The 144,179-nt window shown below is 36.8% G+C and overlaps 12 protein-coding genes across 27 annotated transcripts; 4 read left to right on the top strand and 8 right to left on the bottom strand.

The window, feature by feature from the left end:
• Nucleotides 1–26,806: 26,806 nt before the first annotated feature.
• LOC141622125 (protein indeterminate-domain 4, chloroplastic-like) lies at nt 26,807–39,013 on the bottom strand. Of its 4 annotated transcripts, none has more exons than XM_074438180.1 (4): nt 38,409–39,013; nt 37,094–37,493; nt 30,734–32,119; nt 26,807–27,164 (listed from the first exon to the last, which is right to left on the bottom strand). In XM_074438180.1, exons 1-3 carry the CDS (start codon nt 38,599–38,601, stop codon nt 30,784–30,786), a joined length of 1,929 nt encoding a protein of 642 aa, XP_074294281.1. In that variant the 5' UTR covers nt 38,602–39,013; the 3' UTR covers nt 26,807–27,164; nt 30,734–30,783. The 4 variants fall into 4 exon arrangements, with proteins under 4 accessions (XP_074294281.1, XP_074294284.1, XP_074294285.1 ...); XM_074438183.1 differs by having other exon boundaries at nt 38,424–39,013; XM_074438184.1 differs by lacking the exon at nt 38,409–39,013 and adding an exon at nt 37,612–38,051.
• A 9,274-nt stretch (nt 39,014–48,287) lies between these two features.
• On the bottom strand, nt 48,288–57,828 carry LOC141622122 (plant UBX domain-containing protein 7-like). The gene is made up of 10 exons (XM_074438178.1): nt 57,620–57,828; nt 55,433–55,560; nt 55,015–55,119; nt 54,157–54,343; nt 53,140–53,217; nt 52,636–52,704; nt 50,896–51,039; nt 50,681–50,783; nt 49,452–49,714; nt 48,288–48,681 (listed from the first exon to the last, which is right to left on the bottom strand). The coding sequence occupies exons 1-10, from the start codon at nt 57,719–57,721 to the stop codon at nt 48,520–48,522; spliced, it is 1,341 nt and encodes a 446-aa protein (XP_074294279.1). The 5' UTR covers nt 57,722–57,828; the 3' UTR covers nt 48,288–48,519.
• A 1,748-nt stretch (nt 57,829–59,576) lies between these two features.
• Nucleotides 59,577–60,858, bottom strand: LOC141622124 (uncharacterized). Its single transcript, XM_074438179.1, has one exon. The coding sequence runs from the start codon at nt 60,770–60,772 to the stop codon at nt 59,810–59,812; it is 963 nt and encodes a 320-aa protein (XP_074294280.1). The 5' UTR covers nt 60,773–60,858; the 3' UTR covers nt 59,577–59,809.
• Nucleotides 60,859–62,360: 1,502 nt separating this feature from the next.
• Nucleotides 62,361–63,531, bottom strand: LOC141622121 (photosystem I reaction center subunit N, chloroplastic). Of its 2 annotated transcripts, XR_012532874.1 has the most exons (4): nt 63,021–63,531; nt 62,747–62,872; nt 62,465–62,630; nt 62,361–62,427 (listed from the first exon to the last, which is right to left on the bottom strand). XR_012532874.1 is itself a non-coding variant. In XM_074438177.1 (3 exons), exons 1-3 carry the CDS (start codon nt 63,321–63,323, stop codon nt 62,541–62,543), a joined length of 519 nt encoding a protein of 172 aa, XP_074294278.1. In that variant the 5' UTR covers nt 63,324–63,531; the 3' UTR covers nt 62,361–62,540. The 2 variants fall into 2 exon arrangements, 1 of the variants encoding a protein (XP_074294278.1); XM_074438177.1 differs by having other exon boundaries at nt 62,361–62,630.
• A 337-nt stretch (nt 63,532–63,868) lies between these two features.
• Nucleotides 63,869–70,382, bottom strand: LOC141622120 (GDP-mannose transporter GONST1-like). The gene is made up of 9 exons (XM_074438176.1): nt 69,960–70,382; nt 69,189–69,405; nt 68,907–69,046; nt 66,907–67,036; nt 66,240–66,338; nt 65,719–65,873; nt 65,123–65,239; nt 64,315–64,412; nt 63,869–64,212 (listed from the first exon to the last, which is right to left on the bottom strand). The coding sequence occupies exons 1-9, from the start codon at nt 69,968–69,970 to the stop codon at nt 64,151–64,153; spliced, it is 1,029 nt and encodes a 342-aa protein (XP_074294277.1). The 5' UTR covers nt 69,971–70,382; the 3' UTR covers nt 63,869–64,150.
• A 2,001-nt stretch (nt 70,383–72,383) lies between these two features.
• LOC141621976 (uncharacterized) lies at nt 72,384–74,098 on the top strand. The gene is made up of 2 exons (XM_074438076.1): nt 72,384–73,421; nt 73,458–74,098. The coding sequence occupies exons 1-2, from the start codon at nt 73,253–73,255 to the stop codon at nt 74,096–74,098; spliced, it is 810 nt and encodes a 269-aa protein (XP_074294177.1). The 5' UTR covers nt 72,384–73,252.
• LOC141621993 (ribosome-inactivating protein lychnin-like) lies at nt 72,577–73,173 on the bottom strand. The gene has a single exon (XM_074438087.1). The coding sequence runs from the start codon at nt 73,171–73,173 to the stop codon at nt 72,577–72,579; it is 597 nt and encodes a 198-aa protein (XP_074294188.1).
• Nucleotides 74,099–78,701: 4,603 nt separating the features above from the next.
• Nucleotides 78,702–82,559, top strand: LOC141621118 (two-component response regulator ORR23-like). Of its 2 annotated transcripts, none has more exons than XR_012532105.1 (7): nt 78,702–78,827; nt 80,858–81,001; nt 81,156–81,440; nt 81,551–81,627; nt 81,728–81,907; nt 82,021–82,097; nt 82,183–82,289. XR_012532105.1 is itself a non-coding variant. In XM_074437818.1 (7 exons), exons 1-7 carry the CDS (start codon nt 78,797–78,799, stop codon nt 82,309–82,311), a joined length of 957 nt encoding a protein of 318 aa, XP_074293919.1. In that variant the 5' UTR covers nt 78,702–78,796; the 3' UTR covers nt 82,312–82,559. The 2 variants fall into 2 exon arrangements, 1 of the variants encoding a protein (XP_074293919.1); XM_074437818.1 differs by having other exon boundaries at nt 81,728–81,941; nt 82,183–82,559.
• A 3,070-nt stretch (nt 82,560–85,629) lies between these two features.
• LOC141622117 (phytochrome A1-like) lies at nt 85,630–91,609 on the top strand. Of its 9 annotated transcripts, none has more exons than XM_074438164.1 (6): nt 85,630–86,400; nt 86,601–86,646; nt 87,599–89,674; nt 89,889–90,705; nt 90,833–91,123; nt 91,226–91,609. In XM_074438164.1, the coding sequence occupies exons 3-6, from the start codon at nt 87,619–87,621 to the stop codon at nt 91,431–91,433; spliced, it is 3,372 nt and encodes a 1,123-aa protein (XP_074294265.1). In that variant the 5' UTR covers nt 85,630–86,400; nt 86,601–86,646; nt 87,599–87,618; the 3' UTR covers nt 91,434–91,609. The 9 variants fall into 9 exon arrangements, with proteins under 9 accessions (XP_074294265.1, XP_074294272.1, XP_074294267.1 ...); XM_074438166.1 differs by having other exon boundaries at nt 85,670–86,400; nt 87,591–89,674; XM_074438165.1 differs by having other exon boundaries at nt 85,685–86,400; nt 87,586–89,674.
• Nucleotides 91,610–92,127: 518 nt separating this feature from the next.
• Nucleotides 92,128–101,051, bottom strand: LOC141622119 (flap endonuclease 1-like). 3 transcript variants are annotated; one of them, XM_074438173.1, is made up of 18 exons: nt 100,818–101,051; nt 100,588–100,704; nt 100,002–100,060; nt 99,385–99,444; nt 99,095–99,148; nt 98,967–99,015; nt 98,791–98,838; nt 98,399–98,464; nt 98,272–98,322; nt 97,908–98,027; nt 97,749–97,833; nt 96,770–96,851; nt 95,881–95,995; nt 95,740–95,796; nt 95,589–95,635; nt 95,443–95,497; nt 93,487–93,594; nt 92,128–92,418 (listed from the first exon to the last, which is right to left on the bottom strand). In XM_074438173.1, exons 1-17 carry the CDS (start codon nt 100,827–100,829, stop codon nt 93,526–93,528), a joined length of 1,146 nt encoding a protein of 381 aa, XP_074294274.1. In that variant the 5' UTR covers nt 100,830–101,051; the 3' UTR covers nt 92,128–92,418; nt 93,487–93,525. The 3 variants fall into 3 exon arrangements, with proteins under 3 accessions (XP_074294274.1, XP_074294275.1, XP_074294276.1); XM_074438174.1 differs by having other exon boundaries at nt 93,504–93,594; nt 100,818–100,985; XM_074438175.1 differs by lacking the exons at nt 92,128–92,418; nt 93,487–93,594 and adding an exon at nt 94,309–94,356 and having other exon boundaries at nt 100,818–100,953.
• A 20,155-nt stretch (nt 101,052–121,206) lies between these two features.
• LOC141621117 (uncharacterized) lies at nt 121,207–121,982 on the bottom strand. The gene has a single exon (XM_074437817.1). It carries the CDS (start codon nt 121,871–121,873, stop codon nt 121,454–121,456), a length of 420 nt encoding a protein of 139 aa, XP_074293918.1. The 5' UTR covers nt 121,874–121,982; the 3' UTR covers nt 121,207–121,453.
• Nucleotides 121,983–129,314: 7,332 nt separating this feature from the next.
• Nucleotides 129,315–135,723, top strand: LOC141622116 (DEAD-box ATP-dependent RNA helicase 3, chloroplastic-like). Its single transcript, XM_074438163.1, has 10 exons — nt 129,315–129,989; nt 131,056–131,192; nt 131,285–131,699; nt 131,956–132,054; nt 132,652–132,876; nt 133,117–133,494; nt 133,965–134,108; nt 134,194–134,289; nt 134,633–134,949; nt 135,181–135,723. Exons 1-10 carry the CDS (start codon nt 129,522–129,524, stop codon nt 135,257–135,259), a joined length of 2,358 nt encoding a protein of 785 aa, XP_074294264.1. The 5' UTR covers nt 129,315–129,521; the 3' UTR covers nt 135,260–135,723.
• Nucleotides 135,724–144,179: the final 8,456 nt, after the last annotated feature.

Genomic DNA, 144,179 nt, shown 5'->3' with positions numbered 1-144,179 from the left:
GTTTGAACACCAACGGAAGACATTTGGGGGTGCCGGTGTGCCACAAACCAGCATTCGCCGAAACTCGGATTATCGTGAAAAATGTGTTAAAACTCGTTATTTGAGGCTGAAATCGAACAGGCTGATTCCTGAAATCGAACAAGTTGATTCCTGAAATGCGCTCGGACGCGTGATTGAAAAACAGGGAGAAAAATAAACAGGTTTCGGTACGACCTTCCGAACGACTGAAATTGAAGTGTATATAATACACGGTTTTTCGGGATTCTGGGGTCCGGGAATAAAATTCTCCGGAAATCACATAGAATGTTTCTCGGGTCAGATAAAGCGGCCACGCATAGTTTGAGCACCAACGGAAGACATTTGGTGGTGTCGGTGTGCCACAAACCAGCATTCGCCGAAACTCGGATTATCGTGAAAAATGTGTTAAAGCTCGTTATTTGAGGCTGAAATCGAACAGGTTGATTCCTGAAATGAGCTCGAACGCGTGATTGAAATAGAGGGAGAAAAAGAAACAGGGTCCGGTACGACCTTCCGAACGGCTGAAATTGAAGTGTATAATACACGGTTTTTCGGGATTCCAGGGTCCCGGAACAAAATTCTCCGAAAATCACATTGAAAGTTCCTCGGTTCAGATAAACCGGCCACGCAAAGTTTGAGCACCAACGGAAGACATTTGGGGGTGCCGGTGTGCCTAAACCAAAGATTCGCAAAACTCGGATTATCGTGAAAATGTGTTAAAACTCGTTATTTGAGGTCAAAAATCGAACAGTGATTCCTGAAATCGAACAGGTTGATTCCTGAAATGAGCTCGGACGCGTGATTGAAAAACAGAGAGAAAAAGAAACAGGTTCCGGCACGACCTTCCGAACGGCTGAAATTGAAGTGTATATAATACACGGTTTTTCGGGATTCCGGGGTCCGGGAATAAAATTCTCCGGAAATCACATAGAAAGTTCCTCGGGTCAGATAAAGCGGCGACGCAAAGTTTGAGCACCAACGGAAGACATTTGGGGGTGCCGGTGTGCCACAAACCAGCATACGCCGAAACTCGGATTATCGTGAAAAATGTGTTAAAGCTCGTTATTTGAGGCTGAAATCGAACAAGTTGATTCCTGAAATGAGCTCGGACGCGTGATTGAAAAACAGGGAGAAAAAGAAACAGTTTCCGGTACGACCTTCTGAACGACTGAAATTGAAGTGTATAATACACGGTTTTTCGGGATTCCGGGGTCTCGGAACAAAATTCTCCGGAAATCACATAGATAGTTCCTCGGGTCAGATAAAGCGGCCACGCAAAGTTTGAGCACCAACGGAAGACATTTGGGGGTGCCGGTGTGCCACAAACCAGCATTCGTCGAAACTCGGATTATCATGAAAAATGTGTTAAAGCTCGTTATTTGAGGGTGAAATCGAACAGGTTGATTCCTGAAATCAAACAGTTTGATTCCTAAAATGATCTCGGACGCGTGATTGAAAAACAGGGAGAAAAAGAAACAGGTTCCAGTACGACCTTCCGAACGGCTGAAACTGAAGTGTATAATACACGGTTTTTCGGGATTCCAGGGTCCCGGAATAAAATTCTTCGGAAATCACATAGAAAGTTCCTCGGGTGAGATAAAGCGACCACGCAAAGTTTGAGGACCAACGGAAGACATTTGGGGGTGCAGGTGTGCTACAAACCAGCATGCGCCGAAACTCGGATTATCGTGAAAAATGTGTTAAAGTTCGTTATTTGGGGCTGAAATCGAACAGGTTGATTCCTGAAATCGAACAGGTTGATTCCTGAAATGAGCTCGGATGCGTGATTGAAAAACAGGGAGAAAAAGAAACAGGTTCCAGTACGACCTTCCGAACGGCTCAAATTGAAGTGTATAATAAACGGTTTTTCGGGATTCTGGGGTCCCGGAATAAAATTCTCAGGAAATCACATAGAAAGTTCCTCGGGTCAGATACAGCGGCCACGCAAAGTTTGAGCACCAACGGAAGACATTTGGGGGTGCCGGTGTGCCACAAACCAGCATTCGTCGAAACTCGGATTATCGTGAAAAATGTGTTAAAGCTCGTTATTTGAGGCTGAAATCGAACAGGTTGATTCCTGAAATCGAACAGGTTGATTCCTGAAATGAGCTCGAGCGCGTTATTGAAAAACAGGGAGAAAAAGAAACAGGGTCCGGTACGACCTTCCGAACGGCTGAAATTGAAGTGTGTATAATACACGGTTTTTCGGGATTCCGGGGTCCGGGAATAAAATTCTCCGGAAATCACATAGAAAGTTCCTCGGGTCAGATAAAGCGGCCACGCAAAGTTTGAGCACCAACGGAAGACATTTGGGGGTGCCGGTGTGCCACAAACCAACATTCGCCGAAACTCGGATTATCGTGAAAAATGTGTTAAAGCTCGTTATTTGAGGCTGAAATCGAACAAGTTGATTCCTGAAATCGAACAGGTTGATTCCTGAAATGAGCTCGGACGCGTGATTGAAAAACAGGTAGAAAAAGAAACAGGTTCCGGTACGACCTTCCGCACGGCTGAAATTGAAGTGTATAATACACGGTTTTTCGGGATTTCGGGGTCCCGGAATAAAATTCTCCGGAAATCACAAAGAAAGTTCCTGGGGTCAGATAAAGCGGCCACACATAGTTTGAGCACCAACGGAAGACATTTGGGGGTGCCGGTGTGCCACAAACAAGCATTCGCCGAAACTCGGATTATTGTGAAAAATGTGTTTAAGCTCGTTATTTGAGGCTGAAATCGAACAGGTTGATTCCTGACATCGAACAGGTTGATTCCTGAAATGAGCTCGGACGTGTGATTGAAAAACAGGGAGAAAAAGAAACAAGTCCGGTACGACCTTCAGAACGGCTCAAATTGAAGTGTATAATACACGGTTTTTCGGGATTCCGGGGTCCCGGAATAAAATTCTCCGGAAATTACATAGAAAGTTCCTCGAGTCAGATAAAGCGGCCACGCAAAGTTTGAGCTCCAACGGAAGACATTTGGGGGGTGCAGGTGTGCCACAAACCAGCATTCGCCGAAACTCGGATTATCGTGAATAATGTGTTAAAGCTCGTTATTTGAGGCTGAAATCGAACAGGTTGATTCCTGAAATCGAACAGGTTGATTCGTGAAATGAGCTCGGACGCGTGTTTGAAAAACAAGGAGAAAAAGAAACAGGTTCCGGGACAACCTTCCGCACGGCTGAAATTGAAGTGTATAAATACACGGTTTTTCGGGATTTCGGGGTCCCGAAATAAAATTCTCCGGAAATCACAAAGAAAGATCCTCGGGTCAGATAAAGCGGCCACGCAAAGTTTGAGCACCAACAAAAGACATTTGGGGGTGCCGGTGTGCCACAAACCAGCATTCGCCGAAACTCGGATTATTGTGAAAAATGTGTTAAAGCTCGTTATTTGAGGCTGAAATCGAACAGGTTGATTCCTGAAATCGAACAGGTTGATTCCTGAAATGAGCTCGGACGTGTGATTGAAAAACAGGGAGAAAAAGAAACAAGTTCCGGTACGACCTACAGAACGGCTGAAATTGAAGTGTATAATACACGGTTTTTCGGGATTCCGGGGTCCCGGAATAAAATTCTCCGGAAATCACATAGAAAGTTCCTCGGGTCAGATAAAGCGGCCACGCAAAGTTTGAGCACCAACGGAAGACATTTGGGGGTGCGGGTGTGCCTGAAACCAAAGATTCGCCGAAACTCGGATTATCGTGAATAATGTGTTAAAGCTCGTTATTTGAAGCTGAAATCGAACAGGTTGATTCCTGAAATCGAACAGGTTGATTCGTGAAATGAGCTCGGACGCGTGTTTGAAAAACAGGGAGAAAAAGAAACAGGTTCCGGTACAACCTTCCGCACGGCTTAAATTGAAGTGTATAATACACGATTTTTCGGGATTCCGGGGTCTCGGAACAAAATTCTCCGGAAATCACATAGATAGATCCTCGGGTCAGATAAAGCGGCCACGCAAAGTTTGAGCACCAACGGAAGACATTTGGGGGTGCCGGTGTGCCACAAACCAGCATTCGTCGAAACTCGGATTATCATGAAAAATGTGTTAAAGCTCGTTATTTGAGGGTGAAATCGAACAGGTTGATTCCTGAAATCAAACAGTTTGATTCCTAAAATGATCTCGGACGCGTGATTGAAAAACAGGGAAAAAAGAAACAGTTCCAAAAGACGACCTTCCGAACGGGCCAAATCAAGTGTATAATACACGGTTTTTCGGGATTCCAGGGTCCCGGAATAAAATTCTTCGGAAATCACATAGAAAGTTCCTCGGGTCAGATAAAGCGATCACGCAAAGTTTGAGGACCAACGGAAGACATTTGGGGGTGCAGGTGTGCTACAAACCAGCTGTTGGGGTTGGTGTCCTTAACAGTTAGTGCAAGGACTTATAAACCTCTAAAAGGATCAAAGGGCATACTTTTGGTATTATTATCAGTTGATCCACGTTTATCAATAACGGTTGGCTTGCTAGATAAGTTTGACGTTATTGTCATACAGATGGCGGTGATCAACTGGTCCCCAAACGTATCCTATAGGTGTGACTTTTAGGGACCAGTTGATCACCGCCATCTGTATGACAATAACGTCAAACTTATCTAGCAAGCCAACCGTTATTGATAAACGTGGATCAACTGATAATAATACCAAAAGTATGCCCTTTGATCCTTTTAGAGGTTTATAAGTCCTTGCACTAACTGTTAAGGACACCAACCCCAACAAGCTCCCACTTGTCCGTACAAGTGTATGTGCAATGACGTTATCCGCACTAACTGGAGGACACAAGCTCCAACAACTCCCACTTGTCCGTACAAGTGTATGTGCGATAACCGATTCTCATATTCATTTAAAATTTCTCCCACTCAATGTAAAACAATTTGCAGATCCGGATCCGCAAAGGTCGTATTTTACAATCGATCTGTATCTAGAGTGGTTTCCCTGACTAGAGAGTAACTTAACTGATAAAACGAATCCGTATCCGAGCATGGCCATGCATTTCGATTCTGACTCCTCGAGTGGCCCTGAGAAATATCGAGTACCCGATAAAGGCTGAATATTTCCTTCAACTCGAACTCCTTCCGATCTAAGCACAAAGCATGAAATGACCCGAAAAAATCTACTTGGCCCCCTGTTACGGATGACCGTGAGAAAGAAACCAAAGTCACCCAAAATCTGCCTTAGTCTCAAGAGACAGTCGATAGTCAAAAGAATCGACTCTTAGGATCACCATGGAAGTCCTATCCACGACCGGGCACCGAATGTTATAAAACATTTAGGACTCCACGTCGATGTCACAATTGTGTCCTACGAGATATCCGTATATATCGCCTCTGTGATTGGTCAGTCAACCGGTTGACTTATGGCTCGTTGAACCCACCATCAACCAACGTCACAAAATAATTGCCAGAGTTATCAGCTCTTGTGGGCAATTAAGGACTGAAAAATATAATGTTCGTTCAGTTCACTTTGTGGTGTTCAAAAATTGTCGTACAATTCCACATGAAAAACAAAATATATATATAATATCAAAACGATGATGTTGTATAGAGTACAAAAGGGAATGAATCTGATCCATAAAAGAGTACTACAACTTAGGAACACGTTTAATTCCCATGGAATTAACATGCCCTTCATGCTTATCTTGTCGTAATGCTTTAGTGAGAGGATCTGCTATGTTATCATCTGTAGCAATATTTTCTATCACTACTTCCTTTTGCTCCACGTAATCCCGGATTAGATGAGCTTTCCGTTGTACATGTCTAGACTTGTTGCTAGACTTTGGCTCCTTAGCTTGGAAGATGGCACCACTATTGTCGCAATAGATGGTGATCGGGTCATTCGAACTAGGCACTACAGAGAGCCCATGTAAGAATTGACGCATCCATATCGCTTCCTTTGTAGCTTCAGACGCGGCATAGTACTCGGACTCAGTCGTAGAATCTGCTGTAACAGTTTGTTTCGAACTCTTCCACTGATCGCAGCGCCATTAAGAGTAAAAACGAATCCAGACCGAGATTTCGAGTCATCACGATCCGTTTGGAAGCTAGCATCTCACAGAATCGTTCAAGATATAGCTTTTGATCGCCTCCATAAGTCAATGCCCAATCTTTAGTCCTCCGTAGGTACTTAAGAATGTTCTTGACAGCCAACCAATGTGATTCACCTGGATGCTGTTGGAATCGACTTGTCATACTCAATGCATATGCCACGTCTGGACGTGTGCATATCATGGCATACATGATTGATCCTATAGCCGAAGCATAAGGAATCCGTGTCATGCGCTCTTTTTCTTCCGGTGTCTCTGGTGACTGAGACTTGCTCAAATGCACCCCTGGAGCCATGGGAAGAAACCCCTTCTTGGAATTAGTCATGCTGAATCTCTCTAGGACTTTGTCTATGTAAGACTCCTGACTGAGAGATAGCATCCGTCGTGATCTATCTCGATAGATACGGATGCCTAGAATTCTTTGCGCCTCTCCCAGATCTTTCATCTGGAAATGGTTTTTCAACCATACTTTCACCGAAGTTAAGAGAGGTATGTTATTCCCAATCAGGAGTATGTCGTCAACATACAATATTAGGAAAACAATCTTGCTCCCACTCGACTTGATATATAAACATGGTTCCTCGACCGATCGAGTAAATCCATTTTCTTTAATCACTTGGTCGAAGCGATGATTCCAACTCCGAGATGCTTGCTTAAGTCCATAAATGGAGCGCTTAAGTTTGCATACTTTCTTAGGATGTTGTGGATTGATGAAACCTTCGGGTTGTACCATGTACAACTCTTCCTCCAAAAAGCCGTTTAAGAAGGCGGTTTTCACATCCATTTGCCAAATTTCATAGTCATGAAAAGCGGCGATCGCTAAGATAATCCGAATGGAACGCAAAGATGACTACGGGTGCGAAAATTTCATCGTAGTGCAAACCTGGCACTTGGGTGAAACCTTTAGCAACTAGTCGTGCTTTATAGATATCTTGTTGACCTTCCACGAAATGCTTTATCTTGTAAAGCCATTTGCATTGAAGGGGACGAACCTTATTAGGTAAGTCAACAAGATCCCATACGTTGTTCTCATACATAGAGTCCATCTCGGATTGCATGGCCTCAAGCCATAGCTTTGAGTCGGAACTAGTCATGGCACCTTTATAGGTTGCGGGTTCACTACTTGTTAAGAGTAGAACGTCATCTATGTCATGTTCCTCGACCATACCAATGTATCTGCCGGAGGAATAGAGACTCTTCCCGACCTCCTAGGTTCCTCAGGAATATTCACCGCAGCAGGGATTGAAGGAACAGGTTCCTCCAATGGTTGCTCGGTGTTTGGTCCTGGAATCTCCGACAGGTCGAAGGTTCTATCACTCTTTGCATTCTCGAGAAATTCCTTCTCTAAGAATGTCGACCGCCGCAACAAAAACACGTTGTTCGGTTGGCGAATAGAAGTAATGACCAAGTGTTCCTTTAGGATAACCTATAAAGTATGTCTTGACCGATCGCGGGTCGAGCTTATCCTCGTGTCTCCACTTGACATAAGCCTCGCAGCCCCAAACCCGTATAAAGGACAAGTTAGGGACCGTTCCTTCCATAGTTCATATGGAGTCTTGTCAACACTTTAGACGGACTTGATTAAGTATTAGAGCGGTGACAAAGAGCATAACCCCATAATGAATCGGGTAAAACCGTGTGACTCATCATGGATCGAACCATATCAAGTAGTGTTCGATTTCTCCGTTCGGACACACCATTCAATTGAGGTGTTCCGTGGAGTTAATCGTAAGGCAATCCCACAGTCTTTAAGGTGTTGATCAAACTCGTGAGAAAGATACTCGCCACCACGATCTGAACGCAGTGTTTTAATCTTCCTACCTAATAGGTTCTGTACCCTATTCTGGTATTCCTTGAATTTCTCAAAGGATTCACTTTTGTGCTTCATTAAGTAGACATAGCCATATCTACTTAAATCGTCCGTGAAAGTGATGAAATACCTATAGCCTTCTCGTGCGGTGATTGACATAGGACCACATACATCCGTGTGTATGAGTCCTAATAGGTCGCAGCAGCGCATTCCAACACCTTTGAAGGAAATCCGAGTCATCTTACCGTTGAGACATGATTCACACGTGCCAAATGATTGAAAATCAAAGGCCGAGATAGCTCCATTTTTGATGAGCTCATTTTTTCGCGTTTCTCATTAATGTGTCCCATACGGCAGTGCCATAGATACGTTTGATCTTTATCACCAACCTTTACCTTTTTATTCATTACGTGTAATATTTCGGTGGTCTGATCTAAAACATAAATTCCGTTCATGGAGACTGCCTTGCCATAAATCATATCGTGTAAAGAGAAAATGCAAGTATTATTCTCTATTACAAATGAAAAACCAAGTTTGTCAAGTGCGAAAACCGAAATAATGTTTTTCGAAAGACTGGGTACATAATAGCAATCATATAATGATAACTCAAATCCGCTAGGAAATCGGATCACATATGTTCCCCTCGAGACGGCAGCCACTCTTGCTCCATTCCCGACACGCAAGTCAACCTCACCCTTTACGAGAGGCTCGAGATTTCGGAGGCCCTGCACATGATTACACAGATGAGAACCACAACCAATATCAAGTACCCAAGTTCCGTAACTTGCGTGGTTAATCTCAATCATATGAATAAAAGTAGAAGAAGAAGACATACCAACGGGTTTAACGCGACCGCTTTTATGTCCTCATGATAAACAGGACATGTGCGTCTCCAATGCCCAGTCTTGTGGCAGTGATGGCATTCCATGTTTTCATTCTTGCTCTTTGTCGTGCCTGATGAGGTGCTCGACTCACCAGGCCCACTCTTACCTGAACCCGACTTCTTGAACTTCGCCTTACCTACTTTGCTAGGTTTGCCGAGCTTTGCCCTTACCCTTTCCCTTGTTTGTCACAACGAGAACATCCTGTTTCATGCTCCCACTGAACTTCATGTCCTTCTCGGTCTGTACGAGGAGGGAGTGCAGTTCATGGGGAGTTTTCTTCAAATCATTCATATAGTAATTCGCTCTAAATTGCGAATAACCATCGTGGAGTGAGTGAAGTATGCGGTCAATGACAATGTTCTCGCTGATCTTACAATCAAAGGTCTCCAGCTTCTCGACATTCTCAATCATGCTGAGAATGTGTGGACTAACCGGTTGGCCCTTCTGGAGTCTCGCATCAAAGAAGCGAGTGGTATGCTCATAGGTCACGATTCTCGGTGCTTTCGACAATTCCTTGGTGAGCGTGGTGAAAATCTTGTTTGCACCATGGGCTATGAAGCGTTTCTGCAAATTGGGTTCCATTGCAAAAATGAGTACGTTTTTAATCGCACCCGCTTCCATACGGAAATCATTAAACTTGGTGATTTCAGCAACTCTAGCCGTGGGACCTGGGTTTGCCGGGATGGGCTCCAAGAGATATTTGAGCTTCCGTCGCCGCGGCATTCCGTAATGCCGCCTCCCGATCCGCGAAGTTTGATCCATCATTCTTCAGTCGAGTAGACTGATTCATCTGATTCATGAAGATCCGAAGCCAGGACTCACGGTCCAATGTGGCACTTGGCATTGGGTTATCAGTAGAACCAGCCATTTGATATTAGCAGTTTAAAAGTTCGTGATCTACACTGAAAAGAAAGAAAAACAAAACGAAATAAGCAACTCATCGAGGTGATTTAAGTCTATTTTAAAATTCATTTTAAACATGTAGACTCTCGCACTTGCATAATTGATCTCCCTCAAGAATGATACAAGTGATCCCAAGATTCAATTTCAGTAAATTGATAAGCCAACTGTTTAGCTAATTCTTCCGCAAGAACTCTTGGTCGATAGATTTCCGTAAATACTATCTATAGTCCACCACAGTCACAGGATCGTACGAGTGACCATAGTGTTGAGATAAAATAGGTCAATCGGTTCCAACTTACCCGACGTAGAAGGGGTCATATTATGCCTACCGACGAAGAAGGGACTCATTGGAGTTTGACCTATAAAGACCGTTCTCAATTTTTTTGTTTATACGAGGAAGATCCCATCAACTAAATTATAATTCATATTAAGTGAACGAATAACTAGCGTCTGCGTGAATGAATTAATTTGGGTGATGGCTTATAATGAATCGTGTGACATACGAATGTCAAAGAAAACTAACTCGTGACCTCTATATGTGTCAGTTTTCATGCAATTATTAGGTGGTTTGGTTTTTAGGCGGAATATGATGCATACTATCGTTACGGAAAAATAAATAAAAGAATGCAATACGTAAATAAAAATTCCTAGTGTGGCCTATCCTAGTAAAATAAAACATAAAACAACTTTGGAATCCACCGTTGGACCCGAGAAGCTTGTCTTGATGTTCCATCTTGATCCAAGTAGCGGGAGTGAGCATCCGGTCTCCATCTTTGGTCTTCTCAAAAATTACAATTTAAAATTACAAATATAAACCTATTTACATTCTAATTAAAAACTGTAATTAAAAGAAATAAAATGGAGATACGAGATCTCAAAATACAACCAAGACCGTGTTCCATCATTACGGTAACACGTTCTACTAAGGCCACACTAAGTTACAACCGTTTGCAAAAATAAATAAATACGTAATTAAAGGCATTCAAGACATTCAACAAAACGATAATTAAATGCATCAACTAAAAACAAATTCATTCGTGACATAATTCCGTAATTATGTGAAATTTATCCAAACCACCTTTTAATGATTAAAATTCATGTGATAAAACCGCTTCTATCAATTTAATTTTAATCTAATACAGTCCGTTACTTTAAATACGCTTTAAAATAACTTAATGGTACGTGTGTGAACCGTTTCACAATCATAGCGAGTGTACAATATCCGTATAAAGTACAAATTAAGGCCAAAAGAAAATTTAAAACAAAAGAATAAATTTTCAAAGATGCCAAAACAAAATCCCTCGATCCTGGGACGTGTTTGAAAAACAGGGAGAAAAAGAAACAGGTTCCGGTACAACCTTCCGAACGGCTGAAATTGAAGTGTATAATACACGGTTTTTCGGGATTCCGGGGTCCCGGAATAAAATTCTCCGGAAATCACATAGAAAGTTCCTCGGGTCAGATAAAGCGGCCACGCAAAGTTTGAGCACCAACGGAAGACATTTGGGGGTGCCGGTGTGCTACAAACCAGCATTCGCCGAAACTCGGATTATCGTGAAAAATGTGTTAAAGCTCGTTATTTAAGGTTTGAAATCGATCGAGTTGATTCCTGAAATCGAACAGATTGATTTCTGAAATGAGCTCGGACGCGTGATTGAAAAAAATGGAGAAAAAGAAACAGGTTCCAGATCGACCTTCCGAACGGCAATAAAATCAAGTGTATAATACACGGTTTTTCGGGATTCCGGAATAAAATTCTCCGGAAATCACATAGAAAGTTCCTCGGGTCGGATAAAGCGGCCACGCAAAGTTTGAGCACCAACGGAAGACATTTGGGGGTCTTTGGTGTGCCTAAAACCAAAGATTCGCCGAAACTCGGATTTTCGTGACAAATGTGTTAAAGCTCGTTCTTTGAGGCTGAAATCGAACAGGTTGATTCTTGAAATCGAACAGGTTGATTCGTGAAATGAGCTCGGACGCGTGTTTGAAAAACAGGGAGAAAAAGAAACGAGTTCCGGTTTACCTTCCGAACGGCTGAAATTGAAGTGTATAATACACGGTTTTTCGGGATTCAGGGGTCCCGGAACAAAATTCTCCGGAAATAACATAGAAAGTTCCTCGGGTCAGATAAAGCGGCAGAACAAAGTTTGAGCACCAACGGAAGACATTTGGGGGTGTCGGTGTGCCACAAACCAGCATTCGCCGAAACTCGGATTATCGTGAAAAATGTGTTAAAGCTCGTTATTTGAGGCTGAAATCGAACAGGTTGATTCCTGAAATCGAACAGGTTGATTCGTGAAATGAGCTCGGACGCGTGTTTGAAAAACAGGGAGAAAAAGAAACAGGTTCCGGTACGAGCTTCCGAATGGCTGAAATTGAAGTGTGTATATAATACACGGTTTTTCGGGATTCCGGGGTCCCGAAATAAAATTCTCCGAAAATCACGAAGAATGATCCTCGGGTCAGATAAAGCGGCCACGCAAAGTTTGAGCACCAACAAAAGACATTTGGGGGTGCCGGTGTGCCACAAACCAGCATTCGCCGAAACTCGGATTATTGTGAAAAATGTGTTAAAGCTCGTTATTTGAGGCTGAAATCGAACAGGTTGATTCGTGAAATGAGCTCGGACGCGTGTTTGAAAAACAGGGAGAAAAAGAAACAGGTTCCGGTACGAGCTTCCGAATGGCTGAAATTGAAGTGTGTATATAATACACGGTTTTCGGGATTCCGGTCCCGAAATAAAATTCTCCTAAATCACGAAGAATGATCCTCGGGTCAGATAAAGCGGCCACGCAAAGTTTGAGCACCAACAAAACACATTTGGGGGTGCCGGTGTGCCACAAACCAGCATTCGCCGAAACTCGGATTATTGTGAAAAATGTGTTAAAGCTCGTTATTTGAGGCTGAAATCGAACAGGTTGATTCCTGAAATCGAATAGGTTGATTCGTGAAATGAGCTCGGACGCGTGTTTGAAAAACAGGGAGAAAAAGAAACAGGTTCCGGTACGAGCTTCCGAATGGCTGAAATTGAAGTGTGTATATAATACACGGTTTTTCGGGATTCCGGGGTCCCGAAATAAAATTCTCCGGAAATCACGAAGAATGATCCTCGGGTCAGATAAAGCGGCCACGCAAAGTTTGAGCACCAACAAAACACATTTGGGGGTGCCGGTGTGCCACAAACCAGCATTCGCCGAAACTCGGATTATTGTGAAAACTGTGTTAAAGCTCGTTATTTGAGGCTGAAATCGAACAGGTTGATTCCTGAAATCGAACAGGTTGATTCCTGAAATGAGCTCGGACGTGTGATTGAAAAACAGGGAGAAAAAGAAACAAGTTCCGATTTACGACCTTGAACAGGTAAAAATGAAGTGTATAATACACGGTTTTTCGGGATTCTGGGGTCCCGGAATAAAATTCTCCGGAAATCAAATAGAAAGTTCCTCGGGTCACATAAAGTGGCCACGCAAAGTTTGAGCACCAACGGAAGAAATTTGGGTGGGGGGGGGGGGTGCAGGTGTGCCACAAACCAGCATTCGCCGAAACTCGGATTAACGTGAATAATGAATGTGTTAAAGCTCGTAATTTGAGGCTGAAATCGAACAGGTTGATTCCTGAAATCGAACAGGTTGATTCGTGAAATGAGCTCGGACACGTGTTTGAAAAACAGGGAGAAAAAGAAACAGGTTCCGGTACGACCTTCCGAACGGCTGAAATTGAAGTGTATAATACACGGTTTTTCGGGATTCCGGGGTCCCGGAATAAAATTCTCCGGAAATCACATAGAAAGTTCCTCGGGTCAGATAAAGCGGCCACGCAAAGTTTGAGCACCAACGGAAGACATTTGGGGGTGCCGGTGTGCTACAAACCAGCATTCGCCGAAACTCGGATTATCGTGAAAAATGTGTTAAAGCTCGTTATTTAAGGCTGAAATCGATCAGGTTGATTCCTGAAATCGAACAGGTTGATTCCTGAAATGAGCTCGGTCGCGTGATTGAAAAACAGGGAGAAAAAGAAACAGGTTCCAGATTTACCTTCCGAACGGCCAAATCAACTGAATTGTATAATACACGGTTTTTCGGGATTCCGGGGTCCCGGAATAAAATTTTCCGGAAATCACATAGAAAGTTCCTCGGGTCAGATAAAGCGGCCACGCATAGTTTGAGCACCAACGGAAGACATTTGGGGGTGCCGGTGTGCCACAAACCAGCATTCGCCAAAACTCGGATTATCGTGAAAAATGTGTTAAAGCTCGTTATTTGAGGCTGAAATCGAACAGGTTGATTCCTGAAATCGAACAGGTTGATTCCTGAAATGAGCTCGGACGCGTGATTGAAAAACAGGAGAAAAAGAAACAGGGTCCGGTACGACCTTCCGAACGGCTGAAATTGAAGTGTATATATAATACACGGTTTTTCGGGATTCCGGGTCCCGGAACAAAATTCTCCGGAAATCACATAGAAAGTTCCTCGGGTCAGATAAAGCGGCCACGCAAAGTTTGAGCACCAACGGAAGACATTTGGGGTGCTGCGGTGTGCCACAAACCACGATTCGCCGAAACTCGGATTATCGTGAAAAATGTGTTAAAACTCGTTATTTGAGGTCAAATCAAACAGGTTGATTCCTGAAATGAGCTCGGACGCGTGATTGAAAAACAGGTAGAAAAAGAAACAGGTTCCGATTTACTTTCCGAACGGCCGAAGTGTATAAAACACGGTTTTCGGGATTCCGGTCCCGAAATAAAATTCTCCGGAAATCACATAGAAAGTTCCTCGGGTCAGATAAACCGCCACGCAAAGTTTGAGCACCAACGGAAGACATTTGGGGGTGCCGGTGTGCCACAAACCAAAGATTCGCCAAAACTCGGATTATTGTGAAAAATGTGTTAAAGCTCGTTATTTGAGGTTGAAATAGAACAGGTTGATTCCCGAAATCGAACAGGTTGATTCCTGAAATGAGCTCGGACGCGTGTTTGAAAAACAGGAGAAAAAGAAACAGTTCCGACAACCTTCCGAACGGCTAAAATTGAAGTGTATAATACACGGTTTTCGGGATTCCGGGGTCCCGAAATAAAATTCTCCGGAAATCACATAGAAAGTTCCTCGGGTCAGATAAAGCGGCCACGCAAAGTTTGAGCACCAACGGAAGACATTTGGGGGTGCCGGTGTGCCACAAACCAGCATTCGCCGAAACTCGGATTATCGTGAAAAATGTGTTAAAGCTCGTTATTTGAGGCTGAAATCGAACAGGTTGATTCCTGAAATGAGCTCGGACGCGTGATTGAAAAACAGGGAGAAAAAGAAACTGGTTTCGGTACGACCTTCCGAACGGCTGAAATTGAAGTGTATAATAAACGGTTTTTGGGGATTCCGGGGTCCCAGAATAAAATTCTCCGGAAATCACATAGAAAGTTCCTCGGGTCAGTTAAAGCGGCCACGCAAAGTTAGAGCACCAACGGAAGACATTTGGGGGTGTCGCCGATGTGCCACAAACCAGCATTCGCCGAAACTCGGATTATCGTGAAAAATGTGTTAAAGCTCGTTCTTTGAGGCTGAAATCGAACAAGTTGATTCCTGAAATCGAACGGGTTGATTCGTGAAATGAGCTCGGACGCGTGTTTGAATAACAGGGAGAAAAAGAAACAGCATCCGGTACAACCTTCCGAACGGCTGAAATTGAAGTGTGTATTTAATACACGGTTTTTCAGGATTCCGGGGTCCCGGAATAAAATTCTCCGGAAATCACATAGAAAGTTCCTCGGGTCAGATAAAGCGGCCACGCAAAGTTTGAGCACCAACGGAAGACATTTGGGGGGTGCAGGTGTGCCACAAACCAACATTCGCCGAAACTCGGATTATCGTGACAAATGTGTTAAAGCTCATTGTTTGAGGCTGAAATCGAACAGGTTGATTCCTGAAATCGAACAGGTTGATTCCTGAAATGAGCTCGGACGCGTGTGAAAAACAGGGAGAAAAAGAAACAGGTTCCGGTACGACCTTCCGAACGGCTGAAATTGAAGTGTATAATACACGGTTTTTCGGGATTTCGGGGTCCCGGAATAAAATTCTCCGGAAATCACATAGAAAGTTCCTCGGGTCAGATAAAGCGGCCACGCAAAGTTTGAGCACCAACGGAAGACATTTGGGGGTGCCAGTGTGCCACAAACAAGCATTCGCCGAAACTCGGATTATCGTGAAAAATGTGTTAAAGCTCGTTATTTGAGGCTGAAATCGAACAGGTTGATTCCTGAAATCGAACAGGTTGATTCCTGAAATGAGCTCGGACGCGTGATTGAAAAACAGGGAGAAAAAGAAACAGGTTCCGGTACGACCTTCCGAACGGCTGAAATTGAAGTGTATATATAATACACGGTCTTTCGGGATTCCGGGGTCCGGAAATAAAATTCTCCGGAAATCACATAGAAAGTTCCTCGGGTTAGATAAAGCGGTCACGCAAAGTTTGAGCACCAACGGAAGATATTTGGGGGTGCCGGTGTGCCACAAACCAGCATTCGCTGAAAATCGGATTATCTTGAAAAATGTGTTAAAACTCGTTATTTGAGGCTGCAATCGAACAGGTTGATTCCTGAAATCGAACAGGATAATTTCTGAAATGAGCTCGGACGCGTGATTGAAAAACAGGTAGAAAAAGAAACAGGTTCCGGTACGACCTTCCGAACGGCTGAAACTGAAGTGTATTATTCACGGTTTTTCGGGATTCCGGGGTCCCAGAATAAAATTCTCCGGAAAACACATAGAAAGTTCCTCGGGTCAGATAAAGCGGCCACGCAAAGTTTGAGCACCAACGGAAGACATTTGGGGGGTGCAGGTGTGCCACAAACCAGCATTCGCCGAAACTCGGATTATCGTGAAAAATGTGTTAAAGCTCGTTCTTTGAGGCTGAAATCGAACAGGTTGATTCCTGAAATCGAACAGGTTGATTCGTGAAATGATCTCGAACGCGTGTTTGAAAAACAGGGAGAAAAAGAAACAGGTTCCGGTACGACCTTCCGAACGGCTAAAATTGAAGTGTATAATAAACGGTTTTTCGGGATTCCATGGTCCCAGAATAAAATTCTCCGGAAATCACATAGAAAGTTCCTCGGGTCAGATAAAGCAGCCACGCAAAGTTTGAGCACCAACGGAAGACATTTGGGGGTGCCGGTGTGCCACAAACCATTATTCGCCGAAACTCGGTTTATCTTGAAAAATGTGTTAAAGCTCGTTATTTGAGGCTGAAATCGAACATGTTTATTCCTGAAATCGAACAGGTTGATTTCTGAAATGAGCTCGAACGCGTGATTGAAAAACAGGGAGAAAAAGAAACAGGGTACGGTACGATCTTCCGAACGGCTGAAATTGAAGTGTATAATACACGGTTTTTCGGGATTCTGGGGTCCCGGAACAAAATTCTCCGAAAATCACATAGAAAGTTCTCGGTTCAGATAAACCGGCCACGCAAAGTTTGAGCACCAACGGAAGACATTTGGGGGTGCCGGTGTGCCTTAAACCAGCATTCGCCGAAACTCGGATTATCGTGAAAAATGTGTTAAAGCTCGTTTTTTGAGGCTGAAATCGAACAGGTTGATTCCTGAAATCGAACAGGTTGATTCGTGAAATGAGCTCGAACGCGTGTTTGAAAAACAAGGAGAAAAAGAAACAGGTTCCGGTACGACCTTCCGAACGGCTGAAATTGAAGTGTATAATACACGGTTTTTCGGGATTCCGGGGTCCCGAAATAAAATTCTCCGCAAATCACATAGAAAGTTCTTCGGGTCAGATAAAGCGGCCACGCAAAGTTTGAGCACCAACGGAAGACATTTGGGGGTGCCGGTGTGCCACAAACCAGCATCCGCCGAAACTCGGATTATTGTGAAAAATGTGTAAAAGCTCGTTATTTGAGGCTGAAATCGAACAAGTTGATTTTTGTAATCGAACAGGTTGATTCCTGAAATGAGCTTGAACGCGTGATTGAAAAACAGGGAGAAAAAGAAACAGGGTCCGGTACGACCTTCCGAACGGCTAAAATTGAAGTGTATAATACACGGTTTTTCGGGATTCCGGGGTCCCGGAACAAAATTCTCCGAAAATCACAAGAAAGTTCCTCGGTTCAGATAAACCGGCCACGCAAAGTTTGAGCACCAACGGAAGATATTTGGGGGTGCCGGTGTGCCTAAAACCAAAGATTCGCCAAACTCGGATTATCGTGAAAAATGTGTTAAAGCTCGTTATTTGAGGCTGAAATCGAACAGGTTGATTCCTGAAATGAGCTCGGACGCGTGATTGAAAAACAGGGAGAAAAAGAAACAGGGTCCGGTACGACCTTCCGAACGGCTGAAATTGAAGTGTATATATAATACACGGTTTTTCGGGATTCCGGGGTCCCTGAACAAAATTCTCCGGAAATCACATAGAAAGTTCCTCGGGTCAGATAAAGCGGCCACGCAAAGTTTGAGCACCAACGGAAGACATTTGGGGGTGCCGGTGTGCCACAAACCAGCATTCGCCGAAACTCGGATTATCGTGAAAAATGTGTTAAAGCTCGTTATTTGAGGCTGAAATCGAACAGGCTGATTCCTGAAATCGAACAGGTTGATTCCTGAAAGGAGCTCGGACGGCGTGATTGAAAAACAGGGAGAAAAAGAAACAGGTTCCGGTACGACTTTCGAACGGCTGAAATTGAAGTGTATAATAAACGGTTTTTCGGGATTCCGGGGTCCCGGAATAAAATTCTCCGGAAATCACATAGAAAGTTCCTCGGGTCAGATAAAGCGGCCACGCAAAGTTTGAACACCAACGGAAGACATTTTAGGTTGCCGGTGTGCCACAAACCAGCATCCGCCGAAATTCGGATTATTGTGAAAAATGTGTTAAAGTTCGTTATTTGAGGCTCAAATCGAACAGGTTGATTCCTGAAATGAGCTCGAACGCGTGATTGAAAAACAGGGAGAAAAAGAAACAGGGTCCGGTACGACCTTCCGAACGGCTAAAATTGAAGGGTATAATACACGGTTTTTCGGGATTCCGGGGTCCAGGAACAAAATTCTCCGAAAATCACATAGAATGTTCCTCGGTTCAGATAAACCGGCCACGCAAAGTTTGAGCACCAACGGAAGATATTTGGGGGTGCCGGTGTGCCACAAACCAGCATTCGCCGAAACTCGGATTATCGTGAAAAATGTGTTAAAGCTCGTTATTTGAAACTGAAATCGAACAGGTTGATTCCTGAAATGAACTCGGACGCGTGATTGAAAAACAGGGAGAAAAAGAAAAAAGGTCCGGTACGACCTTCCGAACGGCTAAAATTGAAGTGTATATATAATACACGGTTTTTCGGGATTCCGGGGTCCCGGAACAAAATTCTCCGGAAATCACATAGAAAGTTCCTCGGTTCAGATAAAGCGGCCACGCAAAGTTTGAGCACCAACGGAAGACATTTGGGGGTGCCGGTGCGCCACAAACCAACATTCGCCGAAACTCGGATTATCGTGAAAAATGTGTTAAAGCTCGTTATTTGAGGCTGAAATCGAACAGGTTGATTCCTGAAATCGAACAGGTTGATTCCTAAAATGAGCTCGGACGCGTGATTGAAAAATAAGGAGAAAAAGAAACAAGTTCCGTACGACCTTCCGAACGGCTGAAATTGAAGTGTATAATACACGGTTTTTCGGGATTCCGGGATCTCGGAATAAAATTTTCCGGAAATCACATAGAAAGTTTCTCGGGTCAGATAAAGCGGCCACGCAAAGTTTGAGCACCAACGGAAGACATTTGGGGGTGCTTGGTGTGCCCTGAAACCAAAGATTCGCCGAAACTCGGATTATCATGAGAAATGTGTTAAAGCTCGTTATTTGAGGTTGAAATCGAACAGGTTGATTCCTGAAATGAGCTCGGACGCGTGATTGAAAAACAGGAGAAAAATAAACAGGTCCCATTTACGACCTTCCGAACGGTGAAATTGAAGTGTATAATACACGGTTTTTCGGGATTCCGGAGTCCAGGAACAAAATTCTACGGAAATAACATAGAAAGTTCCTCGAATCAGATAAAGCGGCCACGCAAAGTTTGAGCACCAACGGAAGACATTTGGGGGTGCCGGTGTGCCTAAAACCAAAGATTCGCCAAACTCGGATTATCGTGAAAAATGTGTTAAAGCTCGTTATTTGAGGCTGAAATCGAACAGGTTGATTCCGAAATCGAACAGGTTGATTCCTAAAATGAGCTCGGACGCGTGATTGAAAAATAAGGAGAAAAAGAAACAGGTTCCGTCGACCTTCCGAACAATGAAATTGAAGTGTATAATACACGGTTTTCGGGATTAGGTCTCGGAATAAAATTTTCCGGAAATCACATAGAAAGTTCCTCGGGTCGGATAAAGCGGCCACGCAAAGTTTGAGCACCAACGGAAGACATTTGGGGTGCTTAGGTGTGCCTGAAACCGAAAGATTCAAAACGCCGTTATCGTGAAAAATGTGTTAAAGCTCGTTATTTGAGGTTGAAATCGAACGAGTTGATTTCTGAAATGAGCTCGGACGCGTGATTAAAAAATAGGGAGAAAAATAAACGGGTCCGGTCGACCTTCCGAGCAGTGAAAATTGAAGTGTATAATACACGGTTTTTCGGGATTCCGGAGTCCCGGAACATAATTCTCCGGAAATAACATTGAAAGTTCCTCGGGTCAGATAAAGCGGCCACGCAAAGTTTGAGCACCAACGGAAGACATTTGGGGGTTCCGGTGTGCCACAAACCAGCATTCGCCGAAACTCGGATTATCGTGAAAAATGTGTTAAAGCTCGTTATTTGAGGCTGAAATCGAACAGGTTGATTCTGAAATGAGCTCGGACGCGTGATTGAATGACAAGGAGAAAAAGAAACAGGGGTCCGACGACCTTCGAGCGGCTGAAATTGAAGTGTATAATACACGGTTTTTCGGGATTAGGGGTCCGGAACAAAATTCTCCGGAAATAACATAGAAAGTTCCTCGGGTCAGATAAAGCGGCCACGCAAAGTTTGAGCACCAACGGAAGACATTTGGGGGTGCCGGTGTGCCACAAACCAGCATTCGCCGAAACTCGGATTATCGTGAAAAATGTGTTAAAGCTCGTTATTTGAGGCTGAAATCGAACAGGTTGATTCCTGAAATGAGCTCGGACGCGTGATTGAATGACAAGGAGAAAAAGAAACAGGTTCCGGTACGACCTTCCGAACGGCTGAAATTGAAGTGTATAATAAACGGTTTTTCGGGATTCCGGGGTCCCGGAACAAAATTCTCCGGAAATAACATAGAAAGTTCCTCGGGTCAGATAAAGCGGCCACGCAAAGTTTGAGTACCAACGGAAGACATTTGGGGGTGCCGGTGTGCCACAAACCATTATTCGCCGAAACTCGGTTTATCGTGAAAAATGTGTTAAAGCTCGTTATTTGAGGCTGAAATCGAACATGTTTATTCCTGAAATCGAACAGGTTGATTTCTGAAATGAGCTCGAACGCGTGATTGAAAAACAGGGAGAAAAAGAAACAGGGTCCGGTACGACCTTCCGAACGGCTGAAATTGAAGTGTATAATACACGGTTTTTCGGGATTCCGGGGTCGCGGAACAAAATTCTCCGAAAATCACATAGAATTTCCTCGGTTCAGATAAACCGGCCACGCAAAGTTTGAGCACCAACGGAAGACATTTGGGGGTGCCGGTGTGCCACAAACCAGCATTCGCCGAAACTCGGATTATCTTGAAAAATGTGTTAAAGCTCGTTATTTGAGGCTGAAATCGAACAGGTTGATTCCTGAAATCGAACAGGTTGATTCGTGAAATGAGCTCGGACGCGTGTTTGAAAAACAGGAAGAAAAAGAAACAGGTTCCGGTACGACCTTCCGAACGGCTGAAATTGAACTGTATACACTACAATTTGAGCCGTTCGGGAGGTCGTACCGGACCCTGTTTCTTTTTCTCCCTGTTTTTCAATCATGCGTCCGAGGTCATTTCAAGAGTTAACCTATTCGATTCAACCTCAAATAACGAGCATTATACGAGCATTAATCCATTTTTCACGATTATCCGAGGTTCGACGAATGCTGGTTCATGGCATACCGGCACCCCCAAATGTCTTCCGTTGCTACTCAAATTTTGCGTGGCCGCTTTATCTGACCTGAGGAACTTTCTATGTGATTTCCAGAGAATTTTGTTCCGGGACCCTGGAATCCCGAAAAACCGTGTATACACTTCAATTTGAGCCATTCGGGAGGTCGTACTGGACCCTGTTTATTTTTCTCCCCGTTTTTCAATCACTCGTACGAGGTCATTTCAGGAGTTAACCTATTCGATTCAGCCTCAAATAACGAGCATTAAACGAGCATTAATACATTTTTCACGATTATCCGAGGTTCGACGAATGCTGGTTTATGGCATACCGGCACCCCCAACTGTCTTCCGTTGCTACTCAAATTTTGCGTGGCCGCTTTATCTGACCCGGGGAACTTTCTATGTGATTTCCGGAGAATTTTGTTCCGGACCCCTAATCCCGAAAAACCGTGTATTATACACTTCAATTTGAGCCGTCGGGAGGTCGTTCCGACCCCGTTTCTTTTTCTCCCTGTTTTTCAATCATGCGTCCGAGGTCATTTCAAGAGTTAACCTATTCGATTCAGCCTCAAATAAAGAGCATTAAACGAGCATTAATCTATTTTTCACGATTATCCGAGATTCGACGAATGCTGGTTTATGGCATACCGGCACCCCGAAATGTCTTCCGTTACTACTCAAATTTTGCGTGGCCGCTTTATCTGACCCGGGGAACTTTCTATGTGATTTCCGGAGAATTTTGTTCCGGGACCCCGGAATCCCGAAAAACCGTGTATTATACACTTCAATTTGAGCCGTTCGGGAGGTCGTTCCGGACCCTGTTTCTTTTTCTCCCTGTTTTTCAATCATGCGTCCGAGGTCATTTCAAGAGTTAAGCTATTCGATTCAGCCTCAAATAAAGAGCATTAAACGAGCATTAATCTATTTTTCACGATTATCCGAGATTCGACGAATGCTGGTTTATGGCATACCGGCACCCCGAAATGTCTTCCGTTACTACTCAAATTTTGCGTGGTCGCTTTATCTAGCCCGAGGAACTTTCTATGTGATTTTCGGAGAATTTTGTTCCGGGACCCCGGAATCCCGAAAAACCGTGTATTATACACTTCAATTTGAGCCGTTCGGGAGGTCGTACCAGACCCTGTTTCTTTTTCTCCCTGTTTTTCAATCACGCGTCCGAGGTCATTTCAGGAGTTAACCTATTCGATTCAGCCTCAAATAACGAGCATTAAACGAGCATTAATCCATTTTTCACGATTATCCGAGGTTCGACGAATGCTGGTTTATGGCATACCGGCACCACCAAATTTCTTCCGTTGCTACTCAAATTTTGCGTGGCCGCTTTATCCGACCCGAGGAACTTTCTATGTGATTTCCAGTGAATTTTGTTCCGGTACCCTGGAATCCCAAAAAACCGTGTATTATACACTTCAATTTGAGCCGTTCGGGAGGTCTTACCGGACCCTGTTTATTTTTCTCCCCGTTTTTCAATCACGCGTACGAGATCATTTTTGGAGTTAACCTATTCGATTCAGCCTCAAATAACGAGCATTAAACGAGCATTAATACATTTTTCACGATTATCCGAGGTTCGACGAATGCTGGTTTATGGCATACCGGCACCCCCAACTGTCTTCCGTTGCTACTCAAATTTTGCGTGGCCGCTTTATCTGACCCGGGGAACTTTCTATGTGATTTCCGGAGAATTTTGTTCCGGGACCCCAGAATCCCGAAAAACCGTGTATTATACACTTCAATTTGAGCCGTTCGGGAGCTCGTGCCGGACCCTGTTTCTTTTTCTCCCTGTTTTTCAATCACGCGTCCGAGGTCATTTCAGGAGTTAACTTATTCGATTCATCAGCCTCAAATAACGAGCATTAAACGAGCATTAATCCATTTTTCACGATTATCCGAGGTTCGACGAATGCTGGTTTATGGCATACCGGCACCCCCAAATGTCTTCCGTTGCTACTCAAATTTTGCGTGGCCACTTTATCTGACCCGAGGAACTTTCTATGGGATTTCCTGAGAATTTTGTTCCGGGACCCTAGAATCCCGAAAAACCGTGTATTATACACTTCAATTTGAGCCGTTCGGGGAGGTCGTACCGGACCCTGTTTCTTTTTCTCCCTGTTTTTCAATCACGCATCCGAGGTCATTTCAGGACTTAACCTATTCGATTCAGCCTCAAATAACGAGCGTTAATCCATTTTTCACGATTATCCGAGGTTCGACGAATGCTGGTTCCATGTGCATACCGGCACTCCCAAATGTCTTCCGTTGCTACTCAAATTTTGCGTGGCCGCTTTATCTGACCCGAGGAACTTTCTATGTGATTTCCGGAGAATTTTGTTCCGGGACCGTGGAATCCCGAAAAACTGTGTATTATACACTTCAATTTGAGCCTTTCGGGAGGTCGTACAAGACCCTGTTTTTTTTTTCTCCCGGTTTTTCAATCACGCGTCCGAGGTCATTTCAGGAGTTAACCTATTCGATTGAGCCTCAAATAACGAGCATTAATCCATTTTTCACGATTATCCGGGGTTCGACGAAAATTATCGATGATATTTAGTTACACAAATTCTCATTTGTGACGGACATTTTTCGTCACAAGCTTGTCACGTCTCACAAACTGCAAATGGGAGAGCAAGTGGAAAAGTAAGTGGGATGGAGCTTGTGAGAGGTCATACACTTATAACCGTCACAAAAATGACTTGTTAATTTAGTAATACCGCAAGTCCAAAGAATGCAGCCAGCCCAAAAAATAAACCTTAGCAAACAACCCAACACACATAATAGTTGCTAGTCTTACACAGCCCGCCAAAATCATCCATACCGGTCCAAAGAGTTCAACTTTTATATAATATATAGGGTTATTCTACGTGGTAACCCTGTGTTTGTTTGAATTCTTACTGGTAACCCTTCGTTTTTCAACCACCCACATGGTAACCCTGAACTTATTAAAAAAGGTTCTCCGTGACCCTCAACTCTTATTCGGTTAAAAAACTCCGTTAGTTTGAATGTGTATTGGTACTTGGGCTTGTCTTTTACGCTTCAAATGCTTAAATGGACAGGTAACTATGGTCTTATCAACTCAATTAAATAAATAAATCCCGAGTTTTCCAAACAAATAATTATATTATAGGTGTGATAAGAGTATAATTCATAATCTTTTATTATCATTGTTATTGTTATCATCATTTTTATTGCTTAACAAAGAATATTAAAGTAGTAAATATATCGAAACACGTCTTACTTTTGTTTTTGTTATAAATTAGATTGGATTATAATTGTTAATATTGATATTATGTTATTATTATTTTTATGACAAAAACAAAGATAAGATGTGTTTCGGTATATTTACTACTTTAATATTCTTTGTTAAGCAATAAAAATGATGATAGTAATAATAATAATGATAATAAAAAGATTATGAATTATACTCTTAAGTCTTACTACACTTAGAATATAATTATTTGTTAGGAAAATTTGGAGTTTATTTATTTAATTGAGATGAGAAGACCATAGTTACTCGGCTATTTAAGGATTTGAAGTCTAAAAAACAAACCCAAACCCCAATAAACATGCAAACTAACGGAGTTTTTAAAAGCGTTAAAAGTTGAGGGTTACGGAGAACGTTTTTTGATAAGTTCAGGGTTACCATATGGGTGGTTGAAAAATGAAGGGTTACCAGCTAGAATTCAAAAAAACACAGGGTTACCGCGTAGAATAACCCATATATATATAAAGGGAATTTTAGAAAATTTTGAAAATTGTGTTTATGTTGGAGAGGATAGAGTAATACGTAATAGGTAAATTAGAAAGTTTATTAAATATTATCGACGTTAGTTAGTAATTTGTCGCGTTAAGTAGCAACTTGGATTTTAAATAGAGATAATATTTGTTACTTAAAAAAAAAAAAATAAAAAAAAAAATACTTGACTGAGATTGATGGATAAATTAACGGCCAAGCTAATAAAGGAAATTATAGCAAGGCCGCAAGGTCAACTTGCACAATATACTCATTTGCAATTATAGCAAACATTCCTTGACTGAGATTGATGGATAAATTATATCCCTTTTTTCACCTTGAATCGTTGAAGAAGTTCAGAAGTAAGACCATTTATAACTATTGTAAACGAGGGTAAATAGATTTTTATGGACAAAAAAATTACTCTACCATAAATACTATTGCGCTTAGAAAATCATGACTTTATCAGTGCATAGTACTCAAAACAAATCTTACCCAATATTTTAAAAAAATAGATAATATAAAGTTTAACACAGTTGGAAGTCAAAACATTACTACAAACTACAAAGTATATCAATAACAGAAATGTCCATCACTTCTCTCTAAAAAAAACTCTTTCTAAAAACCCTAGCCTCCATCAATTATACGGGGCTCCCATCGATCATCAATCGATGGTAAGCCCCAAAATTGCTTTATTTTTCAATCAATAGTTTGCAATCTATTTTCCTTTATGTTTTTGTTTAATTTCCGCTTTCGTTTTTGTTTCGTCTCTCTTTCTGAGGGCTTCGTCCCCGTCTATCGGTGGTGTCCTTCTCTCAGTTTGAGAGCTTTCGTTTTCTGGTTCATTTGTAGTTTTCTAATAAGTCAGCAGAAGATCAGCGTTGTTATAGATCGTTATATGGTTTTACATATTTTGTCCGATTCATGGCTACAATCAATCACGTCAGAAGAAATGGATACTCGTCAAGGAAGATTCGGAGACCCTCTTATGGATGAAAGCCTTTTGCGGCGAATCGATGATAGAGACTCTGTTGCAGTGTTTTATTCTTTGAACAAGAATTTATTTTCTATGGTTGTAATCGATTTGTATCCGATTGAGCTTGACATATGTTGTAGATGTCGTATGACTTTTTATTAATGATAATGATCTTTTCTCAAAAAAAAAAAAATAACAGAAATGTCCATCAATTATAACTTGAAAGCCAATATATGTATATGTTTTGTAAAGTGACTTAATTTAACATTTTCTTAACCATTTTTCCTTATCAGATTCTGAATGTGTAAATCGTCGTTAAAAAATTAACAAAAGCAATAAAAATGCGCCAAATATATTTTTTTGTAAAGCAAAACAATATCTCAAATTACATGAGTTTTTAACTTCTACTTTGGCTACTAAATATTGGAATTTCATTAATTCACAATTACCATAAGTAGAAGGTATTACAGTAATTAACATGTAAGTCTGTCAAATTGATGTCAAAACTTGAAATCTATGAACTACAAAGTCTAAAACTAATTAATAGACATTATTTTTTAAAAAGTCTATTGACTTTGGTGGCTTGCTCTCTACTATTGGAATTGCAAACTTTGATCATCATCTTGACTTCAAGAAGGGTTGGAGCAAAAGATGAGATGTTCACCATCTTGTATTCCCAGTTTGATCACAAAACCTAATCCTGTAATAATCCAATAACAATATTAGTGGAAGATCTTAGTTATGTCGAGAGTGATCTCGACCTCAGTTAGTTTTTCATATTTTAGGATAAAACTATCATCCGATCCCATTGACTCAATAATAATGTCGTAAAAATATTCACATACGATATCAAATGTATGATTACTAATGAGTTGAAATCGACAATACAAAGGAGTAAGGTCACTATACGTGATGACTAAGGGAAAGGAAATGGGCATCTCATCTATAGTAGGTACATGTACATACATTAGTTGAAGATTCTTGTCAGCCTTTCTCCAACATTGAAATAACCCTACATATCTACACTTTATTAGTAGCAACACAAATTCTCATTTACGGAGGAATTGCTCTTAACGGATAAAATATGGTCATTTTATGATAAAAAGAATTTAAAATAAGAATTTATATATGATTACTTTTTATTATAATAAAATGATCACATTTTCTTTGTCAACTTGTGATTATCACAAGAGAGACCAACTGTAATAACAATTCCTCAATTTCGTCCTTTAGTTTGTAAATACTTGAGAAATTAATTAAAACACGGCTAAAACATTGAAACGATCGTATGTTTTGTAATTATGCACATTTATTTAAAATTTGAAATTTTACATACACTACATAATGGAGTAAATATATTGTACATCCCCTATATAAAAGATTAATCCTACTTAAAAAAAATTCCCAGTCAATGTTATTATTATTATTATTATTCTGACTAATGAATGACTAATAAAGTAAGTGGGCCTACTGTAAATTTGGCCATTATTTTGGTTCTATTAATTGGCAAAAATCTCGCTCAAAAACCCCGCTCAATGTTATTCTCACTAATTCATTCTGACTAATCTGATTGCATTTATTAAATTTTTTATTGGATTAAAAATCAAGAAATATAGAGATGTAATTTGTTAAATTTCTATCTATTAGTAAGATTAGATACTTTTTAAATCACATAAGAATGTAAAAAATCGTCTACAAAACTTTATAAATGAATTCTCAACTACTATATATAGGTGGCATTGAATAATAACTTAATCGTCTTAATACAAAACTTTATAAATAGTAGATTTATTAAATGTAAAAGTAATTAATAACAACATTTTAATTACAATTTTCTATAACACAACCCTCTATAAATACCGTGCTGTAGTACGGGACTAGGGATGGCAATAGATCCAGGATCCGCTCCAGATCCGCAGGATCCGACCCGTATGGATCGGATATGGATCCTAATTTTTGGGACCCGCTGGATATGGATCGGATATGGATCCATTACTTATAAAGCGGATATGGATATGGATCTCACCACTCAGATCCAGATCCAGATCCGCATACCCGTTTTCAATATAAAAAAAATAAGTTATCAAATTACTCATTTAGTTACTTCACAAGTCATAAGTTTATAGTATTAAAAAATAAAAGTTAGTAGTGCATGACGTAACTTAGTAATTGTTACTAGTTATGCCGCTTAATTTGGCCACTGACATTGAATTTTGTAGATTTTATGCCACTTCGTAGGTTTAAAAGATGAAGTTGAAATGTTATTGTGTGCGTATAATATGTCACTGACCTAGTTTGTTATTGACACACTTATATCGCATGGATAGTTCGTGTTACTTAAATTATAACACTATTGTGTTTGTTATTTATTTTGATATTGTCTTAGATCCGCATAGGATCCAGATCCGACCCGGACCCGTCGGATATGGATCTGGATTTGAGAAAATTGGACCCGTCGGATATGGATCGGATCTGGATCCAAAGTGAAAAATGCGGATCTGGATCTGGATCTAGCTGAATCCGGTTCAGATCCGGCCCGTTGCCATCCCTATACGGGACCTATACTAATTTGTACAACAAGTGATAAGACCAAGGTCATAACATGTGTAATTATTTTCTTGTCTATCATAGTGTAACATCAAACAGTGTCATGATCAATCATATAAATGAAATATAACTTATTTGAAATTTATATTATTATAATTCTGCAAAAATTATTGTTTAGTATACACATTCACATGGCAGGAGCCCGCCAAATTATAAAGTGAATATTTCACACTTAAAAAATCATGAATAATATTCCATCACCCGTGACTCAACCCAAAAATCCATACCATAAAATATATAAAAAAAAAAAAAAAAACAAAGAGAATAAAATTCAAGAAAGTAAAACAAACAAACAAAACCAAGGGACAACGATCAAGAGATAAAACAAAACAAATCTGTAGCCCACAACTTCCCCACTCTAGTGACCATACCTTATATTATAGGTCATCATCACCTAATTATTATTCACTTAAAAGTTGAGATACCCCTTTTAGTTAAACAAATATTTATTATCTTTAAATTGGACAATGATAAAATGTTATCAAATTAATAATTTTGATAACAACATTTTTTTTATAGATGGTTAGTAATTTGATCATAAGTGAACTATTTACTTTTAATAAATGGGTGGAATATAGATCTGAAAAAGTCTAAGCTAACTTGAAAAGATTGAGTCAAATTAAATCAGACTTGATGGTTATCAAAATTCTATTAATTAAATGAAGACCGGCTCAATTGACTATGAAAAAAAATCCATCAATCGCCGTCAAGCCAACATGTTTGAATCAAGCTAGGCCCTAGCTAGTTCGAGCCGCTATCAAGACTCAAGATGACTATATGAGTTTGATTCTTAGTAAAAATTCAATTCTGTTTGGATGAGTAACTCGATAATAAGTCAAGTAAAAGTTGGGAGGACGAAATTGACTCGACATTCAAATTAATATTATTACTCCCTAACCTAGTAATGTATTGGCTTTCCCACTTGACATTACTTAATTTCATGTTTTTTAAGAAGACATGTAATCGTATTTGTAATATTTATATGTATGATTTTTCTTCTGTAAAAATACAACTTTATTGAATACTTAATTTGAATACAGAAATGAATATAAAATTAATTTAATAACATAGGAATTGGACCTAACGAATTCCAAAACATAATCAATAATCGCACTAAAAGAGGGAATAAAAGAATAATAATAATCCAATCCAATATGATGAGAGCTATATCAACTTGGTTCGTCACACAATAATTAACCTAAGCTAGTTAATATGCAGTTTATCTCAGAATATCATTATAAATACGAAAATTGCACTTTTAAATATAAATACTCTGTAATACTTAATTACATATCAAAAATTAAACTTGTTAAGGTAGTTAATATGTAGTACTCCGTAACTAGTACTCCGTATATTTACTTATAGCAAAAAAAAGTTAAGATAATATGAGAATCCTAAATTTTTATAATCGTAATCAAATCGAATATATAATTCAAAACCTTAAGAGAAGGCAATAGATGAATTATTGAAGACTACTGAACAGTGGACACACGATGACCATTTCAGACTTATCTTTTACGGTAATTTATTTAATATAAGAAGGTCAAATATTTGAGGCACATGCAAAACTTTTTAACTGAGCAATCACAGACAGTTAGAAACATGACGAATCACGTACGTGCATGAAAATAAAAGATACGTAATGGTAAAGTTTTGACGTACCTGTACTTTGGATTTTGATTGCTGTAAAAAAGTTTCTCTCTCCCAAAATTTCACTGAAAACTATTTCCACCGTTATTATTATTATTGCCCCCGCCATTACCATATGCTTGGCTATTTGTTGCTCCACCAGGATTAATCACATTATTACTATTGTTGTTGTTACTTCCATTATTATTATTAGGATTATTATTATTATTATTATCGTTATTAATATTATTATTATTATCTAAGTTTCCCATGCTAATTCCTTGGTGGTGTTGCTCTCTTGCAGCAAACCCTCCTCCACTCATACTTCTAACAATCTCTCCCACTCCTAGGAAATCCCTTGTCAGACGGTCCGATGTGCCAGTCCCAAGTCCGCTCTGGACAGGTTTGCCATTCGGGTTGAACCCTCCATAGTTGTTGTTGCTGTTGTTGTTGTTATTGTTGTTGCTGTTGTTGTGGCCGGTTCCAATATTATCAAAGAGTGAGGAGTTCATTAAATGATTATCTCTTGACAAGTCTCTAATGAGCAAATCATGGAGGTTATTTTGGTCATTTTCACCATATAATCCTCCAAATCCACCACCGCTTGTCGGAAGTTGTGGTTGTTGTTGTGGTGGCTTGGACTCAAACCCCTTTAGTAAGGCGGTGGAACTAGCATTGGTGGTGGAGGTGGTGGATCCCATTTGAGCCGCCTTCTGAAGAAGAGCTGTTGCTGACATGGCTGTTTGCTGGAGGGCATGGCCGGCATTGGTGTTGGTGTTGTAGAGGGAAGATAGGCCACCGCTTGAGCCTATTTGCGGTGGCCCTCCATACATCCCACCACTAGGAGAGAACAAGGTGGAGTGATCTCCACTTCCAGTACTTCCAGAGTTCATCGTGTTGGTATCAGTAGTACTATTATTATTGTTTCCAGAGAAAAACCCTAAGTTAAAAGGGTGATTCGGGTTGCCCTGGAGGTCAGGTAACTGGTTCAATTGCCCGTGAAATAGCTTATTAGAGAACATTCCTCCTCCGGCATTTTGCCCTTGGTTTTGATCTTGCTCACCGATTTCATAACCAGCACCAGCACCACCGCCTTGGTTTGCCCCAGTTTGATCAGATAAGTAGAAATTGTTTTGAGATTGTTGGATATTCTGCTGTGGCCGAAATGGTGTACCAAGAAGATGATCAAATTGACGGGAACCACCACCAAGGCGGAGAACATCAGACGACATCTGATGGTCGGTCAAAGAAGAAAGATGACTAGCCACTTGATGAGAAAGTCCCATACCTAAGCCCATGTTGTTTCCAACTCCGGACCCAGTCGGTCCAAATAAATGGCTGGTTAAGGTGGTCGGATGTCTAGCAGTCTCTTGAGCTAGGGCATCACAAAATGCTCTATGAGTTATGAAACTATCTCGCCTGTCACATTAACAAAATAATACACAATTAATCAAATACATACAATGATAATTGTAATGGTAATAAAACACAAATTCTCACTCGTGACCGTCACAAATTTATAACGGAGGAAATGTGTCCATTTTATAATAAAAGTATCATTATTTGATAAATCAGAATTTGTAAATGGTTAGTTTTTTTAATCATAAAACGGTTACATTTCTCCGTTATAAAAGAGACCTATTGCTAACAAAATTACAAGACGATTAAAGTTAAATTGGTAATAACATGTAGTACCGGATTGCATGACATATTGATCAGAATGATCACACGTGAGTGTGGTACCGTTTGTGAATAATATGATTTCATGTGAATATGTATACGTACATCCTATTAATTAGCTGTCTAGGTAGTATCTGAATTCAGTCACTCGTGACCTCTTTGTAATCAGGTTGTTCCACAAGACGGAGAATGAAAGGAGTCTAGTAATATTACGGAATTTGGCTAGTCAATAGATTGAATAAAACAGAAGTTTTTGATAGTTTTACTGTGATGACTCTCGTATTCATCTCGGCTTTTAAATCATAAAAAGTTATTCTCATATTTCGGATTTTTTCTTTCGACCATATACGTGGACAAATAGAAAAATACGTTCTTATTTCTTTAACAGGTATATATGTTAGTGTTATATTTCATTTGTATAAATTTATGCAAAATATATATGAGAATAATATTGAACAAACCTATGCAGATAAAGTGAATGGAGTAAATACAAAGTATTACTCAAATCATTTTTAGTTGATTTAATACTATTGTATTGAACTATGAGCATTTATTTATAATTAGGAAACGTATTAATGATAACATCTTATGAATCTTGTTGCATTTAGGTTATTAACGTGTACCTTTAGGGAATGTTTTTCAATTTTTTATCTAAATTTTTGACTTTTATTAGTATACCCTATCCTATTAGTAGTTCGTCTATTTAACTGACAGTATTGGCCCGTCACTACTCACTACGTACATACAATTATCAAAAAATAATTGTGGCTAGATAGTTTCTATGATAACAATATTGGACTGTACTACTCTGATTAATTTTTTTTTCTATATAGTTTCTTTCCATTTACACTATTCTACTGCTCTTTTTGAGCAATGATTATCATTTACCACTCAAAGAAATTGCTAAATTTAGCTGACCTATCAATTTCGAATTTCTATTTATTTTTCGTTAGGATACTATAGCATGCACCGAAAACAGTAAATAAAGAAAGTAGAACTGTCAAAAGGTCAAATTCAGGGATATCAATTAATTAGATTTTAGGGTAGGCTTTGGATAGTTAAGGAAACATATCAAATCAACTTGCTCTAGGGTATTTAATGTACTGCTTTGTAATAGATAGGTCCAAAACCTTTTTAAAAGGAAAAAAATCCAAATCAATTGATAAGAGTAAGTAGTAGTGACTCGTTATGTCTCAATCATTTGTTTATATTTTTCTTCTGTCTCAATCATTTGTTTACATTTTTGTTGTTATCTGTGTAGGGTATTTTAGTCAAAGCTAAATAAATTACTGTTACAGTTCATAAAATAGAAACAAATTAAGATGTCACAACAAATGTTTATATTTTTATATCTGGTCAAATTAGATATATTTTGCAAATGTCATATAACTTTTTATTAATAAAATGATGTGTTCGCTCAAAAACCAACATTATATAGTAAGAAATCACAATCCAACATTAATTAGTAACGAATCACATTAATTAATAGTCAACTTTCAATATGAAATTCAGGAAGAAAATAAGGAAAATACTCTAGTACGTAATAATTGCAATAAACCAACATGAAAATTGATAGAGAACATGCATGACACCATATACAAAAAAGTTGCCACAAAGAGAGATAGAGCAATAAATTGAACTTAGGAAATAGCAGCAACTGATTTAATCAATCCAACAAAAGATTACCATTTTATGAACTGACCCATTCATAAATGCAACTAAAGAATAATTGTCTAATTGGTGAAACAATTCAATCAAAGATGAGCAAGAGAATTCATCAGAGACCATCAATTATTCATAGTAGTTCATATGACTTTAATTAATACATTTTCAGAGAATGTGACCTCCAAGTCAATAATAACATTCAAATTCATTAAGTTTCGATGCTACACTATCGGATGATAATTATCTGTCGCTATATATATTGTTGCCACTTCCACTTGCCACCTGTTCAGGTTTATATTTTATGTATTAACGAAAATAAAAGGATTTTTAAGAAAATAGTACCCGTATTGAAATAGAGTATAAGCTAGTAACGCTAAATCGTCATTCTTCAAGAAATTCATTAAATGAAAACTTAATAACAAAATCAAGTAAGTACCACCCAGTAACGTCACAATCTTGATTCAATTCTTGTCAAAAATCAAAAATAACACTGAAATTCATTAAGTTTCGATGCTACACTATCGGATGATAATTATTTGTCGATATATATTTCTATCACTCATTTACGTTTATATTTTACATATTTACGAAAATAAAATGATTTTTAAGAAAATGATGCTGATATTGAAATAGAGTAACAGTTGGTGACGTTATATTGCTATTCTTTTCGAAATTTGAGGAATACATAATAACAAAATCAAGTCCCACCCAGTAATGAAAAAATAATACTATATTGAATTAGAGTACCAGTTGGTGACGCTATTTAGCCAATTTTTTTTAGAAATTTGATATAAAAAAAACGTAATAACAAAATCAAGTAAGTATCACCCAGTAACGTCACTATCTCGATTTTGTCCTAGTTATAGACTAAATGTCTAACTACATTGATGAGGAGCATCAAGAAAACAACTCGTGAACCATAAAATTTACCACAAGAAGATGTAAATCTAACACAATTAGCCAAAAATAATAAAATTTCCTGAAAATAAAGGAAGAAGAACATCCCCACCAAATAGAAAGGAAAGAGAAGAAGAAGATGCTAACGTTATCATGAAAAAAGAGTACCTGCAAATAGAGCAGCTCTCATCACTTCTATCCAACTCACAACACAACAAATTCAGTAACCACCCTTCCCTTTTTCACTCCTCTCTTTCTTACATTTCATTGCTACACGTGAATGAGGGGCTATTTTTTATTTTTCATTTCTCGTTATTGATCAGAAATATCTTCTACCGATAATTAAGACAATTTCATTCCGTGTCCTTAATGTAACCTAAATAGTATAGTGTAAGAAAATGGTTTAAACAATAGTGGGGAATCGGAGTAAATAATAAGATTAAAGAAATTTCGGTATTTAGGATAATTAATACGTGATTTTATAATTAAAATATTGTAAAATCAGGTTATATATAAGATAATTTTTTTTTTCACGAATACTTTAATTGTTCTTGGATTTGACGTTTAAAATCTAGCTAACACTTCAAATTTTCTAACTACACTATTGTTTTAACTTTTATAAGACGGTTGTAAAAACAATGATTAAGTACAGAGTAATAATGAAAACATAGGTCAAGAGCCCCGATACGTTTTGCTGTCACGATCTATTGAGATGAATATGATATTATTCTAATGTGTTTGTACTCATTTTGAAAATACAAAGAGGCTATTTTTTTTACGAAGACTCAAATTGCTCTTGGATTTGACGTTTTAAATCTAACACTCCAAAATTTCTAAATTGCACTATTGCTTTAACTTTTAAGACGGTTTTAAAAACAATTATTAAGTACGGAGTAATAATAATGAAAACACAGGTCAACAACCCCGATAAAACTTGCTGTCACAATCTATTGAGATATATCCGATATTATTCCATTGTATTTGTCTTCATTTTGAGAATAAAATGAGGATATGAAAAATAGCTAGTAAGCCGTGCCATGCGACATAGTTGTATACTTGTATTAAGATACCATGACAATTCCAGAAAAAATTCACTCATGTACTTATTCACGTGGTAACGTTTTCTTCTTAAAATCTTGTTCATTTCACAACTATTTTTTACTAACTTTTAAGACGGGAAATTTTTAACTTTATTTCATAGTTTTTGCACGTAATTTACCTTTAAACAGTCTGACCCAGAATTTCAGTGAGATAAAAAGTTGTAGAATTAACAGCAGCCATTTTGATTCAATCAAGAAAACTACTCTTATATAAAAAAACAAATTAAACTACGTATGTATGTAAATTTTTCGTCAAAGTAGTACCTGCATTTTTTTAGGACATTTGTAAAGCAAAAAAAAAAATGAAAAATGCACAGAAACCCACAACACACTTAACTACAAGAAATACACTGTAACAATCAGAAATTGTAATCATATAATTCCATTGATATAAAACAAACATATAATCACAAACATATATGCATGTAGTACTCGTATGAATATTTTTTCCTAGTCGGAGGTTGGGTTGATTTTCGAGTTAGTTAGATTTTAACATTTCTCGGCTCAAAAATAAGCTGTCACTTTAAAAATAGTCCAACATTGTTGAGTGTCGACTCATTTCAGTATCAGCATATTTATGTTTGACATTATATCAATCTTAAATTGACAATAATAATAATAATAATAATAATAATAATAATAATAATAATAATAATAATAAACATAAAACAAAGTCGTATGAATATTTTTCCTCCTCGGGTTGGCCGGTTGGGTCAATTTTTTGATTCAGCTAGAATTTTAACATTTCTCAGCTCAAAAACAAGCCGTCGTGTTAAAAATAGGCCAACATTGTTAAGTGCTACTCATTTCAGTACCATCATATTTATATATGTTTGATTTTATATTAATCTTATTGATAATAATAATAATAATAATAATTGAACGATAAAACATATAATCACACATTCACCCTCATACATGTTCTAATACCGCTATGAATATTTTTCCTTAGTCGGGTTGGTTTAATTTTTTGAGTCAAATAGATTTTACGTACGACTTTTTATCAATCGTATCGACCAATAGTAATAGTAAAAAGGTAAAATTGACTAACCTTGAAAATAAGGTGCCACAATCACAACGGTACTCTCTAGTACCACAAGTCTTAGAATGAGCTTTCCAATCAGATTGAACAGCATAACGCTTAGAACATTTATCACACTTGAATTTCTTTTCACCATGTTTCCTTGAGTAATGTTTCTTGATACCGGTGAGGTCGCCAAGGGCGCGAGCTGCGTCGTGGTGGACGCAAGTGGGTTCAGGGCAAAGGTACACCTTCTTTCGGACTATGTCTTTGTTACTCTTTTGTTTTAACTTCCATGGTAGATTGTGACCTCTTCTATGAAGTTGAAGATTTTGTTCTCTTTGGAATCCTTTGTTGCATACTTCACATATGAATCGATTTGTGGCCATTAAGGTCTTTGGTGATAGCGCTATCACTTCCGCATCTGGATCTGAAAATTTTAATTTGTCGCAAAATTGTAAATTTTAATTCATGTCCATAAACTTGATCGACTTAATTGGATTTAAAAAAAGTCGAAATTATTATTAAAAAGGAACTTCGATTCATACCCATTAAACAAATTGTTGCAATCACAGACATAAAAAAAATGTTACAATGATCATATATAGGAAAATGGAGGTTCGTGTTTAATTCATGTCCATAAACCTGATCGACTTAATTAGATTTATGTTGATAATTTTTTGGATAAATGACGATCCAATTATAAAAAAAATAAATGACTGAAACAAAATGAATCGAACTTAACAAGGCCATTTAAACACCCCCAACACTTGTAAAAACACAGACACAAAAAATAAAAATGTTGTTAACTTTATAGATGTAAGAAAATTTAATGAAATATAAAATGATGTAAGAGTTTGGAAGTTTTAGTACGCCCTAGCAAGCTAAAAAAGAGAGAAAATCCAAAATAAAATAGACATCATTATTTGCATTCAGTTTCTTTTGTATTGTCAACACATAAAAACATCATATTTATGTGTATGTGTATGTATGTAGCTAGGTTGTTTGTGTGTACTAACAGATAACACAAAGAGTCTTTGCAGAAATGAACAAAAAAGAGAAGAAAAATCCATAGTCAAATTAATTGTTTAGCTTCCACAAATTAGGGTTTTCTTTTTCAAGAATTTGGTTGTTTTTATTTAAATAAAAATAAAAATAAAAAAGAGGAATAGACAAAAAACACCACACAAAGACATAAACCATATTGATGTAATAAACAAAAAGGCAAAAAATAGTTCACAACCATCATCTAGCTAGATTGCAAATTTATTTTGGTTTATCTATGTCTATATATATATGATTGAAAATTTGGGATTTTTTGAGACTTAATAATATAACTACTAACATTTGCTTGGTGTACCAGGAAGGCTCCTTTTCTTCTTATTAGCTGGTGTTGATGAAGAAGATGGTGGTGCCGCGACAGCTGAGGAAAGGTGGTGATGAAGCTGTGGTGGTTGTTGTTGAGGTTGCGGCGGTGCCGGTGGTGGGACTCCTTCTCTAGTACCAAAGAAAGGTGATGAAGATGAAGATGTTGCCATGATGATGAACAATTTTTAGATTTTTATTTTTAATTTTTAAGGTTTCTCTTTCTATCTCTATTGTACCAACCACTATACTAGTTCTATGAACTTGTGATAGTAGTACTTGTGCAAAATCTAATATATAATCTTGGAAGAGGGATGAATTTAATCTTTAGCCCCACATGCAAATTAAATTCACCCTTTTTAGATTTGTAGCAATTAAAGCAAGGGAACTTCAAAAATAAAATTGTGATTCAAGCTTTAGTTAATGGAGGTTGATGGATTAATGATGAACCCTAAAATGGAAATTGAATTGGGGGAGATATTATTAGTGAGCTTATAGTATTTGAGAGAAAGAGGTGGATTCAACCATTGAAGATAGAGAGAGATAGAAAGTAGAGAATAGAGAGAGATAAGAGTGAATTTGATATTTTTTTTAAATAATAAAAAAATAAAAGGTAGAACCAACCCATAAAACATAAGGGCAGTATTTTTTTTTTTCCTTGATATTAATTTATAGGTCTAGCCATAATATTTGGCTATAAATTTGTGGAAAAAAAAAATGTAAGATTAATAATAATATGTATATCAACAAAGTGTTTATCCTTTATTTTTTTTATTACGAGCATTTGTGGTAAGAACTCTGCCATTAAACGTGTTTAAAGTGGAGTAATATTAGGATAAGTGACCTCTGCAAAACAAATGTGTTTAATGTAGAGCAATTTAAGTGATATGTCTACTCAAGATTTTAATATATTAAATGTCATGTATATTTTACGGAGAAAATCTCGAGGTTACTGTTACATTCTATCAATTAGGCGAAAGAAATCGACTTTAATTTGTTCAAATATTTTGCTAAAAGTAGTGATAATCTATCTTTAATGATGATTAATTTCTAAAACATAGTAAATCTGTCTACAAAACACAATGATGTCCTTATCGTAAAACATAATAGAAGGTAGAAGCTATTTTCATTAAGTTATTTAAATAAAACAATTTTTTAACGTGTGCCCTTAGGACACACGTTAATAAAATCACCTATCCACATGAGAACAACATAATAAAAAATCTTCCAAATTAATTTAAAGAAACTCCAAAATTTTTACCTAATTTACTCATTTAAATAAAATGTTACTTAGTTTTATAATAACACTTATATAAAACAATTGTATACAAGAATTCATATTACGTGGATATTCTTATTTTTAGAATATATGGAAAATAACCTTCTTTACAAAACCGTTTTACATAACAATTTGTGTTACACTATAACTTTACTATTTGATATATTTGACGTCATAATAACTCATACATGAATTTGGGAACCATGTAACTATGTAAATGTCACATGCACTCACATATATGTATAACAAATCTGATTAGTTAGTTATATTGTCATGTGACCGGCCTTACTGGCAACTAGTTTGCATCACTTGCTCCACTCTAATTTTATTATAGCATTGTAACTTGACAATCTTCAATTAGTCTCGCTTAAGCCCGCCATATTTGTACAATTAAAAATTTGAGTCATTCTCTAATTAAAAAAAAAAAAGTATGTGTTATTAAAATGCCGTTATAAATATTGAACAGTTTTCACAAACTTCTACGGTTAATATTATCTTCTCAGTTCTCGTTCAAATTTCCAACAAAAAACTAAAGATATAACCGGATAATTTTTCACAAATATTATCCTACAACCAGTTGTATAGTAGCATTGTACAACCGCCTCAAAGTTGTTGAGCTCTTACGTAAAGTTGTTAAGCTATTTTACAAGTTATTGAGCTATTTTACGAAGTTATTGAGCTTAATAATTGTTCTGTTAAGCTCAATAACTTTGTATCATAGCTCGATAATTTTGTCAGTAGAGCTCGATAACTTTATAACAAATCTCAACCTGCATCCGCGGGCTAGACCAGTTGGTTAGGGCTGAGCCGAGGAAGCTTCGTGGCTGATCGATCCGACTTTCATTAATGAATTTCCTTTCGAATGACTGATTGAGCCTACTTTTGATTGCTAGGGATAGCATCTGTCTGTAACTACATTGGATAAGTTGTATATACAACCAGTTGTATAATACATTAACTGATATTTTTTTTTATCACAAATTGAAATGTGCATATTATTATTATTATTATTATTATTATTATTATTATTATTATTATTATTATTATTATTATTATTATTATTGTTGTTGTTGTTGTTATTTAGTTTTTCTAACTTGTGTCCTAAGAGCACATGATAAGAAGCTATATAAGATAATATGTTTAAGATTTTTCCACTAAAATGGTAAGAATGAGTAAATCTTTCTATTTTTCAAGGTTGAATCTTAAATATATATTTTTAAATGATTTTTATCGTGTATCCTTATAAAATACGCTAAAAAATCTGTTAATTATTATATTCCGTAGTTAATTAATAAGTTACTCCGTATTACATAAAACAAGTATGAAAAAACGAAATAAAAAAAAGAGGGAGAGGACATAAGAATGCCGTTGATGCTGTCCTCACCCAGACACCCACCATACAATAATAGGGCCCACAGACCTGAAAGGCCTCCAGTCCAGCCACCCCTTCACTTCCCGACAAACTCTTGTTTCATCATTCCTCCCACGGTATAAATTATAATTAACCTTCTTCACGTACGGTCAATTTTGGCATTGACATTGTTAAATTGCGGTAACCGGACATTATAATTTGACTCGATCGATGTGTTCCTGTCAATTAGGAGTCGCTAACAAATAATAGTGAAGAACAAAATTACATGTTAACTGATTATAAAAGTCAATTTTCTTTTCGTTTTGGTGGAAGCCAATTAGCTATAAATTTTTCGGTAAGCAAATCACTTATTTTCGGTTGCTAATTACAAATGGAGACGAAATTTGTGACGGAATATGATTCCTATCTAAAAAGCCTTGTTGCTAATTAGTATCTAATTTAAGTTTGTCAGTAGCTAGAGTTGTCTCTAACTAGGAGATCAATGTAAATTAGTATAGAGACGAAATAAGGTGAGTAGCAAATTTAATATCTAATTTAAGTTTTTCGCTACGGAAATACGTTGATAGTTAAAGTTAATTTCACATGCGTAACGGTGGCTTTTTATTTAAAGTAGGTATTCATTACTCAAATAGACATTAACCTTCACGTGTCTCAATGGTTAGAATGTCGGTTATTGATTGGATGTTAGGAGTTCGATTCCTCTAAACAACATAAATTATCGATGCCTCTACAAGAGGTGGTGAATGGACATACATGCATGTTCTGCGAGTTATAGACGGTGGTACTACATACGTCATACGTGCCAAGTGACCAGTGTCGCAAATCGAATGTGGGTCCTAAGTAAGGTGACATGGAATATAGGACCCGTACTTCTTATTTCCTAGCCAATTTAGATATTAACCTTTAGTCGCCAATTTAGCAACAACAAAAACGATCTCTAATTCAGTCACTAGTTTAGCAACTATAGAATTTGTGGCCGCTAATGTAGCTACTTAAACTTCTGTCTCTATTATTGTGACTAGGATTGAGCAAAAAATCCGATTATCCGATATCCGATCCGAATCTGATCCGAATTTTTGGATATTTGGTCTGAGAGTTAAGTTTGGATCGGATATCCGATCAGAATCTTTGGTTTTGGTTTGGATATGAATATTAGAATTAAAACATTTGGATATCTGATCCGATCTGAAACTATAGTATTTAGTATAATTTCGAGAAAATACAATTTTATCTGATATACCATCTTAATTAAATTTTAAATATAAGAGAAATATGTAACTTGTACTTCAATTTTATGTCGTGAAATTGGAGTAAGAATACCAAAGAAATCATCATGTAAGACGATGAATATGATCGCGTTTCAAACTTAATTTTAAAATAAATTTCAAAATATGGATATTCGATGGATATCCGCATCCGATCCGATTATTTTGGATATCTGAACATTGGGTATCCGAACATTTGGTTTGGATATGGATATCTGACTTCAGGAATTTCTAATATGGATATCCGATCCGAAGTAGTACTTTGGATTGTATATCCGATCCGTGCTCTGCCATAATTGTGGCAAAAGTCGCTACTCCGCATACGGTAGCTATTATTAGTAGTCAATTTTGCAAAACTAGCGACATGGCTTTTAACTATGAACTGATCTATTATGTCGCAAACTCCGTCTCTATTTGTAATTAACTACCGAAAATAAGTGATTTGCTACTGAAAAATTTGTAACTAATTGGCTTCCACCTTGTATATATTATTATGTTATTGTTGTCCTATTAATATCCATTCACATGATGTTGATATAGGTTTTATGTTGTGTTATCAATTGTGATAAGATGTTTTATTAGTTGCTTATAAACATGAAATGTCATGGCTATGCCTTTATCACTTATTCATTCTTGATTAGTCTCACATGATTCACATGTCATGTTGTTTAATTGCTTTCCTATTTTGTGGTTGAGTTTTGATATAATATGGCTAGGAGAATCTCGAGTAATTACTTCCCATTAACTCTGACATTCATTTTTAATGAATGAATGAATATGTTGTAGATTAGTGCTTACGTAGGGTTTTGGCGACTAAGTTAGCGAGCGTTATATTTACAACGATAGACCCTACTCGTTGTGGTTTAGTTTAGTTTCGTTTTCAGTGTTCTATATGTGTCTTTTTAACGGATTGGAATCCCTTATATTCGTAAAAGTTTTATTTTGTATAAAAGTTTTCTAAATCTAAGTTTTGGTTTCATTCTTTAGTAACTTCACGGTTTTTACTATAAAAAATTTTAAAATCTCGCATTTTCTTCTACATTGTTCATGTTTATTTTGTTGTATAATCGCGGGAGTTCACAGTAGGTATCAGAACTATAACGCTCCCAACGCTTATTCGTGTACCCCCAACCTTAAATAACTTGACCATTAAATAACGAATAAGAATGAGTAAACTTAACTCTTAAGGACCTCGGTCGTCGATAGTCTATAATCTATATTGTGTTTGCTCTTTGTCAATCACCTTGTATTGTAATATACACTTTATTCAATGTCAAACGTTTGTTTTTATGTACATTTTGCCCAATCAAAAACAACACTTTAGGTTTCAAATTGTTACTCAACACATCTAACAAATCCTAGATACGCCCCTTTGCAAATTCATCAGCTTTATGGATAAAATGTCCTTCTACAAGCACATATATATGAATCAAATTATTGCAACAATTTCCACAAAAATCACAAAATAGAGTAATTTGATTTATAATGAAGAAATTAATATACAGAATACCTTAAATTGTACTCTAACGTAGCACCTGAATTGCAACATTTATGCTTCAACATTTGCATGCAAGACACAGATATTGCTTGGAGATATCTCTTTATCTTACATCCCGTTTTAATAGGTTGGTCTACTTAGTTGGATTAAGAAATGTCACTCTCACTTTCACTATAAAATATCCCTACTAATTACAAAAAGGTGGAATCTGTGGGACCCTCGAAAGACCTAATCCAACCACTAATGTTAAATTAATCACTCTCAATAATGTTTTAAATCAAATCTTGAAAATGTCACTTTGTTTATATATTCTCTTAACTTTTTCAACTCAAGAGAATGTTTAGTCTTGGAATTTATTATGGTCAATGAGCTCTAAAATCAATCGCCTACTTGTGTCGTAAGCGTATTAGTAGTTAAATAAATCATTAGTTTTGTTTAAGACGACGGTATTATCCATATTAAACTTAAGATATGTCAAATATTACCCCATATGATCGAATATATAAGATAATTTTTTTACAGTAATTTTTTTCAATGCAGTCTACTTTTATTTTTTTCATCCTACATGAGTATATTTAACCTCATTTTAAATTTAAGACTGATAGTGTCAGTCTTAAACAAGAATTTGCGAAAATAAATTTGGTAAAGAAGAATTTTATGTCTCTTTTGTTTAATAATGTTATGTACGCCGCACTCTCCCTTTCTTTTCTCGCCAAAAACTAACATTGCTGACAAAATTGACCCGATTTAAATAACCGGCCGATCTGAACAGCCTGACACGACACGGGAACTAAGTTCCCTAGAGAAATTGATAATAAATTTCTTGAAACTAACTCAAACTCAAAATAATCGAACCGAACCTAATTTGACCCGAATTTTTGCAAATCAAAAATATCTTGGCCTGAATTCACTCGACTTAAATCTGATCTAGTTGACCCGTTTGTCATATCTACTCTATTGTCATTAACTAGAGCTACACTATTTACTCCGTATTTGGACGGTGATAATTAGTCATAGAATTTACACTCTCCCCGTTTTAAATTTACTTATCTTTCTCATATTGGACCTCAAAATTGTTGTTGTAAACTAGTATAGATCCCGCGCGAATGCACGGTATTTTAGATAGAAACATTAAAGAAAATAATAATAAAACTGATATTTAACTCAATTTGAAATTTAATTGTAAATTTATTATTAATAATATTTTGTATTAACGGTGGAAAATGGAAGGTTCAGTATAATTCAGATGTAAATATAATGTAATGAAAGCCCAATAACAGATATTATATAATAAAAGCTCAATTACAGATATGACATAATAAAAGCCCACTTATAGCCAAATTCATTTTGGCGGGAAAATTTTGAAAAAGTCTTATTCTTTTAGTATAAGAGGATTAATTAATTAATTGCTTAATGCCAAAGTGATGTACTCAGCCAATTCGCTAAACTTAGTCCATAAACATCAAAATGTGAAAACATTTTGGAAGATTACAAACAATTTATGCTAAGTTCCCCAAAAAAAGCACATAGCATGTAATTGACGTTTCTTAGAGAAAAGGAAACAAAATATTGGAAACAAAAAATGTCCGGCCCCTAAAACGGGTTGTCTTTTTTTATCGTCGTTAAAACTGAGCTATTTTAAGTTTGATCCATGATCACCCCTATGTTAATTAGATGAGGGAACTTAATTCAATCATTTATGTGAATTAGAATTTCCCGTATTTTTTAATTATACAAACGACTCCGTAGTTTAACCAGCACTCAGAGGTATTTATATTAAGCCTTTTTTTTTTTTTGGTTAAAATAGCAACCTTGTTTTTGTGTCTCAATTTTTCAATTTTGGAGTTAAAATGTTCTAGTTTGAATAAACAAATGCTCCATAGTCCATGGTCCATGAAGTCATATTATAATCACAAAATCTATAAATTATAGGTCAGAATATTCGACATCCTAAAGCAATAAAGAATACAAGAATGAAATGTTTAAATAGTACTTGTTCATCATGCATTCCATACATTAGAATTAAAGTTAGGGTTCATAAAGTTTAAATGATTTCATTCTAAATGTTGTAAACTATTGATTACTAATAATTAGGGCAAATACACACCCACATTTTAGTATTTTTTGCTAGTTAAATTTTAGATTAAAAGGGGTGAATCTACCTTAATCTAGCTTAGACACTCACTATTTAAATACTCCCTCTGCCCCGGTCATTTGTTGTCCTTTTCCATTTTAGGGTGTCTCAGTCATTTGTTGTCCTTTCTATTTTAAGAATGAATTTGATGAGATAATTGATCATTCACACTCAATTTATTCCACTTGTCATTTAATAATTGGCCCCCTCCCATTTCCTTGGTCTTTGTGCCAAAACCAAAGGACAACAAATGACCGGGACGGAGTGAGTATGACATTATCAAACACATAGGTTACTAATTAAGGTGGGGGATCCGGAACATCCACAATGTGGAGGGGAAGCGAAGCGATCTCCACCCGTTCAATAATTGGAGCACAGAACCTCGACTGGAGTGACTAGAGCGAAGCCTAGACGGCCTTGCATGAAGAAAGCTTCCCAAACTCATTGAGGAATGAAAATTTCTCAAAACCTTAAAGCATTAAGAAAAAACAATGTAATCAACTATAATACAAACCTCAAACTTAACCAAAGTTGACTGGTGTGAGTGCTAAAAACTCCCATCTCTTAAACAAGTGGTCAGGGGTTAATTTTTCTCTGTTGAATTTGGGAAGAAAATAGACCCACGGCTCAATAAACTACTCCCTCCATCCTATTTTTATTGTCCCATTTTCTTTAAAATTTATCCCACTGTTATTGTCCTCTTACTTAATTTAGTATGATAAATAAGTGCCATTAGTACCCCTAAGTTTTTAACTACCATTCAACCTATCAAAATTGTAATGTCACTCGCTCTTGTTCTTAATTAAAGGGGTAAAGTGGGATGGAGGGAGTATGAAACATAGTAACAATAGAATTATACGGTAGAAAAGCGAAGAGTGCAGTTCTGAATAACTCATATTAACCCACATGTGAGTGTTCCACATTAATAGAAAATGAGAGAGTTTCCATTTTATAAGCTAATAGTCCAATTAATTTTAGAATGGAAGCTCATTAAACTTATGAAACAAACTCTTACTCCTCTATTTGGGTGCGGTCCAAACCCATGATTTAACACGTTCAAATGAGTAATGACCACTTATAAACGTTGCATTGAATTGACATTTTTTTTTTGAGGAATGAAATTGACATTTTAACAATGAATTGGTTTTTGTCATGACAATTAGATCGGTTATGAAGCTTGTAGTTCCGCACTTCCGCCAAAAAAAAAAAAAAAAAAAAAAAATAGAAAGAAAAAACTTGTAAATATTTGATACTCTGTTTTTTTTTCATGTTTTCTTCCTTTATGTCAAATTATATATTTATATGATTAGAAAATTGAAAAGTCGCCTAAATAGAACTGTTGAATTTGTGCCTTGAATTTGTTAGTCGCCGCCTCGAACGACTATGATGGGAGTCTCGTCTAAACGGTATCCGTATCTTGGGCCTTTATAGGTTATTCTATATTAGGTCTTAGGGAGTACTATTATATACTCTCCAAAGCCTTCACCCTAGAAGTTATGCGTACGCATATCTGAATATGTAATCTGAAAACTCCTGAAAATCAATAAAATAACTCTCATCCCTTCTGTGGACGTAGCTAGCACATCGTTAGAGAACCACGTAAATTTGTGTATTGTTTTCTTTATTGTTCTTTATTTATCTTTCTCGTATCTGTTATAATAAAAACCCGAAAAAAAAAAAGTAATAACGGAGTAACTAAATACTAACTTCATTCCATTATTACAACTATTATTATTGCTATGTATGGAGTGTTACTATCAAAATCAAAGTTGAAAAGATAAGCAATTCTTGGGTGCTTGGTAGAGACAACCTGTCGACATGCTCGTGCCCACAATATGAGATAACTTTGATCTTTCGTGACAACGAAAGACTTATATTCTCTAACATTTTCGAACAAATTATTGAATATTGAAATTATTATTGCTCCAAATTAATAATTATCCAAGGTTATATCGAACTAGCTGAATTTAAAGCCAAATAAAAATTCGCTAAAGATCAAGCTTAAGCCATCTTTTGTTTACTTTATTTTGGTAAAAATATTCAAAACTTAATTTTCATTATTCCCTCCTATTATTTGGATTTATAATATTTATATGTAAAAAGAATTTAAAAACCGTGCGAGTATAATTCTAATAAATAGGATATTCTTAAAAGCTATACTCAAAATATAAGCAAATAATGTTCCTTTCTTTTCGATGCGATGGAAAACCGTAATTTTCTGAGGTACTAATAGTGGTTCGGATTGGGTTCCGATCAACCTGATGATAAATACTCGGGAAGTTAGATTAAATATCTTACGACAAAGAGACGGTTAAGAATGGAAACATTGTGGAATTAAAATAGATCGTACTTCCATCAACAGCTCTCTCGATTTCCACCGGAGCTTTTTTTTTACAAGAGACTTACTGATGCATGATACCTAACAACAATCAGCTGATTTTCGACACAAAGAAGAGTACCCTTTACAAAGTATAACCACTGATCGAGGCAACAAAGAGTAGAATAAACAGCACTTGAGTCTGATTTTAACAATGACCAAAATACTAGTCCCAAGTAACTGAGATCATCGCATTTGAGAGCCCCGAATCTTCAAAAGTTAGACCACTGTCGTACTCAAGGGACTTGGCACCCGGGATAGCATGTGTCAAACGAAAAGGCCGCGTCTCAGAGTCGCCAAGCTGGATACTACAGAATGACCATAACAACTGCACAAGAAAGGTGTTAAAAATACAAGTACGGCCGTAACTAACATGCAATGGAGAAGAATACTTGCAGAAAATATATGCAAAATAACAACAGATATTGAATTAAAAATTTCTCGTTTCCGTTCAATTATTTATGTTCTCATTTTCAAGGCATTTTGTTTGATTTACATTTCTGTTTTTGGAAATCATTGCCGGGCCAAATGATCAAAATGCCCTTACGAACTCGTGGTGCTATGAGTCCACAATTCACATGGGTAGAACAACATTTCTACAATGCCTTAAGGATGAAAGCTCCTGCAAATAACTGGGTAAGGGAAGATCGAATGTTTATAGCTTTACCAATGTACTTTATTGTTTAGCACAGAAAGCCCATAATAAATAGTGCCGAGAGTAACTTCGCGCTAAAAAAAGGCGCAACCAACTTGGTGAGTCAACTTCACTTTATTTCATCAAAATCTAGAACCAAATTTTTATTTCTTCATAGACTAGAACCAAAATATAGTGAATATTTCGCTTCATCGAAAATGGAAACACTACTAACATTAGTAAAATTCATACAGTAAGTGACGTCATAACAGTCTTCGTAACACAAAAAACTTGCACAGAAAACGTAGAAAAGTGAACACATGACTGAGACAACCAAAAAGAAAACTTGAACAGATAATGATAAAAGTACATCCTAGTATCAAATAAAGGGTCCATCAAGGAATCAATACACAAACAAAAAAATGCTAACAAACAATGCAATGTGAATCTAAAATTAAACTAACCTGTATCGGGTCCGTACGGAGGAAATTTCGTTGAACCCTACGTCCATCAGGGAGCCGAACGCCAACAAGGCAAAGTAAATTTCTTTCAACTTTTGGTTCTTCAGGAAGTGCTGGATACATGAACTTCTTTGTAGAGCTTGATTCTTCGTCGTTGGCAAGAAATTCATCAGTATCTCCAGATTCTGATCCATCTGAATACTTCATATTTTCCATTGACGCAGCAAGAGCCCGTTGAAGTTCATCTTCTTCTTCATTGGTTTCAACTACAGGATATTTTTTTTTTTTTTAAAATGACTACTAATAATTACTTCCAAAGCAGAGGTTAACGTGCAGAGTTTTAATGTAATATTAGTTTGTTGATCCAGCAGTTATCTAATCTTATTAGTAAATTAGAAATGGATTTTCAGAAGATGCACGGATATGGCCACTCTCAAATTTATTTTGGCTCAGAAAAACAGAACTTTTTTAATAATATAAGGAGGCTCGAATACTAAATGATACCTATGGTTTTGTTTTTTTGAAAGTTCATTTATCTAGGGTATGATGTTTAGTTCGTAGAGGTTATTTTGAGTTTTAAGGATAAATGTAACAACGTCGAAGTTGTAACTAGACCAAACAAGAGAAAAAAAAATGCTGATAGACCTCAACAAGAGGCTGACAAACGACGACAACAAAAACTCGTAAAAGCTCATCTCAAAGTAAAAGAAATAACACACTCTAGTGACTAATAAGGGACAGTAGTTGGTAACAAATATTCCCTCCGTCCCCGTCATTTGTTTACCTTTGGTTTTGGCACAAAGACCAAGGAAAGGGGAGAGGACCATTTTTGAGTATTGTGACTGAGTGACAAGTGGACAATAGGTTATGTGGATGATCATGTTACCCTTTCAAAATATCTCCAATATAGAAAGGTAAGCAAATGAATGAGACATATGGTAATAATAGGAAAACAAATGACCGGAACGGTGGGATTACAAAGTAAAATCATAAATTAGCTTTCATATATTCAAACCATAATCCATAGTATCATGTTTAAGACTCCTTAAAATCTAAATACCTAAGCCTCCTTAAAATCTAAATACCTAAGCCTAAAATTTAGCCAAAGTCGAGGCCCTATGGATGAAAAAGACAGCATATTTCTACTGAATTTTCAATATATGCAATTTAAAGTCCACATATTGAAAAGAGACAACAACGAAAAAACTTAATAATAATAATAATAATAATACCTTGGGCTTTTTGAACATGCTTCTGGATGATTTCTCTAGGTCGTTTGTTAGACAGCGAACTGTGATGATTCTTTGGGCCCCCGTCCATGAAAGTTAATAGATCCTGCATGTTGAGCGCATTTTAACAAACTTGCTAAAAGAGGATGCTCAAAATTTACCAATTTCAGAAGTTCATATTTTCTTCTATAGCATGCAGCGCAAGGCCGAGCACATACCTCCAATAGCCGGTCAGGATGAACCATACCAGACCATGAGCGCATCTTTTGTCCAGTTATTGGATCAATAATGAGGATGACAGGGACAGATTCAATTTTGTAATAAGTGGAAACCTTCTTACCCTCATTCGTATCGTCATAAACCTGAAAAGTTTAAGATTCCATTACCAAAGACCAAACCAAAGTAGAATTGGAAAACAAGAGTTGAAGGTGGCGCTTCCACTCCCGCTGCCCAAACCAAAAGAGCAACCACAAAGCCCAAGTAGACTAAAAATTTGAGATAGGCAAAAAATGCCCTTTTATTAGGGTATGGGGACCCACTACTCCACGAGGATAGTTAAGGATGGTTTCAATGCTGACAAGTTACGAATATCGCTAAATGACATTACAACCTAAGTTAGATGATACATAACAATGATCAAAGAGACACAGGAAAGACTAAAGAAACGAGAAAAGAAAAATAAAAGCTATAGCTCATATCACAGACAATATATATCTCGCTGTATAAGAGACTCCATACCAACCACATTACTCTGAGCTTTGTTTTATAAGTAAACCCACACCACAAGATATTAAATAACGGCCCCTAGCGACGTATCAGCCCAGCGTAAAAGATTTCTAACCTTCCGTGCGGATATTTTCTAATATATAAAGGAATGTGAAAAATGCCAATATTTTCAAATACATCAAGGAATGCCAAAAATGCCAATATTTGGAGACAAAATATGAGCGATACGTAATATTTAGTAATAATACTTTTATTGGCCGATACAAGGGTAATAAAGCTGATACAACTATACAAGGCCAATAGCCCAATACAGCTTACATGACCAATATAAAAAGACAAGCCACTATATTTTGAGAAATTAGATGCACAACTGCGTCATAGTATGCAATCATGATTCGCAACCATTACCATCATCAAACCCGATACTGCAGTTTAATACCACGCTCACATGTCTGAAGAGAGCTATGTACGAACCATAGTTTAAAATCTCGGTTTTGGTCACGATCTGGATCATGGTCGCGGTATTGGTTGTCACTAAATGCGATTAATATCGTCTCAGAACGGCAAACTCCAAAACCTTGATGATTCGGTCGCGAATTGGTGTCAAGGCCGATATTTAAAATCCTAGTACAAGCAAAGTAATGCGCTAACACTATTAAGAATCGAGCCTTTATATAGACTTTATTTAGACTGATGCAATTGAAGATAAATCAGAGAACACTCCATGTAGCCTGTAAACCACTTCGTGTCGGCTCCTTTTGGTCAACATAACCCCCACTCACCAAATCTAGAAAGTGATCTAACAATTTAAGGCATGGACTAAAAAGTTGGCCGCGACACCAAACCCCGAACAAGTTACCATGACTTCAAAAGTTACCCTGTCCTCATTTTGTGAAGACACTGACCACATTTATATAAGCACAATGACAGAAATCATGTTTCGGTGACCAACGATCATGTCTAAAACCGAGATTTAATACTGGTAAATCAAAATGTAAATATGGTGATGTTATTGAGATAAAGAGAGTAAACATTCTTTCTCAATTTGTGATTTAAACACGTGAATTTACAGAATAGATCTTGTTCGCAATATTGTCATCTTGAAGTACACAAATATTTATGTCAGCATTACAGTAATAGAAATTAATACTACCGTGTCAAGGTCAAGAAAAATAAGAACCAACAAGAAGTCAGAGAAAAAAGAGCCCTAGAGAGAAGAGAATAAGACAAACCTGCCAAAAGATAAAATTTGTTTTGATGGTTTCAGCCACAGCTTCATTTGCCCATGTGTCTCTGTTAAGCTTCACATTTGACAAATAATTAACTGGTTAAAAAACCTCAATATCCACACCTACACGTAAAAGAAGGGTGACGATAGAACAAATTTTACATGACACCGCATAATCGCATATATAAACCTTCATTTTTTCCAAGAGTACCCATGTCTAACACAGCACACAAGGTCATGGCCTATGGTTATGGACACGTTAAGATATGAATTTCATGCCTAAATATGATTTTTTTTTTCAAGTTGTGTCCAACACTTGGACCCGCACTCGTATGTGATACTTCAAAAGTTCTAGGCTTCTAGCAATATAGCTGATTCTAAGTGGCATAGAGACAGACGGTAAGAAGGAATATAGCGAACATGTGCATGCAAGGAATTACAGGGAAAATATGATTTTCAAAATAGAAAGACAATAAGGGAACATTAAAAATTGGGCATATGGCCTAACCATGTGTGAGCTAAATTCTGTATTAGATTGCAGATTTGCCACAAGCCACTTGTCAGCATCAGCAGCAGCGAGCTTTGCCTACAATTTCACGGCATAAACTTCATTACACATTACACAGCGTAAATAGCGGGGATAAATATCAATAAATAAACAATAAATAAAAGATTAAGCTAGACCACTTTAGCATGACAAAACCCTTATTTAAAGGGGAAATAAAAGTTACAACAATACACAACATAAACTCAACCACCGGAGCACAAGACAACTAAACAATTTACCGAATGAAGTAGTGATCGAGGATCTATAAAAAAGGGCAGCCCGGTGCACGATGGCGTCCCCGCTAGGCGAGGGTCCGGGGAAGGGTCCCATCACAAGGGTGTAATTGGGGTAAGCCTTCCCTTGCCATTTTGGCAAGAGGCCACTCCAAGGACTTGAACCCGTGACCTAACGATCACAAAGCAACACCTTAACCGGTGCGCCAAGGCTCCCCTTCAAGAATTATACAGAGCTAATGTCATCCAACTTAACAGCTAACATATTTTGTATATTGTAGCATCACACTGAGAGTCTTGTCCTTCCAAGTTAAAACCATGCTTATCGCCTCAAGAATGTAAAGCTTAAAGCCCTAAACATTAAAACAATGGGATGCTTTGGACTTTGGAGGATTAAACTTATTTAAAACACATCTTGGTGAAGAGTTTATCCTATCTACACCTTTCTTCACGATGTCTACTAATGTGAGCTAGTTGAAAACTGGCAGTGTGATTGGAAAACAGAAAGAGAAAGAGTTGGCTGGGAAAAAAAAAATAGTAAACATAAGAAAAATATAGAGGTATGGGGTTCATTTCTTCGTTGCCTCTTGGAGGTCTCCTTATCCCCCCTGCTTCCTTTATAAATCTTTATTAAAAAAGCTGTCTAAGATGACGCAGATCACAGATGTAATAAAATCCTTATTATCCCACACCTGGCCCCGTAATATAAAAATAGAAAGTAACAAACTATAAGCAGAAACCAAACCTCTTCAAAGGGACCCTGGTGCATCAACTCAAAGGGAGGCCGATATAGAGCAGCAAGTTTGTCTTGAGAACTCTCAGTCGTGGAAGGACCACCTTGCTCAGATGACCAGACAGCTGGATTTCTGTTTTCCTCCTCAAAGTTGCGGAAAGCTGCCACAGAACTTCCTTGGGGAGGGTGCCTTGTTGCCCTGTATCAGGCCATACAGCATAAGTCATTTTGAAGTTGCAATTAGCTTTAGAAGCCATTCACACTACACTTAATGTTGTATAACATTATATCATTATTCATTAGCGCAAAGCTATCATTCACCGGTAATCTAATCCAATTCCAGCACGGCAGTACCTTAACATACTATCAGGATTAGGGTAGGTGTACCAAACTACCTGTTACCAAACAGTACTTAGAGTCCAAAATTCCCTTCAATACTTGTGCAGGCATCAACCAAATTCCACCAGCCCACCATAGAAAATAAAATAATTTCTTGAAGGGTTGAAGGAATCAGTTAAGAAAATTAATAGTCAAACAGGCATGTGAATAAATCACTTAACATGGAAACAAGTGACGTCCCCATTTGCCACAAACTGAATGATCCCCAGGACCCCAACATAAAGTAGCCTTTGAGAGTACACAGGCCATCAGAGCAGGAACAAACCAGCCATGGTGCAGTGAATACAGCAACAGGGATGCTTAAAGAAGCAAAACCTAGAAACATTTCACATGCTACAAAATTCTTTAACCAGGTAAAAGCAGACATAATAGGTAAAGTAAAGCAGGAAAAGGTCAGAAAATAATAATAATAATTAAAAAAAATAAAAATAAAAAAAGATACAGCCAACAAGAAGAGGAAGATGAAAATACCCATAAAACATAGCATCGTCATATAGAGCCTCTCTTATCACCGGTAAAGGGGGGCGTACATCATCTAGCCCGGAAATGTCCGTAGCCGCATCATTGATTACTCCACTGCGTTAGAAAACAAAATTGATGAGATGTAAAGGCAAAAAGCATACTCCTGTTTTAAACATAAGACTTTATAACTTTTCAAGACAACTTGTTTTATCACATACATATTGCAAGATAAGTAAAAGATGGAAAAAATTATATTTAAAAGAATGTTTCTATACAAATGTAATGATAAAAGAAAAATTGCATATTTTTGCTAAGTCAAAGTCACAGGCTTGTTCTGATATGTAAGAACATTGTATAACCAAAAAAAACAGAGGGAGCATCAATCGACCAGCAAAAAAATCATTAAAAGACTCAGCATATATACTACCTGGAACTCTGGTTAATTGGAGGGAGTGTAGCTTCTTCTGGTGGAAAATATGCTGACGATGTCATTGCACCACCTTCATTCCCCACATAAAAAAGTTGAATAGCTTCTTCAAGCTTCCAGCTTGTTGCCTGAGACAACAGAATTAAATATGTGCTTTCTGACAGGTAAAACAAACAATCCAAAAAGTATGTAAACCATGAAGAAGAATATACTTTGTCATGGACACTGAATAGTGGCATTTATCCAAGAATATCACAGGAGCAAAGATCCATCCAAAGTAAATAGCGATTAAAGCTCAGCATGGACTAGACTGAATATCCATAAAATGCTCTGTAGGCCTACCAATTTCATCAGATTTATTGCAGAGCACATACAAGTCAACCCACTTTCCAGTTCTCTGAGAAGGGCTAGAAGGCCTTGTTTCACTGATTGGATTCGGAAATAAAGGAAGGGGAGCAAACTTAATTGTTTGATTAGAAAGTTGAGTTGGAGGGAGATGGGGAAAGAGATCAAATTTCTCCTTCCAAGCTAAATTAAAAATTTTCCAACAATCGAAAGATTTGGAAGGAAAATATTATAAGTTCAGACATTATTTTTGAGGAAGGGGATGGCAGCCCTATAATCCTATATTATTGAATACCAGTGTCCATAATCCACAGTTTTACCTTTAATCCATCCATCGCACAAAATTTTCTATTAGCACTCCATTATTATTGAAAAAAAGGAGCCTTATTCACTAAGTTACTTCATTTATTCACAACTAATTTGCACAGTACCGCCACAGTTAACATAACTAACTGTAGTTCTCAGATTGCATAGAAACTGTTAAAAAAAAGTCAAATGTAATGAAGGAGGGTATCTAGCACCGTTATAAACAGCATTACCTCAACGCCTCACAAGCTCTCGCTTAACTATAAACCAAAACCCCTTTAGGTTTTAGCTACTTGGCTCTAAGTATAAAAAATGGATGCTGAATGTTGGTTATACAAAAGGTTATACTGTTAAACACAATTGACCATCGCCATAGACAAAGTTTCAAACTCATTAGCATTATAAACAACAGACACCGAAAACCTGACGACTGTAGCAGCATATCCACCTACTGTAAGTTCTGTGACTGAGGACCCAGATCAAAAATCCTCTATATGTAGTCATAAGTCAAACGCCCATCAACTACATTCACTCCAAGGCACGAAATACTGATAAGTGATAACTGTACCAATACAATGACATTACACCCATCATTCATCACCAACAACTCACACACAAAGAAATCCACAAAGCTTCCAACATTATCACAAGTCACCCCCATCAACTACATTCACTTCAAGTGGAAAGAACTATTGCTAGCTGTACCTATAAAATGACATTACACCCATCATTCATGGCCAACAGCTCCCCCACACACAGAAATCCACACAGTTCCCAACATTATCACAAGTAAAAGCTCATCAGCAACATTGACTTCAAGCAACGAAATACTGCTTACTATACCTAAAACAACGAAAACTACACCGTTCAATCATCAACAACAGCACCCACCCACACAGACAGAAAACCACAATCTTTCCAGCATTATCACATTACAACATCTACAAACCAATAACCCCGACAATTACAGATTTATGGCAGAGCAGAAAGCACATCAACCGCTATTAAGTATAACCAATTGTCCAATCCGAAGCCTCATTCGATCACATTCAACCCAATTAGGAAATTAGAAGATAAGCTAAAGACCCAATCAACTACATTCACTTCGGGTTGCGAAAACTACTTCTTACATCCTCAAATCACATCCAGCAATAATCACCGACAGCTTCCACACCCACAAATCAACCAAGTTTCAAACTTCATCACAGTTACTGAATTACAACATCCAAACTTAAAACACACACACACACAAATGATTATTTCAATTTAGTAAATACATCTTATAATGATGTAATCTATTAAGTACACTCACTCCCCATTTGCAAACACCCATCACCCATCACTAAATTTAGCAAAGTTTTAAACTTTACCAGAATAACCAAACACAAAAATTAAGGTAGAACTCTAAAAATGCTACTTCGTATCAACATTACACAACTTAAAACCATATAAACTTCAGAAATTATAGAATAAGACGGTCTCACGGTATCGACGACAGTAAAGAAGCAAGAACCCATGAATAAAACTGGGAATAACCTGTAAAAATTGGCGGGCAGTCTCAGCAGTCTGACCTACGGCGATCTCAAGGAAGGAAGAAACCAAGTTCTGTTTATCAGTAGGAAAGAGAGTATCCTCCATTGTTTTTATCTGGGTTTTGTTAATGGAGATCTGGGTTTTGTTAAAGATGTGATTTTTTTGAAGATCAGAGGTTTTGGAGTGTGAATTCTATGGAGAAATTTAAAAAAGAGTAAATTATAAATAACTCCCTTTTAAAATACACTTTTTAAAATTTACTCCCTTCTAAAAAAAAGTTTAAAAATTACACCCAGAATAATGCAAAAATTTAAAAATTGCTCCCAAACCCCTATTTTTACATTTTTATGACAAAAATGCCCCTAAGTTTTTATTCTCATATAACGAATATGATGGTGGATTGTGGGTGGAGGATTGTGGTGGTTTACCGTGGAGTCCTTGAGTCGTAGAAAGGTGGGTAGAATTGTAATGGCGGTCAATAAAATATGAGAAATAAAAAAATGAGGGGCATTTTTGTCATAAAAATGCAAAAATATAGGTTAGGGAGCAATTTTTAAATTTTTGCAATATTTTGGATGTAATTTTTAAACTTTTTTTTAAAAGGGAGTAAGTTTTAAAAAGTGTATTTTAAAAGGGAGTTATTGATAATTTACTCTTTAAAAAATGGAGGAACGAAAAGAGTGAATTTTAGGGCTTTTTACACTTCTGCAAGGAGAGTTAATCCGACAACCTTTTTCATCTTCGGAAAAACGGAGTACGAAGTAGCGAAATACTAGTATAGAATACTCACTCCGTCTCTGTTAATTGTTGGTCATTTGGTTTTGACACAAGGATGGAAAAAAGAGGGAGCCATAAATAGATGATAAGTGAAAAAAATTGAGTGTAAATGATCAAATTGCTCGTCAAATACAATCCTAAAATAAAAAGAATACTCCTAATCGGGAAAGTAGTAAACAACCCCCTTAAGTAAAATAAAATAGGACAATAAATAATCAGAACGGAAGAAGGATAGGACTTCCCCGCTATCCTAATGGTATAGGTTTAAAATGGATATGGGGATTGGGAGGAATATGATTACGAACATGCGAAGAAACTCAAATATTTCACATACGTGTTCCACATTGGTATAAGATGAGTGTTTATTAAGAGACTGCTATTTCACGGAAATAATTCCACTTTTACGCTCTCTTCTCGTAATAATCCAACCTTTCATTACTCTTATAATAGTCCGACTTTTTAGCCTCATCTTCATTAAATGAACCCGAAGACTGGTAATGCTAGATGGTGAAGGGTGGAGCCATGGCGGGTTCAACGACACCGCACCGGGATTGAACAAGTAATGCTTGTCGCCGATAGCCGGAGTTGGCAGCCATGGTGACTATAAAATTAGAAGAGTTAAATGAACGGACCGCAAAAAAACGGGATGAGAATAATGGAGATAATTTTGCCAAGAAACTTGTTTTTTTTTATCGAGCTCGAGCTTCAAGCAGTGGTAAATTTAGGGGGATTACTTGTTCAATCCAACATTTTCTGAGTTTTCCTTAGTTACTCGTTTGCTCCTGCTGAAATTTTTCACCCCTATTGAATTCAATTCCTAACTCCACCACTGACGTCGAGTATTTAATCTCTGTTAATTTTCTTGCATTGTTTGCTCTAATCTAATTGTATTAGACTGATCAAAGGGAAAATCTTCTTGGTATGTGTGAGTGGCCAGGTTCACCCTTTTTTGTTTATAACCACGCCGTCCTTTCATTTCATTCATTTATTTACTTTTTTATTTGTTTGGTAGAGAATTTAATCGAAAGTAAACAAATGATTGTAGGGAGTAAGAATTGAATTTTTAAATGTCTGATTTCATTCTATGCGTTATTAGCTTTGGTTCTCATGCAGAGTAATAATTGCAGAGTAAATAATTCATGTTTTGAGACACAAGTTATTCCGTTTCTTTCACGAGAGTGTATTCATCAACACATCATCTTATAAATCACAAAGAACCCGATTACATAATACATAAAACATTTGCATGCATTCAAGCTAGTAACGATTCAGTATATAATATATGTCGCGATTTCAGCTCTAAACAATTAACCAACAATCCTTAAACCGATACACGGAGTACACAATAAGGCACCACCCATTTACAACAGGTGAATAGGAGTTCATCTCCGGCATTAGCCTGACTTCCTTAGACATTTAGACGCTCAACTCGACATCCCCTTTTATCAAAGGAACATATCCGCCATGAAATGACTCAAGATGATCGGCCAAGGCAGACTTGTTGATATTCTCATGGTGGTATGATTTACATACAAAGTAAAATACAGTGTGAACAACAAAAATATAAAGCACTATTAAAAGGTTCAACACAATACTAAGAATTCCATATAAAATGGTTGGTCCAATTCCGATGTTACTATCACGTTGACCTAGCTGTCGATGCAATATTACTATTGGCACGTAACAAATTGATAGCACCAAGTATATAGCAATTGCTGTTCCAATTTTACCCTTGATCAATTGCCTGCTCTTTTTCATTGCTTTAAATCCACAATATTCTTCCATAACGGAAACAACGTTAGATAATTGCCAAAATATAGCTGCATATATTAGCCCCACGAATACTAATATACCTGTGATAATTGAAAAGATCGTTGTCACAACTTGTAAATCTTTTGGTTTGGAACTAAACATAATTATGGTGAGACAGACGATTAAAATAAAAGTGACAGTTAATATGTACGCGAATAATATGCAAAAGTTACTTATAAGAGTGATCATGAGTCTTTTCCAAACTTTTGGAATAACACTCATGATCTTCTTGAAAGTAACTTCTTTCCCAGTAAATATACACGCAACCGTGTAAATCACTGCAGAAATGGAAAGAAGGGAAAATATAAGGCCTACGACAATCTCGAAAACCCAAAATAAGATCAATTTTGAAGAGATAGGAGAAAGTTGTTGGGAATTTGAGGTGGATGAGTTGTTGATGAGGTGCTTGGAAATTTCAACATTGAGTAGGGAAATGAAAGAAAGGGGTAAGATGAAGGCAAGACTTATCTTAGTGAAGATTTTAGGGCATGATAAGATGATCTTAAGTGATTCTTTGAAGATACCAATGAAGCTTAAGAATTGAAGTTGCTCTTGTTCTTTGTCCATGGTTGCTAGCTTTAGATTTGGTTTTGAATTTTAGTTGAGGATAGGATTTTGATTGGAAGGCTACAAGATGATATAATGGAGTTAGTGTTGACAAGTCAATATTAAGAGGAAGAAAGACTTAGCAATAGTTGACTTTTAATTGGTAATTTAGAACTTTAGTATAATTTCTTTCATATTTTTGTCTAACAGTAATTCTTGTATAAAACTGTTTTATAAAAGTGTTATGGTAAAACAATGTCATATTTTATCTAAATAATTCACTAAAATAAACTAACAACTACTTTCCATTATAAGGGCATAAAAATCTTTTAATGCATAGACCCTATTTGGCAAACAACAGAAATAGATTCATGATAACGGATAACGTTAGCATAATACGGGTTAGCATATTTTAGTAGCAGATTTAACTCTCAAACCGAATTAAATTAGCTGAATTAAAAAAATGGTGTTTAGTAATTAACAGATTATAGGATAATTAGAATGATTTCATGTATAAATTGAATATGCTAATACAATATACTGCAATTAGTAGCATATTCAAAAATAATAGATTCCGCCCTTCAAAAAAAAAAAAAATAATAGATTCCGGGTTGGTTGTTGTCTTTGGCTCGAGATGATTTAATAGTAAGAAATTAACCCTTACGGGTTTTTATCAAAAATAAAATAAAATAATAGATTTCGGCCAATATGCTATCAGAATACATGGAAATAATAGATTGCTTTGTCAATCTCTACTAATTAGGTCGAAATCTACTTATTTCACTCAATATGTTATTTACCAAACAAGACCATAATTTTACAGTGTTTTATTGTAACCATTTTATGACTTACTCAAAATAATGATGTAAAAATCATTTAGGAAAAATATTCCTAAGAAAACAATTACTCCATTTCACTCCGTTCACCATCTTTGAACTCTTCTCGGGTGAAAGTTCAGCGTTACAATTATTAATCCCTCTATGGCTCTGTGTACATCTAATGAAAATTTATCTAACTAACTTGTCGTATACGGCGTATCTATTTTATGCAAGTCATGCTTAAGTTGACACTTCTCGCAATCCCCTTTTCATTTTGCATTACTATATCAATTATGAGTATATTCTGACTTAAGACCATCTAAAACACGAACTTCTTGTCTATTTTAGTTGATTTAAGAGGGATCGAAATTTGACATGTACTTTTGATTAAGTTTGATATCATTCATACAATCTCCTTTCCCCCTTTTCATCTCCTTTAGGCACACACAAGTCTTTTCATCTCGGGGTATAGCAGAGGCATACCCCGAGACCCGAGGACCCCGAGCAATGATAAATTTGAAATTTCGCCGGGGGTCATATTACCACGGATGGATAATGTTCTTCTACGAAAATTATTAGTTCATGGTCAAAATATGTAAATCGTAAGGAAATTTCGTCATTTCTTTTAATACAAAGTAGTTTTAGAGGACGATTCATGTCCGCCGATCTCAAATCATTTTGAATTTGAGGCTTTCAAGCCAAGGAGCTATCAAGAAACAAGACCAAATTTTAAAGTAGATAGAGTTTTCAGATTCAAACTCAAAGTTTCTTAAGACCGGCGACTCGAGGAGTAACAACTGAATCAAGTATGTAAATTAGCATGAAATGCGAATGGGTTTAAACAAACAAGGGAGAAATCTGATCATGTCTTAATTGAGTTTAATAATAGGTACACAGAATTCGACACGAGATTTTCAGCTAATGAAATCAATCAACAAACAATACACAAATTGATGTTAAAATACTTTTCATCACCATTTCCAGAAAACATTGGAACCACACTTGTATTTGTCCTTGCCTTCGCATTCCACTGCTAAATCCTCAGAGATGAACGGCACTTTCTGCATCACAACCAAATATAATATATTATTGATAAACTTATCGTGACACTGTCTCATATGTTGATATTTTGAATGTTTGGGACGTCACGAATAGAAGTAGCGTATGTAAGACAAACCTTTTGCTTGGCAAGATCTTGACAGCCAGTGAAATTCTCAGGGAATTTACAGGTTCCAAACTGTACTGTAAATGCTCTTGCAAAGTTGGCTCCACTTGTTGCCAATCTCTTCTTGTCATTCAATTCCTACTCGATCCGATCCAATCCGATCCAATCCAATTCAATCAAAAACGCTTTTAATTAAAGTCATAAACTAAACGTAACATAAAATTCTTACACGTACGTGTGAGACAGTCTGATACAAGACTCATTATTTTAACGAACAACGACTAACCTTATTAGCTTTGCTCTTCTCAAGGTAATCATCAATGACGCCAGCATTAGCATTTGAAGCGGAAACAGAAGTAGCAACAAGAGCAGCCGCTAATCCGAAAAGCGCAGCTCTTCTTCCTTCATTTCCCTTCACTTCCTCATTCACAGCATTTTTCTGTGCCCTGATCATGCCAATTTTCTCGCCACCGACCACGTTCGATGGTGCAACACATATCACAGACGAAACCTTGGAGCTAAGCTCCAATCCTCCTGACCCGGAGATGGCGTAGCTGCATGCTAATACACTAGAGTTCATTGAAGCCATTTCTAATGCTTTCTATTATTAAGTTATGAAGAGGAAAATGGTGGTTTTTTCGGGTTTTGTTGGTTAGCATCAAGGATTTTGATTTGGATTACATAAGTGACATGGAGGTTTGAGGATGATGTGTAATTAGGGTTTGTGGTGAGAGTGTGGATAAGGTGAGATTGCCTACTCCTTATTGGTAAAGGCATTTGCTTATAAGAATTGGTGTGGCCAAGTGTTTTGGGTAATATGGGACCCTATAGACTTGGAATACACATTAGGTTAAATTAGATGAAATTAGATGAAATTGAACCGTCCGTCTCATTGAAAACGGCCACTATCCGTCACAAATTGAAGACGAATAGTGATCTTCTCACAAAATATCAGTTGGAGGGCAAGTGGGGGTATCCATTTCCCCTCACTTGCAATATCCATTTGCATTTTGTGAGAGTGACACTATTCGTCTTCAGCTTATGACGAATAGTGTCCGTCTTCAATGAGAATTTGGGTGAAATTGCACCCATGCTTGATTTTTAGTCAACATCCCGAACAAAGGTAGACAAAACTAAGAGGTCGAAAGGAGGGAAATTTCACCCAATCGGAATTTTTTCTTTCAGGTATTTTCGTTTACAGCATATTTAAAGAAAAATTACAAAAAAAGAAGAGGCCGCGCCTTGAGAATGAGAACAAAAATATAGGAGCCATAACCATCTTCGACCTGTACTGTACACTGAACTCAATCTTGTCTTTCTTGCACGATGTTGCCACAATAATCACCCATATAAATAGTCAATTCGATTTAACTGGGAGAATAGCCGGTCAGCCACCTTATCTACTTGAGATTCTGACTATCCAGACTGAGACTTTTCCTTTAGTTTTGCTCGGGCGAAAAACACGCCAGCCAGGAGACCTAAAAAATGCAGATATCATTGTTATCTAGGAGAACATTAATCGGTTTATAACCATTAATTAATTTAAGAGAATCGTAACTCGTAAGGTGTAAGAGACTGACCGAAAAGGATGCTTGTCGAGTTTTGCAAGCTAGTTGGAACATGGAACAGAACTATTCCAGTGATGGAGAGAGGGATTTTATTGAGAGAACCTACAAGGCTGAAAATTGTAGACGGTATTAGGAAACCCAAGTCAAAAGCGACACGCAGAGAAGGTAACAAGATGCCAGTTGTGCTCAAAGGGAAGTTATCCATAAGACACCAATCAAAGTTTATTGTTAAGATATGCAAAACCCTAGAGATTAAATGGCAAAAGTTTAAAATCAGTTCAAAGAAAATTTTCAAACAAAAGTACCCTATTTGATCAGCGGAGAGATAAGGGGGGTCAAATTCACAAATCTTTACCCTTGTGTTTCAGAGACTGTTTTAGGAAGACCCTCATTGATACTTGCATTGGTAGTACATTTGTCGAGCGCTACTTAAGAGAATCAGAGTGTAAGAGGTTCATAACATTTGATGAACCAATTTTTTATTTTTATTTTCATCATATTCCAAAACCAAAGAATATGGATTATTTTTGGCGCTATTTGATATGGAAAAGGTGTAGTCTAAACAAGGTTTTAGCTATAAAGTTCACATTCCTGCGATGAGTAGGCGAAAACGTTTACCCTTTGATTGGATACAAAACGAGAACGGTAGAGGAGGGGGGTGGCTCCCTCGGTCCCTCCCCTCCACTCCAAATCCATCCAACCAAATTACTGGTGTTAATCAACACCTTATACAACAATTGTTTCGGTAATAAAAAAGGAAACATCTTTAAAAAATCAAATTCCAAAGAAACTATTAACACACATAACACATTCAGCATACCTGTAGGTAGTAGCTCCTGTTTGATGAAGAAACCACATAGATGTGAAGCTTATAGCCAGACCAAGAAATCCACTTAGAGTAATCACTAGCCAAAAGCTCGGCAGCTTCAAAAGTGGCCTGCCAATGTCACGCAGCAAATGAGAAGTCGTGCAATTGAAGCAACCGAAGGAGTGACAGATTATTCTTCATATTTTGGAGACACAGAATACTTAATGCCAACAAATTTCAAATATCTGTGGCATTGCTCGACATCCTATTTACGATATAGCTTAGTTGAAAGACTATTACTACTTGATAGTAGTACTTGAGGATAGCAAGTTTTCAGGAAACAAATACAGCACATGAAAGCGGGTAATGAAGACCAACACGAACTTAGGAAAGTCATAAGACACCCAGCACAATGGATCACATGTACATCATCAGACCTTGAAATTTAAATCACTAAATATACAGAAAAGCGATCTTGTCGGAAGTCATATGCCACCATAATTAATAACAAAATTATTGCAAAAAATAATATGAACAGAGATGGAGAGCACACAGAAAGCAAAGGGATTAATAATAGAAGAAATTGAGGAGCAATACAAGTTACTTACGTTTCATATAGATAGTCGACCTCGTCGAATAAATATATAAGCACAACACCAAGAGGTAATGAGAGAGTGTTATTTAACAAAACCATTGAGAACTCGTTCAAGTTTCCTGACCGAGTGACTTTCTTTGCTGTGTCCATGACCCTACGTAACGTCAGCTGTCGTATAACAAACAACATTAAATATTTAATTAAATTTATCAAACAATTACCCAGACCTAAAGAAGCTTTAGTGTATTACAGAGAGGTTCACATACATGAAGACATAAAGAGAACGTATGTGGAACAATTTTATGGGATAAAGAATACATAAAATTGATCTTGGAAAAAAGAAGTATCAAGAAAATTTGAACACATGCTAACAACTTTCTTGCCTTAACGTTTAAATGCAAACAATTATGCAAACTTGGACCTTGGCATATGGAGAAATATTGAAAAATAAGCCTTATGATATGTATGGTTAACAGTAAAAACAGTGATATCATATATTCATATCACAACCACACAGGTAAACTGAAAACTCACAGAGTAAGATGCAGTTAAGAAACAATTGATAACTTGCCACGTATAGCCAGTAGCATTGAATGACAGATCCGTGATTCCTCCAGAAATAGCTGAAATGATCTGCAAAAAGCCATACCATAGTTTGTAAGTTTAAGATCACATGATAAACATACTGAAAAATCTAAAGCTTAGAGATGCAACAGGCTAGAAATAAGAAAAAAATCCATGCAACAGTATCAATATTAAGTTTCCATCATTGAGCTTAATCGTAGAAAAAAATACCCTCTCCCTTTCACCCAGCCCTAATGCACGAGTTCCGAACTTCTTTTACGGAGGGAGTTTGAACTTTGAATATACGAGGCATTAGGATTTGAACAGAGAGAGTAACATATATGAAGGTTGAAGTAACTCTTGTTCGATATATAGCTCATTTGTTAAGCATTCGGGCTAGTCCTGCCTCAAATGCTCATTCAATAACAGGGCTTTACCCATTAAAAGCATATAATTGAAGTAGGCAATAATGAAGTTATAACTCCAATAGAGTGACAAGACAGCCACCATACTTTGTGATCTACCCAATTAGCCCTCAAAGTGGACATATAAAAGCACAAGGGAATTAGCGGGAGAATAGAATATGAAAGATACACTTACATAACATAGCCATAAAGAACAGACTATTAAAACTCACCATCAAGAATAATGCAGCCCATACTCTATTGTCGTGATGTTTCTGAAAGAGATACATCTCACCCACTGCTGTTATTACATTGGTGACATTTTTCAGGACTGTAACCATTGCAACATTAATGTATTTCAAACTGCAAAGAAAGAACAAATTTGATGACAAAGAAGGTCGAAAGAAATTAGGAAGAATGCATGGTGTGCTGCAATGATGTATCCAATTCCGTACACCATAGTCTCTAAAAAGGAGCATAGACTAGAAAAAAGAAAAAAGTAAGAATAGCACATAGTTCAGGAGTGCAACAGATAAAATCTCATGACCAGAAATTTTATGTCATAACAGGCCCCTGAAGAGTCATATAACCATAAATCTTTGTAGTCAGTCTTAAGATCAGTAGCTAAAACTCCGTCTAACCCAAAGAACATAACCTTTACAACCAACAACTTATCAGTAATCACAGCTCCAATAGTGCGATAAACGATAAAAATGACAAATATCCAAACAAGTGCAGAATTATGCTTTCAAAGGGATTCCAAAAATCACCGTGAGTAAGTTTTTGTTGGAGATAATAGGAAATTGCTGTAGTTGAAGGGACAAAATTGTAAGAGGGTCTAGAGAAAGTTTGTCGTCTGTGTGATTGATGACTAAACTATCACAGTCATCGGACTTTAGCCCTCTGCTTTAGGCTCCTTGTTTCCTAAGGAGAAAGGAACTGAAGTTATGCTTTTCACTGGTTGACTACAATCCAACACTAGACAGCTTTTTGTCCATGAGCGAGCTCAAGTAGGTTCTCCATGAGACACAAAGAAATGCACACGCTTAAGCTCTTAGGAATCAAGACATGGACCTGACTAGCCGTTTATACACTTAACAGAACTACATGTGAGAAAATCCATCAACATTTTCCACAAGCAAAGTAAAATATAATTTAAAGAAGAAAGGAAGAAAAGAGCACACATAAATTGGAGTATTCTCAACCAGATGTATCAACTAATCTAAATGCACAAGAAGGTGTCACATTCACACAACTCAATGACAAAAGAACTGAAAGAACAATACAATTTTCGATTTCTATCACCTTTTAGCCTATTAGTCTCCAAAAAAAAAAGACAAATTTTGTTTTCTTTTCCTTGCTTTGATCCATCTGATGCCTATATTTAACTCATGCTTCAAAGATGAGAACCTTGATGGGATGGAGATATTTGGGCGGAAAGGGAGGGGAGAGAAAGGGAGGGATACAAATTCTCTTGTTGGGATAGCAAGTTGGGAAGGAGAGAAAGGGAGGGATACTATTTGCCTATATCAATGATATTATTTCATCATGGTGAATTTATGTATTCCCTTCAGCATTGGTTCACTGCATTCCGTAAGGAGCAGGGTGTATTTGGATTTGGGTTTTAAAAAAGAGAGAAAGTTGCTTCGGACTTGTGCTGGTTGAGCTGCTTTCTGGTACATACTCCGTATACAACTAACAGAATTCACGAACATTCTCAAGGCAAATTCATTCTCTTCGCTATGATTGAGGGATGTCGTTTCTCTTGCTTCGTTTAAGGCTATGGAGTACGGAAGCAGGTGCCTTTAGAGAGACACCAAGGTCACCAACAACTCAATATTATTTGGGTACTTTGTAAATGTCGTTGATGTAGTAATGAGGACTTCTTAGCCTCACTTGCTTCTTTATTATTATAAGAAAAGTTATCTAATAGGCAAGTGGCAACACTATGATATCCAAAGTCACTACCAGCGTAATCATCTCAATGTGCTATACATAAATGAATCAATAGGAAGTTCCCCAGAGAATTTGTAGACTGATTAACATGAAAAACCTTTCTAAAAAGGAAGCGACTTTTTGAAGTGGTGTCTTTTAAATAGTTCCATGCCATGAGCGACATGGGATATGCTATTGTCAAGCCATATATGCGGAGCTACAGCATCTACATTAATCAAGACGACCATTTTAAAAGTACTTCAAAGAAACTACTCCGTAAAAGAAAGGAAGTGCTTACCTGAACATGCTTGTAATGAGCATCCCCACGAACAAAACATTTACAGGGAACCATACTTTAATTAGCCTCCATGTTAGCGGTTCCGTAGAGATCACACCCAAAACAGACAACGTAGAGACAATAAGTACAGAAACCAAGTTCTGCAAACAGAAAAAGAAACCAGCCACAAGAAAATCAAGTATTAGCTAATTCCCTCGAAAATTATACTTCCATATCATTGAGATTCAAACATTCAAGAACGACGACTTCTTAACAAAATATAAGTATCCTGAAATGAATTACCTGGTATAACATCAAAGATATACCAGCATTGAAGTCATAGCTGGACAAGACACATTTATTGATGAGTATCATGCTGCAAGACGACACACAGTAAGCCAATCCCGACAATAACGCCTGATTGGGTATCTTAACCGATTTGACACTCCGGAGTACTCTATCTTTCTCTCCTTCCAAGTTTCCATTTTCAATGTCAACTTCATCTCCAGAATGCCCACTACTGGAAGAAGATCAATAGAGAAAAACCAAACTTCAGCTCATATGCCTTGTGCATAATACAGAATCAATTACTAATCCATGCCGGATTATCAAGGGATAAATAACGAATCGACGAAGTATTACTCAAGCTCATCAATCAATTCAAACTCGTACGTTGAATTCCACAAAAATTCCTTCCAAAATCCAAACCCATATCAATGTTATTGCCACAATTTTCAAAATGGTGTCTCCTATAGTCCTACATAGTTCTTGCACTTGACCAGTTTACTCAATTGAATACAAAAACTCTCAAATCCCAAGTAATTCAAATCACTTTCTATATAAAATTTACATCAATTTTAGGATCATCCACATATTTTCCAAATATAGGCATAGTAGGGTAAGACCGCGTACATCAGACAACCACTTATCCCGCAATTTGCTAGAGCCATTGAGACACTGGGTAATGTCAGAACAATAAAAAAAGGGGGCAACTTTCAAATTAAGCACACAAAACACTATAATCACTTAAATTAACTAATTCTTAAAAAAAAAAAGATTAAAGGAAGTAATTACCTAGAACCCATCTGGGCACAAAGCTGAAGAACTGCTTACAAAGAGAGTATAGTCAACAAAGCATCATAAACCATAAAAAGCTTGAATCTTTGGAACTTGATTGATAAATTGACTGTTAATTTGTTACTAATAACCCAAAAAAGTAAATGATCAGCAGAAAAATACCCAAATTAGAAATAACTAGGGAGTTAAAAAGGTATCAGTTTGATTAGTAGATAAGTAATAATGGTTAGAGTAAAATAATTGCAAAGTGGGTATGAAATATTAACGAAGAAGAAGAAGAGTTTATATATAAAATGTTTGGGAAATTGGGAGATCCAAATATAAATTGGAGTTTCAAAATTGTTTATAAATTATGCAAAAAAAAGAAGTCAATGATGGGTTTGGTCAGAAATCAGAAAGCATGTTAATGTTGACACAATTGCAATGCTCGGTAAGTTGGTATTAACATATTGTGCTTCGCCTACAATTAGGCTTTCCACCACCCTTGGCCCTTCCGGGTCCGCGATTGAGTGCACCCTTAACAGTTTGGGCTCGTACGGTTACACGATGAGTTCAAATGTCGAAGTTGGTTGGTGGGAATGGTAAAAGTTGTTATTTTTTATAAGGTGGTTAGAAATTTGAATCACGTAGAAAATGTCTTATAAAGCCTGTCTGTCAAAATTTGACTCATTGATTGCATTAAGGACTTCCATCTACAATTATCCAATGGTAAGACTCAAATTTCATCTCTTTTGGTGAAGATTGCTCTTTAGTATGTTCCTCCGAAATTTTTTCGAGGTAAGAGAATTTGAAACATGAAGGAGCACCAAAATAAAAAGGAGGTATGGTACACTTAGGACGGGAAAAACTTCGAGAATAGAAGCACCCTTCGATTGGTTGAACAAATCTTCAATATTCGGCAATAGATACTTCTTCTCGGCCGTTACCTGGTCAAGCTCGTGATTGTCGATCCAAGTATGCATAAAAGTATACAATCACTCAAGACAATCAACAAACAAATTAGAACCTAACAAACGACAAACACAATTTTAGACTACCAACTTTTTTTTGGTGTAAACCATCTGGTTTAAATCTACCCATCCCTTATTCATTATTCAATATTCAAGTTATTTAAGAATGGGCTACACGAATGTGCGCTGAGAGCGTTATGGCTTTGAAACCAACTGTGAACCCCGCAGTTATATGACAAAATAAACACAAACATTATAGCGAAAAATGCGAGATTTTAAAAACTTCAGTAATGAAAACCGCAATATCACTAAACCATAAAATAACATTAGGATAGAAAGCTTTTATACAAAATACAACTTGACTGAATCTAAGGGATCTCAATTCCCCCCATAAAACACAAAATACAATACTAAGCACGAGTCTAAACTACAACGTGTAGAGTCACAAATATTATCCTACAACCAGTTGTATAGTGGCATTGTACAATCGCCTCAAAGTTGTTGAGCTATTTTACAAGTTATTGATCTATTATACGAAGTTATTGAGCTTAATAATTACTTTGTTAAGCTCAATAACTTTGCATCATAGCTCGATAATTTTGTTAGTAGAGCTCGATAACTTTATAACAAAGTTCAACTACATTGAATAAGTTATATATACAACCAGTTGTATAATACATTAACTGATCATCGTAAGTACAATTCTCGCTTGTTAACTCGTCAAAACCCCATGTAGGCATCAACTTCAACCTGTTATTCATTAGAAATGTATGTTATAGTTGGTGAGTAACTCATGATACTCCAACCATATCACATCAAAATTCAATAAAATAAGAAAGTAATTAAACAATCCATCATATAAATCATATGTGAGTAAATAGCAACGGAAGTCACGGTAACTAACATAGCCATGACAATGTACGACTGTATGGCAACCATGAACAATATGTGAGGCACGTGGAAGTAATAGAAGAAAGAAGAAGTGACTTTCATCATCAACAACCCAATTCATTCACCAAATGGATACAACCAACAATATATAAAAAGTACACAGAAACAACAATAATCAGAGGAATAATGAATGAAATAGTATTAACATGATATTTCGTGAAAGTAATAATAATATTAACAGCGGGAATAGTGGATGTGTCTCATGATTTTTGATAAATTCTACATTTCAGTATAAATGGTAAACGTATGAGTTAAGCAAGTCTAACTAACGTAGTTTCCTAGAAAATAAAATTTGATGATAAATAGAGTTAGCTAGGTTTCGACAGGACCGAACACCAAACGTGGTTTAGAAGAATTAGAATCATAGGTTTTTTTTATCCAACACAATATCAACTAACACCCTTTATCTTGATATTTTCCAAATTAAAGAACAATAACTATACTACTATAGTATCGTAAAAGATCGAGTTAGTATTCTCCTATGAAACTAATAATAAAAAGAAACCATGAAATAATAGTAATGCAACGTAACCCCGATCTTCTTTTATAGAGATTATTTTTTATTTGAATTGAAATTACAAACATATTAATTCAAATACAACTTGATAACTTGATAACTTAGTCATGACACAACTTAGACAACTTATTTATTTATCGTACAACATGACAACATTGATCAAATGCATAATAATAAGTAGACCATAATTAACCAATTAGGGTACGATCATTGCTGCCGAAAATACCCTCCATAAAGAAGCAGGAACATCGTCTAACCGAGAGGGAAGGTCTTTATACTTGAGGAGACCCATTTTTGGCTTGATATCGTCCCATGGATAACCGGGCACCTTCACCGGTGTCACACAATCAGTTTTATCAACTGATGAGTAAATAAGTTCGGAGATCATCCCCAAATCGTTCTGTAAGGAAATAAAAATTGCATCCGGGACAAATGTCCTATGCTCTAGTCCAAGATCCCTCACCTCTTCCTCGATGTATTTGAAATGTGTCGCTTGCTCGATCATTTGGATAGCTACTAGCGCAAACTTAGCTAAGTCTTGCTCGATGTCCTTAGGTTTATTATTACGTTCATAATCCGACCCATATATCGTATCAACTAAGGATGATAAAGTATTGATACCTAGCTCAAGCTCTGCCCTAGTTAATTTCGCAACTCTTTCAAGATCAACATAATTGCCTTCATGAGGAAGTTGTGACTTAATTTCTACGTCGCTAAACAAATGATTGTCCTTTAATTCATTGCAATCTTCTTTGATGAAATTAGCACGAGTAACGCCATTTAACTCGTCCATGAAACCCACATAATGGACGCTCGATGCTCTAAATAAAAGTGTGATTTTTTTGTTTGCCAGACTTGTTATTTCCAGAAAAATGAATTCTTTTGTTGATGTTGGTGATTCTGAGGATACTGGTATTTCACAAACTTGTTTCACCGAAACTTTGCCTCTTAAAGAAGCTATAAGCTTCGTATATGATTCAGGCGTAGTATTCTCAAGTCTCCAAGTCTCTTTAGTGTATTCTATCTCTTCTGGTGGTTCTGGTACTGGTTCTGGTTCTGGTTCGGGTTCTGGCTCAGGTTCTGGTTCTGGTTCGGGTTCGGGTTCTGGTTCGGGTTCTGGTTCGGGTTCGGGTTCTGGTTCGGGTTCTGGTTCTGGTTCGGGTTCGGGTTCGGGTTCGGGTTCTGGTTCTGGTTCTGGTTCTGGTTCTGGTTCTGGTTCTGGTTCTGGTTCTGGTTCAGGTTTTTGTGGCGGTGGTGGTATTTCTGGTGGTGGTGGTGGTGGTTGTAGTTCTGGTGGTGGTGGTGGTGGTTGTAATTGTGGTGGTGGGGGTGGTGGTTGTCGTGGTGGGGGTGGTGGGGGTCTTCGTGGTGGTGGGGGTGGTGGTTGTCGTGGTGGGGGTGGTGGTGGTCTTCGTGGTGGTGGGGGGGGTGGTTGTCTTGGTGGTGGGGGTGGTGGTCGTCGTGGGGGTGGAGGTGGGGGTCGTCGTGGTGGTGGCGGTGGTGGTCGTCGTGGAGGTGGTGGTGGTCGTCGTAGTGGGGGTGGTGGTGGTCTACGCACTGGTGGCGGTGGCGGTCTACGCACTGGTGGTGGTGGTGATCGTGGTGGTGATCGTGGCGGTGGTCGTCGTTGCGCCAGTGTTGGCAAAATAACAACTATAAGGCACAAGATCCATGCTATCCGAAGTAACACCTTCATGCTTCCTATCAATGATTGGTAAATGGTATAACACATATACATAAGTCAAAACAATTAAATTTTACTAGGATATCATTCATCTGATTACATTTTTCAAACGAAAAAAAAAAAATCATATATTAGCAAATGTAGTGAAATAGACTGAATTAGCTCAAACACATTTTTAAGTTTAATTACGCATGGCATTTTCGAGTCAAGTTACTTCAATTTTATTTCAACCCGAGTTAATTTAGTTTGGGTTTTTTTTCCTCGAGCCCTTTTTAAAGTCTTGTTTAGTTTATAGCTTGAATACAATGCTAATTAGTTAGCTTAACCACAAAATGCGTGTTTAATTTTGGGTAAGATCATGTAGTTATTTTAATTAGTTATTTCAAGATTCACCAACTAATTTGATTATTACAAATCCCGACGTAAATTAGCCCATATAAAACCCCTTTATACTACACTAGTTACTCTAGAGCATGAACCATTTCACATTTTTACAAATGATTATAATAGTAATGTCGATGTAAATTTACAAAGTTAAATTCGGAACGGTCTCGTATAAAATTTACGAGCGCAAGAGGGAAGGAGCGAACACAAACCTTTGGTGTTGGCTGCTACACTGCATGCGCAAGATGGAATAAGGAAGAGAAATATTCTTAAATTAATTTATTTAATTATTTTCTCTGTGAATGAAAATAGCACTACTTCACAGCCTTTATATAGAAAAATGGATCAAAACAAGAGGTTGTATAGGAGTAAATAGGATTATACAAGTACAAGAGTATTGTACAATCTTAACAATTAACATCTGTATCTGAGCTTATGTGTATTCTTTTTAAACGTTCAAAACTTTTGAGTTATGTTTAAATTTTTGACATCGAAATAAAAATTTAATTGAGTTTATATGTATTATTTTTTAGTCTCAAAATAAATTTTTGATTTAATATTTATATAAAGGAGCTCAGAATTTTTTTTTTCAATAAAGCTCATATAGGTCATGTTTGGTAAACAACACATTGGGTAAAATTAATAGATTCTGAGCTAATAGTACAGTATATTGACTAATCAATCTACAAATTTCTTGTGTTTGATAAATGACATATTCTGATAGCATATTGGTCGGAATTTACTGTTTTTGAATATGCTGCTATTAGCAGCATGTTGGAAAAACATATTCAATTTGTACATGAAAATGAAGTAATTGTCATATAATCTGCTAATTACCAAACACTTTTTTGTGAATCTGCTAATTTAATTTGAAGTCAAACCTGCGACTAAAATCTGTTAACCATATTCTACTAACTTTATCCGCTATTATAAATCTGCTTCTGTAAATAACATATTGCCCAAATTTCAGCATATTGGAGAGGTTTAGCATGTTTGACTTAGGAATATATTATTTAGAGCGTTTGGTTAATTAAATATTGTAATAGTATATTGGGATTCAATATGCTATTTTGCAATATGCTGCTCCTACGAACATATTGGGTTAGCGGATTAGAAAGAGGAAAAATCGTCTTCTTTACCCCTTTAAAAAATATTAACCTTACTTTTATATATTTAATAAATAATTTGGTTATGTCATTATTTGCCATTTTACAAAAGAGTTAAAATAATTTGTTAATTTAAAACTGTCAATTACCAAACATGTACCTCTAAATCAATTCTGCTAAATAAATCTTCTAGTAAAACCTGCTAAATCATTTTACTAGTCAAATCTGCTTTTTAAATATATTTATACTAATATTAATTAGCTCTTTATTTAAACTCAAATAAATACAATCAGTTACTGTCACAGTGTCATGTGCTAAAAAACTCAAACGGGAGCTATATTTATGATTTACACAAATTACGAAGCAGTACTTGGTACTATCTATTTAAGTGACGTTGACGTGAGCAAACCATTCGTCTCGTAAAAGACAAAAAAATAAAAGGAAAAAGGTGAGGTGGACACCACTGGATATTATGTTAGGCACAAATTTTTCCATTTAGACGGACATTACCCGTTTAAAATTATAGATGAATAATATCTTTCTCATAAAATGAGAGTGGATAGTGCAAGTTGGTGGGAAATGGATACCTCTATTTGTTCTCTCACTTGCATTTTGTGAGAGGACAACTGTACGGAGTGTGCACCTACAATAAAACTGATTGTATATTAGGACTGTTTCCATGGACCATGGTCCATGACCTGCGAAATTTATTAAAGCCATTTGATTGATCTACGTGGTTGGACACAGTTAATCTGAAACTGACTCAATGTAAATCTTTATTTTTTTAGACAAACGTGACTCAATGTAATTCAAATTACAATTAGTCTTGTTATAGACGGATATATCTGTCTATAGCTATAGACGGGTCAAATATGCTTAAAGTGGTGATATTTTTGGGTCCTACCATGCAACTTGTTGTTGGTCTTATGCTTAAAGTGAGTGGATATTTGACCCGTTTATAGCTATAGACGTATATTCCCCGTCTATAACGAGAATTTGTGTTCAAATTATGTTAAGATTATAAATAGGGGAGTAGTTTACAAGAGAGAATTGTATTACTGATAGTTGTGATTCTTATTGAATACATAAACGATATATATATATATATATAAAACCACAATAGTAAAACCCTAGACGGTAGCAGTCGTAACTCATAACTTAAATAGATAGTACCAAGTACTATTTCGTAATTATATAATTATATGTTTTTTTTTTGTTTAAATGGGAGCATTATATTGTCAAAGCAAATCCACTCTCATTTCCAACTTCATAATTTAAGACCAGTATATTTGTCTTAAATTTAAGACTGGTTAAATATACCCATGTGAAAGGGATATGACAAAAATTGAATACATTGGGTTAAGTTAAACAAAAAGATTTGTTCAATATATACACATAGGGTAATATTTAAACCCGTTTTATCATAGACGGAGATATCTCCGTCTTAAAAAAGATTAGCTAAAATAGATACAACTGTATTGATAATCGAGGGGGGCAGGTCACCACAAGTCCACAAGTCCACAACCAAAATCTGCCTTTGTGAGGGGGGAATAGGGGATCTTGCATTTTAATATTAAGATCATATACTCCCTCCATTCAACTCCACACTACCACTTTCTTTTTTTTTTTTATAAACGTCTTTTTTACGCGCTAAATATCGTTAACTACGTATTTGCAAAAAATATAAAAGTTAGATATTCTTAATGTCTTTCAGAATAACGAATAAAACAAGATCCCACATGAATATATTTTCACTTATGTATTGGGAGAAAATTGAAATTGAATGTTTAACTATGAATAGTGTACAAAATAGATAATGGTAGTGTGGAGTTGAATGGAGGGAGTATATCGTACCAACAAAAAAATATTAAGATGATAAAAGATTAAAAGTGACAACACACATTTACTTGGTACTTGGTACTTGGTAATTGGTACCACTAGTATTTATTAACCGACGTTGATGTGAGAGTCATTCGTTTGGTAAAAACACAGGAAACGTGAATATTGGTCAGTAATCAGTATATGAAGTGGATCATATCCTTCCGACCTTATCCACGGCTGGTGAAAGTGTGAAACTATATCAACTCCAATTGTATCTTGGAGAAGGTTGGTCCGAGACCGACCCAGAATTACTCGAATAGTAGAACTTATACTATGTGATTGTAACTCGAGTTGTCCTTGATTGATGATTTGTTGGACTTGGTCCAAAATCACTTGATTTGACCCAAAATTATCTTATTGGAAATTATTTGAAGCGTCCGATAAAACTAACTTAAAATAACACTTAATATTATCTGTATCAAAATAAATGATCAATTGTCAATTCTCATTTATTATAATTTACTCAGAATAAGATTTTAGTTCAAGTGATAAGAGTTCTCTTACCCCAACTATGAAATTAGGGGTGAGCAAATTTAGGTCCGGACCGGAAAAATGGACCGGACCATTTGGTCTGGACCAAACCCGGACCGAATTATTTGGTCCGGTCCCCGATCCTCATTTTTTCAAGGTTTGGTCTTTGGTCCGGTCCGGTCCAAGTCCGGTTAATTTAGGTCCGGACCGAATGGACCAAATTTCATGCTTTTAATGACGTAACATTAAGATATTATGAGTCAAATTAATATTATATCTTCAAAAGACATTATAAATTACTATTGTCAATGATTTTCATAAAAAGAGTCGTCTAATAATTTAAATGCATTTTATTTAGCGGAATTAAAATGTAATTATCGTATACGAAATAGTGAAAAAACTAATTTTAGGTTCATTTCGGTCCAAGAGCGGACCGGGACAAATATTTGGGGTTTGGTCCAGTCCAAGATCGAAAGTTTTAGGTCTGGTCTTCGGTTCCTAATTTTTTATTTTCAGTCTTCGATCCGGTTCGGTTTGGTCTAGTTCGGTCCAGTCTTGGACCGATTCTCAGCCCTAATTGTTTATACAGGAATGAATATATTGTTTTTTCCTATATACATCTTTATATACACAATGGTATGTAGTTGACCCTTTTAAAGTTTAAAACAGATAGTGCCATCTTGATAAACAACATATTTGGGGTCAATATGCCGTTTTACAGTATGCTGCTTACCTCAACATATTGATTAACATATTACAAAATATGAAGGTTTAGGCTCCGTTTGGCACGACATTTCAGGTAGATTATTTGACCAAAATTTCAGCTACCTGATTTTTTTGCAAGTGTTTTGCAAGTAACTTATTTGGTCAAATAAGGTACCTGAAATAAAATGCTACCTCAGGTGGCATTTGAGAAATCAGGTACCTGAAATGACTTTTTTTTCCATTTTATACCCCTTTATTTTATAATATTAAATAATTTTCATATCCTTTTACGTCATTTTTACCAAAATCAGTTACCTTTTCAGCTAGTTTGTCAAACACATTTTTATATAATCAGTTACCTTATCAGCTCTTAATTTTCAAATTACCTTATCGATTCACCTTTTCGATTTCGATTAGCTTTTCGGTTTTATTCCTTTTTCGTTTTTCAAATTATCTTTTCAAGTAATTTTGTCAAACAGAGCCTTACTTCATTTTACAAAGAAAATTATTAATCTACTAATTATGCTAATTATTCGAATAAAATCTGTCATCTATAATCTAATTTTATAATCTATTTTTGTTGAAATTATTCTGTTGATTACCAAACAGGGCCATAATCTACTTCAGCAACCACTATTTTCCATGATAAGAGTTTCAAGGTCTTTATAATACTCGTTTTACAATGTTTTATGATAAAAATAGTGTAAAACCATTTTATATAAGACTTATTCAAGAAAAATAGTACCGAATTAAGGAGTAAATTTTAAATACTGAAAATTAATAAAGAAGTATCTACGGCAAATCAAGGAATTTAAAATGAAAGATTACGTAATTGATTATATTAGGAAAGTTAATATTTATCTTTTTGTTTTATTCACTAAACACTTGATTATATTCATCGGTCTAAACTCTCTCTAATTCATTACAAGGAATAAAAAATCTCTTCTTAAACGCCAAATTTCTTACGTTAATCTTAACAAAAAGTCTTACAAATGGACTATGGAGATGATAGATTTGATTCAGAATTTTCTGATGAAATTCCAAAGGGAATGAAAGCTTTGGTTGTTGATGTTGACTCAATATCGCTTACAACTCTTGAATCTATGTTAAAAGACTGCCATTATCATGGTTTCATATTTCATATATTTCTTTGTCTTTGTTTTTCTTTTCTTTAGTTAATTATTACCTAATTGTTTTTCAATTGGTCGCACTTAACATGTTATATCTGTCTTTTAAGTTTAAAATGGATCAACTCTGTATGGATAGAGACAGGTTATGGTCTGTTTGGTAACCAGCGGATTAATATTAGCAGAAGCAGATTTAGAAAACAGATTTGACTAGCATAATGATTTAGCGGGTTTGACTAGCAGATTTATTTAGCAGAATTGTTTTAGAGGTGTTTGGTAATTGACAGTTTTAGATTAACAGATTGTTTAGATTCTTTGTAAAATGACAAATAAGGATATGAATAAATTATTTATTAAATATATAAAAGGAAGGTTAGTATTTTTTTAAGGGGGTAAATAAGACAATATTTTTTCTTTCTAATCGGCTAACCTAATATGCTAGTAGGAGCAGCATATTGCAAAATAGCATATTGGACCCCAATATGCTATCAACCAAACTCTCTAATTAGCATATTCGTAAGTCAAACATGCTAAACCTCTCCAATATGCTAAAATTTGGCCAATATGTTATTTACTAAACAGAGCCTATATCTGTCTTAAACAAGGATTTTTTTTTTTTTTTTTTAATTCTAGGGTGTATTTTTAAGTATTTAGTACGGAGTATTTTGATTTTATTTGCAATGATATGTTGCTTAATTTTGAAATTCTAATAACTTAGTAATAAGGGGCAGCAATCACTTCTACTCGGATTAGGATCCTCTCTATTTCTTTCTTTTAGGAAATGGAGTCCTCACTCAATCCCTTTTAATAATGATTTTTCTTTTCACCCCCTTTTTTCCTTTATTCTTATGCTTAAATTGACAAACTTAGATATTGCTAGAATGCGATCCGGAACGTTGATAAGAAATGGTCTCTCCATTTCTTTTTAGGAAATGGAGAGAATATTAACTCTTGCTACTCCTATGTGAACTTAACATAAACATAAAGCAACATGAGAAGAATTCGCTACCCCAAAAATTTATTTCTGTGTTTACCGTCGGCAAACCTATATTTTTGTATGCTTAAATATTTCTTAGTAACTTGATGTGGCCATGTATGTGGGTGTTAATAATATTGTAGTTACAACAACAAGTGAAGCCAGTATAGCCCTGAACATGGTGAAAGAAGACCAGAACAAGTTTGATATTGTCATTTGTAATGTACACATGCCGGACATGGACGATTCTAAGTTGTTTGAGCTTGCGGAACTTAAACCTCTTATAAGTAAGCTCCATAATCATTCATTCCTGATTGACGCGATTACTAGAGATTTGAAAAAAACGTAAAGAATCACTTGAATTAGAAAATTACATGTAAATATTGTACTGTCGCAGTTTTTGGACTGAACAGTTTGTTTTCGACACCTTTATTGGTGCAGTGATGTCCACCAAACTCGATATGAATCTATTGAAAAGGGGGTTTGCACACGGAGCCTGCGAGTACATGCGTAAACCTGTTAGGTTGGAGGAACTTCAAAACATATGGCAGCATGTCATTAAGCGAGAGGTATTCAACAAGAATTCTGCTAAAGGGAAAGGACAAAAGAGAAATGTTTCTGTGAATAACGATGAACCATCTGCTACGAAGAAATCTCGTCTAGTTTGGACAACAGAGTTGCATCAAAAGTTTCTTGAAGCTGTCAATGAGCTGGGAGGTCTTAAAAGTATGTTTTTTTTTCTCCATATGTTTTACCAGGTTTGAGTTTGTTTGAAAAATTGCGGTGGATTAATACGAGTAGAGAATTGATATTACTGATTTGTATGGTAAGTGCAGAAGCGAATCCTACGAAAATACAGAAGCAGATGAATATTGAAGGCCTTACTCGGGAAAACGTGGCTTCTCATCTCCGTGTAATTTCCCTAGACTATTACTATCATTCTTTGTAATGTCATCCTAATAATATATATTAACTTAATCGATTGCTTGATTGTGTAATCTTTATGTTCACAGATGTATTGGAAATATATGAAGCGTGCCGAAAATAGTTCTCTGGCTAGCAAGGAAGCCAACATAGTTACGGCTTCAAGTGGCCAGAATTCTGAGAATAATTTTCAGAATGCAGATCCTTCTGCACAGAACAAACCTCCTGTGTATTATTGGTCAGTGGAATTGCATCTAAAGTTTCTTCAAGTAATTAATCAGCACGGTCTCGAGTTTCTTGACAGTATGTTTTCCTCTCTATTTATTCGATCTCTCATCGATTCAATAGCTGCTAATCTCATTATAATGTTTTGATTATGCAGAAGCTGATCATGAGGAAATACTGAAACTAATGAATGTCCCAAAGCTTGACAGAGAAAATTTTAATTACCATCTTCAGGTAATTTTTTTTCACTTTAAAAATTGTAATTTTTTTTTTTTTACAACAATAAACTGAGATAAAAATTGTAATTTTTGTGGTCCAGAAATATAGGCACTTTATAAAGACAAGAGGGTGTGACCAGAAAGAGCTCTTGGCGAACATGATTTTAGGTTATCAACTCGTAAAAGAGTTCAATGTTCCCTCCGCGAATGTATTTTTTCCACATTCCTGATAGATCGATTTTCCCTGGTCAAGTTCGTGGCGGATTAAACACCACCCTAACAGTTTTGCCTACTGGAATGATGCTCTGAAGATGCTAGCTATATATAACGGCCAATCGGACATGCTTACTTTGGTTTGATTGTTCGTGTAATCGTGTTCATTTGCAATCATTGTACTGATCTTGTGCTTCATTTTAAATAAAAAAAAATATTAACTTAAGGTAATCGGGTACAAGTATAAGATAAATTATTCTCATTATTAGAAATATATATACTCCCTTATTTAAATTTATTTTTATATGTTTGATTAAAGTATATACTTTATATATTGAATAATTAAATCTATAAAAAATGAAATGAATAGATAGATTAATTTTGGAACAAGTGATGTTATTTATTAAAGGTCATAAAGTATTAACCTTCACCTCTAACATTGTATCGAATTTGTATCAGTTTTCTAATTGAGATCAATGATTGATTGCCACTTCTAGGACTTGTTTGGTAACAAATCTTTAAATTTCATGAATTACAATATCATGCACATGTCTGGTTACCAAATTTATGCATGCTGGTTACCAAATTTTTTAAAGTGACTTTTTATAGAATTTAAGTTACTCCCTTACTATGAAAGACACCTAAAAAGCTAATTGACCTAACTTTTGAAGGGACAATTTGAGTTCCTCCATCCTATGCCAAGCCAACTTTCACGTGTTGTTAGTGTTTTGAAAAACTAATTGACCTAACTTTTCTCATGGGCTACAACTTTTAGAATATAAATCACTCATAGATGTCCCATTTATTTTTTAAACCGCGGTAAAAAAAGGTAAATCTAGATAGACTTTGGGTAAACTATGCCCTTATTACACTTGTAATTAAACATTATTACGATACAAATATTAAACACTAGCAAAAGACCTTGTTGAGCAGTAATATCAAGTTGGTGGAGTACGAAAATTTTGGCGCACGTCTCCTTGTCCACGTCGTCCAAGTAGCTAACGTCTCCTGAAAGCCTCCGATGCATGTGAGTTGCGGAGTGACGAAGGCGTGGTGTACTTACGCCACAAGAGCGTAGAAATAAATGGTGGAGGACAGACATAAGGCTGCTTTCGATGGAGCATGAGCTCCTACACCAAGATATGTCCCATATTATTGAAGAAAGAGAGATTGAACTAGTTTATAACCAAGGGGATTACTCTTTATATTGTCAATTGATTTTAGGATGAAACATTCCTTGTGTTGTCAAGTGGTACGTCTTTCCTCCGTTTAGGTGTGACAACAATACCATTCATTCTTGTTACGATTCAAGTTATTTAGTTGAGAAATAACTTGAATCTAAGGGAAACTTGTTGCTCTAAGGTAACATTATCTTTTCCCATTATATTTTGCGAAATAGGGATGTCATACGCGTCACCATATGGATGAAACTCGCCACTCTCAATTATCTTCAAAGACGGCCTAGATGATGGGCTCGGGATAACTAAGTATGGTGAATACGAAACTAGAAGTCTTATGCATACGTTCAAGCCATAACAACAAGGCCATGGCTTGCATGGCGTCATATGGTTCACGTCTTAATTGAAAGATTAACCTTCTGATCAAAAGAGTTGTCTATTGATGTTATGCTCTTTATTAAAACAAAGGCTAATATCCAGCAAGCAGCGAACTCGGCTAACATCGGCCATCCAAAACATAAAATCAATTCCATTGATTTTCATATTTTTTTTTTTACTATATGAGATATAATTTCAATCAAATGTATGACATTCATTTGAAGTGAGAAAGTATATCGTAAAACAAAATACTGTATGTATATATTTTTAAGAAAACTATTTTTGAAATAAAATTTTGAATAAGTAAACCCGTGCAAATTTACATGGCTTAAAATTATTGTATATGAAAAAGTAATAAATTTATCTTATTTACATAACTGAGATGTAATACTTGACACGTTTTGATGTTAAGAAACGAATACTCCCTCCATTCAACTCCACTTTGCAACTTTCTATTTTGCGCACTATTCACAAGCGGACATTCAACTTCAATTTTCTCTCGATACATAAGTGAAAATATATTCATGTGGGATCTTATTTGATTTGTCTCTAAGAGTACATTAAAAATATCTAACTTTTATAATTTTTGCAAATACGCAGCTAATGATATTTATCGTGTAAAAGCTGCGTTAGCAAACGTGATAAAAGAAACTTGTAAAGTGGAGTTGAATGGAGGGAGTATATATCTCTTAAGAAGAGTAAGTGTTTGCAACAAAAATTTCAGAGAAATTATCTTTTATTTTAGGATGGAACAAAATGATTGTTAAAAACAGCAGCAGTATATGGCATTTATCGACAAAGACGGAAAAAAATGCGGAGGGGGTGCAATGGAGGAGTATGGAAGGGGTCAAGGGACATACACATCATGTGCATCCGACCCAACTGCACGTGATTCCCATCCCCCTCTCTCTAACTTATCCTTTTTTTTTCTTTTTTCTTTTTTCTCTTTTCTCTTTTATCCTCCATATTGTTCTTTTCCTTTTTTCTTATCAAATAACTCCATCTTCTTTGGTCACTTAGTGCACCGGACACAAGTATGTCGTACAACTATATTGCTCCCACCTATTCAATTATTCATTTTATTTTAATTATAATAATACGTAGTTTTTGTTTATGAAGAACAAAAAAAAAAAAGTAATTACATATTTAAGACGGAGAAAATGGATGATTATTTGTAAATATCTTTATTTTTATCTATTACTAATAGTTAATAATTTTAAACAAACATGTAAAAAAAAAATGTATATATCTATTAATAATTCTAAACAAAATTCACAATAGTTTAGTTTTAACGTAATAAACAACTTCTATGTAAAAAGAAGGTGTACTACCACTCCCAAAAAAAATAATAGACAACAATGAATATTCATAACAGCCACAAAAATAAACTTTGAAGAGACGGTCTCGCAATAAATTATTGAAAGACTAGTTTATCGTGCCCCTTTATAGAGTTTTTTTGTACCCCTTTTATTATTTTTCGTGACTCAAAATGTCACTTTCATTTGGTACATGCTTTCATAATAATCGTACGCTTTCATAATAATCGTACCTATTTTATCGTATGTTATAATCATTTTTATTATTACCTCTGTCTACCTCATTATATAGCATGCGTACCTATTTTATTAATTTTTGTAGCATTTTTCCATCAATTTATAATTGGTCTCTTAAAAAACCTACTCTTCACAGAAATAGAACGACTCCTACATAAAAAAGAGTCGGGTGCAATGTTACTCCAAATTGTACTATATATGCCGCCCACCGCCCATGTTAAGTGTTATTAAAGGATAACAATACAAAGTATTTTATTCCCTCTCTTACCTTAACTTTATCCGTAAACAAATAATAAAATATCAGTGAATTTTTCTCATAATTAAGCTCTTTAATATGGCGCAAAATCGCTCCAATCCAATCTATTGGTAACATTTTCTTCCGAGTGGTCTTCGAGACGACACTTTAACCGTATCTTTCTTCATTTATACACTATTTTTTTCAACAAAAAATATAATTTTATGCTAGAGTTTTTCATTGCAAATCCAAATATGTTAGTTTCATCTTTTAAAGTTTCATAATTTTTTCGAATTTTATGGTCTAATTTTTTTTTACAACAATAAAGCAATTTATAAGTCTAAAGTTTCATCTTTTAAAGTTTTCCATAAGCATATTTATTTAAAAATATTAGTCTTACAAGACAAACTATGAGGGGATTGATGCAAAAAATGGACAAAAACACAATCATACAATAATAATATAAAAATATTCACAATTGAGGAAAGCAATGACGAATTATTAGACTGAAACAGTGAAACATTACCCTATTTAGAAGGGTATTCATCACTAAATGAACCGCCTTTATCTTTCCCTCTTTAGAAAACCTTCAAAACTACGCTTTGGTCTTTAATCATAGATTTCCTTGCATGTTTTACTACTTAAACTAGTTCTGTAAATTAATTTCTGGGTTTTTTTATTTTTCCAAGAATTATTGGGAAAGTTCTTAAGTGGTCCCCCTTATTTTCTGCTAATTATAGGGAGATCCTACAGCTGACAGAGGTATGGGTACTTGTTCAATTCGTCTGTAGCTTGTAATTTTGATTTTTTAGCAAGTGGGTTGAATTGGGTTTTGCATATAATCTCGTACTTACTCCGTCTCAGTCAATAGTTATCTATGTTTTAAATCGCAACTACCCGTTGCGACAAACAGACAGACCAGAGTATTTATTCTGAAAGTTTGCATTTTTATTACTGTATAGGTTGTTTTTTGTTGGGAATTTTGCAGGTCAAGTACAAAGCTAAAAGGTTTGATTATGATCTTTACTCTTTTGTTAATATTTGTTGTTAGTATTTATCTTTAATTATGCAATTATGTGAATAATTAAGTTAAATTCAAGCTTAATGTTCTGAAAGTTTACTCATTTTGCTGAATTTTGCTTGGATGTAGCATTGTGTTGTTATTTCAGTGTCTACAATGTGTTTCTTGGTGTCAAATTTGCTTGTAAGTACGCCCTCCGTCTCAATCATTTGTTTACCTACGATTAATATACCCATACCCATCACAGAAAAAGGTACAGAAATGATCGAGAGACGGTCAGACGGAGGGAGTAGTTTATTTGGTTATTGGTTTTAGGTTCTGTAGTCCTGAACGGCTGACAGTAATGCAGTTGAATTTTGTACTTTCAATCTTTATGAAATGAAAATTTGTCAATTTGATGTTGAAATTTTTGTTGGACCATGTATCCTCCATGTGATCATCTTGAAAAGATTGAAGAGATTGTAATGACTGGTACCTTTTCACTGAACTTTCAATAACTGTTTGTGTGATTCGGTTCCGGAAAGTGGGGATCATGATCATGACCTAGCTGTACTATCTAGGGTTCATATTTTTCCACTTTGTTAATTAGTAACTTAATGTGTGCTAAATGGTGGGTGGGATTACCAAGTAAAAACTTGTGTCTATTTCATTATAGCCACTAAATTTGGCCAAGGGAGTAACAAAAGTCCGAGGTCTCAACTCTCAAGTCCTCACAGGTTCGATAATTCTGCTGTATAAATGATTTGCTATCGCTTTCTTATATATATGCTTCCTATGTGACTAAATTTTTTTCTGATTTTGCTATAAAAGACCCTGCAGGTTTTGATGATATTTCCGTATAAATGCTTGCTATCGCTGTCTTTTGATTTTTCTTGCTTATTTAAACTGTAATTATCCGCCATCTCTGTCTATATTGTCTTATCTAGTTCAGGCGTGCAGCTTATTAGATTGTCAACAAAATGGCTTCGCCACCACAAAGTCAAAATTCCAGCAATACAGGCCGTCCTAAACACAGGTCAAGGATCATCGCTCAGACGATTCAAGACGCAAAGATTCACGCAGATTTCGATGATTCCGGTACTGGATTTGATTACTCGAGTTCTGTTAGAGGTAGCACCAGTGGCAAAAATCAATCCCTAAAGTCCGATAAGGTTACATCATCTTATCTTCAACAAATACAAAGAGGAAAACTCATTCAGCCCTTTGGATGCTTGCTAGCCCTTGATGATAAGACTTTTAGGGTGATTGCTTTTAGTGAGAATGCCCCCGAAATGCTCACAATGGTTAGTCATGCTGTCCCAAGTGTTGGGGATCTCCCAGTTATCGGGGCTGGAACCGATATAAGGACTATATTCACTGCCCCAAGTGCTTCTGCACTTCAGAAAGCACTCGGGTTTACCGATGTTTCTCTTTTGAACCCAATTTTAGTTCATTGCAAAACATCTGGAAAACCCTTTTATGCAATTGTACATAGGGTAACTGGTAGCTTGGTCGTTGACTTTGAACCCGTAAAGCCATATGAAGTTCCAATGACTGCAGCCGGAGCCCTGCAATCGTACAAGCTTGCAGCTAAAGCGATCACCCGGTTGCAGGCTTTGGCTAGTGGAAACATGGATAGGTTAGTTGATACCATGGTTCAAGAGGTGTTTGAGTTGACAGGATATGACCGGGTTATGGCTTATAAGTTTCATGACGATGACCATGGGGAGGTTGTCTCTGAGATTACAAAGCCGGGTCTTGACCCTTATCTGGGTTTGCATTATCCTGCAACTGATATTCCCCAGGCAGCACGCTTCCTATTTATGAAGAATAAAGTCCGCATGATATGTGATTGTCGGGAGAAATTTGTGAGAGTGACCCAAGATGAGAACCTTTCTTTTGATTTGAATTTATGTGGGTCAACTCTTAGGGCACCTCATGGTTGTCATGCTCAGTACATGGAGAATATGAACTCCATCGGGTCTTTGGTTATGGCTGTTGTGGTTAATGACGAGGATGATGAAGCTGATGGCGGGTCTGCTCCTCCACAGCCCCATAAGAGGAAAAGGCTTTGGGGTTTAGTTGTATGCCATCATACTTCACCTCGGTTTGTTCCATTTCCTTTGCGCTATGCTTGTGAGTTTCTTGCTCAAGTATTTGCTATCCATGTAAATAAAGAACTAGAGTTGGAAAACCAATTTCTTGAGAAGAAGATCCTCCGAACTCAGACTCTATTATGTGATATGCTTATGCGTGATGCCCCTCTGGGGATAATCACACAAAATCCAAACATAATGGACCTTGTTAAGTGTGACGGGGCTGCTCTTTTGTACAAAAATCAAATATGGAAACTCGGTATCACTCCCACCGAATACCAACTACGAGATATAGCCGTTTGGCTTTCCCGGGATCATGAGGATTCAACCGGGTTGAGCACGGATAGTTTGTATGATGCCGGATACCCAGGTGCACTGGGCCTTGGTGATGACGTTTGTGGTATGGCTGCTGTCAGGATAACCTTAAATGACGTGCTCTTTTGGTTTCGCTCCCACACTGCTGCCGAGATCAAATGGGGTGGGGCAAAGCATGACCCGGATGAAAATGATGATGGATCGAAAATGCACCCGAGATCGTCATTCAAGGCTTTTCTCGAGGTTGTCAAGAAGAGGAGTATGCCTTGGAAGGATTATGAGATGGATGCTATTCACTCCCTGCAGCTTATTCTGAGGAATGCTTTCAAAGATGTGGAAGCTGCTGATTTGAATACATCTGTCATTCATTCTAAGATTTCCGACATCCAAATTCATGGATTACGGGAACTTGAAACCGTGACTAGTGAGATGATCCGAATGATTGAAACTGCCACCGTCCCCATTTTAGCAGTTGATTCTGATGGACTTGTGAATGGCTGGAATACCAAAATATCTCAACTCACTGGCATTCCAGTTAAGGATGCTGTCGGAAAACATATTGCATCTCTTGTTGAAGACTCTTCAATTGATATTGTCAAACATATGTTGCAGTTGGCACTCCAAGGTATTTCTAATTCTCTACTTATTTACACATTTATACTCCATTACAGATTTGTGAGACGATCTCATACAAAACTAACCGCTCAAGAAATAAAAATAAAGCCTGATCACATGTTTGTGCCGGACGTACAGTTGGTTGTATAATCTTGTTAGTCTTTTCACATGTACTAGTTCAAATCTATTACTGATAGCTTGTTTTTGTTCTGTAACTTAATCAGGTGATGAGGAGAAAAATGTTGAATTTGAGATAAAGAGGCATCAGTCAATGACGGATTCCGTTCCCATAAGCTTAGTAGTGAATGCTTGTGCAAGCAAAGATGTGGATGGAAATGTGGTTGGTGTTTGTTTGATTGCTCAAGATATAACAGGTCAAAAAACAGTCATGGACAAGTTCACAAAAATTGAAGGTGATTACAAAGCAATCATTCAGAGTCCAAACCCTTTGATCCCGCCAATATTTGGAACCGATGAGTTTGGGTGGTGTTCAGAATGGAACAATGCAATGGCTAAACTGACAGGATGGAGCCGGGAGGAGGTGATAGACAAGATGTTACTCGGGGAGGTTTTCGGGACGCATAAATCTTGCTGTCGCCTTAAAAACCAAGAGTCGTTTGTACATCTAGGGATTCTACTGAACAGCGCCATGAGCGGCCAGAATCCTGAGAAACTTTCCGTTGGGTTTTTTACACGTTCTGGAAAGTATATAGAATGTCTTCTTTGTGTGAACAAGAAATTGGATGGAGAAGGTTCGGTCACTGGTGTCTTTTGTTTCTTGCAGCTTGCTAGTCATGACTTGCAGCATGCACTCCACATACAAAGATTAGCGGAACAAGCTGCGATGAAGAGAGCAAAAGTGTTGGCTTATATGAAAAGACAGGTTAAAAATCCTTTGTCCGGGATAATGTTCTCTGGCACGATACTTGATGGTACTGAGATGGACGAAGACCAGAGACAGGTTTTGCAAACAAGTGCTCGATGTCAGGGCCAGCTTAACAAGATCCTTGATGATTCCGATTTGGATAGTATCATTGACGGGTATGTCAACTTACTTACCGTCTATCATTTGTGTTACCTGGCCTGGGACTCTGGGAGTATCTTTATAGGCATGAAGTAGTGATTAATTTCTCGTGTTCTGTCTGTTTGGATCACTGTGTTGTTGCAGGTACTGTGAGCTGGAAATGGTCGAGTTTGCGGTGCAAGACATACTAATCGCTTCCATAAGTCAGGTCATGGTAATGAGCAATGAAAAGGGGATTCAAGTAGCCAACGACTCTTCAGAGGATAGTCTGAAGGAAACCCTATACGGAGATAGCCTTAGGCTTCAGCAAATCCTAGCAGATTTTCTCTGGATTTCGGTGAATTTTACACCTGCTGGAGGTCAAGTCAGAATCATAGTTAAACTAGTAAAGGATAAGATAGGAGAATCGATTCAGCTTGCAAATCTCGAGTTCAGGTAATGCATCACACAATTTTATGAAAAAATTGGTACTGATATTTCAATTTTTTAAAAGGAAAATTACTAATGAACCCTTGCACTCGAATCCTCATTGATCAGGATAATGCACACTGGCGGGGGGATATCAGAAGAATTGCTTAGCCAAATGTTCGAGAGCCAAGGAGATGCCTCGGAAGAAGGCATAAGCTTGGTAGTGAGCAGGAAACTGGTGAAGCTAATGAATGGAGATATCCAGTATCTGAGATCAGCTGGCAGCTCGACGTTCATTATTTCCGTTGAACTTCCCATAGCTGACAATTCTATGTGACGGGTTTTAGCAAAGAGCAAAATAAGAGGAATTTTTATGGTTTGATTAGTTTGAAGCTTTGATTTCTCTACCCAAACAAATAAGGTCTTTTCAGGTTTCAGTTAATTGTAACATGTAAATATTGTATGAGTCTTGTTAGTTGGCCAAATTTTGAAGAGGTCAATAGGCCACATTCACCTCGGCATTTACGTCACTCGGATATACTATCAAAGCCAAGTGTGGAGACGACTTGAGCTCAAATGGGAGTAACGCGAAGACAAGGCCGCCTATGGCGCTGACCGCTTAGTCTAGGTTTCCTGTTTTTTTTTTTTATTGTTTTTTTTGTGAAAGACAAATCTGAGTACCTTTGTGGTGATGTTACAGATTTGCTATAGTAGTCTACTCAAAAGGTTGAAAGTGGATCTCTCTAAAACTTGACATGATAGTACATCAGTCTAGTAGGCGATCCGACATGGTTCACGAATTTGCATTTTTACTGCAAGAATACCGATGAGAATTACATTTCGTCTCATAAAAGCAGATTGTGTCATGAGTACAGGACTTGCAAGTATCAGCAAGAAACACAAACCCCCGGTGAAAACAGATGCCAACCTACCGTAGAACCAGTACTCTGGCGCTCAAACATCCCCACCAATAATAGGTAAGGGACAGTCTAACATCCGTACACTCAACCCTATACCGAAAACTTAGAAAGTTTCTTATAACTCCTTGAAAATTGACATTGAAATTTGGATTAATGCAGAAGCATCAACAGAAATCCCAGTGATTGTTAATGTTTGCTAACTAGCTTACAAGTGCTAAGAAGACTTCGGAAGGGGAAAGATTACATCATCGTTAACTTAAGTCATTCGACTGAACTCCCTAAATTACATTGCTCGTACAATAGCAGGGGTAGAAACATGCAGAAGTACTTGTCGCTTGTCGCCTGCAGAAGGCCACAAAACAAACATGTGGAGCGATTCTACCTTGCTTCTCATCCATTAAACTGCAAATAATAGGGAAACAGAATTAAGAACAAAGCAACAAACAATAACCTCAATCTAAAAGATTAAACCAATGGAATCATATCAAAAGCTAGTTCATGACATATGTCGTGTATTAGAATTACGGAGAAATGAATAAAAATCTGCATGGATTGGGAATATTCACTGGGATTGAAGACAAATAACAATTTTTCCTTCATTGCATGGTACTCCCTCCGTCCCAGTCATTTGTTTACCTATTCCATTTTGGGGTGTCTTAGTCAATTTGACTTGTTTACCTTTCTATTTTAGGAATGCCTTTGATGGGCAATTTGATCCACCACTCAATTTAGTCCACTTGTCATCTAATAATTGGCCCCCTCTTCTTTCCTTGGTTTTTATGCCAAAACCAAAAGTAAACAAATGACTGGGACGGAGGGGGTATATGACTTTATGGCTTCAGATTATAAAGGTTGGCTATAATGGAGCCCTATTAACATAATTATCTGACAAGTCTCTAAATTCCCCAGAAAGTTCCCTATTTAATCTACATTAAGAACGTCGAACAATGTAACATAGGGGAAGGGCTGAAAGGGTGGTGAAGATACGTGTGATAATAGCTATAGGTTATTGTACAAATTTATGAACAGATGATCATTTTTACTCAAAGTTAGTTGCAAAGCAAACAGAACTACAAGTCTAAACCGAAAATTTTCAAGGAATGTTGATTTTGAAAGCTTAAGATACAAACTCAATCAGAAAGAGTTGCCTGCAAAATAAGATACTAAAATACATTTTTTTTAACAGAAGCAAAAACTTGATCATAGGAAAGGGAATAAGATGAGTCGTCTTATACGCGCTCTGTCCATTGTTAAACTTCCTAGTCTACTTTGCATAAAATTTACAAAACTTAGTAAATGTGTGAAAAAATTGTAAATGCAAGTTGACGAAAGTTGTGGAGTCAGACTATATTGAGCACTACTACAAAAAATGAAAATTCCAAGTGGGGAAGCTTATCCATGGACACTCCAAATAGGAAATCACAAATAACATTATGGACAGAGGGATTAATCAATAATTATTGAAGTTACCTAAGACAGTCTCAAACCTTAAGCTCCAAGATCAATAAATCACTTCTTCTTCCTACCACTGGCCTTCTGTTTTTTGTTAGCTGTTTCCTTCACAGCATCCTTTGCATCCTGACACGGAAAAAACTAAAATATGAATGGTACATACAGTGATAGCTAAAAGGAATCAACATTAAGTTATTCTCAGCATTAGATTGCTATGGAGTATGGACTATCATTTACAAATGAAAGAGAACGGCAAAATTCAACTGCAAATCCAGAATACAGAGAGAAAGTACCGTTGCTAATTATAGAACATAATATTTTGTCAAATTTTTAAGGTACAGATTTCAAGACGGGCTCTTATCATTGTCATAACTCTTGCTCCTAGCTGCTAGTTGGTGTTCCCATATTTCCTTTCCTAAACTATAATTTCTAGTGCATCTAGAGCATCCCCTTCAGACCCAACATAAACTCCATTAATTGCACACTTAGCTCCATGAAATCGAAGGCAAGCTCCCACAGCAATAGCCTGTTACAGATCAGTACTTACCTACAACTAACTTCAGTTCAGTCTTTTAGCTGTTAAAAAGAACCAACATCAAATGAAATAATAATGGCACCAGTGCACCACTAGAGCTTGACTGTTCTATAAATGTGTGATGACTTGTCCTTCGAAATTGTGTCACCAACATAGAGAGATATTTGAAAAGTGTTCTGCTTTGCCAACAAATCAGTGATTCAAACCCAACTCCGTCATGTTCTTCAGCATGTTACATTTTCCTTCACCATTTCTTTTAGAGTTGTAGAACATCAGGATATTAAACCTCTCGAGAAGCAAATACCTTAACAAAAATCATACTAAGTGACGAAGCCACCCATTACATAGAAATTCTGGATCACACCAAAAGACACCTTACCTCACTGCCTCCATACGTTTAGATTACCCAATAGTTTTTGTATAGCAATCCAACCAGGACCGTAACAAAATTCAGAACCAGAATACTTCTCCACATCCTATCCACAAAGATCTAACTATGGTCCAGGAAATCAAAGGAAATCCCAAGTATCATTTTCTTACATTGAAGAAAGGAGCTAGCCGACTATGCTCTCGAAATAAAATGCAACCTACTCCCTGGAAGTTCCCAAAGCCTCTCGCCCAGAATATTAATGCAGATCAGGTCGGCACTTTACATAATCTACCTATTAAAGAGACAATTCCCAAAGGATATACTTTATAGTTCCTAAACTATAAGGATAGACTATAGAGAGAGAGAGCAAAGAGAAGCATCATCTGCAAAATGCGCTTTGTACCTTCGCGGACTTATTAGCTTGTGTAAGTTATAGTTATTAAGCCTTAGAAGACTAAACTAGCAACCTTTATCAAAGTATCAGACCTGTATATTCTCACAAGCACTCACTTCCCTTTATACATCGATCACTGGAGCTAGAGGCATAAATGGTCTTTTGTACAGGTGTTCCTGAGAGGATGTGTTATCGGTATGTAAAGTACATTGCTCATTTATTTGAATATGAATGAAAGGAAAATGAGTGGAGATTCTTTTATTTGTGCAGCATGTGGGTTGATAAGAGGGGAGTATAGAGGATCCATTTTCCTTCCCTCAAAACCCTTCTAAAAATCAAAGCCCTCCAAAGTTGGACAGATTTGGGGAAAATGTTCCTCTACTTTTTCCACTCTCATCCCCCTTTCATTCATATTCCACGGAAAATCTCACCTTCCCCCAGCCTCCATCTAAAAGAATTCCCTCTCCTATATCCTGCATTCCTCCTTTTCCTTTCCTTCCCCTTCCATCATCACTTCCCTCTTTTTTCTTCCTATTTGCTTATCCAAACAAAACTGTTAAATTAGTAGTCCAAAAACGTCGATTTACCCAATAGTGGGAATTGACCAATTTTCATGGAACCTGAAGTTCCTATTATAACTTGCACCAAACAAACGAAAGGTCAATGTGGAAATACCTTTCTTTTAATAGGAACAGAATCTGTAGCAACGGGCTTGAAGAACGATTCCATCCTACAACCAAACAAAATAAAGGTGATACAAATGAATATGAGAGAGCACCTGACATGTCTTATAAAATTGGAGTGAAAAGAGCATTACGTACCGTCCCTGGGATGATTTATTTTTTGCTGCTTTAATTTTTTCTATCGCCTGACAAGAAAGGAAATGAAACGTCCACATAATTTATATTGAACACTCGTATTTATTTTACAAAAATAACAACTGAATCAGCTGCATAATACAACCCCAGATACCTTTGTCACTCTATCAATATTGAAGCCATTTTCCTTGACAAGAAAGTTCACCAGACCCTAATCCAAAATGACAAAATTTAAATAACCACGTTATTAGACAAAAGTTTATAATCTAGACTATATAATAAAAATAACCCACACCTCTTCATCAGGAGGGCTCCACTTCAGCTCAGGTTCCTCATTTTCAGGAAAGACATGAGGCTCTTTAAATAGGCGCCTGGCCTCTTGATAAGGCCAGTCATCAGCTATTTGATATCTGACAAAATATCTTAGTCAGCGCAAGTCAAACAGACAAAAAAAAAAACATAAACGAACTTGCTTGCACACACTGAAAAAACTGTGAGATCTTTTATCGTGTCTCTCATCAATGTCGAACAGAAACAGCCTCTCTGATATGACCAATAGGCTGACTGACCCCCACCCCTGCCCCCACCTAGGCAAGAGCCTGGTCAGAGCCATTAGGATTGTGTTTGGATGGTAAGATATGGATGGTTCCAAAGTCCTCCAAACAAAAATTAATATCCAGCCAGTTAAAGTAAGTGATTACACAATGCCATAAAGCTGATCAAACTCTCTACATAATTACACGAAAAAACAACGCTAAGAAGAATTGTTCGTGGCTCAAAAAAAATCTAATACAAATGTAAAGAGGATAAGAAAAATCAGTCTCTATGTTGAGATAACATTAAATGTAGATTGGTCCTTTTATTATCAATGCACCAGTAGGATTCCCTTTTATTTCTCCCATGAGCACTTATAACTTTTAAGTAAACGGTAAAAGATAAAAAACAAAAAAGGAAAAATGTTGCTTTCCAATGATTGAGAAGTTGAGTACTTACAAAATCAAACTACTAGACCTGAAGACAAATTGACTTGGAAAGCCTTTACATCAAGCATCAAAAGAATCAGGAAGATCACATCCCATGAAAAGAAGTTTGAATTTTTTTATTTTATTTTTTTGTTTAGCAATTTAAGGTGGGAACAATATAGAGGACACACTCGAAGCTCTCAAGTAAAGAACTGTCAGTACCTCTCTTTGTTTAAGTTCTCTAATATAGTTTCTATAGAGCCATGTTGTCGAATGAGCTTCAATGCAGTCATTCCACCAATTCCTGCAAATGGATTTAAAGTATATAAAAAGGTAAGTGCCAGATTAAACAGTGTCTTTAGATTTTAGACGTAATACTTCTTCATTAAACACGTTTGGCTCTTGTAAAAATTTAGAGCAGCCCTCAAGTGAAGCCTTCATAACATTGCTTACTTGTTCTGACACTTGATACAGACTTTTTTTTCGTACGGTTTAAGAAAAGGTAGAGCCATCCAAGGGACAAAAGCATAAAAATCAGTTCATTACAGCCACAGGTGTGGGGTCTAAGTTTATGAACAACCTTCAATGTGAATCATAAGACATTAGTTCACACAACCTGGTAAGAAATTGACACACTACTGCACTAGTCATTCCTATCATAGGTATCATTCTCATGATGAGAGAGCAGATAATCCTTATCATAAAACACAAATCTCTGAATTCTTATGTATCCAATAATCCATGAAGGGCTTACAAGGCTCTACATTACAAATTGAAACTAGGGAATAGAATACCAATTTAAAAAACCATAAGAAGGAATCCATAGCAAAAGAACCACAAATATTCAAAGAATGACACACTACACATGAAGGATGACCAATCATACTTGCAACTGTAGACACTAGTCACACTCGCACACACTGCCACTGAAACTTTAGGGGACATTAAAAAGTTCATCATTTCCTTTGTCAAGAAAGCAACTTGCTACTAAAACACGTAATGCATAACACTTGTTTTACTACACAGAGAATTTAAAAATAAAAACTTGAGGGTCCATCCCTACTCTGAAAAAATTAAGCTTTTTCTTGAAGCTAAAATGGGAGATGTTCACATATATACCTTAGTCCATCAATTAAAAAGGGATTCAATCATAATAATCAATCATGAGTTATAGTTATAAGTCATGACCACTTCCTGGTACCTTTAATGTTGTCACAGTAATCACAGCCAGAAAGAATGCACAAGTCGATGAATTGATCCATTGTGAGGTTCAGCTCCTCCAAGACCTAAAACAGAACAATCACGGTAAGTAATCAGTCAATAGTTCAAAGTGGAGACAACTACAATAATGCTCTCACACCTTAGCCATATCAAATTCCATAACTGGAATTTTCTTTGAGCTAGGATCCATCAAATGACGAAGAAATCTACAAGCCCCAAAGGTCAGAGAATCCATATCTTCGGACGCCACTGCATAAACCTGCAAGAAAAAAAAAATGAAGTGATGTTAACTAAGCAGAACATGTTGACATCCATAATGTGATTCCCATGACATTATATTTTACATATTGTGGATAATCATGGTATAAAAGAAACAATTATGCTTCAGGTGTACTCCTTGCAACACAATTCCACTCTATATTTATCAGAACGTTTATTCACGCATAACAGCCAAAAGTGAAGGACTGAAGGGTAATGGTCCATGATATGGCTATAGTACATACTTTTCCATTCTTGCAAAGTGCAGCACATTGTGCCTCAGCTTCAGAAGGAGCCTGCACCACAAGAAAATTCATATTTGTCAAAAAATAATTGACGGAACAAAATTCACAAAAGATAATGAAAAATTACCTCAACCACAGGCACTCCCATTAATTCCAGTAGTTTCTTACAGTCATCATTGTGCTGTTTTGTCACCTGCAAGATTAGAGAGTGACCAGTAAGAGTGTAAGACCACTGCGCTAGGAAAGGTCTCAGGGCAATGTCACAACCAAACTTTTGTTAGGCCCTTGGCTCTATTAGCTGCAAATTACACATTCAAGTACCAAACACAAATATTGCCAATGATTACCATCTAAGCCTACATCTGTTCCCCTCAAACAAAAGGGCGGACTTCTTAAAAGAAAAAATAGAGTTGGTGAGGGTTTATTTCCTTAAGCGACAGGTCACTAAATCACAAAGTTGCATACCCCAGAAGAAGTTTAAAAGCTGAAATCAATTCTCAACCTATAGAGATAACATACTTTTACGGTTCGTTTACTGAATTTTTCGATTCCTTCTTTATCTCCTTCCTGCATTTATCATTGAAGAAAGTTAATAATATGATAAGCATAATGCATATAGAAAACAGTGAACCTGTAACATGCTGCAAAACATAACAGATGCAGCTTTTTCAGCAATATTAGTTGGCAAAATCCACCTCTATGGCTGCAGATAAATCCTCAGTTGCATCAGCTCGTTTGGAGTACCTACATGAATGGCCATAGTCAAATCAACTGAATCGCTAGTTTTAATGAGTTTGAATGACAAGTAGACGGGTGTCAATACCGTTTTGCAAGTTCTTGTTTCTTCAAATCAGGAGGCTTTCCATCAAACACGTAGCTGTATAGCACAAATATTATTTTAATATTGGAAGAGAAAACAGAGTTAGTAAATTAATCATTTCGCACGTCAGAAAGTTGACTACAAAAGTAGAGTAGAATTCGTCGAAGAACAAACTTCTCCTATCAAGTACCAGGGAAAACGAACTAAGACGGCTAAAAAAAATGAAAAAGATAGAGATAATCTAAATGGTAAGAAAACAAATGAAAATAAGTAAAGAAGGAAAAGAAACTTACACAGGTTTTATCCCTGCTTCAAGAAGCCTAATGGTTCGTGAGAACATCCCCTGCAAATGACTATAGACAAACAAACAAAGTGGCAACAATTTTAAAAAAAAGAACAACTATGAAAACTGAAAATAAACTCCATTAGCCAAAGTAGACTGCCATAAACTCGAAGACTAAATCAAAGTATTAAATTAAAAGTCTCAAAAAACGATCCTCTCCTCCTGTTGCACTAAACAAGTTGAAACCCATTGCTATAGCTCAAGATAAGGCTAAGGTTGTGCATCTTCAAGCTTAAACACACCGTTAGTCAAAGGCACCACCATGTGCATCGATTCCCATGGCAAAATTTCTACATCGTTAGTTTTGTCTAATCCATTTTCAAGCAAAATGACTAATCTTGAGTAACTCAAGGCGCTAGGCATGCATTAACTATAACTCAAGAGACTCCACACATAACATGCCAAAGAGCCAAAATTGATTTTAATCGTAGTAATTTACATGTTTTTGGCTCAAATTATATGGCAATTGTCAGTTTCATATCAGCAATGTCGCCTAAGAGTATTCAATACTAGTCACGATAACGTAACAAAAAAGACGAAAGACATCAATTGAACAATGTGCAATACCTAGTGACTTCACCAGCCTCGTTCGTAAGCATCTCAGTTCCAGTTCTCCCCACTACAATCTACACCAATTAATCATACTTCAAACTTAAATTAATCAATAACCGTCTTAGGCTTGCAACATAGTCATTATAGCTATCATTAAATAAACCATATAACATGAAAAAACGCTGTCTTAAGCTTAATACAGGTCTTAAATGAGATTCTACGACTGGCGATAATAGGAAATAAATATAATTGTTGGACCTCAACCATCACCTTAAGGTTTTGGTTGAGATGGTTCATCTATCATGGTATCAGAGCCTTTGTGACCAAAGGTCACGGGTTCAAATTCTGGTATCCTTCAATAACTCACGAAGTGGACTTTCAGCACATGGTATGGGGGAGCATGTGCACTAACCACTCTTCGAGCCCAACGGGCATTCGAGTGAGGGGGCGTAATAGAAAATAAATATAATTGTTCGACCCCAACCATCACCTTAAGGTTTTGTTTGAGATGGTTCATCTATCAGGGGACACTGTAGTACCAATACATACTTAAACCTAATTAAAAAAACAACAAATAATTAAAATGATGAGAAAAACGTACAAGAAATTGATAAATGCTCATGCTGGCATCGACAGCGATTTTACGGCCGAAATAACTCTCGAATTTCTGCTCTTTCATGCATTTTGGCGCATTATCCGCCAATAACTTCGTTAAACCCTAATTTTTGGACGATAATAAATCATAAAATGAAGAACAATAAAACGGTAACATAGAAGAATATTGATAAAATTGAAATCAAATTAAAGAAGTAAGAAGAAAAAAATTGGAACCTTGATTCCCATTGAATAATCGAAGCAGCAGTGATTTTGTTGTTGTTGTTCGTCTTCAGGTTGACAGTGGTTTTCGGTCTATTGAATTTTGACTACGGTTTTGCTTTCTTTCCGCCTCTTTCTATTCTGTTTTCCCGCCTTCTCGACGCGTGGGGTACACAAATTACAGGCGGGTCGGGCCAGTGCCCCAATTTTCCAGCCCAGCACGGCTTACCCCACTAAAAATTCAAGACACTATATGGACCGGGCACGGGCCAGACATTATGGATCCCAGTCCGGCACGGCACAGCCCGACCCTTTTTTAGTACCGGGCCTGGCGACAAATTGACAGCCCATTTCGTCCCGGCTCAGCCTAGTGTACACCCCTACATACATTTGTTAAACCGAATTATCAGGTTGAGTCAGGTTATCTATGGAATTGTGTCACATGTTAATGAGTAAAAATCCTTAAACCCAAACGCAATCCAAATAGTTTTCGTGTGTTGTTTGTATTGACCCAATTACATAAATACGTTATTATATTCAACCCAAACCCGTTAATTTCGTGTCGAATTCATGCCATGTTTTCGTGTCATGTTAGTGTCGGTTCGTGTTTAGAAACTTCAACCTTAACCTAACCCAATTAAATCTCGTATCGTATTTGTGTTGACTCACTTACATTAATGGGTCACTAAACCTTAACCTGAACCCATTAATTATGTGACGGTTGCGTGTCATGATCGGGCGGTGTCATTCTATCATTTTAAGAACATGTGATCGAGTGTACAATTGTTGTAATTGGTTTATAGACTGTCAAGAAACCAACTCAACCAAAAGCTTAAACTGATGGTTTGTTAGAGTATAAAACTGATCTTGTGACTCTAACCATCGGCTTAAGCTTTTCAGTTTGATGATGTCTACTTTTTTGGTGTCTAATTCACTATGCTTAGTTTGATAAATTGAAGAAAATGTCCCTCTCCCCAAGATCATCATTTAGGGCCTGTTATCTAGTAGTCACCAATTTTGATAGAGAGAAGCCCCAATTATATAGAACATCAACGCTAGTATTGTAGTACTCTTCACATAGATGAATATAGATGATGCACATAAATGTTATTGTAAAGGATGTAACCAGATCGTCATTCATCCTCAAAGTTATGTTATATTCGTAAACCATCTTGCACAACGAAATGCAATCAACGATATATTAGAGTATATACAGAAACTTCATACGATTTTTTCAAATTTGTAGTCAATTATTTGATCTCTACGCATTTGTGGATGTTGTATACCTTTAGACCATCCCCAAGCAGAAGGTCGAGATAATCGGGTCATCAATATTTTTCTTCTTAATCACACCTTAATTATCTTGACCCACCTTTATCCTCCTGTTAGAAGGTCACGACCTGGTCAAAGAACCCAATTATTTTCCACTTTCCAGCCAATGAGAGACTGCCACCTACCGGGTCACCATACTCAACCAAAGGTCACCTTCCTTTGTTTTGACGGTTGTACTTTTTTTTGTTTCCAGCCAATGGAAGAATGCCACCTACCGGGTCACCAACAAGGTCACCAACTCAACTCAAGGTCACCAATTGACCCTGAGTTATTCAAGATCACCAAATTACCACCTTAATACTCCTTAATTACCGTCATTAGGGTGACCCAACAAGGTCACGACCCAGTTGGTGACCTTGCTTGGGCATGGTCTTAGAAAGAACTAATCATTGCATGCCTTTGAGGAAATTTCTTGCATGGAGGGTCGAAGCTATAATCTGGAGTACAATATATAATAAATCCTTCCACGTACAGAGACAACTTTACCAAAATGCATTTATAATACCACCTTTAATTAGGTAAGGTAGCTCGATTCACATACTAAAGTTATATCTACCCATGCCAGACTAATACTCCATCTAATCTAATCTAATCTCTTTCACCTACAAAATTAATGAATACGCATCTGTAAAGTTATCCACTTTTATTCACATGCCCATCCATATAAGTGATCACAAATTATCCGAGATATAGACCGTCATATGGTGCGACCACTTAGTATTTTTCGGGTAAAGAGTTTTATATTAAAAAATGATCACTTTTTACCGTAAAATAACACTGTTTTTTAACATAAATTCGTCACTTTTTGCCTAAAAGTTATCACTTTTAAAGGTTGCACCGTACAACAGTTTTATTGTAAATTTTATGCTAGAAGTAACGACTTTTTAAAAATGGTTACTGTTTATTATAAAATGGTCATTTTTAATCTGTCGCATCATATGATCGTTGCACCCAATAATAGGAGTACTATATAAGTGATCATTTAACTAAAACTACACCTAATATTTTCATCACCAAAAATAAAAAATGAAGAGAGAAAAAGGAGCATATTATAGAAGACTAGGTTGGGTAATGATAGTACCATGCACAAGCAAGAAAGCATTAAGGACTGATTCTCAAAAGGGCATTGGAGGAATGCTAGGTACGAAGCTTGCTACAATTGTTGAAGAAGAGCATGAGGGTTTATACGATCGAGTCGGCGAACTCCGATACAACGATCCGTCCTCAAACACCAAAATTATGGGTACTAACAAGTTATTATGGTTTAATAAGGAGAAGAAGAAAGGGAAGGAATTGATTCGATCGAGGTTTAAGAAGAGTAGGCTTCTTGTTTCTCATAATCTTTGCATTAAGGGTTCTTATATTAATTTTCTTGCTGGTTTTGTTGCTAAAGGTAGCTTAACTGGTCTCCCTCAGCTCGTTATTAGTTTTTTTAATTTCAAATAAGCACACTATGTCGCGGATAAGCATCGTGAATTCGTGATGGTATGTAATAATAATTACCAGTTGTTAATTGTTAATTAAATTAACGTTAATAATCAGGCGTGATGACTGATGGTGATAGTTAATTTTAGTTGATGACTTGATGATGTATATATGCATAATATTTAATAATGTGTACTCCTATGTCGTAATGCAATAGATGTATGGGTTTGTAATTTGTTGTATTTTATTTTTTCCAATGAATCTGATATTTGTTAATATTTGATTAAATTACTGTTCACAATGAGCATAGAAAGTAAATACTCCGTAAATGACTGAAATCGAAAGAGTTGTATTGTCATTACGAATTTACGATCTGAAGTATATATGTTCTTAATTATTAGTGGTGACATGTAAATTAAATATGTAATGTTAGTTTTGAAAAAAAAACATGGAGGAGTAGTCGGCAAATATTTGATGTAAATTAAAAATATAGGTGTAGAGCTAAATAGTACTCCGTATTGAGATTTTTTTTGAATAACGATAACCATTTTGTGTGCAATATAATATATAATTATAATGTTATTATCGTTTTATTTTCCTTGTATTTCTTCTTTATTTTTTTACGAAATTTGTAATGGCAAAATCGTCACGAACTGGTTTAATAAAATTTGATACTTTTCTTCATCCTTTATAGTCTTTTGCTAAATTGTGCTTGAACCAACAATGAAGAAAGTAGCTTTGTTCTTTAACAAAAGAATAATAACGAACATCATCATAACTTATTAACTTAGTTACTACTTCGTACTTACTTGTTACTAGCATGGTTGAGGTAGAAATTGAAGAAGGCACATGTAGGGATGTCAATGGGGCGGGGTGGGTGCGGAGGAGGGGTAACCCGCACCCGCCCCGCGAGTCTATAATGCGTACCCACACCCGCCCCGCGACCCGCGGCGGGTTGAACTTTTCAAACCCGTCCCCGCCCCGCGGGGACCCGTTGACCCGCCAAATTACCTATCTGCTCATAAACAATTTTTAAAAATATAAATCTAAAATCTAAAATATACTAGTCGTACTACTTATACAAATAAGTTTTCGCAAAATATACATTCAATTAACTAGTACACAAGTTTTTCAAACCATGAAAGAGTTTTACAAACAATGAAACACATGTCCAAAGTAAACAAAGCTGCTTGATCAAATTAACAGAGCTTCACTCATTGTTCCCTCAAATCATCTAAAGCTCCGTTAGCATTCTTACCAAGTATCATTGGTTTGGGCTTTTTATCCTCTTGTTATAATTTTCTTTTATTATTATAGTATAATTACTACTACTTATTATAGGTGGGTTGGTGATTTGGAGATGAGTGAGGCGGGTATAAGCGGACCGGGGACATGCGGAGCGGGGCGGGCGGGGTGGGTGTGGGGCGGGGTGGGTATGGGGCGGGTTTCATGTGATACCCATCCCCGCCCCACGACCCGCGACGAATGATACTTTTGAAACCCATCCCCGCCCCATGACCCGTCAAATCATTACCCGCGCCCGCCCCAAGTGGGGCGGGTGCGGGGCGAGACCCGCCAAAACCCGCCCCACTGACATCCCTAGGCACATGCATGGTTGTATCATTGTATTTACGGAGTACGGACAAATTTTATATATTAAAAACGGCGTACCTGAAATTCATATCGATCTTGCATCATAACTAGGGATCATCTTAAGAAAAATGAGTGTTTTTAAATTGTTTGTCAAAATTCATCCTTCTACAAAAATGTGATATATGATATTGAACACAGTCGTTTTTGAAAGAAGCGTCTTTAAATCGGAGATTAAAAAATTCCTTGGTTTTAAATTAAAGGAAAAATTGACAAGAATAATCCAACCTTTTGTCTCTCTTCCGAAAACAGTCCCACCTTTCATTAATCTCATAATAATCCTACCTTTATATCCCATCTTCTTCAAATGAGCCTTATGACTTGTTACTTGCTTAGCCAGTTATTAATATTTTTTACTCTCTTTTTTTCCTTCAGTCATCCTCCTTCCCCCTCATCTACTCTTCTCACATTTCTTCCTTTTTTTATTTTCCTGATTTTAACTCCCTCATCACCATTACCACTACTTATCCCTTTGCACTCCCTCTGGCCTCCGCCATCACCACCATCATCTATCCCTCTTTTACCTCTTTTTCTCACTCCCTCTCATCTCTCTTTAATAATTTTTCACAATTTTTAATTGAAGAGGGTATTTACAATTAGAAGAAAAGATGCCTTTATTGTCAATGCGTACATGCCTTTGTGTGATACAACACCAATCCAATTAATTTGTTTAAAGTGATAAACTTTGTGTCAAATTAGGAAAATTTGGAATTGGTCTTTTTAATCAAAATGTTATAATCTAGAATTGGTATAGGGTATCATAGTCTATGAAACTGGGTTTGCGGCGACTGTTCTTGCGCCATTAACGTGGTGGTCATGTCTTTCTCGTGCGCGCTGCTCGTCAAACCTAGTGATGACTCGTGAACCCTAAACTAACAGCCTATGGTGGCAGCGGCGGATCTACTAAGGCCATTCCGGGGTGCGCGGACACCGGAAACGGAAATTTTTTTTGCGTATTTTGTCTAATTTTCAGGCTAAAAAAATAAATTTATAACTTTTTTATGTGTATATACTCCCTCCATTCAACTCCACTTTACAAGTATTCTATTTCCGTTCATTCAACTCCACTTTACAGGTTTCCTTATTTGGACATGTAAAAGACCTTTCTATCCTTATTGAAAATCTATATTTACAAAAAATGACATTCATACCCCACACAAATCCACCATAAAACTCACCTTTATATTTTTTTAATATCTTTAACCCCACCATTCCCTTTCCCTATGTACTTTTAATAGTTTTTTTAATCCGTTTCTTAATACCCGTGTAAAAAGCATAGTTGCAAAGTGGAGTTGAATGGAGGGAGTAGATTTTAAATATTAATCCGGACCCCGGAAAAAAAGATTTCTGTATTCGCTATTGTATGGTGGTGTGTTCCGCAAACGAACTTCCCTTGAAGACCTTGATGGTCCTCTTGCTCCTTGCACGAATAGAGCCATGGTGGTGTCGTTTAGGTTGTGCGAACATCGCACACCTTTGAAATGATGACAATGGCGACGAACGACATGGCTGCTATGACAATGGTGGTAAGACGCCAAAAAGACGATGTTGATTAATGGTGTAACCAGAGGTCTAGGTCGAGCTCTAGCTATCGAAATGATGAAACGAGGTCACCGCGTCATTGGTTGCGCTGGCTCTCAAGATAAGCTCGACTCCATTCTTCCCAATCTCAATTATTCATCTTCTTCTTCTCCTCACTTTCGCTATATAATATCGTCTTACATTTTCATGTTTTATGACATTTCGTTACCCATTTATTTCCTAAATTGAATTTGAAATTATTGTTTGAGGTTTTTTGATTTTGTAAAAAACTAAGTTATAGAAGGGAGGAATTGACCTACAATTTCAAGATGGCCACATTACCTACTATAACAAGTCATTATTATGGAAGGATTGTTTAAAGAAGATGGGGTTTAAAGCTGGGATTATTTTAAGATTATTGAAAGGTGAGATTATTCTTGGAAGACTACCTAAAGGTGGGATTATTCTCATCAATTATTCCTAAATTAAATTGTCCACTTTTAATTTTAGTTAGAGATGGTCATTTTCCGGGCCAATATAACAAAAATGGTCCATTTATGTGGGTCAAGCCGGCCCAATGTGTGAGCCTATTTAGCAAGCCTTATTGGTTAAATTGGGCTTTGGGGCCTAAATGAGCTTTTTGGGCTCTAAAATCTACGGCGAGCATATGAGTTGTTCTCTAAAAATAAAATACGGACAAATATCGCCACTTTAGAATACTTAATCATGTACTCGTAGATATGATTTATGTTACATAGACATCGTTTTTAAATCTCAATAAATGTACATGAGTTTGTAAAGAAGCGTTTATAACTTTGCTACTTTGTCAAATTTTATAAGAAAAATATTACTTTAATTATAAATGTGGGCCGAATCTGACGGATAGTGTATGAAGTGTGAGGTGAGTCTAACAATAGTGAAATAATAAAGACTATCCCGTAATAAAAAGTTGATGTGAAGACTAAGGGCTCGCTTAGGATGAGCCGTGAGCATAATTATTACTGTAGTAATAGAGGCAGAAACAAAAAGAAATGGGAGGAGATTGGTGGTTACTAGTGATTGTGGAGGGTGGACAGAGGAGGTGAGGGAGGAATTATTATCTCCATATAAAGGTAGTATATTACTTAAGGTGGAGGTAGGTAACTATGGCTATGTTTGGCAAGGCGTTTCAGCTACCTGATTTGACTAATATTTCAGGTAATTGTTTTACCTAATGTTGTTTGGTAAAGTCATTTCAGGTACCTGAAATGACTTTTCAGGTACCTTAAATGAAAAGTTACATGTCAGGTACCTGAAATGAAAAACTATCCCAGGTATCTTTTTAAAGTTTCAGGTAGCTGAAATGTTCTACTTTACATATTTACCATTTATTTAAATTAATTTATTATAATTATTAATGTCCTTTTATGTCATTTTACAAAAAATCAGTTATCTTTTTAGTTAGTTTTACCAAACACTTAACAATTAATCAGCTACCTTATCAGTTTCCAATTTTCAGCTAGCTTTTCAGGTACCTTTTTAATTTCAGTCACCTTATCAGGTTTCAGGTACCTTTTCAGTCAGTTTTACCAAACAGAGCCTATTACTTCCTTAATGAAGGGACTATTACCCTATCTTCTTCTCCCATTTCCATCTCTCACCATCATTATTTTTCTCCATTTATAATTCACAAAATCTCATTTAAGACGAGTACTATCCGTCTTAAGATTAAGACAGGTCAAATAATTACCAGCTTTATAGATGAGACAAAAACAAAATGCCAAAATGTTAACAAAAGACTTCTTTCCATATTAAGTTTCTTAAATACAACGACCCATTGGATTGTATATATCAAAACCCTAATAATAATTACCCGTTCCAAAGAAGCTCTAAAGTTTTTTTTTTTTGTTTGAGTAATGTTAAATACAACCCTTAGAATTGTATTTAAGCATTTAATACCTTTTATATGTGGCATCAACTTGGGAATTAAGAAATTAATTACACATTAATCAACGCACTTAATACAAATACTTAGGATTTATTTCTCTTATAACTCCTTAAATACAGTCCTTAAAACTATATTTATCACGTTCCATTATTTTTTTACCAATAATCATACCCTTAATTTGGAACAAGACAAAAACTCGCATAGATATTATGAACATATATTTTACGGTGTACCCCTCCTTTTTTTTATATTTTACAGTGTACCCTAAACTTCTTACTTATTTCTCCATCATTACCAAGTTTAACTCTCCATTAACTTTATCACTATCAAACAACCATACTTTGGAATCTATTCTGACTGGAGTATTATTGTTGTATCACCATCCTATATGAAAAATATCACAAATCACTTTTAATAAGCAAAAACTACTATTAAAAACATCCGAAATGATTCATGACATGATAATGGAGATTTGATGAACTTTTAATTAGATTTTTATACTATTTGGTTGGTTAATGTGTAATTCAGCGAACTAATAAGTACATGGGTTAAGTTATCGGGTAATTGAAATAGTAAATAAGTCATTTAATAGGTCAATTAAGAAACCAAGTTAGTAAAGACAATAAAGAAAATCATGATATAGACTAATGTATACAATTCAGAGGTATACTATAAAATTTTAAAAATGTAAAGGTACAACATAGAAAAAACCGAAAAACACGAGGTGCACCGTAGAATATTTTTTTTTTTAAGACAAGTGTAGATATTCACAAATTCTTATTTCAGACGGGCTGTTTTCCCGTCTGAAATAAGACTGACAAAATGTTGCCATTTTTTAATTAGAGAATGTAACCATTTAATCCAGCATTTGTTATCACTAGAGGTGTCACTTTTTACCCTGAAAATGATTGTGGAAAATAACGGTAAAATGTTATCAGAAAATAACAACATTTTATTGTAAAATGACAACATGTTGTCCATCTTATTTCAGACGAGAAACAGCCGTATGAAGCAAGACGCGCCGATATTCACTACTTCCTCCATTCAACTCCACTTTACATGTTTGCTTTATTACGTTTGCCAACGCGACTTTTACGCGGTAAATATCTTTAGCTATATATTTGCAAAAATGATAAAAGTTAGATATTTTTAATGTACTCTTAAAGATGAATCAAATAAGATCGCACATGAATATATTTTAACTTATGTATCGAGAGAAAATTGAAATTAAATGTTCGCTTGTGAATAGTGTGCAAAAGAGAAACATGCAAAGTGGAGTTAGAGGGAGTAAATAACTGTATGAACATAATAGTGTGGCAGTTGGATAATGCGACCCACTTGTCCTGTGGCAGTTGGATAATGCGACCCACTTGTCCATATTAACTAGATAACTTCCACATACAAAGATATTATCTCTGTGTTCACTACATAACCGTTATCAGCCCGTGGGCCCGGTGATAATAGCCTATCCATATACTACCGAAACATCAAGGCCCAGCATCACTAGCTTGGGCCACAGGGGCTTAAATTGCATTAACATAATCAAACGACGCAAGTTCGTCAGTGTTCGAAAAGAGTACATCGACCCAACTACGTCTGCCTACGGACCATGGTTCGTCAGTGTTCGAAAAGAGTACATCGACGCAAGCTCATGTGCAACTCTATTAAATGATCTTTTAATGTAAGAAAACTCAACAACTTCAAAGAAAAAACACAAAGAATAAATATCATTGTAATTCGTAAATAAGATATATGCCAATGTAAGATGATATTTGATGGTGGATGACTACAATTAAATATTTTATTCTTGTCATAAAATATCAAATTATTATTATTTTTTTTTTTTGATGACAAGGGGGTTGAATCCCCCCGAGCCCATGCATTCCCGCACCACCACATGGACCATGTAAGCCACCCCTTTGGGGGCTGCAGTGGCCAAGTGATCATCGCCTCAACTGGTAGTCGAATCCGTGACCTCTATCAACTCCTGCACACGCATAAATATCAAATTATAAATTATTTAGTTTTCACTCATTAGAATTGGGTTAGTTTTAACTATTTTCTATAATAGTTTGTGTTTTTTTTCTCCCCCTCCAACCTTAACTCTTTCTTATTTTCCCTCGAGTTGATTGAATTTAGTTAATCTTACTCGATTTGTACTAAATAAAAGTCACATATATTCATGTGATTTAATGATTTATGTTATGAAGTACGTAGTATAATGTAAAACAACTCACTAATCATTATACTATCCTTTAAATGAAAACATGTAAGTTCAATCTAGTTTAATGCTAGCTTTGGAAGTAAGTTAAAATAAAATATCTCACTGAATAAATTAGAAGTTTAATTAAATAAAATGAAGAGATATTCTTCAATAACCAAAGTACAACGGAATAATAACCGGCCAGTACAACGAAATAACCAAAGTACAAGGGAATAATAACTAGTAATGTTGCTAATTAACCCGTTAAAATTTTTTGTCTTATATCTGTAAGTGTGAGCATATTTAACCTATTTTCATCGACTTTAAGACGGATATTATCATTCTAAAAGAGACTTACTGCACTTAGACTAGCATAATGACTCAACATTGAGAAAACAACACACAATGTCATACGAGTGGCATCAATTTTGAAATAGTTATGATCCATTTGATATTATCATAATGATTTCAAGACGCAAACGATGTTCCATCCTAAACTAATTCAGAATAAGAATAATATCTCATTGGTTCATAAGATATTCGATTATGTTCCATTTGGTCGATGTGAGACACTCAAATGCGACATTTTACTTGAGTTGAAATCAAATTCGGATCCTCACTTTACCTTACTCGCCTATTATATAAGTAAAAAAACATTGTTTTTACTTAACCCAAAATAAATAAATATAGTCAAATGGAAAAGTAAAACACTTCCATTTTTCATATCATATATTTATATTAAGAAAGAAGTCAAACAAAAGTCAAGCTTCTTCTACAATTGACAGGATGATGAGAAAGAACAGGAATTCCCCAAGTAGAAGTAAGTATGAGATTACTACCACAATCAAAATCTATCAACTTCCTTACAACTTCATTGTAAATTCTAGCAATTTTTCTAGGAAATACTATCAATGAAAATGCTTTCCAACTTATTCTTTTCGATTTCGACATCTTCAACCCTTTGATCATCTTCCCATTCATCTTCTTCACCCAAAAACATCTTCTTCTAACCTTCATTGCATTAAACTTGGTACCATATTCCTCTTCTCTTACCAACTTTTCATATCGATATCGCGGTAGGAGATTTTGAAACCCCATTTGCATGATCATCTTCTACAAATTGCTTATAAATGAAGATGGAAATATCCTTTTTTGTGGGAAATGAATGAATAAATTGGTTTTTAGTGAAGTATGAATGAATAGAAGGATTAGCTTAGGTATATATATAATGGGCGCAAACTCTATTGTACTAACGTACGAAAAATGTGACCATTTTTTTTGGTAAATAGTGATCATTTTTTCTGACTAAAAAATGACCATTTTTTTTTAAGTTGTCACTATATATAAAAAAAGTGGTCTTTTTTGGGCAAAAAAACACGGAAAAAACCGTTGTACAATGGCTGATGATATATAGGGTATTATTGGTATGTAGAGACAAAAGACAGGGGTCGTAGAATATGAGTTTATTTATTCAATTTTTAGTACAATTTGTCAAAATAATTAAGACATGATTTTGTAGATACAGTGCATTTTTAAGTTAATCTAAGGTGGCAGATTTGCCATGACTAATTAAATTAGAAGTATAATATGCTTGAGGACAAAATGTAAGGTTTATATTATGTGAAGGAGATTATTGGAAAGGTAGAAGTTAATGGTAGCTATGCCTACTAGTAATAATAAGGGCTATTTGTGTCAACTTGTTTGAATAATTGTATCACAAGATTGTTAGTTAAGTCTTTTATTTTTATTTTTTCGGCAATTTAAGAATTATGATTTCATGTTAACGATCCGATGAATTATATATATCTGCGAGAAAAAGATAAGGTTCATTTCATAAACTCGATACAAAAAAACAAATATTAAAAAGTAATGGCAGTTATGCAATTGGGTAACAAGTTAGCAACTTCTTAATTACTTCTCTAGATTTTTGAGGTAGCGGCTGCTAGCATGCTACCCTTTGTTCCTTAGTAGATCTGTCCCTACTTACAAAGTGAGTACATTACAATTACCAGTTATATATAGAACTTATGAATTGAATTATTGTTACATATTAATATATGATCTATCGTATCATCTATGAAAGCGACGACAATAACTCCATCACATGTTATCCTTCATATTAGCTATTGCAAAACAATCTAAACTCCTCATTGATGTAATTTCCCTAGCAACTATGTCAAAATTATTGGAACCATGAGTCTATCATATGCCCTACCCAATTTGTACTAACTTGAGTTATGAGATAATAACAACCTACTACCCTAGAAAGGTGACTCCCCAATGTGACAATAAGAATTTAAAGCAATGTTCAATAGTGTCCATATATAGTGCCAAATAAGGGATTAGAGTTAAAATAAGAGCTTAAGATTCCTTAGAAAGTTGGGACACATGGCTTAAGGTCTTCTTCAATGTCCTAGTTAATAAGGGACACCAACAAGGCCAGAGTGCCCTCACATTCACTAGGATATAAGAGAGATATTACACAAAATTATACGCTAGATCGTTATAAGGCACGATCACTTAAAAAATAATCATTTTTATGGTAAAAATTATCATTTTATAATAGTAGTAACAACCTTTTATTATTATGCAATTATCATTTTACAATAGTAGTACTTTTTAACAAAAAAAAACGATCACTATTTATAATGAAGTGATTATTTTTTATTTATCGTCATATAACGATCGAACCAAATAATTAGTAGGGTGATGATAAAGAAGGGAAGAGGAGTCCACCAAACTTGTGCCATTGTTGGTTAATTTTATGGCATATAAGTGGTAGCCATGTGTTGAAAGAGACTATATATTCTTTTGATACTTTATAATCAAGTTGTGATTAGGGAATGATAAGTAAGATGGGAATAATATTTGATGTCATGTGCAATCATTGATGATGCCAAATCAATGTATATCAAGGAGTGATGTTCAGATTTTGTCATCTTGCTTAAAACTACTTAGCAAATATTTGATATGTTCTCCAATGTCTTAGAATATTTAGCTATATATATATCAAGCAATTTGAGTCCATAATAGGTCAATAATGGAAGTAAGTAAAGGTGAAATGGTTATTCTTTTAAGAGATAAATATATTTATTTAAAAAATATGAATTTTTGGCTAGTATTCAGGCATTTTAGTTATAGTTTAGTTATTATTATTATATTTGATTTGATTTAGTTATAGTTTAGTTATTATTATTATATTTGATTTGATTTAACATTAAGGTAGAATTGTTACAAGTTTTATAAAAAAATCGTGTTACAATTGAAAATCGAATATTTCTGACTTGAGCCTTATTACCGAGGTTTTGATATCACTTGTTAACTTTTCAATAACAAACGTGAGCAATTGATCACACATTTCCATTTGAATTCAAGTCCATAAGGGTAGTATGGGTATTTTAGATAAATCGTTAATTAAAGAGTCGAAAAATATAAAAACGAGTCTTGGGACAAATATATGGTGGTGATTTAAGAGTATATGTGAGAGCTTGAAATTATTTGTAAAAATAACAATACATCGTAATTATTTATAAAAATACGCAAAAATATATGATAGTTATTTGTAATTTTTTCATTGAAATACTCGTTCATTATTTGGTCAAATCCACAAGTTAAAGTGGTCTACTTTGTCTTGAATTCAAGATCACGACTTAGAGGGAAAGTGAGATTATTGTATATGAATCGAATCAGAAAAGTTTAGGTACGCCGCGCATGAAATTTAGATCAAATGCGTCCAAACATCATTGAAAAGAAATCCATTTAGAGAATAAGAGCTTAGATTCTAAAGTGACGAAGCTTAAAGTATAGCAAAGGAGAAGGAAAGCCTAAGTTAAAGGACAAAAACAACTAACAAAACTGTAGTTCTTACATACATTGGCATTACTGAGTTAGAATCCAATACAGTTAGGTTCTGTTTGGCACCTAGCAGATTAGTAGAAGTAGATTGAATAAAAAAATAATAAATAACATGTTAAATTGACATGTTTGACTAGTATATCTTAAGTAGCAGATTTATATACTGTTATTCCTCTCTCTCCAAACTCCCCTCTCTCTCTCAAACAAACAAAAAAACCTAATTTATTCTTGTGCGCCGCCACATCTCCTTACCACACACTTCCTCTCCATTTCCCCTACCCTTTCGCCAGAGCCATGGAGTCTTACCTCGGCCTATCTCCGGCGATCGCTCACGCCTCCGTTCTGTTTCTGTGCTAATTGGCTTGATCTCTCCTTTTTTACGGTTCTTGGTTCTGCCTCGCTGTACTGCCGGCTGCGACGGTCTGTCTTCCCGTTTTCTGATGTCGGTCGTTTTTCCGATCCCCTGTCCTATCGTCGAGCCTTGCATGCCGCCCATTCCCTTGGTTTGTTCCGGTTGTCATGGTGTGTCATGTCCCTCCGTCCCCTTGTCCTGTCATTGTCGTTCTTGTTTCCATCCCAGAGGTGATCCCCCTCTCTTCCCCCATCTCTGGGATGGCTTGCTTGTGTATGCTCATTTGTTTGCTCCTCTGGTTTTTTTTGTGGTCGTGATTTGGGTCTGATATGGTGATCCCCTCATTCCCCCATCTGTCGGTCCCATGCCCTTTTCCTCTTGTGTCTGCCTTTTTAGTTCTGGTTATGGTCTAGTTGCTTGTGAGCCGGTGGTCTTGGGAGGAGTCGTTTGGTGAAACGGGCGTTATTGTTGTGGCTTGTTCGGTTTTTTTAAGTCGGTTCGTTGTGTTGTTCTTTTGGCAGGGGTTGGTGCATGCAAGCCGATGGTCCTGGGGGGTTCGTTTGGATTTCAAGTGTCTTGGTGTCTTTTACGGGTTTGATCTTTGTTGGGTCGGTTGTGCGCTTTTGTGGTTGTATGGTGTGGCCGTCTTTTTCTGTTGTAGGTGCGAGGTCACAGTTGTTTGGGTACCCTTTTTGTTGTTTTTGAGGCGTGATGGGTAGGGTAGAGTCGGGGCTTTGGGAGTGTCGTTGGTTGAGTCGGATGTGGTGGTTTCCGCTTCTAACTGATGATGTATCTTTCTCGTTGCTGGTCCTTTTCTCTATCTATTTCAATAATAACCTCCTTTGGTTATGGGTGTTCTGTCTCTTAATCTTTGAGGTGAATCGTAGGGTTGTGTTTTTAGTTCTTATAGGGGTAATGTTATCTGTTTATAGCCCCTTTATGATTTTAGTCTCAATAAATCTCATTATGGAGATATTTGGTAGTGATGTGTGGGTATTTTTCTTGAAGTATTGGCCTTTTGGTCAAAGGATTCGATTTCTAAGGTGTAGGAGTTTTGTCTCCGTCGATGGCAGACTTCATTGTCTTGCTCATCTCTTTTTATTTCTTCGTTCTTTTCGCAAGAGCGGAAGTACACCTTGTAATTGCCACTCCGCGGCTCGGTTACGTCGATGTCTTCTGGAACTCATGTGTGTTGTTGAAGCTGGTTCGGTTGTTCGTGGCCAATGCTCCGTTCTTATCCTTCCTATCATCGCGGAGCTAGCTTATCTAGCTCTAGTTTTAATTAATTATTATGTATGTCTTAGGTTTGGCTTTGTAGTGCTAGATTTAGCCGTCGTGTTTCTGGTGCTACCTTGTCGAGTAGCTTACGTTGTTGTTGATAGAGCATTGTAAGTTATTCTCCTGTCGTTGTAAAAAAAAAGGATTTATATACTGTTTGGGATGTTTGTTACTATCATATTGAAATAGTAGATTGGGCTGCAATCTACTACTACTCCCTCCACACCTTATTATTTTACCCATTTGCCTTTTTAGAGGTCAACTTTTAGAAACTTTGACCATTAATAAAGTATAAAATATAATATTTCATAACATGATATTTACATGGTTAACTTTGTTATAAAAAACTCTTTCAAATTTTTTTATTTTCATCCAAAAAAAATACATATAAATGGATAAAACAATGGTCAAAGTACCGTATAGGAGACCGTGTATAAAGCAAATGGGTCAAATAATAAGACGTGGAGGGAATATTTTGCAATATGCTGCTCCTCCCAGCATATTTGATTAGTAGATTGGAAAAGATATAAATTGACATTTTTATCCTTTGAAATTGAAACATATCTTATTAATAAATGGTTCATGTCCATTATTATCAGTCATTTTACAAAAAAATAAACAATCTGCTAAAGTGAAACCGCTAATTACCAAACACTGTTAACAACTCAGCTAATTATATATTTTAGTAAAAATCGCTAGTAAAATCTGCTAATTATAATTTGCTTTTACAACCTGTTTCTGCTAATATTAATCCGTTGTTACCAAGGCAAAAGTGTTTAGTAATTAGCGCGTTTAAATTAATAGGGTGTTCTATTTATCTCAGTGTAGCTCCCAAGCAAATGCACGGTATTTTAGATACAAATATTAGAGAATTTGACAATTAATTAAATTAATGCAGGTTTACCTCTCGTTTTTTGTAATTTTGAAAAGGGTAGAAAATTTGCATATATAATTTCAAATATATATTTTATTAGCCTTATTTATGTAAAAGTTAAACAATGATTGATGTTATAAAATTAATTAGGTTATAAATATTGTTTAATAGTAAATATAGATAGTCAATACTAATTAATTAAGAAATAAATATTGTCTAGTAGAATATTACCTAGGCTGGAAATTTTAGCGAGAGAATTTGGAAGAGTGTTAATCTTTTAGTATATAGGGGATTAAATCTAGGAGTACTAAAGTAAATATACTAGGATGAGCAGCATATTGTAAAACAAAAGATTAAAGTTAAATCTACTGTTTAAATATACCATTTACCAAACACTTAGGGGGTGTTTGGTAAACGACATATTGACCAATTTTTAGCATATTCAAAGGTTTTAGGATGTTTGACCAGTCAATATGCTAATTTTAGTGTTTGGTAAACAACATAGTAAAACAAACATCTTTGTGGTCAATATCTTGTTTTACAATATGCTGCTTACCCTAGCATATTGGTTATCATATTTTAAACTAGGAAATTTTACTACATTTTACAAAGAAAACTAACAATCTACTAATCGTAATCTGTCAGTTACCAAACACTCAAATTAATTCTGCTAATTATAATATGTTAGTCAAACCTTCTGTTAAAATCTGTCATTGATAATCAGTCTTTACAATCTGTTTATGATAAAATTAATCCGCTGTTTATCAAATAAGGCCTTAAATTAGTTAAGATCAATCGAACAATCATTGGCCCAAAATTACATCGGAAATGGGCTTGTTCTATACGACGAGTACTAGTGCAACATTGGGCTTCATGACCAGTTACATTGTAAACAAACGTTAGTGCAACCAAACGTGTTATCTAAGCTGCTAGCCTGCTTCTTATGGTAGAATAGCCCAAATCTATAACTCCCTCCATTATTTGGGCGTGTGTTTTAACTTTCGGCCTATGGATCAATTTATTCGTAGGTGTTACTCTCTATCAAGAGTACAAGGCTTTAATACCATACTGGAAAGATGAGTTTTATTGAGAAATTGCATTAATAACAATGATATACAAGAAGTCTATTTATGCTATTATATGAGTTATTTTCCTAACCTAAGTTAAGGAAATACAATTCTCCTTAATAGGGACATCAATGTCTCTTATGAATGATTTTACAGTGTTTATTATATCACCGTTTTACAAGAGATTTACTCCTAGACCTGGCAAACAGATTGGGTCGTGTCGGGTTCGTGTCACATGTGAACGGGTCACAATCCCTCCAACCCAAACTCGACCCAATTAAATCTCGTGTCGTATTCGTGTCATTGTTTGCCACCTCTATTTACTCCCCTATAAAATATGAATATTTGTAGGTGGATTATTAAACTCGAAGTAGTTATAACTTATAACATTGCATTAGGTTGGATCTGTCTTGTAGATCAACATACATGTTAGTTACGCCCTATTATTTCAGGCTTAATTTGAGCTCATCTCAATTCAGTTTAGCTCTATTTAATTCAGTTTATTTTTTCACAAATTAATTCTTACTTCAACTTCATTCAATTAAGTTCATTAAGTTCAGCTCAACCGAAAAAAACGGGCACCAAAAATTCAATATTGCTTGTTTTTTATTTTATTTTTTAATAATATGTCAAATTAAGCTAAATATATACTCCGTATAGTAGGAGTACATTTTTCCATAAAAAGTCACTAAATTATATTTTTCCACAAAATTCAATATTACTTGTTGAATCTCCTAAGACATCGTCTCTCTTAAGAATTTGTGACCGACTAAATACAACGTAGTCCTCAAAAGCTAAGGGGCAGAAATTCAAAGTAATCCTAAGATGGAACAGCTAAGGCATGCGTGTACGTTGAAATGTTGGAGTGTCCAATTGTCCATAAATTCACTTGGTTAGAGTTGTACGTACAAAGTTGGACTTGCGATTCCCTAGTCTTTTGCTACTTACTTTCAACCATTATTAGTCAAACTTTTTCACTATTTCGATCTTAATTACAACACCAACTTCACATTTAACGTAAATTCATACAAATTGAGTAACAAGGGAAAATTCAAAGTATCGGACTAGTCTACTTATTTTTAATAAGTACTCTTGTAAACCAGCATAAAGTTATGTTACTCAGACACTTCACTTTAATTTGGTGGTGTAGCGTATGTCTAAATTTGGAATATTTAATATGACAAGACACTACTTCAACACTTCATTTCAAACCGGACTTTGAGAAAAATAATTGTATATGATATTCTAACATTTAAAGTAGAGTAAGAGTAACATAGACGACAAATGAATTACCTAAAATGTTTATTCTGTATCTCAATATGCTATTGATTTCGTCACAACTCCTCTCTATTCCTCTAAATCTCTACAATTGATGATGCTCTTGTATACAAGTACTTGTATATATAATATTGTAAGCTAATTGAATTGTAATTAAAAATGATTGTCCACAAAATACGATATCTTGATCGATGAAATACGTGCATGACTCCATGTGGAGACCATATCACCTAAAATTTGCCTCGCAATTTGCATTACTTCCTTGAAATAAGACCTTCTTTTCTGTCCATACTTGGAACATGCTTAATTTGTTTACAACTAATACTTAGTTTTATAACAATGTCCTCAAATTAAATAATCCCAGTTGATATACCTTAGATGTTTCATTATTATAACCCAACTAAAATATTTGTTAGGTACGTTAGACCGCCACTACTATATGATACTCCCTTCATTCAACTCCACAATTTATAAATTGATATCCTAACAACGCATATGCAATTTGCATCATGGTACTAGGGGATGTTTTTTTTTTTTTTTTTTTTGGATGACGAGGGGTTGAATCCCCCCGGGCTCATGCGTTCCCGCACTACCACATGGACCATGTAAGCCACCCCTTTCGGGGACTGCAGTGGCCAAGTGATCATCGCCTCAGCTGGGAGTCGAACCCGAGACCTCTCAACTCCTGCACTTCTGCAAACTTCAAGGTTTAACCCGGCTATCACTGGACTAACACCACTTGGTTTACTAAAGGGATGTTATTATTGGTTGAAAACTTGACAACATTGAAGATGTCCTTGCAACTACTTCTAAAAAACATGGGTCAACTTATAATAACTCTAATATGTTCAATCATCACCACCAATATATTTTTCCTATTTTTTCTTTTTAATTATGTACAAAATAATTATTACATTAATATGATTTTCTACTAAAACGCATACATGTATATATCGGTCTATATTAGCCGTATAACAAAAAAGACTCAAACCTCTTATGCAACATCGAAAATATCTCAATCTTGTGAGCGAGTCCTATATAAGTAAGTCTCGTCTTAAAATGTTGTATCATTATGGCAAAATTGAACAAATTAAAAAAGTATGCACTAAACGTACGTTGAACAAATTGAACAAGCTAATCAAGAGATTGAATAAAGACACAAATTTAGTCCACCAATTACAACGTTATATAAATGCATAGTCACATCAATTAAGATAGTAAAGAACACGCCTTCTTGACTACACTTAATAAACACTAATACCAAGATAAGAAAATCAAGGACCGTTATTACTGCCATTCTAAGTAAAAGAACACGCCTTCTTAGCAAATTAGAGACGTCTTAAAGTAAATGAAAATCCGGTGCACCACAAAAATATGAAGATCCAAATATGAATATACAAGTATAATGTTTTGTATTGAATTTCATCAACAAAGCTTGTAAACTCAATGACAAAAAACGACGGTCCGATTTCGCCGCCTGTAGTTGCCCAGGGCCTTAAACCCTTGTAGCAAATTATATGACCGTCCATATATATCACCCTCGTTAAAAGGATGATATAGTACTATAGCTGGAAAAGTCGTGAATGATCTAGGTTTAAATTAGTTATCATTATACATAGTTGTCATTGTGGCTCCCTTAGAAAAAAAAAAAAGGATAATATGCGTGTTTAGAAGCAAATTACATATATAAATACACAGTGTGTACTCGTCAGTTTCACACAGTAAAACGGGATAAAAACATAACGCTACAAATCGATCAATAACATATTCCGACCATAAAATTGAAATAATTAATAATTTGACTGATTAACATAAAATAATAAAATTAATAAATAGAAGTAAATTCATTCTAAAAATAGAGTTAGTTAGTAAAAAAAAATACAAATAGTTTACCAGAAGTAAGAAGAGCAAGAATTATTATTAGGAGTATGAAAAATCTCATAATTATATTTCTTGGTAGTATTATTATTACTACTACAATGTGCATTGTAGTAGTAATTAACGAGCCTAGACAACCTTCTCCTTTTGACGTATAACGCCTTACGTAGATCGGACCAAACCAACCTCCGTAACCTACGTGCTGACCTAACCCGTACCCAAAACAAACGCTTAACACGAACCAAAGACCGCTTAAGTTTCGCTCCAAAGCTTTGTTTCCGGCTAAATTGGTAGCTCCGAAGGAAGAGTTGTCTCTTTTCTAGGTAGTTGGCTTGGAGTTCTCCATAGGGTTGGTACCATGTTCCGGATTCGGGACGGAATATTGGAACCATGTGGGTCGGGTTATTTCGGGTTATGGGAATGGTTGCCATGAGAGAAGGGGAATTAAGTGTTTGGAAATAAATAAGAGGAATGTGGTTTGGTTGTAAAGGGAAGGATATATAGTGTGGAAAATAATGTTAGGGAATAGTGAGGGATGTATTTAATATATGGGGTGAATGAATTTAATTTTTTAGTTTATGAGTAGATGGAGAATAGGGATTTGATTGGATATTTTTATTGCTTGAAACAAAGGGAATGTAAAGAGGTTGGGAATTAAAGATGTCATATGGCCGACTCCGAAATAATTAGAATCGTCTCTATTTTTTTTCATGAATTCTTGTTTAAGATTAACGTTTTTATTTATAATTTTAAATAATTTAAGAGTATAATATTTGGACTATCATGTCTAAAAGTATTCCAAATAATAATTTTAAATATTAACGTTTTTTCTTTCAGTAGTGATGGCCTTTAAAACGGTTCATTATTTGTAAGAATTGGGTCACAAAAATAGTAAAACTATAAGAAAATGAGGTTCAAAATTAGTTATGGAGTACTATCTTCAAACACATTTTTTGTACATTTGACTATTATCTGAGCAAAGGAACAACTATAAGAACTTTAAATAAGCATTAATCATGTTTTCAATGAAACGGAATTATTGTTTTGAGGAGTCATTGAAACCCTAGATACGTTATTAAGACCATAGTAATCATATATAATGTTCAATTATCCAGTGATTATTGCGTAAGATGGTCTGATACGGTGAGACGGTCCTATAACAAAAAAAAACCATTTATTAGTAATAAATTAACAACTTTTTTATAAAATTGGATCCGTGAGACCGTCTTACCTAATAATTTAACTAATTAATAAGCTGTCGCATATTCATAACACTTGTCTAACGTTAACTAGCCAACGTCGGCGGAGATGATAAGAAATGACACGCATTTCTTACCTACTTTTTTAAGTTTTAACTTCCTACTCTCTAAATAAAAATGGTCAACTCTTAATTAGATAGCTTTAGTCTATATTAGTTGATCATAACACGTTTATTTACTGAATTTTCAAGTGTTTACTGCCCCCTGGTCATTTATCATGACGGTTTTAAAAGTTTTACTTTAAGTTTAAAGTATACAAAACAATATATTTGGCTAATTGGCCATATTGTGTGATTGTTTGGTGAGTGTTTATGATATTAGGTGAGGGTTCAAAACCTCTATCATAAGTCAACATAATTTAAATTTAAATTTTACTAATTTATTTGTTAGGAAACAATAGACTAGAATATTACTTGATTTAACTATTTAACTATATTACTATATTAGTATATTACATCAAATAACATTATCCAAACAATAAATTTTGTAGTTTATTTTCGACGGTACCCGCTTGACTCAATGGAGTATTTTTTGTGCAGTTTTTTAAAGTCCTAGAGGAAGGTGAGAGGGAGATGGGTTCGTAATGTGGAAGCAAGAGGAAGTGTGTGGCCGATGGAGGAAGGGGGTGGGGTCACTGGTGGAGGGACAATTGTGGGGGTGGAGGAGAGAAGGGGTGGGCCGGGTCGATGGTGGGGAGATATTGGCTGGGTCACCGGTGAATAGAGGGTGGTGGGAGGGGGTGAGCGTGAAGGAGGAGATGGGAAATTAGGTATTTGGTTCGTTGACAGGTGAGACAGAAAGATTGGAGTCACGAAGTGAGGTGAGGGGAAGGTTGGGTGAAACCGGTGAAACCCTCCCCGATAGGATAATTTGGGCCCAATTTAAATGAGTCCGTACCGCATTCATAAAGAGGAGATAAAGTCCATTTTACAAAACCAACAAATTTAAATTTAATTGCGAACTCAAACCACAATTACAATTCATAAATAAACCTCAAAAGTAATGTATGACCAAGTCTATAAAGTGAAAAGCAAAATATTGATGTTGCGAAGCAAATATGTTAGGGGCATAGGGTGATGAACAACCCAATTAAATTGCGTGGACGAAAGATTGATTGATAAAATACCTACTACCTTTCAATAAAGTTACTTACGTACTACATATGCTTCCGTAAATTAATTTGTAACCGAACGAATGAATACAAAATGCATGCAGTAACGCAACGGGCCACCACATGAAACTCCTAAAAGCCATTCCTTATAAGTAGTTGTGCTTGTATTTAAAGCCTTTAATTACTTCTCTTCAACATTATTGGCATGACAAGCATGGACGCCTCGTAAAGTAGATAGGATTAAGGATACCATATCTTTTGTGAGATCTTTTATTTGTATGAGAAGTAGCTTTGTAAGCTAATGAATTTAAGCCGCAATTTTAGTACATAATCCACCTTGATGTTACTCTTTTTAATGGGAATATGAAATCGACTAATAAATGGTTATAGGGATTTCGCAAAGGATAATGAAGTAGACAAAGTACAAACTAATAAAATTTGAATAAATTAACTTAAACAGAGATCATTATAAGTAATTGGTCTCATTGGGGTTTATGGACGTGATACAGGTTTAAAGAGGACGATTTTTGTTGGAATGTTGATATCGTCATTTTGACCATTTTGTACCCCAATCCCAACTCGAATTTGTTTGATTTTGTATGCTTGTTTGCTTAATAGCTCATGTTATATAGCTAGCTATGCATAATTTGACTATTTGAGTGATTTGTTTGATTTGATATTTTCTTTTACACGTTTTTGGATATCAGTATTGTTTTTGTTTGTTATTATGTATTCAGATCTTTAAAGAAATCGATGCTGTGAGATAAACCAACAAAGCAAATAGGTCATTAAGAAGACTCGAGTCAATACCGATACAAATGATTCAAGGAACAGGTAAGCAAAGGGTGAGTCTTAAACATACTACCTTGTGCACAATATCAGCCTAGTTAAAGTTGTTTGAAATCCAGCTCGTAGAGCAGAGTTATAATGGGCGAGACTAACGGGCTGTCTAGTCTGTATTAGATCAGCCTAGTGACGAGTCAATAATTCTCTTGTTTATGTTTGGTGTAGGATAAAACTATGAAATAGATCAAGTCATGTCAGGTTTGTGTCCATGTCAACTCTAAGTTGATCAACTCAGCCAATTACACAAACATACATGTCCTTTGTTTTAACCCTAATCCAACCCATTTTGTTTTTAGATTGGTTAGGGTAGAGACTCAAGAGAAAACAGATGTTTGTGTAATTTTTTTTTATAACCCAAAAAAATGATGAATGATAATTTTTATATAACTCATTATTAGAAAGTATATCATTTTTAACCCATTTACCCCATTAAATTCATTAAGCCGACTAATCGTTATAACTCATTAACCCAAAAATAATGTATGATAATTCTTATCTTTAAGCAGATTAGTTAGATTAAGGTCAACTTTGACCTTCAAATAAATGAATTATTCTTGTTGGATTCACGTTTAAAACCCTCAACATAAACCCGATCCATATAACTTTTGTATTATGTCCATGTCAACTCAACCACAAAAATAGGTGAGGATGCCTTAACAGTGTAATTCGAAGGATGAGAGATTCGAACCTCAAACATATCAATTGTAACTAGTATAGATCCCGCGCAACGCATGCGCGGTATAAATAGAGTTTTTATTTTTAGGGATATTATTTATACATTTAAAATATATAAGTACCTTATTAATATTTATTTTTTCACTCCATTGTAGTTTGATATAAAACGAAAAAAAATTGCAATGAAAAGCTAATCAAAGAGAATTGTAAAGTTATGAAATGTGTATTTTTATGAAAATATTTTTATTTTACCATAAAACTAAGAATCATTTTATAAATTTTCTCCAACTATTTTAATGATTTTTTTCCTCACGAAACTAATAGTAAGAATGTGTTAAATTCTCTAAAGTTATAATTATTGCATTAACGAAAATTACCAAATTATATTTTATTGTTTAACACCAATTTTATTGAACAAAATTATAATTTTGAATTTAAGCAAAATATTATAGTTAATTATAAGATTATATTTTAATGAAAAGATAATAGTTTAATGAAAGAAAGTTTTACTTGTTTCCTTAGTTAGATAAATGCATTTTGGAGGAAAAACTAAGAGAATTTTTATTCTCTTAGGGTCCGTTTGGATACAATTTTAGGAGGGAAGGGGAGGGGAGGGGTAGTGAGGGGAGGTGAAGGGAGGGGAGAGAAGGGGAGGGTAAATGAGATGTGGGTGTTTGGATAACAAAAAATATGAAGGGAAATGGAAGGGGAGGAAGGAGGGAGATGAAGAATGGATGGAGGATTGAAGGATGTTGGTGGTATAATTAGAGTCCAAATAATGTTTTCTTTCCAAATCTTGCCACCATTGGAAAGATTATAGTTTGTTCTATAGGAGGGAAAATAAGTCCTCTCATTTCTCTCCCATTCCATTTCCTTTCTCCCATATTTTTTTTTCCAAACAAAGGAAATTAAATCCCTCCCTTTCCCTCCCCTCCCCTTCTCTCTAATTCCTTCAATCCAAACGAACCCTTAGTAGTAGGGGGATGAGTCCTATATCTTCACCTTGATAAACACCATCAGCCATATAATTAGGCTAATTAGAAAACTAGCATGTGCTTGTCCAACAACATTCTAGGGTTTTGGTCCAACGGGCGGGGTTAGGTTGCGGGCGGGACGGGCTAGGCTTGGGGGACTCGAAACGGCCGAGATAGGGGTGGGCCGGGCCGGGCTGCATGCGGGCTGGGAAAAAGGTAACCCATGGGTTGGGCTTATGGCGGGTCCAGGTTTGGGGCGGGTAAGATTCTGGACCCAGAACCGGCCCAATATAGGGGTTGGGCGGGTTGGGCCAAAAGTGACCCAGGTGGCGTGTCGGGCCGGGCCAGATTGGTCCTTATGTTTGACCAGCCGTACAACATACAAAGATACAATACTTGGGTATGACATTTTCCAAACGCTTATTCTAAGCGATGAAGAAGCCCACTAAATAAACATAACGGGAGTATAAAGCAAATACACCTAATATCGAAGGGACTAGTCCACTAGAAAACAATTAAATAGTGAAGTGATATTGCGTACTGGCTACTATACACAACTGAATAAGTGTTCTGGACTTAAAACCTGATTTTAACTCTTCAGTTCTTACAGCTAGATAAGTGTGTTGTTGGGCTTGTCAGTTGACTTTAAAACTTGTTAGTTACTCGAGTTTTTTGAAGCTAAATGAAATCTATGCTTAATTTAATGACTTTTAGATTCAAATCATGGCGAAGAAGGCGATTCAAAATTGAGATTTTACGGGATATACCAATAAGTGATATGACTAATCTTGAGGATTTAGAAATTGCTTCAACAAGCAGCCATATCAAATGAGAACATGTCTGTAATTTTTCAATGAAAATGAGGTGTCAGTCTTGGTACCATCCTCTCACGTGCTTTAAGTAGTAGGGTACATCATTATAGTGGTTTCTAAACGGTGAACGTGTAAGGGTAAGGGTGTTAACGAACTGAGGGACTCAGTGTCACCGGCTGCACCATCTCATTTTCTCATTGGCATAATTACAGGGTTATAGGAATGATCGTAATTACTCCATACTACTAATCTTATTTCATTTCTCCCCCTCTCTATTTTTTTTTGCACTGTTTCTGCAAATGAAGGACGACATTAACCTATGCTTCACATTCCAGCATTAATTCCTCTATTCTACTTTCAATAGACATTTGACAATATATATGTAAAAATAACGCAAGCAACAAACCTGATGAACGGAGTCATGATATAATGAAGTTGGCTCAATTTCGATGCATGTGTAGGGCTTCCTGTAAAACCACGAGACACACCTTCGCTCCAGCATACTCATAGGGGAAATACTATGAACTATATATAGAAAAATCGATACCCTCGGCCTCTTCTACTGCATCTTTAATAAATGCAGACTTGCCATGCAACAGGGAAATCCAACAGATGAAATATCGGTCATCCCTGAGTCTTTAGATGACCGCCTTGTTCAATTCCGGCCAAATACTCTGTATTAGTATAAAATATGTAAATATAGACAGGAAGTACATATTTTATACTAATACTCTGTATTATTAAGGTGTCTATACCGACAAAAGTAACATTATTGACCCAGAATTGCAGACAAAAAAACAGCATAGAAGATTTCAAATGACTATAATCTGCATTCCAAGGCAACCAATTCAAAATTATGAAGTTTCATTCTTCTCTCAAACATGCCACAGGCGGCCAGGTCTTTACTGGAAGTTATATGTTTAGTGCCACCAGAGCCGAGCTCAGTGTAGAGACTGTAAAATGATCAATTCAACAAGTCATGATTCTAGAGTAGTCCACATAATTAAATCCTTCCTGGTAGAACAACATTCAGGTAAGTGAAGGATTATTAACAGGTAAGTGAAGGATTATATCAATTCAGCTTGAATTTTTCATTGTTACATGCACACAAGTCTCGAACATGAGGCCTTTTGGTTAAGAAAGATAGATCAATCATCAATCTAATTACTAGTTGATCCAAGTATTTGTGATTATCAGTAAGTTTCCCTTGTGACGGGTTAAATATTACCCATATGGGTAGATAAGTCAAAAATAGAGTACGTGCCTAGAGAGTCACAAATCATTTGTCTCTATCTACCTTGTGACGGATACTGTTATTGAGTATTTGAGATTATTTTATGTGCCTTCTTATGATGCTCCATATCCATTTTGCCAAAATCTATTGAGTCTTTTTTGCCCTAAATATTCCCAACTAGTGATCATTTTCATAGCAACCCCCTTTTTTTTTCTTTTGGTGGTACGCACACTTCTTTTTTTAGGGTAAATGGAGTCACAAGCGCGAAATTAGGGGTGTACACTGGGGTGGACCGGGCTAGGGGCGGGTTGGGCTGGGCTGCCAATCTATGGCCCAGCCTCGACACTAAAAGGGGTTGGTCTGGACTGTGCCGGGCTGGGCTCATAATGTCAGCGCCGGGCCTGACCCATATTGTGTTTTTTGAATTTTTAGCTGGCCAAGCCGGGCTGGGCTGGAAATTTGGGGCACTGGCCGGGCTCGGGTAGAGGGCGGGTTGGGCTGGGATGACACACGGGCTGGCTGGGCTAGAAAAAACCGAATCACTGATGTAGGCTGGCCGAGCTGGCCTGCCCCGTTGAACAGCTGTAGGCGAAACTATATTATGTCTCGACCGAGCTGGCCCGCCCAGTTGAATAGCTGTAGGCGAAACTATATTATATCATAATCTGTAAATTTTCCGATCATTTTAACTACTCTAACCCTTCTTTTGTTATCTTAAACCATAAAATAAATCATAAAAGTGAGTGACAATACACTTATCTTTTATATTAATAAATTTTGCTTGTGAGGAACGCAAACTTATATAATCTCTACAAATCCTTTTATTTAACATTATTGAAATTGAATATAAAATATCACAGACTTATTATAACCAAGTTAAAATTTGCGGCCTCATAATTTGTATGTTTGCATGCCAAAATATCACAAAAAATCTCAAATTGACAACTTGTAAAAACATCACGAGTGCACCAAAATGAACTATGTGGACTAACACAAGTCCATACAAGTCACTCCCCTATAAGACCTCACTCCCACCTTATCACTCAAAACCCTTCTTTTTTCCCACCCTATCTCTTCTCCCTTCCTTCTCCTCCCTCCATTTTCTCCAAAGGGAGTTGAACACCAAAAACCCCTTCAATTTCAACCCTTAAACCCTAATTTATCATCAATGGCTTCCTCTTCAATTGTTGGTGTATCTTCCATACTAAATTACCAAACCCCATCTTTACAAATCCCTAGAAAATTCCCAATACCCACCTCTAATTCCCTCCCATTTTCCGAAAAATCAGTTTTGAATTCACAAAAGATTCAAACTTTGAGGTGGGTTTGCTCTGCTATTGCCACTCCTAACTCTGTGTTGAGTGAGGGTGCTTTTAAGGGTATTACTGGGGATTTCTCTAAGGATTCGTTTAATGTTCGTCGAGGCGGAAGCGGAAGTGAAGACGATGAGGATGAAGACGAGGACGAGGATGAAGGTGAGTTTGAGGAGTTTGATGACAGTGAAGGTGAAGTTGATGGTGTAGTGGAAGGTAAAGCGGTGAGTGTTGATGAACTTGAGGTTGCAAAGTTGGGTCTTCCTCAAAAACTTGTTGATTCTCTTATTAAACGTGGAATTTCTCAGCTTTTTCCAATTCAGGTATGAAATTTAATTAATTTTTTTTTGTTACAAGTTTTAGGTTTTATGTATTTTTGAGATTATGTTTTGGATAAGGTTATTGTTTGTAGGTTTATAAAGGTTTTGTTTTTTCGGATAGAGTTAGTCTTGTTTAAGACCGTCTTAAGTTTACAACCTAGTCGTTGTAGCTAATATTAAGTGAACCATTTAGCATAGGAATAGCCAATAGGCTGTCTTAAGCTTAAGACGTTCTTAGTGAGATATTCTATGTGGATAAGCTGATGCTTGTTGTTTTATTTGAGATTATGTAGGATTGGATAAGGTTATTGTTTGTAGGTTTTTGAAGCTTGTGTTTTAGTTAATTGTGTGGTAGAGTTAGTCTTGTTTAAGACCGTCTTAAGTTTACTAGCTAGTCATTGTTATAGCTATCATGGAAATAGGCTGTCTTAAGCTTAGGATGGTCTTACATGAGATATTGCAATGTAGATAATGCTGATATACTTAGTTAATTAGCTTCCAAGATATATTGAGTATGTTGAAGGATGATGGGAGAAGGTATGTGTTGAATCGATATGGATTATCCTTAAGCGGATTTTAGTGTTATTAGGTTATTGATTGATGAGCTCTTAGGAATGGTAAGGCTGTACATTGCTCCCCTTACCTCACTTAGGTAGTACTCTGTAACATTTTTAAGGAATAGGGATGATGTATGATTTAAATTGTCTCTGCAAGTCATTCTGGTTTCGAAATAGATTAAGTAACTACATCAAATATATATGACAGACTGACGTGTCAGTTTGCTATAAACAAATGTTATCCATTTTCATAGGGTTATGCTAAGCGTATCGCTGCCCAGATTCATTCCATGCTTTAATGTACTGTACAACTTCAGCCTGTTGTTACCTGTCCTCTAGTTTTTGAATATGTGGCTATTTTTCATTTAGCAGATTTACTTGTTGTATAGAAAGATTAATATGAATGAAGGGATGTACATGTTCTTGTGGCTGTTAGTCCACTTTGATTTGTTGATATGTTTTCTCGCTCTTTGATGCATTGTATTTGGCTTACAATTTCTGGTCTTATACAGCGTGCTGTACTAGTTCCTGCACTAGAAGGTAGAGATATTATCGCTCGAGCAAAAACTGGGACTGGAAAGACTTTAGCTTTTGGAATTCCCATTCTGAAACGCGTTACTGAAGGCCATGATGAAAAGAGTAATCTAAGGTAACTATGAACTGCTTGAATGATGATGTAATTCTACTAGTCTGAGAGCATGGTATTAAAGCACGACTTTTTTTTCCTTTTTTTTTTTGAAGGCGGTTAGGACGGCTTCCCAAAGTTTTGGTCCTTGCTCCAACAAGAGAACTGGCGAAACAAGTTGAGAAGGAAATGAAAGAGACTGCCCCATATCTGAACACTGTCTGTGTTTATGGTGGCGTTTCTTATACATCTCAACAAAGTGCACTTTCTCGTGGAGTTGATGTGGTGGTGGGAACTCCTGGTAGAATTATTGACTTGATCAATGGTAAAAGCCTCAAGCTTGGGGAAGTTGAATTCTTGGTTCTTGACGAAGCTGACCAAATGCTTGCTGTTGGGTTCGAGGAAGACGTGGAAGTGATATTGGAGACACTTCCAAAAGAGAGGCAAAGCATGCTTTTCTCTGCAACTATGCCTACTTGGATCAAGAAGTTGTCAAGAAAATATTTGGATAACCCCCTAACTATTGATTTGGTAAGCATGCTTTATACCGTCTGCGATAGGTAAAATAATGGAAAAATAAAAGAAAATTGGTTAAAATGAAGAATATGTGATGACACTTTTTTCGCGTGAGTTTTGATGCTGAGTTTTATAATCAATGCAGCAAGTCTTTTGGTTAGCCTCTTGTAGTAAGCTTTCTTTAGGTGTGCTTGTTTGATTTATTTATTTATTTATTTATTTGTCTCATTCATCAATTGTAATCTGTTTGTCTGGTAAAACTTCCTTACAGGTTGGTGACCGGGAAGAGAAGTTGGCTGAAGGGATTAAACTGTATGCAATATCAAGTACTGCTGCTTCAAAACGAACAATGCTTAGTGACGTTATTACGGTATGAGGATGAAACTCGCTATTCTGTCTAAAATTAGGTTTCACTGCTTCCATTTTTTAAAATCTTTTCACTTGTGAACTCTGATACTGTTCACCAGGTGTCTTAATATATGATTTCAGACAACTATTTTTGTATTTGAGTGTGTATTTTTTGTCAGATTTGAGGTTTGCACACAAAATAACAAAGCTTTAGTCCCAAAATGGTTTGGCATCGGCCAACATGAATCATCTTCTGAGCCGTTCCATCATTTCATGACATGTGAAGTAGCGAAAAGAAAAATAGAAAAAAAAAAAATCATAAAGGAAGGAGAATGCTACAAAATAGTCAACATAAAAATAATGCTAAGGAAGTCATAAAAATGCGGCTAAGTTCATTTTTCTAAAGACTTGAAAAAATTTGAAATATTAAAGAGTTGCAGACTCGTATGAAAGTGCTCTTAGGAACTACAAATTGATTATGCATATTTATTTTCCTTTCTGGTTGTCCGGACAAGAGCCTTGATAACGCTTGAATTTTCTGCTCAAATATCCATGGTGCTATGCTATAATCTGGATGCTGAAGAGCTAGTTATGCCATTTAATTATATTTGCCCTGTAGGTGTATGCAAAGGGTGGGAAAACAATTGTGTTCACACAGACTAAACGAGATGCTGATGAAGTTTCATTGGCATTATCAAATAGCATTGCGTCAGAAGCGCTGCATGGCGACATATCTCAACACCAGCGTGAAAGGACATTGAATGGTTTCCGGCAAGGAAAATTTTCTGTGCTAGTTGCAACGGATGTTGCTTCTCGTGGTCTTGATATACCAAATGTTGACCTGGTTAGTCTTCACGACTACATTTCAAATGCTGTCTTTGATCTTTATCACACTATGCTACATGTCTGAAGTCTGTGTTGCTTTTCGCCTGCTTATGTTTCTCATTTTGACATGGGAGTCAAACAATATTATTATGTTTGTTTCAAGTTGAATAATGTGATGGCTGATGCTGGACCATTTTACTCCATGTTTGCCTCGTAACACAACAAATGGTTAATGTGTCTTTGTTTAATTCTTCTTCAGGTTGTTCACTATGAAATGCCGAATGATCCAGAGACTTTTGTGCATCGCTCAGGCCGTACTGGACGTGCAGGGAAGGAAGGCACTGCCATTTTAATGTTCACTACCAACCAGAGAAGAACAGTACGCTCCCTTGAAAGAGACGTAGGGTGCCATTTTGAGTATGTAGGTGCCCCATCGGTTGAGGAGGTCTTGGAGTCTTCCGCTGATCAAGTTGTTGCTACTTTGCGCGGTGTCCACCCTGATTCAATTAAATTCTTCACCCCAACTGCACAAAAATTAATTGAAGAGCAGGGAACAGGAGCTCTTGCCGCTGCTATAGCCCACTTGAGTGGATTCTCTCAACCTCCGTCAGCGAAATCTCTCCTCAGTCATGAGCAGGTAACCAATAATCTTGCACCCTGCTGTTATATCAACCCATGTGTATTAATATGAGTAGCAATCATTTTACTACCATCAGTGTCCGTTTATCATATTAGTAGCGACATTTTACTTGGTGAGCTACTGAGCTCTTTCATATCCTTAGTGATCATCTGTTATCGAAATTCGGAGCAAGCTGATCTCATGATAGTTTTATCATGGGATCATCTTGCATGGGACCAATGGTGACCTAGCTTAGTTTAGCCAATCACATATTATTCATAGACTTGTGCATGTTTTAACCAAATTTTGAGTTGTAAACTGCTTATTTTTTTAGTGATTCTAGCAAATGACTTCCTCATTTTGAATATGCTATTATAGCTCCCTGTACAGCACAAACTGTGGTGCATTCCCAACCTTCAGCCTTTTAAAAACAAATTTAGGATTTTCATTTTAACAATTAACATTCAGACATGAAATTTCAATTTCAGGGATGGGTTACATTGCAATTGAGTCGTGATTCAGGTTATTCAAGAGGATACATGTCTGCCAGGTCTGTCATGGGATTTCTATCTGATGTATATCCTACTGCTGCCGACGAAGTTGGAAAGATACAGTTGATTGCAGACGAAAGGGTGGGTTATGGGTGCTGTTTATCTGTTTACAGTATTCAGTTTTTTATTTTGATGTTTATGTTATTAATGTCTGTCTTTATTTCAGGTGCTAGGTGCTGTTTTTGATCTTCCTGAGGAAATTGCTAAAGAGCTCCTGAAGAAAGAATTGCCACCAGGGAACACTCTGTCGAAGATCTCTAAGGTCTATATATTATCTCACGACACTTAATTTAAGTCAATTATGGCAAACTTCTCTTTTTAATATGATAGGAACTCGGCTTCTTTCTTTAGTTTCTAATGACATCCACAATTGTACCGTTGTAGAAGCTCCTTTCCAACTCTTACCATTGTCGCATCATATCAGTTCATCGAATTAAAGACCACTCCTTAATAATAAAGGACCTGCTCATAAGGACTCGAGGAGTGGTCATGAAGAGTTGCTCTTTTAAAAGACGCATATATAAGGGGCAGTTGATGTTAGAACCAATCATTGTGGATGTTGTTGATGCTTTGTTTCCTCACTCTTGATGTGATATTACTTGCAGTTGCCTGCCTTGCAAGATGATGCGCCTCCAAGTGACAATTATGGAAGATTTTCTAACAGAGGACGTGGTTCTCGTGGAGGCATGTCTGACAGAAGAGGCCCAGGAGGAGGATCACGCACTTCCCGCGGGTGGGGTAGGAGTCAGGACTCCGATTTTGAGGACGGTGGCAGTGATTCATTTAGACGAGGTGGTCGCAGCCCAAGGCCTAGCACCAACAGGTGGTCCTCAGGCTCAAGCTCTAGAAGCAGTGGTGATGATTGGTTAATTGGCGGTGGGCGATCAAGTAGATCATCTCCCATGGGAGGCAGGAGGGACGGGTAAGCTTTCTTATTCTTGCTTTTATATAGACCTTGCAAACAGTCATTTGGGTAATTGGGTTGGGTTATTTCAGTAGGTGGTTACCGCCTTACCGGTCAGTTGATTAGGTCATTTTTCGGGTTGTAAAGCTAGTAAAGGTTTTTGCTTGAAATTAGTCAATTTGGGTCGGGTAAATTTGGGGGTGAATCGTTTGGTGCCATTTTGACATGATTTTTGTACATGGCTTGCAGGCAATTTAGTGGGGCGTGTTTCAACTGCGGAAAATCAGGACATAGGGCAACAGAATGCCCTACCAAGCAGTCTTACTAGAACTCTGCCTCCTAACCTACATCGGGCTGCCCGAAGTTTTGCCAGTCTGGGGCAAACAAGTTTCCTGAATGCTGTTGCCGACATTCTGTGCTAAAGGGGGGGTCGTGCTCTGTACGAGCCATTCAGAAGACAAGCAATATGTTGCTGTAACCAGGTAGCGTGATTTTGAAATCCTGTGTAGATCGCTGGGGCTGTACTCACCTGTTTCCGCTGCCATGATCATCTATGTTACTACTGTAGGTCACACAACCAAACATTTTAGCAATTACAGTCAATAGCGTCTGTATTTTTTGTTCTATTTTGTGTATTGTGTTTATGTTCCATATCTTCCCATGTTATGTCACTGAATCAGTACAATTTGATTTAATAGTGTAAGTTACCTGTAAACTAGTAAAGGACGCTCCTGCTCAGTACTAGTGGAATTAATAATCTATTTATGCTGTATATTCAGCCAGTTTGTGCAACTTTTTGAAATTAGAACTTCACGTTTATGTATGATTGTATGTGTTAGTTTTGAGCCCTCAAAAAGACGTGTATTAGTATTACTATATTGGATGCATCCGGACTTATTATCCCGGTTTCTTGTGACAGAGATTGCAATTTGAAATCCGTATCCAACATCAAAACTCTTAGGAATTCAAGCTCAACCTTAGCGCCATTAATGCCGACACGAGGAAATTTGAAGTATGTATGGCGTCGAAATGTTGATGATTGAAGACGGATTTTGATTGCGTATGCAGTGGGGTTTTACCAGGGTAGTAGAGGTAGTTACGACGGTGGTAGGGCGGGAATACCTGAATGTTATGCCTGCATAGCTTATACACGATGTTGAATTAAGATTGGTGATACCGAGATTCGGTTGAAACAGGATGTTCTCGTGAAAGCGACCCCAGATACGGGGTAGAAAAAGTAGTAGGAAAATAAACATGACGCGGTGCGACCTCCAAAACAGCTCAAATTTAAGTATATAATACTCGTATAAGGTTTTCGGGATTTCAGGGTCCCGGAACAAAAAAGTCTGTAAATCATACGGACGGTTCCTCGGGTCAGATAAAACAGCCACACAAATTTCGAGAAGCAACAAAGAACATTTGAGAGTGCCGATACGCGATAAGCGTGTCTTGGTGTCTTGGACGAAAATCAAGTACTCCTTAAAAATAGATGAATACATCTTATTTAGGCAGAAAATCGAATACGGTAACTCATGAAACGACTCCTCTACACGTGGTAGAAAAAAAGGGAGGAAAAAAACTTGACCCGGTACGAGCTCTCAAACGGCTCAAATTTAAGTGTATAATACACGGTTTTTGAGATTTCAGGGTGTCGGAACAAAAATGTCTATAAATCAATCATACGGATGGTTCCTCGGATCAGATAAAGCAGAAACGCAAATTTTGAGAAGTAACAAAGGACATTTGAGAGTGCCCGTACGTGATAAACGAGTCTCGAACGAAAGTCAGGTATTCCTTAAAAATAGATGAATACTTCATATTTAGGGCTGAAAATCGAATACGGTAACTCATGAAGCGACCTCGGACACGTGGTAGAAAAACTAGTTGGAAAAGAAACATGACCCGGCACGACCTCCCAAACGACTCAAATTTAGGTGTATAATACATGGTTTTCGGGATTTCACGGTCCCGAAACAAAAATGCTTGTAAATCATATGGACGGTTCCCCGGGTCAGATAAAGCAGACACACAAATTCGATTTCAGTTCTAAATAACAAGTTATCATCTATTTAACAAGTAACTAGTCTTGGACGAAAGTCGGGTACTCCTTTTAAATAGATGATCGCAAATTCTTACTTGTGACGGGTACTATTCCGTCACAAGCTTACGACGGGTCAAATGTGACCATTTTATGACAAAACGTAACCACACATAAAAAGGTAACATTTTTATGTGTGGTTACATTTTATCATAAAGTGGTCACATTTGGCCCGTCGCAAATTGTGACCGTCACAAGAGAGACCTACTAATAGATGATAACTTGTTATTTAGGACTGAAATCGAATACGGTAACTGATGAAACGACTCCATACACGTGGTGGAAAAACTGGCGGGAAAATAAACATGACCTGGTACGAGCTCCTAAATGGCTCAAATTTAAGTGTATAATACACGGTTTTCGAGATTTCCGGGTGCCGAAACATAAATGATTTTAAATCATACAGACGGTTACTCAGGTCTGATAAAGCAGCCACGCAAATTTTGAGAAGTAACAGAAGACATTTGAGGGTGGCAGTAGGCAATAAGCGAGTCTGAGACGAAAGTCAAGTACTCCTTAAAAATAGATGAATACTTCTTCTTTAGGATTGAAAATCGAATACGATAACTCATGAAGTAACTCCGGACACGTGGTAGAAAAACTAGTAGGAAAAGAAACATGAGCCGGTACGACCTCCCAAACGGCTCAAATTTAAGTGTATAATACACAGTTTTTCGATATTTCCAGATCCCGAAAAAAATGTTTAATTTGTAAATCATAAACACAGTTCCTCAAGTTAGATAAAGCAGCCACACAAATTCGAGAAGTAACAGAGAACATTTGAGAGTGGCAGGACGCGATAAACGAGTCTCGGACGAAAATTAGGTACTCCTTAAAAATAGATGAATACTTCTCATTTATGGCTAAAAATCAAATACGGTAACTCATGAAGCGACTCCTGACACGTAGTAGAAAATATGGGAGGAAAAAAACATGACCTGGTACGAGTTCCCAAACGGCTTAAAGTTAAGTGTATAATACACGGTTTTCGGGATTTCAGGGTCCCGGAATAAAACGTCCATAAATCAAACGGACGGTTCCTCAATTGAGATAAAGCAGCCATTCAAATTTTGAGAAGTAACAGAGAACATTGAACGGCGCAGGAACGCGATAAACGAGTTTCGGACGAAAGTCAGGCACTCCTTAAAAATAGATGAATACTTCTTATTTAGGCCGAAAATCGGATACTGTAACACATGAAGCGACCCAAGACACGTGGTAGAAAAACTAGTAGGAGAAGAAACACGACCCGATACAACCTCTCAAACAGCTCTATAATATAAGGTTTTTGGTATTTCCGACTCCCGAAACATAAATGTTCGTAAATTATACGGACGGTTCCTCAGGTCTGATAAAGTAGCCACACAAATTTTGATAAAGTGCCAGTAGGCAATAAACGAGTCTCGGACGAAAGTCAAGTACTCCTTAAAAATAGATGAATACTTCTTCTTTGGGGTTGAAAATCGAATACGGTAACTCATGAAGCGACTCCGGACACGTGGTAGGAAAACTAGAAGGAAAAGAAATATGATCCGGTACGACCTCCCAAACGCCACAAATTTAAGTGTATAATACACGGTTTTTGGTATTTCCGGATCCCGAAACAAAAATGTTTGTAAATCATATGGACGGTTCCTCGGGTTAGATAAAGCAGCCACACAAGTTTCGAGAAGCAACAGAGAACATTTGAGAGTGCGTGTACGCGGTAAACAAGTCTCAGACGAAAACCAAGTACTCCTCAAAAATAGATGAATACATCTTATTTAGGGCTTACAAACGAATACGGTAACTCATGTGTCGACTCCTGACACATGGTAGGAAAAAAACATGACCCGGTATGAGTTCCCAAACGACTCAAATTCAGGTGTAGAATACAGGGTCCGGTACGACCTCCCGAACGGCTCAAATTGAAGTGTATAATACACGGGTTTTCGGGATTCCAGGGTCCCGGAATAAAATTCTCCGGAAATCCCGTAGAAAGTTCCTCGGGTCAGATAAAGCGACCACGCAAACTTTGAGTAGCAACGGAAGACATTTGGGGGTGCCGGTATGCCATAAACCAGCATTCGTCGAACCTCGGATTCATGAAAAATGGGTTAATGCTCGTTATTTAAGGCTGAATCGAATAGGTTAACTCCTGAAATGACCTCGGACGCGTGATTGAAAAACTGGGAGAAAAAGAAACAGGGTCCGATACGACCTCCCGAACGGCTCAAATTGAAGTGTATAATACACGAGTTTTCGGGATTCAGGGTCCCGGAACAAAATTCTCCAGATATCTCATAGAAAGTTCCTCGGATCAGACAAAAAGGTCACGAAAAATTTGAGTAGCAACGGAAGACATTTGGAGGTGCCGGTATGCTATAGACCAACATTCGTCGAACCTCGGATAATCGTCAAAAATAGATTAATGCTCGTTTAATGCTCGTTAGTTGAGGATGAATCGAATAGGTTAACTCCTGAAATGACCATGGATGCGTTATTGAAAAACAAGGAGAAAAAGAAACAGGGTCCGGTACGACCTCCCGAACGGCTCAAATTGAAGTATATAATACACAGTTTTTCGGGATTCCAGGGTCCCGGAACAAAATTCTCCGGAAATCCCATAGAAAGTTCTCGGGTCAGATAAAGCGGCCACACAAAATTTGAATAGCAACGGAAGACATTTGGAGGTGCCGGTATGCCATAAACCAGCATTCGTCGAACCTCGGATAATCGTGAAAAATGGATAAATGCTCGTTATTTGAGGCTGAATTGAATAGGTTAACTCCTGAAATGACCTCGGACGCGTGATTGAAAAACTGGGAGAAAAGGAAACAGGGTCCGGTACGACCTCCCGAACGGCTCAAATTGAAGTGTATAATACACGGTTTTTCGGGATTTCAGGATCCCAGAACAAAATTCTCCAGAAATCCCATAGAAAGTTCCTCGAGTCAGATAAAGCGGTCATGCAAAATTTGAGTAGCAACGGAAGACATTTGGGGGTGCCGGTATGCCATAAACCAGCAATCGTCGAACCTCGGAATCGTGAAAAATGGATTAATGCTCGTTATTTGAGGCTGAATCGAATAGGTTAACTCCTGAAATGACCTCGGATGCGTGATTGAAAACCTGGGAGAAAAAGGAACAGGGTCCAGTACGACCTCCCGAACGGCTCAAATGGAAGTGTATAATACACGGGTTTTCGGGATTCCAGGGTCCCGGAACAAAATTCTCCGGATATCTCATAGAAAGTTCCTCGGGTCAGACAAAAAAGTCACGAAAAATTTGAGTAGCAACGGAAGACATTTGGGGGTGCCGGTATGCTATAAACCAACATTCGTCGAACCTCGGATGAACGTGAAAAATAGATTAATGCTCGTTATTTGACGCTGAATCGAATAGGTTAACTCTTGAAATGACTTCGGATGCGTGATTGAAAGACCGGGAGAAAAAGAAACAGGCTCCGGTACGACCTCCCGAACGGCTCAAATTGAAGTGTATAATACACGGTTTTTCGGGATTCCAAGGTCCCGGAACAAAATTCTCCGGAAATCCCATAGAAAATTCCTCGGGTAAGATAAAGCGGCCACGCAAAATTTTAATAGCAACGGAAGACATTTGGGGGTGCCGGTATGTCATAAACCAGCATTCGTCGAACCTCGGATAATCGTGAAAAATGGATTAATGCTCGTTATTTGAGGCTGAATCGAATAGGTTAACTCCTGAAATGACCTCGGACGCGTGATTGAAAAACTGGGAGAAAAAGAAACATGGTCCGTTACGACCTCCCGAACGACTCAAATTGAAGTGTATAATACACGGTTTTTCGGGATTCCAGGGTCCCGGAACAAAATTTTACGGAAATCCCATAGAAAGTTCCTCAGGTCAGATAAAACGGCCACGCAAAATTTGAGTAGCAACGGAAGACATTTGGAGGTGCCGGTATGCCATAAACCAACATTTGTTTAACCTCGGATAATCGTGAAAAATAGATTAATGCTCGTTTAATCGTGAAAAATGGATTATTGCTCGTTTAATGCTCGTTATTTGAGGCTGAATCGAATAGGTTCACTCCTGAAATGACCTCGGACGCGTGATTGAAAAACCGGGATAAAAAGAATTAGGGTCCGGTACGACCTCCCGAACGGCTCAAATTGAAGTGTATAAATACACGGGTTTTCGGGATTCCAGGGTCCCGGAATAAAATTCTCCGGAAATCCCATTGAAAGTTCCCCGGGTCAGATAAAGCGGCCACGCAAAATTTGAGCAGCAACGGAAGACATTTGGGAGTGTCGGTATGCCATAAACCAGCATTTGTCGATTCTCGAATAATCGTGAAAAATGGATTAGTGCTCGTTATTTGAGGCTGCATCGAATAGGTTAATTCTGAAATGACGTCGGACACGTGATTGAAAAACCGGGAGAAAAAGAAACAGGGTCCGGTACGACCTCACGAACGACTCAAATTGAAGTTTATAATACACGGTTTTTCGGGATTCCAGGGTCCCGGAACAAAATTATCCAGAAATCCTATAGAAAGTTCGTCAGGTCAGATAAAGCGTCCACACAAAATTTGAGCAGTAACGGAAGATATTTGGAGGTGCTGGTATGCCATAAACCATCATTTGTCGAACCTCGAATAATCGTGAAAAATGGATTAATACTCATTATTTGAGGCTGAATCGAATAGGTTAACTCCTGAAATGACCTCGGACGCGTGATTGAAAAACCAGGAGAAAAAGAAACTGGGTCCGGTACGACCTCCCGAACGGCTCAAATTGAAGTGTATAATACACGAGTTTTCGGGATTCCAGAGTCCCGGAAAAAAATTCTCCGGAAATCCTATAGAAAGTTCCTCGGGTCAGATAAAGCGGCCATGCAAAATTTGAGTAGCAACGGAAGACATTTCGGGGTGCCGGTATGTCATAAACCAGAATTCGTCGAACCTCGGATAATCGTGAAAAATGGATTAATGCTCGTTTAATGCTCGTTATTTGAGGCTGAATCGAATAGGTTTAATCCTGAAATGACCTCGGACGCGTGATTGAAAAACTGGGAGAAAAAGAAACAGGGTCCGGTACGACCTCCCGAACGGCTCCAATTGAAGTGTATAATACACGGATTTTCGGGATTCCAGGGTCCCGGAACAAAATTCTCCGGAAATCCCATAGAAAGTTCCTCGGGTCAGATAAAGCGGCCACACAAAATTTGAGTAGGAACGGAAGACATTTGGGGGTGCCGGTATGCCATAAACCAGCATTCGTCGAACCTCGGATAATCGTGAAAAATGGATTAATGCTCGTTTAATGCTCATTATTTGAGGCTGAATCAAATAGGTTAACTCCTGAAATGACCTCGGACGCAAGATTGAAAAACAGGGAGAAAAAGAAACAGGGTCCGGTACGACCTCCTGAACGGCTCAAATTGAAGTGTATAATACACTGTTTTTCGGGATTCCAGGGTCCCGAAACAAAATTCTCCGGAAATCCCATAGAAAGTTCCTCGGGTCATATAAAGCAGCCACGCAAAATTTGAGTAGAAACGGAAGACATATGGGGGTGCCGGTATGCCATAATTCAGCATTCATCGAACCACGGATAATCGTGAAAAATGGATTAATGCTCGTTTAATGTTTGTGATTTGAGGCTGGAATCGATCACGTTGATTCCTGAAATGAGCTCGGACGCGTGATTGTAAAACCGGGAGAAAAGGAAACAGGGTCTGGTATGACCTCCGGAACGGCTCAAATGAAATGTATAATACACGGTTTTTCGGGATTCCAGGGTCCCGGAATAAAATTCTCCGGAAATCACATAGAAAGTTTCTTGGGTCAAATAAAGCGGCCACGCAAAATTTGATTATTAACGGAAGACATTTGAGGGTGCCGGTATGCCATAAACCAGCATTCGTCGAACCTCGGATAATCGTGAAAAATGGATTAATGCTCGTTTAATGCTCGTTATTTGAGGCTGAATCGAATAGGTTAACTCCTGAAATGACCTCGGACGCAAGATTGAAAAACAGGGAGAAAAAGAAACAGGGTCCGGTACGACCTCCCGAACGGCTCAAATTGAAGTGTATAATACACGGTTTTTCGGGATTCCAGGGTCCCGGAACAAAATTCTCCGATGAAAAATGTGTTAAACCTCGTTATTTGAGGCTGAAATCGATCAGGTTGATTCCCGAAATCGAACAGGTTGATTCTTGAAATGAGCTCGGACGCGTGATTGTAAAACAGGGAGAAAAAGAAACAGGTTCCGGTACGACCTTCCGAACGGTTGAAATTGAAGTGTATAATAAATGGGTTTTCGGGATTCCGGTGTCCCGGAATAAAATTCTCCGGAAATCACATAGAAAGTTCCTCGGGTCAGATAAAGCGGCCACGCAAAGTTTGAGCACCAACGGAAGACATTTGGGGGTGCCGGTGTGCCACAAACCCACATTCGCCGAAACTCGGATTATCGTGAAAAATGTGTTAAAGCTCGTTATTTGAGGCTGAAATCGAACAGGTTGATTCCTGAAATCGAATAGGTTGATTCCTGAAATGAGCTCGGACGCGTGATTGAAAAATAGGGAGAAAAAGAAACAGGTTTCGGTACGACCTTCCGAACGGCTGAAATTGAAGTGTATAATACACGTTTTTTTGAGATTCTGGGGTCCCGGAATAAAATTCTCCGGAAATCACATAGAAAGTTACTCGGGTCAGATAAAGCGGCCACACAAAGTTTGAGCACCAACGGAAGACATTTGGGGGTGCCGGTGTGCCTGAAACCAAAGATTCGCAAAACTCGGATTATCGTGACAAATGTGTTAAAGCTCGTTATTTGAGGCTGAAATCGAATAGGTGATTCCTGAAATCGAACAGGTTGATTCCTGAAATGATCTCGGACGCGTGATTGAAAACAGGGAGAAAAATAAACAGGTTCCAGTACGACCTTCCGAACGGCTGGAATTGAAGTGTATAAATACACGGTTTTTCGGGATTCCGGGGTCCGCTAATAAAATTCTCCGGAAATCACATAGAAGGTTCCTCGGGTTAGATAAAGCGGCTACCCAAAGTTTGAGCACCAACGGAAGACAGTTGGGTCTGCCGGTGTGCCACAAACCAGCATTCGTCGAAACTCAGATTATCGTGAAAAATGTGTTAAAGCTCGTTATTTGAGGCTGA

Source organism: Silene latifolia, chromosome X (assembly GCF_048544455.1).
Source record: "Silene latifolia isolate original U9 population chromosome X, ASM4854445v1, whole genome shotgun sequence".
NCBI lineage: Eukaryota > Viridiplantae > Streptophyta > Magnoliopsida > Caryophyllales > Caryophyllaceae > Silene > Silene latifolia.
Note: the sequence above shows the minus strand (reverse complement) of the source record. Positions and strands in the feature narration are given on the sequence as shown.

Bases quoted from the DNA above. Each gene is read 5' to 3' on its own strand.
- LOC141622125 (XM_074438180.1), bottom strand. From the start codon at position 38,601: ATGGCAACATCTTCATCTTCATCACCTTTCTTTGGTACTAGAGAAGGA. The intron at 37,494-38,408 runs GTTAGTAGTTAT...TAAAATTTTCAG, and splicing joins TCCTGGTACACCAAGCAAAT to ATCCAGATGCGGAAGTGATA. The intron at 32,120-37,093 runs GTTAGTCAATTT...TTAATGTGACAG, and splicing joins TGTGGCACCTTATTTTCAAG to GCGAGATAGTTTCATAACTC.
- LOC141622122 (XM_074438178.1), bottom strand. From the start codon at position 57,721: ATGGAGGATACTCTCTTTCCTACTGATAAACAGAACTTGGTTTCTTCC. The intron at 55,120-55,432 runs GTAGTATATATG...TTTCTAACGCAG, and splicing joins CCAATTAACCAGAGTTCCAG to TGGAGTAATCAATGATGCGG. The intron at 48,682-49,451 runs GTTAGTTTAATT...TTTCTTGTGCAG, and splicing joins TCCGTACGGACCCGATACAG to TTGTTATGGTCATTCTGTAG.
- LOC141622124 (XM_074438179.1), bottom strand. From the start codon at position 60,772: ATGGACAAAGAACAAGAGCAACTTCAATTCTTAAGCTTCATTGGTATC.
- LOC141622121 (XM_074438177.1), bottom strand. From the start codon at position 63,323: ATGGCTTCAATGAACTCTAGTGTATTAGCATGCAGCTACGCCATCTCC. The intron at 62,873-63,020 runs GTTAGTCGTTGT...CGGATCGAGTAG, and splicing joins AGAAGAGCAAAGCTAATAAG to GAATTGAATGACAAGAAGAG. The intron at 62,631-62,746 runs GTTTGTCTTACA...GTTGTGATGCAG, and splicing joins AAGATCTTGCCAAGCAAAAG to AAAGTGCCGTTCATCTCTGA.
- LOC141622120 (XM_074438176.1), bottom strand. The intron at 67,037-68,906 runs GTAAGCACTTCC...CTTTCTTTGCAG, and splicing joins CTCATTACAAGCATGTTCAG to TTTGAAATACATTAATGTTG. The intron at 65,874-66,239 runs GTGAGTTTTCAG...GTTATACGACAG, and splicing joins TCTTAACTGCATCTTACTCT to CTGACGTTACGTAGGGTCAT.
- LOC141621993 (XM_074438087.1), bottom strand. From the start codon at position 73,173: ATGGACGAGTTAAATGGCGTTACTCGTGCTAATTTCATCAAAGAAGAT.
- LOC141621976 (XM_074438076.1), top strand. From the start codon at position 73,253: ATGAATTCTTTTGTTGATGTTGGTGATTCTGAGGATACTGGTATTTCA. The intron at 73,422-73,457 runs GTACTGGTTCTG...GTTCTGGCTCAG, and splicing joins TATCTCTTCTGGTGGTTCTG to GTTCTGGTTCTGGTTCGGGT.
- LOC141621118 (XM_074437818.1), top strand. From the start codon at position 78,797: ATGCTACCTCAGGTGGCATTTGAGAAATCAG. The intron at 81,441-81,550 runs GTATGTTTTTTT...TGGTAAGTGCAG, and splicing joins TGAGCTGGGAGGTCTTAAAA to AAGCGAATCCTACGAAAATA. The intron at 82,098-82,182 runs GTAATTTTTTTT...TTTGTGGTCCAG, and splicing joins ATTTTAATTACCATCTTCAG to AAATATAGGCACTTTATAAA.
- LOC141622117 (XM_074438171.1), top strand. From the start codon at position 87,619: ATGGCTTCGCCACCACAAAGTCAAAATTCCAGCAATACAGGCCGTCCT. The intron at 90,706-90,832 runs GTATGTCAACTT...GTGTTGTTGCAG, and splicing joins TTGGATAGTATCATTGACGG to GTACTGTGAGCTGGAAATGG. The intron at 91,124-91,225 runs GTAATGCATCAC...CTCATTGATCAG, and splicing joins CTTGCAAATCTCGAGTTCAG to GATAATGCACACTGGCGGGG.
- LOC141622119 (XM_074438173.1), bottom strand. The intron at 99,149-99,384 runs GTAAGTTTCTTT...TGTGCTATACAG, and splicing joins GAAGCAGGGATAAAACCTGT to CTACGTGTTTGATGGAAAGC. The intron at 98,465-98,790 runs GTATGTTATCTC...CTAATCTTGCAG, and splicing joins TCAGTAAACGAACCGTAAAA to GTGACAAAACAGCACAATGA.
- LOC141621117 (XM_074437817.1), bottom strand. From the start codon at position 121,873: ATGGCAACCATTCCCATAACCCGAAATAACCCGACCCACATGGTTCCA.
- LOC141622116 (XM_074438163.1), top strand. From the start codon at position 129,522: ATGGCTTCCTCTTCAATTGTTGGTGTATCTTCCATACTAAATTACCAA. The intron at 129,990-131,055 runs GTATGAAATTTA...GGTCTTATACAG, and splicing joins CTCAGCTTTTTCCAATTCAG to CGTGCTGTACTAGTTCCTGC. The intron at 133,495-133,964 runs GTAACCAATAAT...TTTCAATTTCAG, and splicing joins CTCTCCTCAGTCATGAGCAG to GGATGGGTTACATTGCAATT.